At 36.7% G+C, this 144,179-nt stretch overlaps 1 protein-coding gene, 1 non-coding gene and 1 pseudogene across 10 annotated transcripts; 1 reads left to right on the top strand and 2 right to left on the bottom strand.

The window, feature by feature from the left end:
• Window positions 1–30,171: 30,171 nt before the first annotated feature.
• On the bottom strand, window positions 30,172–31,763 carry LOC104655346 (annotated as a pseudogene). The gene has a single exon (XR_746960.2). The product of XR_746960.2 is annotated as a plasminogen activator inhibitor 1 RNA-binding protein pseudogene (transcript).
• A 4,711-nt stretch (window positions 31,764–36,474) lies between these two features.
• LOC115900606 lies at window positions 36,475–36,578 on the bottom strand. The gene has a single exon (XR_004060275.1). It is a non-coding gene; the product is annotated as a small nucleolar RNA U13 (small nucleolar RNA).
• Window positions 36,579–62,910: 26,332 nt separating this feature from the next.
• On the top strand, window positions 62,911–143,696 carry MINDY3 (MINDY lysine 48 deubiquitinase 3). Of its 8 annotated transcripts, XR_004060018.1 has the most exons (16): window positions 62,911–63,234; window positions 74,409–74,488; window positions 79,477–79,537; window positions 81,140–81,313; window positions 84,413–84,464; window positions 85,370–85,484; window positions 88,081–88,154; window positions 88,986–89,065; window positions 100,967–101,037; window positions 105,744–105,824; window positions 126,602–126,674; window positions 133,300–133,372; window positions 135,966–136,053; window positions 140,299–140,370; window positions 141,535–141,672; window positions 143,350–143,474. XR_004060018.1 is itself a non-coding variant. In XM_030940628.1 (15 exons), exons 1-15 carry the CDS (start codon window positions 63,141–63,143, stop codon window positions 143,497–143,499), a joined length of 1,338 nt encoding a protein of 445 aa, XP_030796488.1. In that variant the 5' UTR covers window positions 62,911–63,140; the 3' UTR covers window positions 143,500–143,696. The 8 variants fall into 8 exon arrangements, 6 of the variants coding, with proteins under 6 accessions (XP_030796488.1, XP_030796489.1, XP_030796493.1 ...); XM_030940628.1 differs by lacking the exon at window positions 141,535–141,672 and having other exon boundaries at window positions 143,350–143,696; XR_004060019.1 differs by lacking the exons at window positions 135,966–136,053; window positions 141,535–141,672 and having other exon boundaries at window positions 143,350–143,413.
• Window positions 143,697–144,179: the final 483 nt, after the last annotated feature.

Raw genomic sequence — 144,179 nt, 5'->3', positions numbered from 1 at the left:
TTCTTTGAAAATTAGAAATCAAAGGAAAAAACTAAATGCTTGTATCTCTGTCTTTCCAATAGAAATTGTTTTTCCAAGTAACCAAATAAACCCAGTTTATGAGGGAAAACTATAGAAGTCTGCCAACTAAAATAACCCATAAAAGGAAGGAAAAAGTTAGGAAAAATATAATTATTTTGCAATGGTTAGTGAAATTGTGTATTCAGACAATGGCTACAAATTGATTTTAAGACCATTATGTGAATATTTGGGAACTGGATGCATATATGATGCCAAAGTGTGCCACACAGGCTATTTTCTGGTTGTAAATGGAAGTTCTAATGTGCAGTGAAGGGACAGGTTATCATCGCTCTAATATGATGGTCAATGTTGAGTTTCAGTGATGGCTGTATGACGAATATGTATTTATAGATATAGTATGAAAGATGAATCACTTATGATGTATTCTATCTAAAAAATGTTTAGAACCTAATCAAGACTTTCAAACTAAGTTTCAAGTTACAGAAAATGCAAGGTATCGAATTGTAAGTTAAATGACATCATGAGAAAGCGATGAGACAAGGTCCAATAGGTGGACTATTCAACAAGACAATTGGTCAAGTCCCTGTGTTATGAATTGCTTTTGACCAAAAGAGACGTAAGGGATGTGACAACCAGTTGCAATATAGGACCCTGGATTCAATCATGTTTGCACAAATGAACTGTGAAGGACATTTGGAGAATAATTGGAAGAAATTTAAATATGGATCAGTTATTAGATTACACGGAGGAATTATAGATTTTATTAAATATGATACTGTTATTTTGTCTATATGGTAAGATGTTCTTTGTAGGAATGCATATTAACTTTTTATTGGTGAGATGTCGTAACATCAGTAGTTTCTTTAAGTGCTTTAGAGCCCTTTTTAACCTTTTAACAAGAGTTAAAGAAAAATCAAAATGTCCTCTCTCCAACTTTGCCAAGTGCTCCCATGCTGAAATCCCTATCCCACTCTCTAGCTCACATTGTATTTTCTCCATGACAATTATCATTAACTGGAAAGACTTTGGTTGGTTGGTTGGTTGGTTGGTTGGCTGGCTGGTTGGTTGGTTTTCCATCTTCCTCCTCCAGAATGTAATCCCGACAACAGGTAGGATCTTACCTGTCATATTTACAATTGTATTCTTGAAGAAATACACGACAGATAGTAGATGCTCAGTAAACGTTGTTGGATTTTTTAAAGGTGCACTTGTACTAAATCTCAGTTGACACTGTATTTGTGAAAATTTCATTTAGAAGATTTCCTTTGCTTATTAGACATGTGGTTTCCTGTGGAAATGTGTTGACAGAATTGGGAAGGGATGCTTTTTTATTTAACATATGAATGAAGCTTACACTGTGTACTGCCAGTTAACAAACAAAGAGAGAAAAATGATGGAAAGATGTGGGATCCTAATTCAATGTTATTTGAAATCACATGTGAACAGTCTGCTGTGCTCAGCTGGAAGACATCCCCATGAAGTTCAAGAGCTGAGCCTTTCAGCACCTGTTTCTGAGCTATAACCTGTTTACACTTTTCATAATAAGATGAAACGCAATGTTTTCAGAAAGCCAGTACAAGAGAGTTCTAAACATATCCTGTTGGAATTAAATCTTCAGTCCTAAAAATAAAGCTTGCAGTGCTCGGATGAAAGAAAATTAAAACATTTTATTTAAAAAAATATGACACTGAAAATCATAATCTGAAGTAACTGTACCAGTGTGAATAGGAACATTTTTCTCTCTACAGGAGGCATATGTTATATTCAAGATCAGATTTAAATTTATAGACTACAGAAACTCTGGATCAAACAATACTAGTAACATTTTTGTCATAAATAGAGAGACTGGATCTCAGAGGAGACTAATAGTAAAATCATGTGCTTATTGTTTTACAGCTTGACATTGAAAAATCTGCCTTAATAAAGGCCACCCAAAGAAGTCCACTAGGTGATGTGTCTGATAGCAGCATCTCCAATGAATTTCTCTTTATTTCTTACTTTAGTCCAAAGATAGAGAATTAGGAGTAAGCATCACTGGTACCAACACTGCAACAGGAAAGCAGTGGTTTCATAACCATGTTTTCTACGAGGCTAATTTTTTACAGTTAGAATTCTGCCTCCCTTCTGGGTTTAGTTGTCATTAAAAGGGAAGATAAAAAGGGGTATAGAAACACTCAGTATAAGATCTAGTCAATAATAAGAACTCAAATCTATCTTCTCACCCAAGTCACAGTAACTACATCTATTCAAAAAATATTTAACAAGCTTTGACTACTCATCAAATACTATATGGGAGCTGGAGAAAACAAAGAATGAAAGGAACATGGTATTTGTCTTCAAAGGGAAAATATTGTAGTAGAAAGTGTCCTGTTCCCATTGTAAGTCCCAGAAACTTGATGGAAGAGGTAAAATATATCCTAAAACTATGTTGAATTAGAGTAGAAGGTCAAGGTTTTAATAGTGATGTTTTTCATAAAAGGTACAAGGTAATCTGTTAAGTAACCTAATAATATATTAATGTGTGTATCATCTGGAGGTTGATAAGACAAAGTAAAAAAAATTATCAAAATTTAAGGCACTATGCAAAGTGCTTTAATTAATTTCTTAATAGCGGTGTTTTTCGTAAGAGGTACAGGGTAATCTGTTAAGTAACCTATTAATACATTAATTTGTGTATAATCTGGAGCTTGATAAGGCAAAGTAAAAAACTTTATCAAAATTTAAGACACTACACAAAGATAATAAAAGTATCATTAGAGTCACCACTCCACTTACTCATTGATATTAGTGTAATTTTGATCAAAAGTGTACACCTTAAACTATACAAGTATCTAAAATATGCAAATGAATAAAGGTAAAATTAAGCAACCATCATACCAAGATCAAACAGGGTTTTCTTCAGAAATACAAGGAGAGCTCCATATAACTTACCATGTTAGTATAATGATCTATATGGATGCCACAAAGTTTCTGAAAGAATCATCACCCATTTATAACACAAAGAAATTTTCTTGACTTGATAAAAAGTATCTGAAACAAATAGCAAATTCTAACAGTTTTCCCTCTGTCTCCTGTATAACAAGCAGCACCTGTCTTCTGCCTTCTCTGTGAAGATTAAATAAGTTAATACATATAAAGCATTTATAATAGTGCTTGATACGTGAATAATAGTCTTTGTACACAGCCTGTGGGAGCCAGCGTGCGCAAAAAGGGACCTTGTCCTCCGAGTGTTGGGGATCTGTAGTTTCTAATTGGTGTTTCTAATCATAGAGATACAAAGAGGCAGTGGCCATTGGGTTTGCAGCTTCACATATTGTTGCAGGTTCCTTCTCCTCTGGATGAAGTGACTGCTGGGTGACTTAAAGGGATAGTACCCATCCTCCCTACCTTTATTATTTTTGTTTTTCCCTTTGGAGAGCCAGACATGAAAAACCAGAATATTCAAACACAATGGCATATATGGGGAAAATTAAAAAGTGAACACACATGCCCATGGAAAGGTGTAGGCTCAGAAAGACTTGAGAAGATCCTTACGTTTATGCCTCAGGCTTATTTATCCATGGCACAGAGACAGCCTACAATAATTAAACAAACAAACAAAAAAAATAGCAAACCCTAGGGAAGGTGGAGTATCTGATTCCCAGAGTTACCAGATTATTACATTCAAATGCACAGTTTTCAACAGCAACAATAACAAAAAAAAAACACAAAGTATACCAAGAAACAGGAAAGTATGACCCATTCAAAGGGAAAAAAAGTAAATTAACAGAAACTGTCCTTAAAAGACCTGGTAGCAGATCTACTAGACAAAGACTTTAACTGTCTTAAATATGCTCAAAAACTAAAAGAACATGTGGAGAAAGTCAAGAAAATAATGTATGAACAAAATGAAAATATCAATAAAGAGATTTTAAAACAGAAAAAACAAAGGGAAATTCTTGAGCTGAAAAGTACGATAACTAAAATGAAAAATGCACTGGAAGCATTCAAAAACAGATTTGAATAGCCAGAATAAAGAATCAATGTACTTGAAGATAGAGCAATGGGAATTATCAAATCTAAGGGATGGGGGAAAAAAGACTGAAGAAAAGTGAGCACAGCTTAAAAGACCTGTGCCTATGGGACACTATCAAGGGGACCAACATACAGATTGCGGGGGTCCCACAAGTAGAAGAGAGAAGGAAAAAGGCAGAATATTTAAAGAAATAATGGCTGAAAACGTGCCACATTTGATGAAAGACATAAACATAAACCTGCAAGAAGCTCTACAAACTCCAAGTAAGATGAACTCAAGGAGACCCACCTCAAAACACATTAGAATCAAAATTTTAAAAGCCAAAGGGAAAATCATGAAAACAGCAAGAGAAAATGTGATTTGTCACATACAAGGGATCCTCAATAAAATTATTAGCAAATTTTTCATCAGAAATTATGGAGACCAGGACCAGGGGTGATGGCTCACACCTGTAATCACAGCACTTTTGGGAGGCCAAGGTGGGCAGATCAGGTCAGGTTGAGACCATTCTGGCCAACATGGTGAAACCCCCTCTCTACTAAAAATACAAAATTTAGCTGGACATTGTGGCCCACACCTGGAATCCCAGCTACTTGGGTGGCCGAGGTATGAGAATCGCTTGAACCCAGGAGGTAGAGGTGGTGAGCCAAGACCACACCACTGCACTCCAGCCTGGGTGACAGAACGAGACTTTGTCTCAAAATAATTTTTTAAAAAATTTTTAAAAAGAAATTATGGAGAACCACAAGGCAGTGATCCAATATATTCAAAGTGCTAAGTAAAAAAGCCTGTCAAACAAGAATCAAACATCTAGCGAAAGCATTCTTAGAAAGTGCAAGAAAAATTAAGAGATTTTCAGATAAACAAAACATGAAGAAGTTCACTACCACTAGAACTGACCTACAAGAAATGCTGAAGGATGTCCTGCAGGAAAAGATACATTGGACAGTAACTCAAAGCCAAATGAAGAAAACAATCTCTCCATAAAGGTAAATACATGAGCAATTATAAAATCTAGAAGTGTTATAACAATGCTATGTAATTGCACTTTTGTTTTCTACATGATATGAGACTATTACATTAGAAAGTAATTATTCTAAAAGCTAGAATTATTGTAACTGGTTTTTAGTTCTATATCTTGTTTTCTAAATAATTTAAGAGGCTAATGCACTAAAACAATTTATGTTTTTTAGCACACAATACATATGTAATTTTTACCTCAACTGAAACGGGTGAGAATGGAGCTGTTAAAGGAGCAGAATTTTGTGTATTATTGAAGTTAAACAGATATAAATTCATATTAGCATGCTATAACTTTAGGATATTAAATACAATTTCCATGGTACCAACAAAGGAAAACTATAGAATATATACAAAGAAAATAAGAAAGGAATTTAAACATTTCACTATAAAAAAATCAACAACATAAAAGAGAGTAATGCAGAAAATGAGGGACAAAATTGCTATAAGGCATGTAGACAAATAGCAAAATAATGAAAGTATCTTCTTATCAATAATTACTTTAAATGTAAATGGATTAAACTCCCCAACTAAAAGATATTGGCAGAGTGGATTTTAAAATAAGATCTAACTCTATGTTGTCTATAGGAAACTTACTTCAGATCAAAAAACATAAATAGATTGAAAATGAAAGAATGAAAGAAGCTATGTTATGCAAATACTGACCAAGAGAGAACAGGGGTGGGCATAGGAAAATCAAACAAAATAGACCTCACATCAAAACAGGTTATGAGAGCCACAGAGGACATTATATATCAATAAAAGGGTCAAGACAGCAAGAAGATATAACAATCAAAAACATGTATGAAGCTAATGGCAGACCATCTGAATATATGAATCAAGAACTGACAAAATTGAAGAGAAGAATAGGCAGTTCTAATAGGTGAAGATTCCAATACCCTACTCTCAAAATAATAGAACAACCAGAAAAAAAGATAAGTAAGATAATAGAGGACTTAACAACAACAAAACCTAGATCTAACAGGTAGGTATATAGAGAACTCTCTACCCTAAACAATAAACACATACTTCCCAAGCGCATGAGAGATTTTGCAAAATAGAGCCTGTGTCAGGCTAAGAATTAAGTGTCAGTATGTTTTTGTAAATACGTATAACACAAAATACTCTCTTTGGCCACAATGGAATGAAGTTAGAAATCAACAAGTGAAACTGGAAACTTTACAAACTTCTCAGAATTAAACAGTATGCTCTTAAACAATGGATCAACAAAATAAACTAATTGAAAGGGAAACTAGAAAATCCTTAGGCATTACATAGCACAACTTATGGAACACAGTAGAAGCAGTGTCAAGGGTTAAATTTATAAACACTTATATTAAAAAACAAGAAAGGTCTCAAATCAACAACCTAAGTTTGTAACTTGAGGAACTAGGAAAGGAAGAGCAAACTAAACCCAAGGGTAGAAGGAAAGAAATAATGAAAATTAGAGCAGAGATAAAAAAATAGAAAATAAAAAGCAATGGAGAAAATCAACAAATCCAAAAGTTGTTTCTTTAAAAAGATCAACAAAATTGAAACGCTTTTAGTTAGACTAATTAAAAAAAACACAGAGAAGACTCAAATTATTAAATAAGAAATGAAATTGGAGATATCATCAATTCTAAGAAAGAATAAGGATTATAAGCGAACACTCTAAATAATTGTATGCCAACAAATTGTATATCCTAGATGAAGTGGACAAACTCCTAGAAACACAAAACCTACCAAGACAAAATTAGGAATAAATAAAAAATCTGAAAAGACCTATAACTAATAAGGAGATTGGATCAGTAATAAAAAAAAATCTCCTGACAAAGAGATGCCCTGGACACAGTGGCTTTGCTGGTGAATCCTTCCAAACATTTAAAGAACACAAATTATTCTCAAACTTTTCCAAAAAGTTGAAAAGGGGGGAACATTTTCTAAGTCATTTTGTGAGGCCAACATTACTCTAATACTAAAGCCAGACAAAGACACTAAAATTTAAGAGAACTACAGGCCAATATCCTTTGTAAACATTGATGCAAAAATCCTTAACAAAATACTGGCAAACTGAATTAGGCAGCATGTTAAAATAATTTTACACTATAACCAAATATCTTTTATTCCTGGGATACAAGAAGAGTTAAATATAAGAAAATCAATCAATGCAATGCACCACATTCACAGAATGAAGAAAAAAAGATCATCTCAATTGATGTAGAAAAAGCACTTGACTATATTCAACACTCTTTCATAATGAAAACACTCAACAAACTAGTAATAGAAGAAAACTACCTCAACATAATAAAAGCCATATATGAAAAAAACCACAATGAACATTTTACTTTATGGTGAAAAACCAAAAGATTTTCCTTAAGATCAGAAAGAAGGTAAGAATCCCAGCTTTGACCACCTCTATTCAATATTGTACTGCAAGTTCTAGCCAGAGCAAAGAATCAAGAAAAATAAATAAATGCTTCCAAATTTGAAAAGAAGATATAAAATTATCTCTCAATATAAGTTTGTATGTAGAAAACTGAAGATTCTACAAAAAAAACTGACAGAACTAATAAATGAATTCAGCAAAGGAGCAGAAATTAATACATAAAATATCAGCTGTATTTCTATGTACTAACATTTCAACAATATGAAAAAGAAATTATAAAAACAATTTTATTTACAATAGCATCAAAAAGATCAAAATACTCAGGGACTAACTAAGGAGGTAAAAGACGTATACAATGAAAACTACAAAATCCTGCTGAAAGAAATTTTAAAAGATAAGTAAATGAAAAACATATCCCATGTTCATGGATTGAAAGAATTAATATCGTTAATATGTTAATTCTATCCAAAGTGATTTACAGATTCAACACAATCCAATCAAAATTCCTATTTTTTCAGAAAAAGAAAACCTTATCCTAAAATTCATATGAAATCTCAAGGGATGCAGAATAGCCAAAGCAATCTTTGGGTGCAGCACACCAACATGGCACAAGTATACATATGTAACAAACCTGCATGTTATGCACATGTACCCTAGAACTTAAAGTATAATAATAATAATAATAATAATAATAATAAAAGAAAAAAGAACAAAGCTAGAGGACTCATACCTCCTGATTTCAAAATTTGCTATAAAACTGCAGTAACAAAATAGTGTATTACTGGCATAAAGACAGACGTATAGAGCAATGGAATAGATTAGAGAGCCCAGAAACAATCCCTAATATATAATCAGTATTTTCAACAAATGGCCCTGGAAAAATAATGTATATCCACATGCAAAATAACGAAGTTGAACCCTTACCTAACATTATATTTAAAAATTAACTCAAAATAAATACGTAAATGTAAGACCTAAAACTATATAACTCTTAGAAAAGTAACACAGGGAAAACTTTATGAGACTGACTTTGGCAATGATTTCAATGTGACATCACAGTATAGGCAACAAAAGAAAAAAGTAGAAAAATTGGGCTTCGTGAATTTTTTAACATACATCACAAGACACTATCAACATAGTAAGTAAACAACACACAGATTGGGAGAAAAGATTTCCAAATTACGTATCTGATTCTGATAAGGGATTAAAATCCAGACTATATAGAAAACTTCTAAAACTCAAAAATGACAACAAAAAAACCAATTTAAAATTGGTCAAATAAGTAATATGAAATAATAAAAATTATGTACAAATTATCTCAAGAAATAGAGGAGGCAGAAAAATCTTCTCAACTCATTTCATGAAGCCACATGGTTTTTTAAAAAAAACTAATTAAAACATTTCAAAAATATAATTACAGACAAATAACCTACATGATCATAGACACAAAAATCAAGATACTGCGATTTAAACCCAGGAACGTATCAAAAGAATAATAAATCCATCATTACTAGGTGGAGTTTTCCTCCCCAATCCTCAAAGTGTAAGATTGGCTTAACATTCAAGTATCAATCAATGTAATTCAACATATTAACAAAATGAATGAGAAAAATTATGTAATTACCTCAAAAAATGTAGTAAAGTATTTGACAAAAGTCAGCACTCCTCACTGATTAAAAAAATTTCTGCTGCTACAATTATACCAATAGTTAAATATTAAGCCCTGCCCCTTACAATCAGGAGAAAAGCGAGACTATCAATTTTTACCATGTTATACAACAATGTAGTAAACGTTCTAGCCAAAGCAGTAAGAACAACAAAATAAATGTTTTAAAATTTCGTAAATATTGGAAAGCAAAGAATGAAATTGTCACTATTAGCAGAAAACATGATTATGTGCCTAAGAGAATTCAGCAAGGATTCAGGATGCCAAATCAATATATGAAATCAATTGTATCTCTATATAAGAACAATAAATAATTGGAAAATGAAACATAAAAATAGGATACCATTTACAATAGCATTTTAAAAAGCAAATACCTAGTAATTAACCTAACAAAAGACATGCCAGATCTCTATGACAGATTTCTACGAACAGTGTTGTTAGAAAACTATTGCTGAAGGGTTCAACATCATTCTTTTGCATGTGAATATACATTTTTCTATTTGTGATAGAAATGAAAGATCTGAATAATAGAAAGATAGGCCAAGTTTATTGTATGTGTATGCTGTTTAGACACCTATTCTCCCCTAATTGATCTTTGGATACAGCACAATTCCAATAAAAATTCCCACATGATTTTTTGAAGAAATTAACAAGCTGTTTCTACAATTTATATTGAAGTGCAAAGAACCAAGTGTATTAGTCCGTTTTCACATAGCTGATAAAGACATACCCAAGACTGGGCAATTTGCAAAAGAGAGTTTTAATGGACTCACAGTTCCACATGACTGGGGAGGCCTGACAATCATGGCGGAAAGAGAAAGACACATCTCACAGAGAGGCAAACAGGAGAGGAGAACTTCTGCAGGGGAACTCCCCTTTATAAAACCATCAAATCTCACGAGATTTACTCACTATCATGAGAATAGCACAGGAAGGACCCACTCCCATAATTCAATTACCTCACATCCCTCCCACAACACGTGGGAATTGTGAGAGCTACATTTCAAGATGAGATTTGGGTGGGAACACAGCCAGTCATCTCACCTAGAATAGTCAAGATATTCTTGATGTAGTAAAACAAAGGTGGAGGAATTACCCAACTGTGATGATTGATTTTACCTGTCAACTTGAGTGGGCTAAGGGGTGCCCAGATAGTAAGTAAAACATTATTTCTGAGTGTCTACATGAAGGTGTCTCTGAAAGAAATTAGCATTTGAATCAATACACTGAATGTAGAAGATCACCCTCACCAATTCAGGTGAGCATCATTCAATGTGTTGAGGACCTAAAGAAGCAAAAAGTCAGAGAAAGGGTGAATTAACTTCCGTGTTTGAGCTGGGACATCCATCTCCTCCTGATGTCAAACATTGGTATTCCTGGTTCTTGAGCCCTTGGACTCAGGCTGAATTATACCACGAGCTTTCCTGGCTCTCCAATTTGCAGATAGTAGACTGTGGGTCTTCTCAGCCTCTATAACTTAGTGAGCCAGTTCTCATAATAAATATATATCTGTGTTCTCTTTTTCTGGAGAAACTTGACAAAAACAACTATTTTATTTCAGAAGAGTTACTGGTATTAATTAGTTACTGGTATTAATCTAGACTGCACATTGCCTTAAGAATAGATAAATAGGTTGATGAACCAGAATAGATACATCAGATATCTCCATGCATTTGGGATCATTTGATTTTCTACAAGAGCACATGTCATTTCAATGGAGGAAATAAAGTCTTTTCGAAAAATGGTGCTAAGAATAGAATAATCATCACTCCATATACAAAAATTAATTAGGGTGGAATTATATGCATAAATCTGAAAATATAAAAATCTACTGGAAGAAAACATAAGAAAATGTATTCACAATCAAGGATGGGCAAATATTTAGAAAATAAAAAGTATTAACCATCAAAAAGATAATTTAGACCTCATTAAAATTAAAAATGTGTGTTTGTTGGCCGGGCGCAGTGGCTCACGCCTGTAATCCCAGCACTTTGGGAGGCCGAGGCGGGTGGATCACGAGGTCAGGAGATCGAGACCATCCTGGCGAACACTGTGAAACCCCGTCTCTACTAAAAATACCAAAAAAAAAAAAAAAAAAAAATTTAGCCAGGCATGGTGACGGGTGCCTCTAGTCCCAGCTACTCGAGAGGCTGAGGCAGGAGAATACTATGAACCTGGGAGACGGAGGCTGCAGTGAGCTAAGATAGCACCACTGCACTCCAGCCTGGGTGACGGAGCAAGACTCTGTCTCAAAAAAAAAAAAAGAAGAAGAAACTAAATGGAGAAGTCCTTGACTGGAAGTGCTTGACTTAACTCTCAATGCACATATCCAGAAAAGAACGCATACCCAGAACGTCTAAAGAACTCCTTCAAATCAAAAATAAAGATATGAACAACTCAAATTTTTTAAACGGGCGAAAGATTTGAGCAGACATTTCACACACACACACACACACACACAAAAAAAAAAAAAAAATCTTATACCAAAAGCCAATAAGCAAATGGAAGGCTCTCAAAATCATGATTAATTGGGGAAACACAAATTAATAAAAAAAAAATGAGATACTACTACACACTCAGCAGAATGGCTAAAATTTGAAAGACCGGCAACACTCTATGTGAGGATGAAAACAATTGGAATGATCACGCATTGTCAGTGGTAAAAAGTGGAACAATCACTTCGGTAATTTTGTATAAGGTTAAATATTTGGCCACCCATATTCCAGCAATTTTACTCCTAGAAATTTAACTACAAAAATAATAATGATCAGAGCAGCCTTATTCATAATAACCAAAATCTAGAAGCAATCTATCAAAGGCGAATGGGGAAACAAAGTGTGGTATATTAGTATCATGGAATACTATTCAGCAATGAAAAAAGTGAACAACTGAAATATGCAACAACATGGATGAATCTCAAAAAAATTATAAGCAAAAGAAGAGGACACAAAAGAATAGATACTTTATGATTTCATTTATGGTAAGTTCTAGAACAGTTACAGTTAACCTTTAGTGATGCAAATCAGAACACTGCTTGCTTCACAGGTTCTGGATCCGAAAACCTGGGTTTGCAATTGTCTGTGATGCTATTTTTTAAAAAAAGTTCTACAGACTGGGTAATTTACAAATAATAGGAGTCTGTATCTCACAGTTCAGAGGCTGCAAAGTCCAAGATCAAGGCTCCAACAGATTGAGTCTCTGGGGAGGGTTGGTCTGTCTGCTTCAAAGATGGCACTTCTTATCACATCCTCCCACAGTGGAAGGGACAAACACTGTGTTCTCACATGAGCAAAGGGGCAAAGTCATCTTTTTCAACCCCTTTAATGAAGGCACTAATCCTACTCTTTTTTTTTTTTTTTTTTTTTTTTTGAGAAATGGGCTGTCAATGTTACCCAGGTTAATCTTGAACTCCTGACCTCAAGGGATCCTCCTACCTCTGACTGACAAAGAGGTAGGATTATAGGCCTGAGCCAACACACCCAGACTTAATGAACATGTTTGAAGTAAAACTTCCTGCAGTGAGAAGGCACTGCCAGGTGAGTAGCTTTTGACAGTGTTGGGCTACGTTTTATCACAGATAAAGAGTAAAGCATATAAGTATCAAATATATGCTTTATATCTGTGCTGTGATAAAATCAATATGTATAAAGTCTTCTATTCTCAAACTTATTTAGACGTCAATATTCTTTTTAGCCAGATATGTGAAAATCGGCATCTACTTAAGTCCAATATAGAGCATAAAGAGAATTTTCGGAGAACTAAAGCACCATTTACTAAAATTTAAATTGAAGGTGGTAGACAAAGATAATATAGCACTTAGAAAACAAATTGCATTTTGCAGGCAACACGGAGTGAATCGAGTTGGAGAAATCTCTCTACATTATTTTAAAAAAAGACTGATGCAAAAGGAAAGCATTTTAGTGCATTGAGAAATGCATTCTCTTATGGGATGAACTACCTCATCAGTGCAAATGTGGTCTTGAACTCTATATGAAGGTGAGGCCAAAGGCAGTGCCATTGATGGAACACAACTCACTCACATTTGGGATAATATTATACAATTGAAGGCTTTCTTGGGCTCATCATATCTTGCCACCCAGTGCGGTTCCTGAAGGCCAAGATTGCTTTAAATGCACTCAAAAAAGAAAAAACAACAACAACAACAGGCAGATCCTACTGCGTTGAGCATTTGTTTTCTGGTTTCGTGTCTTTCTTTCAGCAGGATGGCTATTCCACAGAAAAAGTACCTTCAGTATAATAAACTGTGAAAACTGTGCCCCAGATCTGTCATTCCCCTCCAATTCCACTCTCCATCCTCCGCCATCTTGGTTCTTGCTTGGGAGGTCAACCCCTAAGGCCCATAGCAACAGGTGCTCCTTCCCTCAGGCTTACTTTTGGGATAGCAAATAGAGAGTCCCAGCAGACCATCAAAGGGAGAGAGGAAAGCACAGTTGGTTGCCTCAGGCTGGTCATGTCCCTCCACAGAAGGTCATAGTTCTCAAAACACACGATTTTCTCCTTTCAGTTTCCAATACCATTATCTCCACTCTTCCTTTTGGTCCTAAGGTTGGCCATGCCTGGTATATTAGCCCCAAGGCACTGCACCATCTCGGAATTTCTCTTGGCTCCCTGGCTACCCCTTTTACGTAGTCCCCTTACAAAACACCACTGCCCCTTCATGAATTATCCTAACTCGAGTGTGCCACCAGATTTTACTTGGGCTTGATTGATAAAGTTAACAGCATCAGGAAAAAAAAAAATGTTTTAAGCTCTTAAACGTAATAAATAGCGCTTAGAAATTGTGTTAAATTCTTCTGCAAATCAAGAATGTATAACTTTCCTTTTGCTTATAAAATAAATAGTTAAAACATTTTTAAGTAAAATGACTAAAGAACTTACTAAAGCCTTCCTTTATCCTTTACTGGACAATAAACGTGATGCAATATAAACCTCTGACTTAAGAGACCATCCTTCATTTTTCACTTAGCACCTGTTATATACCAGACACTCTGCTAAGCAGTGGAGTTGCAGCGATTGATAAGAGACAATCGCTGCCTTGAAGGAGCTCACATATATGCACTGATTATTATAATGCTGTGTGACAAGGGTGATGAGAAGAGAAAGTGTGTTATAACTCAACTCGAGATACAGGCAAAAGTTTCCAGCAAGAAGAGGGATTTTTTTTTTAACTGAAAGAAACTGCACCCTTTTGTACCTGGAGGGAAGGAACAAATTTCTGGAAGAGATGCCAAAAAATAAAGTTAAGAGTAAACATGAAATTAAGGTGTTAGAAGCTAATTACATGTCACTTTTAAAAAAAAGAAAAAGATAAGAGACACCTTTTGTTTACGTGGATGATGCAGGGTTGAGTATTTTAAATTATGAAAATCAGTTTCAGGCTGCTATCCAGAAGGACTCTATCTCCACCCGAGGATTTATGATTACTCAGCCATCTGTGACCAACAGTCCCCACAGAATTGTTCCAAATTTATTCTCCAAAGTTAAGCCTAGGATGGAAAAAAAGATCTGGCACCCATGCGGTACGTGAACATCTGGATTCATTTTGAACAGATAAGAACCAGATACCTGATATTTAAAATTTTTAATGACCATAAGGAATAATGTGGAAATATATTATTCTATTGTAATAAAGTAGAAAGAATTAATTGAATATATTAGAAGTGTACTGAAAGTGGTTCGAATACCAAAAGGTCTATGAAATTGCAAAATACTATTTTGAAGATTTACTTTTAGAAAACAGGAGGCCACAGGGAAAAGATACTGAATCCTAAAAGTCAGTTGAATGTAGGATTCGTTGTCCCAAATGTTGTTTAAATTGGAAGATCAGTCACTTTAACAGTTTTTCTTGAAAATGTATTTCAAATGTGAGTATCTGTAAGTTAGATAATACATACATGATATGACTGGCAAGGGATAGAGTGGACCTTGTTCCTAGAGAACAAAATAAAATTCTAGAAAAATTAATTCTAACTTGAAAAGCTACGGCTTTAATTACAGCCTTCTTTAGACCAACACACTAACAGAGGAAGGATAATCAGAAGCACCGGCAAGCAGTCCTGATCACTGGGAAAATCTATCCCAATGTCTGCTTTATCCACAGCCCTTTGTGCTTCTCCAGATTCACAGCAGAGATGAACATATTAATAGATGGAGATGGGCTGGGCACGGTGGCTCAAGCATGTAATCCCAGGACTTTGGGAGGCCAAGGCAGGCAGATCACAAGGTCAGGAGTTCAAGACCAGCCTGACCAAGAGACCAGCCTGGCCAATATGGTGAAAACACATCTCTACTAAAAATACAGAAACTAGCAGGTCATGGTGGTGGGTGCCTGTAATCCCAGCTACTTGGGAGGTTGAGGCAGGGGAATTGCTTGAACCCAGGAGGCAGAGGTTGCAGTGAGCTGAAGATTGCTCCATTGCACTCTAGCCTGGGTGACAGAGAGAGACTCATACTCAAAACAAAGAAACAAACAATCTAAATAGATGGAGAGGCAGTTCTTAATCTTTAAAGCTCACATCTATCTTGATTGCTTTCTGTTATAGCAGCCTAGACTGAGTAAGACACCCGTAAAGTAAGAAGCTTGGACAAAGTACCAGTTCTAAGCCAAGCACAGAGGAATCAGGGATGGATATGTCCTGGCCTGAAGACACAATGTAGTGTAGAGGTAATAGGGAGATTCAATAAAGCAAGCAATGAGGCTGCTATGGAACACAGAGAAAAGGAACTTAATCCCAGACTTTTTGTGACTCCATTTCTTCACACCAGATAAGGCCATATGAACAACGGGATCATTTGACCTTGAACCCATTGACTCATTCTAGAGTTAGATACAAAGCCAGAACAAGAAGTAGAATGATAAGAAAAGTTACCCTTATGTATTTACAAAATTTAAAAGCCTGTGGAGGGAATATACAGAAATATCAGTGAACAAATTGAGAGTAGAAAATGTTCCCCAAATGGTGATCTCATTATAAGTTAAAGGTAGCACTTCAACTCAATAAGGAAATATTATTTAATAAATATTAATAGCCAACTATACAGCCACTTGTTTTCATTAAACATTTAAATATTTACACGAAAACGACAAATTCCAGAAATGTACCTGGAAAAGGCGTGGACGTAAAGAGGCCTGTCTTTCCAGGCCACAGGAATAAAAGCCAAGCAAGGCCTCCGACTCTACTCCTTTGCGAAATACTAGGACCTCATCAGGCTTTCTGTGCAGAGGGCTGGGGATTAGGGTGGTGGCAAGGGGAGAGAGATCTCAAGAAGAGGCAATAGCAGGGCCAGAAATAAAAGGTCCTATGTGATAAAGCAAATCTTGGGCCAATAGTGCCTGTCCCCCAAGAAGCAGACCAGCAAAGGGAGCTGCTCTACCTTGCCACCAAGAAGGATGAACATCCCCTCCTTCCTCCAAATGTAATGAGATTATCTGCACATATTCCTTTATATGAGTTTCTCTATGTTTCTTTCCTGAGAATTTATAAAAAGGCTCTTACTAGGTAAAGTATATATATATATCTCTATCCGTGTATGTGTATATATATAAAACCAAGATACTTTCTAGAAAGAATATACCAATTTTTACTCCCACCAACAGTGTGTGAAGTGCTGCCAGTATTGAGTAGTATCTTTTTTTTTATTTTAGCAAATAGGTGAAGAATTGTATCTCGCTGTTATAAATTGTATTTCCTTGTTGCTAATCAGATTCAAATTGCGTTCAACTTTCAGTCACCTGTGATTGTCCTGGCGCGTGTGCATGTGCACACACGTGTGTGTATCCTCTGCTTTAGACTGCTAGTCCTTTAAATTGGCTATGTCAGTATAATTTCATCTTTCTACATACCAGTGTCGTGTCAAGCTGACTATGATGGAACTTGGACACAAGATCACCCAACATAAGACTTCTAACTGTCAGAGGAAGGTTTGACAGACTGTGCAGAATTTACCTGTTGATAGAGGTTAATTATAATGGTTTGTTCTTTTCTAAATCTTTCCCAACGTCTAAGTGGCTTGTGGAGAAATGCCCGAGATTTGGTTTAAGGTAGCTAGACTTATAGATATTTTAGATTAAGTATACAAAATATATTTATTCAATCAGGGTACTACCCCCATTGTAGAGCACCTTTTCTTTCCCTTTCAAGTCCAAGTATGGGAACAAACTCATTATTCTAAACAATGAATATTACTGGTTCCATCTTTTTATAATGTATGTCTTGATTCAACACATAGTGCATCTTTTAAAATCATACATTTTTTCTTGGATTCATTTGGCAAGAGAATTTTCTTAATCACATCATGTTTCTTAACAACTCAAAGAGATATTTTAAGACACTTAAATATCTTTCAAATGTTCCCTCCAATTTTTATTTTTAAATCCTTAAATTTCTACTTAGCACAAAGTTTTTCCTTACAACTATTTCTTTTTTAGAATGAATAATAATTCACTGTCAACACATTAATGTAATACTAGTGGAGATCATTTAAAAGCAGTTATTCAAAGAAATAATGCTCATTCTACAATAACTTGGCCACATGTTACATCTTGACCCTTTCATTTATTGAGCAGCTACTATAAATTGACACTATGCTCTGTGGTCATGAATGTGAACAAGACAAAGACTCAACAACCAAAATGTTTATAATTAAGGTTGCCAGGTTTAGCAAATGAAAGTACTAAATTTTCAGTTAATGTGAATTCTAGATAAGTACTTTTTATTGTCAGCATGTCTCAAATATTTCATGGGATTTAGTTATACTAAAAAACATTTAGTGGCATGAACCCAGGAGGTGGAGCTTGCAAGGAGCCGCAATCACGCCACTGCACTCCAGTCTGGGCAACAGAGCGAGACTCCATGTCAAAAAAAAAAAAAAAAAGAAAAAAGAAAATTTTACTTCATCTGAAATTCAAACTTAACAGGGCATTTTGTATTTTTTCTGGAAATTTACATATGATCTAATAGGAGAATAATAAAAAATCATGATGTATTTAATAAACCTAAAATAAACAGTTGTATTAAGCACTAGAAAATAGCTTAGGCTAGGCGTGGTGGCTCACACCTGTAATCCAGCACTTTAGGAGGCCCAGGTGAGCAGATTACTTGAGGTCAGGAGTTCGAGACCAGCCTGGCCAACATGGTGAAACCCTATCTCTATTAAAAATACAAAAATTAGCTGGGCATGGTGGCACACGCCTATAATCCCAACTACTCTGGAGGCTGAGGCAGGAGAATTGCTTGAACCCGGGAGGTGGAAGTTACAGTGAGCCGAGATCACGCCACTGCACTCCAACCTGGGCGACAGAGTGAGTCTCCCTTTCATTCGATCAATCAGTCATCATCAATAAAATAGGAGTTTAATCACTCTATGCAAATTGAGAAGTGGAAGATAAGAGAAGGATTAATTAAAGAGTTGTTGCTGAACTGGGTTTCAAGCAAGCAAGTTATATTCAAACAAATGGTAACCACTGGTGTTCCAGAAAAGGGGGAAGGCAGAAGTAATGTTGGATGCAAGAAGAGAGCCACTTTTATCCTAATAATTGTGGTCTGTTTGGGCCGGCAAAGAAATTTATACTGGGAGATATAAAACAAGCGGTGCCATAAATAATGTAAGTCTAAAGTGATAAAGTATGAAAAATATGCACCACATTATATTTCTAGTATATTAATTATAAATTCAAGGGTACAATAGTTCAACAACAGTACAGGTCGGTGATGTAATTTCTGTCTAGAAAAAAGTTATTTATATCAAGAGTTATAGCCCCCTCTACTGGTCAGAAGGAGAAAAATCCTCCGTTGATACCAAAATGCAATGGTTGGACAGACTGGATAATTCATTATAAACCATTTAGTAATATTGGCAATTTCGTGGAATGTCTTATTTTAAGCTGCACAAGTCTTTTTATAAATACCGCAATTCAGAAACGAATTAATAATACAAAACACTCCAAAAGTTGGGGGATTCGTTTAAAGCCATTAAATGGAAAATGTTAGATTGTTCAAATGAAGCTCACTCAAGTTCTTGCTTTCCTCACCAAGATTAGGGGTTTTTTTCTGTCTAATCTGACCAAAAGTCCCCAGATGGCAAACACTAAGTCTGTTATAAAATATATTTTCTAACCACCTATAAGAGAACTATGTGTAAATAAGAGTTACTCTGTGAGCCTATAGAAATACTGCTTTCATCCCAAACCCATGGAAATGAGCGCTGCAAGAGTGGCTTAGCAATCTTCAGTTGAAACAATTGGCCCTGAGTGCTTCTTATTGGACCAGTTTGGGAGCAGTTCTCCAAAGGAAATACTCTTCAGTACACTAAACTTCTTCAGCTGCTAACTTGCTGATTGACTCCTGGGTACCCTCAATTAATTAGCATCACCTGTTTAACAAAAGCAACTCACTCCCTATTGTCTGTTAGATCAACTCTAAAATCTCTCTCTGGCAGGAATTTAATCTCTCTGCCAGCTGGTCTTGACTCACCTGTTCACATTCCTGTCCAAAGCCTGGATTCCAGTGAGGATTCCCCCTCATTGGTCCCCGCTCTGCCATGGGTCTCCCTGCAAAAAAAATAATAATCACTCCTGCGGGAAAATGTAACTTCTCCTCTCTTTTCAGGGTCTACCTCAAGTCTCGGTATCTACTGTACTGTGCAGCTACCACCTACTGTGTCTTAACTCTCTAAATCCTTCATGTTCATTATGTTTTAGACTTGCTCCTATGTGTCATGTTGTATTTACTGTTTTCTTGTCAATTTCTGAGCCAATACATATGTAGGACCCCCGGAAGGTTAATAATTTGGTACCTTTCTAGTTCATGTTAGTTACTTGTTAATCCGGAAGAGATTCACGTGGTATGAGGAAGCACATAGGGCAGGGACCACAGAGCTCAGTCACTACCCTACTGTTTCCAAGACCTTCCTACTTCACTCCGTACAACACACGCCCTGCAGCATGGCGTGTCTCTAAGGGTCTCACCGTCCTCTTCCTCAACCTCAAGAAGCTAATTGAAAGCATTCATTCCAAACACATATAGTGCATACCCTCAGAAATGATTTGTTTATAGGATCTTCCCGGTCTTGTTATTTTTCTACTGTTATTTGGCATGCCCTGCAGACTGAGACAGAGCAGTTGCCTGGCTAGCCTACTCTGTGGCCAGCTCTGTATATATTAGAGTAGTCCTTGGCTCCTCAGCTACCATGTTTAGATATTCTATTTTAGTCTTCTCTATGTGCAATGGGATCTGTCATAATTCAGCATACACTAAAACTGTTTTTCTTTTTTTTTTTTCTTCACCTTTTAAGTTGAGGGGTACATGTGCAGGATGTGCAGGTTTGTTACATAGGTAAACATGTGCCATGGTGGTTTGCTGCATAGATCTTCCCATCACCTAGGTATTAAGCCCAGCATCCATCAGCTATTCTTCCTAATGCTCTTCTTCCCTCCACCCCTCAACAGGCCCCAGTGTGTGTTGTTCCCTGCCATATGTCCATGTGTTATCTTGGTTCAACCCCCACTTAAGAGTGAGAGTATGTGGTGTTTGTTTTCCCATCCCTACATTAGTTTGCTGAGGATAATGGCTTCCAGCTCCATCCATGTCCCTGAAAAGGACATGATCTCATTCCTTTTTATGGCTGCATAGTATTTAATGGTGTATATGTACCACATTTTCTTTATCCAGTCTATCATTGATGGGCATTTAGATTGATTCCGTGTCTTTGCTATTGTGAATAGTGCTGCAGTGAACATACATGGGCATATATCTTCATAACAGAATGATTTGTATTCCTTAGGGTATATACCCAGTAATGGGATTCCTGGGTCAAATGGTATTTCTGCCTCTAGGTCTTTGAGGAATTGCCATACTGTCTTCCATAGTGGTTGAACTAATTTACACTCCCACCAACAGTGTAAAAATGTTCCTTTTTCCTTTCCAAAACCTCACTCGCATCTGTTGGTTTTGACTTTTTAATAATAGGGATTCTGACTGGCATGAGTAACTCACTGTGGTTTGATTTGCATTTCTCTAATGATCAGAGACGTTGGGCTTTTGTTTCATATGTAAAACTCTTGATAAATATTTTAAAAGCTGACCATAATCATAGACAGTCATCATTATACTACTGTCTACAATCTCTGGTTTAAGGGTACTAAAGAGGTTATGTGTCAGTATTTTGAATTTGTTTGTTTTTAGGCTGCAAAAGTACAATTATTTAAAGTATACATATTACTTCAATAGATGAATGCACTACATAACATACAGTTACTTTAGCAATTCCAGACAACCTGAGAATTTCATTTCTAGCTACATGACTAGCTACATGAACGTGACAACACCAACACTAAAGCATTCGAAAAGCTAAATACACGTTAGTAAACATTCTTCTGGGGCAGAGTACTTAAAAATACATCAGAGAAAAAGGATATTATCCAAAAATGTCAAGCATATTTGACAAAGAACCAAACATAAAATTAGAATATTTGTTAGAAGATAAATGTACTTGTTGTAGCAGAAACCCCCTAAATATTCAAACTCTAAGACTATCACATTCACTTATTTGACATAAAATTTGTGTCTGCAATTATGTCTCAGCCATTGTGATCCAGAACATCAAGGTATTTTGTATGTATTATATTCAGGATTGAATTTCAGCCAGGACACAGGGTAATACAGGAGACACGGCAGATACCCAATAACAGCTCATTACATCATTTGAAATGAACAAATCACCTTAGACTAAGTACTCTGATTTAATTAGCAAACATCAATTTGATATGAGGGCACCTATTATCTATTAATTAAACAAAAACAGCAGAATATATATACACACACACACACACACACACATATACACACATACACAATTTATCTGATGAAGTAGCATACTAGGTATACCAGTTGTTCATTGCTTCAAAGCAAATTGCTACAAATGTTGTGGCTTTAAGCAATATTAATTTGTTATATCACAGCCAGGTAAGTAAGAACTCTAGGATGACATGACTCATTCATGGCTGGATTATTTTCATCGGGTGTCCCAGTACTGAAACCAGGGTATCAGCAGGTTGGTCTGTTATTTGGAGGATGTGGAAGAATCCACGTCTAAACTCATCCAGATTGTTGGCAGGAGTGGAGGTCCCCATTTCCTTGCTGGCTATCAGCAGGGAGCCACTATCAGCTCCTAGAGACCACCTGCATTCCTTGGCCTCTAGGAGCTGGGAGTGGTCCCATTCATCTTCGAAACCAGCAAAAATGCATCAAATCCCCTCCCAAGCTTTGGATCTCTGATTCCTTTCACCAGTCCATTAAAAGTTGGCTTTTAAAGGCTTTCATGTAATTAGATTATCTCCTTTTTTGCCACATAATATAATATAGTCTGTAGTCATGGGAGTGGTATCTCCTCATATGCAAAGTTTCCACCACACTGAAATGGAATAGAATTACACAAAGGTGAGGGCTATCGGGGACTTCTATAGAATTCTGCCTACTGCATGCCAAGTGTGTTACTTAGTTGGTAGTTATGCTATATATTAAAAGAAGATAGAACATGGCCAGGTGCAGTGGCTCACGCCTGTAATCTCCATACTTCGTGAGGCTGAGGCGGGCAGATCACCTGAGGTCGGGAGTTTGAGACCAGCCTGACCAACATGGAGAAACCACGTCTCTATCAAAAATACAAAAATTAGCCAGGCGTGGTGGCACATGCCTGTAATCCCAGCTACTTGGGAGGCTGAGGCAGGAGGATTGTTTGAACCTGAGAGGCAGAGGTTGCAGTGAGCTGGGATTGTGCCATTGCACTCCAGCCCGGGCAACAAGAGCGAAACTCCATCTCAAAAAAAAAGAAGAAGATAGAACATATGCTTATTAATTTAACAAACATCTATAGCACTCCATGTACCAGATGCTATTACTACAAAGATTAATAAACCATAGTCCCTGCCCCCAAGGAGATTGACTTATAATATGGCTTTACTGTGGTGAGTGCAAGAATGGAGAACTCTTGAATATATAGGAGATGAGTCTGAAACTTGACCTGGGACCTAGATGGGTATAGCATGAGACAATAAAATCTAAGCAGCTTCTCAGATGGCAGAGGGCCTTGCACATCATGCTAAGGGATTTGGTTGTATTCTGTAGTTGATACAGAGCCCTTGGTAGTTATTAAGCAAAGGAATGGCATGAGATTCCTGCAAACAGCAGTCATCCAGACATTGACAATGTCCCTAGCAATAAATAGTATAATACCAGCTTCAACATATGCAAACTGAGTCACTATTATCGTTACTGCTTTGGGGAGAAGCAAATTCTAATGACCTAGTGGCCAAAAATACTAGTGCAATTTTCAAAGGAAACTAATTTGTAATCGACCATCACCTCAGCACTGAGAAAATCTGACTCAGCCTGGCATCTCCTCCATCAATATTCTGTGACAAATTTCTAATTTGCCATAATCTACTATGTCATCCTTCCAAACTTTCATGACTTTCCCACCCACCCTCTGCCAGGCTTTTCAACTACCCACAAAAAAAGATTTTTTTATAGACTAGAATTGAAGTTTTGCACACATTTTTTTTAAGCTGCACATTTTTTACCTGCTGTTGCTTCCTGAGAAAAGGTTACAGGAATCTCAAGTAAATTTTAATGAGTTGGCTTCTTGGGTCTCAGAACTGATTTATGTAGGGAAGCATTTGAGATTTTCTAGTAAGTGCATGGTTGACATGAATTATCACGCAGGTGTACACCATTCCACATACATAGTCCTCTTAGTTTAAAGAGTATCCAAGTTACAGAAACAGAATAATTTTTAAATGTCACTGTTGGATCTCTGCTAACTACAAATAACTAAGTATTTAGAAAATCAAATTTCTGCCTCCTAGAAGTGACTCATCATTAACTTCTTGTCAGAGGAATATATTGTTTAAAGAAATAATAAACGTGGAGGAGGAACGACTATTTCCTGATTAAGAGGAGAAGAAAAAAAAGTAACTCCTTTTGCATGACTGACCCTACTCGTGCGTCCATCCTGTTCTCCCTCCTGTTAGCAGACATGTGTATGACTCATGAGATTCTATTTGAAGTTTCAGCTCCACTACTTTCCTCCCAGAGTAGCATTTTCTGGTAAAAATCTGTGAGGTAATAAAATGGAGAAGCCTGAGCTTTTAAGATTCCTGACTACCAAGAAGACAGGTCAACATTTTTACACAGGAAGGCTCAAAAATCAAAATGGTAATATTTAAAGGAACATAATGTCATCTCCCCTAAATATATTATTTTAAAAATCCATACCACGATAAGGTAATGGGAAGTTATAGGGCTTCTATAAATTAACTTCTGAAATATCTAAATTTCTCAAAAATAATTTTGTTTTATTCAATACAAAAAAATGCTTCTGAACACCTACTATGTTGAGGCAGGATACCCTGCACAGGAAATACAATGTCAAATGAAGCGCCTTGTCAAATTCTATTTTAACCATAGGGTGTTGGGAGTTTATATCCTTGGAAACCTTCAAATATCAACCCCCAACCCACGCATTGCAACCATGGAAGCTTTAGTGATCTTCCCAACTGAGGTAGAAGGTAGTTGGGGCTTGACTCTGGACCAGACTGCAGACTGGCCAAAACCTGGAAGAGGCACCAAAAGCACCTTTCCATAAGACACACCTACCAGCACCATGACAGTTTACCTTCGCCATGGCAACACCCAAAAGTTACTGCCTATTGTCTAGCTATTTCCTGAACAACTCACCATTTCATTAGCATGAAGTGGGTATTAACATGAGTGCCAAACTGCCTCTAGGCTGCTACTCTCTGCACTCTGCCTATGGAGTAGCCCTGCTCCAGAGGGTCAGTCACGGAACTGGAACACTGCTGACACCTCAATAAAGCTGTTTTCTTCTACCACCGGCTCACTCTTGAATTCCTTCCTGAGCAAGGCCAAAAACTTGAGCTAAGCCCCATTTTGGGAGCTCACCTGTCCTGCAACACAACTGGATGTTATAACTTCTTCCCGCAAGGAATCAACCGTATTTAGAGCCTTTAGCCAATTCTTCTTCATATTCAAGTTATTTATTCAATTGTCTTTTTAATCACCATTATCAAAACAACACAGTTCACCATATTCGAACTCCCCCAACACATCACTTTATGAACTACAAATCCTCCGAGACAAAGACTTTCCGTTACTTCTGTAGCCCTCAAAGCAGAAATGTTAAGAAAATATTTGACAAATTGAAATATTTCAGTTAATTGCCTTTCATTTTCTGTAACTCCAACGATTCAATGAAGAGTCCAGTTGTATAATGTGAGGTCATAGTCACAGCACCTATTCCTGTGGTCTTGTAGAGTTATGGAAGAATCTATTATTTTACCATTCTTAGGGTTAGCAAAATTTCCTAAAAACCTAAATTCGGTTAAATAGTACTAAGAATATGTTACTTTCTGATATAATAGTAGACAATAAATTTTGTATAATTTAAGGGATGTCTTGTCCGATTTCAAGAATAATTTCCAGTCGGTTGGCATCTACAAAGCAGGGCAGGCAAAATTCTACAGGAAAAGAGCCTTGTGAAATTTCACAGGTAGAAAAGTCAAGCTCTCCTTATCTTACAAAAATACAGTAATTAGATCATTTTTCTCAATATATGTAAGGATTCTTAAGTCTTCACTTGAATATCAGTCAAGATATTGGCTATTAACAAATAGATGCTTTCTGTATCTTTGGAAAATTAAATAATAGGCTTCAAAAATAATATTCAATTCATTTAGTCTATGAACAGGGTCCAAATGCATGAATGTTTGGGGCAGACTAGAACACCTGTCTTTTGACTGGAGTTCTGCTGATTGGTAGGTAGATGCCACAGTTGGTACCAACAGCTGTGGGAGATAGACAGGTTGTGAGTCATTTTTTGCTGGTAAGTATCTAGTCTTACATTTTGCATGAGGTATAGACATATTGAAAATAACAATATAATTGCCACTCTGAACCACACTCTACTATTCTAACACTCAACCCCTGAAATCAGAATCCTTGCTGCATTGACAAACTTTTTAACAATGTTCTATTTTAACCTTATTCCCCTAATATTATTAATCATTATTCATATTTTGGAAGAAAAATCTACCAGAACACTGTCAGCCTAATCCTCTCTTCAGCAATGTCTGGTAGGAGAAGTTTCCCAAGAGGTGCTCCTTCTTGGAAAGGAGAGTGGAATGTTTCGTAAGGTTCTGGCAAGAGAGCATCACCAAAGTCAGCAAGTGCAAATTATTCTTGCATCTTAGCAGCCATTACTAGGGCAGCTTGGTTTCATCAAGAAAAATGAAGAGAAAAAGTCACTGGATGAATTCAAGTGAAGGCAAGGTGGGAAAGGACAGCTGCCAGGGACAATGACATGCAAATACCACAGTGGGTAACTCTTTTTTTTCAACTTTTAGTTTAGATTCAGGGGGTACATGTGCAAATTTGTTACATAGGCATACTGTGTGTTCCTGAGGTTTGGGGTACGAATTATCCCATCACCCAGGAAGTAAGCATAGTACCTAATAGATAAGTTTTCTTTCTTCTTCTTTTTTTTTTTTTTTTTCTTTTTTGAGACAGAGTCTCGCTCTGTTACCCAGGCTGGGGTGCAGTGACGCAGTCTCAGCTCACTGCAACCTCCGCCTCCTAAATTCAGGCAATTCTCCTGCCTTAGCCTCCAGAGTAGCTGGGACTACAGGCACCCTCCACCACGCCCAGGTAATTTTTGTATTTTTAGTAGAGAAGGGATTTCACCACGTTCGCCAGGTTGGTCTCGAATTCCTGACCTCAGATGATCCGCCCACCTCAGCCTCCCGAAGTACTGGGATTACAGGCCACTGCCCCTCGCCAGGTAGTTTTTCAAACCTTGCTTCCCTCTGTCCCCACTCTTATAGTCCCCAGTGTCTATTATTCCCATTTTTATGTTCATATGTACTCAATGTCTAGCTCCCACTTATAAGTGAAAACATGTGTTACTAGGTTTTCCATTCCTTCGTTAATTCACTTAGGATAATGCTGCATCCGTGGTGCTGCAAAGGACATGATTTTATTCTTTTTCTGGCTGCCTGGTAGTCCATGGTGTATATGTTCCCACAATGGGAAATTCTCAAGTCTCAAGTCCTGCAGGGTTTCTCACAAGATTAAGTTGATTGAAATTAAAGGCTAAAACAAAATAAGAAAATTGGCTTTTAGCAATAAGTAACAACAAAACTCCACAATAAGTAGATAGCTTCTAGCTCAGGACATTACATCACTATAGTACTGTGCATACTGTAGTACATATATACTATATATGTATATGTACTATATGTGTATGTGTACTACATATGTATATGTATTATATATAGTACACATATGTAGTGTACTATACACATATACACATAGTACTATATAGTACTATAGCATACATGTATATACATATGCTATATATAATATAGAGTATACACATATGTATACTATCTATGTGTATGTAGTATACATACACACACATATATGTATAGTATATACTACCTCTAGTATACACATGTGTATATATAGTATACATATACTATAGTATATACAGTACTACAGTATATACTATAAATAGTATACACATATACATATACTAACTATATATACAAATATACTATCTACATATAGTATATCAGTATATACTATTATAGTGTATATACATAGTATACATATATAGTACAAAGTATAGAATAGATCATCATATAATAACTTAATGGATTTTGTTAAATATTTATTCAACTCCTGCTGAGCAAAGGATATTAATTTTGGTCAGCATGTTGCAAAATGATGCAGTTACTTCTTGGTAGGAAGCAATTTGGTATAATGGCTACACTGGGTCTTTTTATGATTTGGAAAAATATTAGCCTTAGTTACATGATTTTATAGATTTTTCTGTTCTGATAGTTGTTAAAACTACCAAATTAATATTACTTTATTTGTATATTTAGTTATTCATTTAAAAATGTATTAGTACTGTATATAAAGTGTTTTGCTAAGGCATTATAGAAAATGAAGTATTTGATTTGGAGGCTTTAATATGCTTGGGACAAAAGTGGTAAGATAAAAATATGTTAGCAATATTAATGAGAATCTTTGGCACAAGATAAGTAACTATATGTTTATTTTCCGTATCATGTATCTTTACTTCTTTACTTACAACTAATAACAAATGAGAAAGTATAACACCTTTAAAAATCATCCATAATTTCACCTGCTGGTAATAAATGGTATTAAGACTTTATATCTTTCAGCCTTTTTTCCATGCATGTAAGTGAATTATATGTGATGAGGAAAAATACAGCATCATTAGTTCTGTGCTGGCTGGGAATCCCATGGCTGACAGCAGAGTGCCTTGGTGTTTACTGTCCAGAATGAGGTTGTAGGGGATGGGGAGATACAAGAGGAAGCAAGGCTGGTTTGAATAAGCTACATAGAAAAGAGCATAGCATAATAAAATAGATCTGGAATGTGGAAGGAAAAGAGAAAAGATCAGCCCAGTAAAGACTGTGGTGTGAAACTTTAGGTGATCTGGAGAGATGGGATAAAGCTTTGAGTAGAGGAGAGAGAGAGAGACAGACAGAGACTGAGAGAACAGAAGAAAGTTTAAGAAATGTATGCCATTTAAATTTACATTGCTTTTCAAATTTTGGGAAGATGTCACACTTCTTTTTTTTTTTTTTTTTTTTTTTTTTTTTTTTTTTTTTTTTTTTTTTTTTTTGAGACAGAGTCTCGCTCTGTCGCCCGGGCTGGAGTGCAGTGGCCGGATCTCAGCTCACTGCAAGCTCCGCCTCCCGGGTTTACGCCATTCTCCTGCCTCAGCCTCCCGAGTAGCTGGGACTACAGGCGCCCGCCACCTCGCCTGGCTAGTTTTTTGTATTTCTTAGTAGAGACGGGGTTTCACCGTGTTAGCCAGGATGGTCTCGATCTCCTGACCTTGTGATCCGCCCGTCTCAGCCTCCCAAAGTGCTGGGATTACAGGCTTGAGCCACCGCGCCCGGCCGATGTCACACTTCTAATTATTGAATGAAGACCCATAGGTGATTCAACTTATATGAATATGTTTCCATATTTTTATGACACCTGTTGGATTTGTACCCAGCTCTGCGCATTCCCTTTATTCCAGTAACAGCATCGACTCCACAAACCTATTCCTGGCAGCCACACTTGAAATGACATAATCTATTTCTCTGGCCATACTTCATACACTAAGGATAGACCTCATATATGTATATGTTATTGGTCCAAGTCTCTCCAGAAATTTGAAACTGGAATTTACAGAATGCCTAGCAGTTTCTAGATATAGCTGGACTGTAATGCATAAAGTTAGGACTCCTGGGATAGACATAACCCACCACATGGATCATGGAATTAGAAGAGAGAGACGAAAGATGAAGAATACTGACAACTTTTTAATACATGTAATACATGGGTGAGACTTTTCTTGGGACATTTCTCATAAGAAGTAGCCTTGGGATACTTGAGATCTCTTTGTTTTGTTAAAATAAATTCTCTTTTTTTTTATTTTGACTATTCAAGTTAGTATCTTTATTTTTTTGCAACCACACATACACACACACACACACACACACACAGATGTTGGGTAACCTGTCTTTTCTCATTCAGTAATATCGTAGGAATCTTTGTCATATTAATAAATATAGACTTACCTCTTCTACATTAATTACTGCATCATTTTGCACTGAAAATGCCCCATAACTTAATCCCTACTTTGTACATATTTTGCTTTAATTAATCTTTACACATACATCTGCATAGTTTCCTTAGGATAAATTTATAGTAGCATACATGCTGGATCAAAGAGTGAGTATTTCTTTTAAGACTTTTGAGACATGTTGACAAATTATTTTACAAATATGTAACAATTCATCAAAAATAGCGATAAGTGTTGACTAGTTAAATAGGAGGTGAGATCCTGTTTTAAGGTACAGCCCTTTGATCGCTAGAGCAGTACAGTATTTATTCACATGTACGTCATTTTCTTTCTTTGTTAATTATACTTTTACATTCTATACATTCTATTTTTTTTCACACTGTTCACACCTATATTTCAAGTTTGGAAATGCATATTTGCAAGCAGCAATACAAAAGTATTCATGAAGAATGCATAATCTCTGAAAATTATGAAAACATCCCTGCTACCAATACATTTCTAAATACAAAACTGACTACCATATTTGTTACTTCTGTGTAGCGAGAGAAGTTCATTTTTAAAACAGATAAAATTCAGTCTTTAGGTGTGAATGGTATGAATGACAGTCTTTTTTTTTTTTTAATTTCTTAGTCGTTTGGAATCCTTAAGCATGCAAAAGCTTTGAACAGAAGGGTTCACAAAGGAACCAGGGTTGTCTTATGGCATCCAGTTAAGCCAGAGCTGGGAATGCCTCTGGGTCATCCACATCAGGAGCAGAAGCACTTGACTTGTCGGTCCTGCTGCCACGGTTTGGGCGCCCACCACGCCCACGTCCACCTCGTCCTCCCCTGCCACCACGTCCTGGGCGGCCAAGGTCTCCAAAATTGATCTCCAGCTGAGATGTTATATCATTTGCTGGCTTCCGGAAATGATGGTCCATAACGGAATCTTCAGCATGAGCCTCTTCACTCTTTGATTTATGAAGAACAAATCCCTTCTTCCACTGCCCATCAGCACCTTCATTTGGTTTTCGGATATTAAATTCTACTTTTGCCCGGTCCTTATTTTGAATAGCCTTCCACTCATCCAAAGTCATCTCTTTTGGACCCTCCTCTTTTACCTCTTCAACTTCATTCTCCTTATTTTCAGTGTCTGCCAGTGGATGATGTTCTTCACCTTCAGGTGTTTCCTCAGTCACATTTGATTGATCCAAGTTAGTTAATTCGTCTTTGACAGTTCCCCAGTTGTGAGATCCGCTACCTCCACGTTTGTCCTCGTGCTTCAGGCCAGATCTATCACTTCCACTATGCCTATCAAATTCACGTTTGCCACGAGAATCAAATCCATCTCCTCGGCCCATTCCACGTCCACGGCCCCCTCGACCTCTTCCAAGACCACCACGACCTCGAATAGGTCGGTCAATAATCGGTCGATCAACTGAAAATTCACCTCCTTCACCCTTTTCTTCAACTGGCTTTTCGAATCTTCGTTCACGAGGTGGTCGCCTTTCTGGTCTTCTATCAATTATTTTCCCTTCACCCTGAAGTTGTTGATCAGGTCTTCTTCCAACTCGTCTTATTCCTTCTTTCTTGAGCGCCACGGGCGGCTGCGTCTCCTCTTTCTTGTCAACCACGCCAACGCTGGGAGGCAGCGGGTTCTTGCGGTCTTGCTGGGACTCCTTGCGCAGCTGTTTGCCTGCCGCGTTAGAGTTGGTCTGGGCCGCGGCCTGAGCTGCGCTCTTGGCCCCGGGGCCCCCAACGCCGCCCCCGCCGGCTTCTTTTTTCTTGTTCTCCGCTGCCTTCAGCACCTCGAAGGGGTCTGATTCGTCGTCAAATAACTGGTCGAATCGGTTGGTGACCACGCAGCCGAAGCCTTCCTGTAAGTGCCCAGGCATGATGGTGGCTCGGCGGCGCGTTCCTCCACGGATTGCAGCGGGCCGCGCCGAACCAAGAGCGCCTGCTTCAGCTCTTCCCACAAGATGGCCGGGCCCTACATTCTATTCTTAACTCTTTTTTTTTTTTTTTTTCTTTTTTGAGACGGAGTCTTGCTCTGTCGTCCAGGCTGGAGTGCAGTGGCCGGATCTCAGCTCACTGCAAGCTCCGCCTCCCGGGTTTACGCCATTCTCCTGCCTTAGCCTCCCGAGTAGCTGGGACTACAGGCGCCCGCCACCTCGCCCGGCTAGTTTTTGTATTTTTTAGTAGAGACGGGGTTTCACCGTGTTAGCCAGGATGGTCTCGATCTCCTGACCTCCTGATCCGCCCGTCTCGGCCTCCCAAAGTGCTGGGATTACAGGCTTGAGCCACCGCGCCCAGCCTGACCATTTTGTTTTAAATTTTTCTTAATTTATCATATAGCAATCTTAACCTTCTACATTTCTGTGTCTGAGAATACACTTAGAAATTCCTCTTGCATTCCAAGATTATGTAAGCAGCCAATTGGTTCTCTTAGTTTTTCCAGGAAGCGAATCATTTGATCATCTCTGTAGTATTATTTAAAACTGTTTTTCCTTTCTTCTTCCTTCCTCCTTTTTCTTTGTCTGATTACATTGACTAGAATTTCCAAAACAATGGTCAAAAAAGAAAAAAACCAACATAGATAGTAGTATCCTATGTCTTGTTCCAAACTTCAGTGGAGAAAGCATGTAGTGTTTTTCTGTTAAGTCGTTCGGCAATTGGATTCTGAAACACCCTGTTTATACTACCAAAGTGACTTGCTGTTCACAGCTTCCTGGGAGGTCCTGTGCAAACTGGAAGTTGACTTTGCTCAAATGCCACTTCAGCATCTCTAGAGCTAATTTTTTCTCCTTTGACCTATTGATGAGATAAATTATATTAATAGATTTTCTGATATTGCACCATCCTTAAAATCCTAGAAAAAATTTAATTTGGTTGTGATGGCATTATATGTTTTAATTCCTCTTTGAAAACCTTAAGATCTATATTCATAAGTACTACTTATCATTTTTATTTTACTACATCTTTTTCTATACTTATAGTATGAATATACTAGCTATAGAAAAAGAATTCAAAATGGAATTTCCTATTACTGTCTAATAACAGTTAACTGTGTAGAGGAGGTCTGTTCTATTATTCACCCTTTCTCTGGTGATTGTAACTACCCCTCTCTCTATTCTTAACCATGTGGTTTTGTGGGGGTTTTTTTTAACTTTTTTATTATGGAAATTTTCAAGCATATGGAAAAGTAAACTGAAATACAGTGAATCCATCATTTGGTCCCAGCTTCAAAACAACCAAATTCTTCACAATTTGTGTGTGTGTGTGCTTTTAAGGAGCAGAGAGTTTAATAGGCAAGAAAGACAAGAGAAGGCAGAAAGAAGAAGCTCCCCCATACAGAGACGGGGTGGCAGTGGTGGGGGGAGGCTCCAAAGCCAAAAGAAGAAGTCCCTCCCCAATTTTTTTCATCTATTCCCCCCTCATGTTTTAAAAATTTAATGCTTGGCATCATGTGATTTCACAGTAAATTCTTCATGATATATCTTTAAAGGATGCAGTGAAATGAACCAAAAAAGTGCCTTAGTTCTCTAAGCTTATAAGTTTTTTGTTTGTTTTTTACTTTAAGCAAAACATTTTATCTAAGGTAGATAGCACAGTTTGTGTGTCTAGAACATTTCACAGGCCTTGCTTATACATTCCTGGGTCTAATATGTTTGGGGGGCCACTCCTCTAATGTAATCTTTGCATTTCTTCTATGATTATTAATCTAATCAGAGTTCCTCTCATATGCCTTATGTGTTGTTTCAAAAATAAACTTCTCTATTCACTGCTTTTGGTTTATTATTTTCTCCTTTTTTTTCTATTTCTCCTATACCTTTCTCCTATAGCTCTTCAGTATATTTTAATATTCCTTTATTAGTTTTCATTGAATGGTACTTTAGTTAACATATCTATGACTTGTTGCTTAATAATAAACAATGAGGCCGTGAATTTCTAATATTTTGTGAAGTAAATAGTTTTACTTTGGCCCAGAAGTCATACAGGAAAATATTTTACATGTTTCTAAGTAGTTAATTTTTATTATTGACCTTTTGTTATTAGTATCAATGTGATGGCTTTGTGATTAAAGAATGTGTTCTGCAGACTTTACACATTTACTGAGAAATATATTTGTGGCCGAATACACCATTGATTATGATAAATGTTCAAAGGCACCGCTTAAGAGAATGTATATCCTCAGTAATAAATGCAAAGTTTATAATATTTATACATGTGTCCTAATCTGCTTTGTGTTGCTATAATGGAATATTTGAGACTGGGTAATTTAAAAAGAAAAAAAGCCTTATTTGGCTCATGGTTCTGATGGTTGGAAAGTCCGGGATTGGATATCTGCATCTGGTGAGGACCTCAGGCTGACTCCACTCATGGCAGAAGGTGATGGGAGCTGGTACGTGCAGAGATCACATGGCAACAGAAGAAGAAAAAGGGAAAGTGAGGAAGTGCCAGGAGCTTTTTTCACAGCCAGCTCTCTTGGGAACTAATAAAGTGAGCATCACTAACTCCAAAGGAAGGGCATTAATCTATTCATAAGGGATCCTCCTTCATGGCCCAAACACCTCCCAACAGGCCCCACCTCCAACATTTGGGGTAAATTTCAACTTCAGGTTTAGAAGGATTAAACATCCAAACCCTAGCAACATGTATGTATGTAACTGTAAAATCAACATTTTTTGTTGTTATATTAGTCACACCTACCTGTATTTCCAGAAGTACGGCAGACCATATATCCTGAAAAATTATCCCAAACTACCTAGAAATGAAATACGCCTGTAATCCCAGCACTTTGGGAGACCAATGTGGGCGGATCACCTGAGGTCGGGAGTTTGAGACCAGCCTGACCAACATGGAGAAACCCCATCTCTACTAAAAATACAAAAAAAAAAAAAAAAAAATGGTCAGGTGTCGTGGCATATGCCTGTAATCCCAGCTGCTCAGGAGGCTGAGGCAGGAGAATCCCTTGAACCCGGGAGGAAGAGGTTGCTGTAAGCTGAGATTGCGCTATTGCAATCCAGCCTGGACAACAAGAGCGAAACTCCATCAAAAAAAAAAAGAGAGAGAGAGAGAGAAAGAAAAAAAGGTAGATAGATAGATAGATAGATAGATAGATAGATAGATAGATAGATAAGTCCTCTTTAACTGAAGAGCTAAGCATCCAAGAATAGGAAAAATTCTTAGAAAAAAAATAGGATGTTTAGAAAGCTGAAACCTGAATGGTAGCTGAAGCTGAAATTTATGGATCATGTATTTTGAGAAACTTCTAGGGAGCAGGAAACAAGGCCTTGTACCTACTTAAGGGAGCTGAGACTGAGGCACCCACCACCCACACTTATTAAAGGTTGCAGGGTTTATCACATATATAGAAGTAAAAGGACTGGCAATAATAGCCCAAAGAACAGCAAAGATGAAATGTAAATACAACATTGTGAGATTCGTATACTCTATATGAAGTGGTGAAGGTAGATTGTAATTTTTTCAAGATATATAGTAAACCGGCCAGGCGTGGTGGTTCATGCCTGTAATCCCAGCACTTTGGGAGTCTGAGGCGGATGGATCACCTGAGGTCAGGAGTTTGAGACCAGCATGGCCAACATGGTGAAACCCTATCTCACTAAAAATACAAATGGTAGCCGGGTGTGGTGGTGGGCACCTGTAATCCCAGTTATTCGGGAGCCCAAGGCAGGAGAATCTCTTGAACCTGGGAGGCAGAGGTTGCAGTGAGCCAAGATTGGGCCACTGCTCTCCAGCCTGGGCAACAGAGTGAGACTCCATGTAAAATAAAATAAAATAGATGTATAGCAAACCTAGAACAGCCGCTAAAAGATAAAGCCAAGAAAGGGGATAAAATGGAATTCTGAAAAACACTCATTTGTTCCAAAAGAAGGCAGGAAAAAGAGGGAGGAAAAAAACAAATACAGGACAAATAGGAAACAAATAGCAAGAGTGAAAGATTTAAAACACAGCAACTCGATAAATACACTGACTGTAATTTAAGTGAACCCAGTGGACTCAGAGTGAAACAGACCTGGGCCAGGACTTCATCGATTTCCTTTCCCCTGTATATACATGTCTGGGGCATGGGATGGGGGCTGTGTGGGGACATGATACCACTTAGGGTCCTTGGATATCAGTTCCAACTTGAATCTGTGTCCAACAGCTTGCAAGACAGCTGGGTCTTGTCCTTTCTCCAGTGTACATTTATCCAAATAAATGGCTCTGGGGGTCTTCGTTGAAGGATTAAGACAATCACTATTTCAGACACGTGCTGTGGAGTTGCGGAGTTCTTTACTGTGAAGACTCTAGCTCTTCTTCAGTCGATGAGTTCAGAGTGAGAAAGCTCAAGCCTAGATACTGGACAAGGGCTAATTTAGTTATTTATTTATCTGATACAGGATCTTTCTCTGTCACCCAGGCTGGAGTACAGTGGTGCCATCATAGCTCACTGCAGCCTTGAACTCCTGGACTCAAGCAATCCTCCTGCCTCAGCCTCCCGAGTAGCTGGGGCTACAGACATGTACCACCATGCCTGGCTAATTTTTGTTTGTTTGTTTTTAATACAGACAGGGTATCACTATGTTTCCTAGGGTGGTCTTGAACTACTGGCCTCAAGCAATCCTCGTGCCTTGGTTTCCCAAAGTGCTGGGTTTACACACATCAGCCACTGTACCTGACCTATTTGCTTTTTCCATGTCAGATGAGTAATGTGCCCATGTTGCAATAAGGTTTGAGAGTGACACATCTCACACATGCATGTGAATACTCACTCATCACACTTACGAACGACCAAAGGATCTCATCATTTTCTGTCGGAGCACCCACCTCAGCCTCTGCTCATCCATGTTTTCTTTTTTTTTTTGGTTTTTTGTTTTGTTTTGTTTTGTTTTGTTTGAGACGGAGTCTCACTCTGTCGCCCCTGCTGGAGTGCAGTGGTGTGATCTTGGCTTACTGCAACCTCCACTTCCTGGGTTCCAGTGATTTCCTGCCTCAGCTTCCCGAGTAGCTGGGATTCCAGGTGCATGCCGCCATGCCCAGCTAATTTTTGTATTTTTAGTAGAGACGGGGGTTTCACCATGTTGGCCAGGATGGTCTCAATCTCTTGACCTCATGATCCACCTGCCTCAGCCTCTCAAAGTGCTGGGATTACAGGCATGAGCCACCATGCCTGGACTGCTCATCCACTCTTTGTATCTTTTGACGGCGTAGAGTAAGCAAGGCCTTTACTGACAACTGCTTTGGACACTGTGATGCACCACTCAGGTGCCTCTTCTATGAAAGACTTGAAGTCCCAGATGCTGGGATGCTCTCTGAAGGCATCTTTGAACTGCCAGCATCCTTAGGTATCACCCAGCTGCAGACACACTGTCTACTAAGGTCATGCTCTTTCCCAGAATGGCCTACATCCAGTGACTGCTTGGTGCAGAAATATAAAGGGCTAGCATCCCCACTCAACTCAGGACAATACTAAAGGGCCATTTCGGCTCCAGGGCTTCCCTGCAGTTGGCCAAGACTGGTGTTGGGTCTGCCACAAAGCTGGATTTCCCTCTGCCCAATCCTGCTTCCATAATCTGCCTTCCACAGGTATTGACTCCAAGTACACCCTAAATTCTGTCCTAGAACCTGCAACAGTTGATCCCAGGAGTATTCTGTGGAAGCAGGAGAGAAGATGGGGTTTTGAAGATAGCACCTGCCACTGGCTGCAGTAAGGACTACATCCATAGGGGTAGGCAGAACACAGGTGCTCCCAGAAACTTTCGCTGGTGGTAAACTGGGATGGCATGTCAATAGTACAGTGTGCACTAGCTGGTGTATCAGAAATTTAAGAAAGATGGAGGGAATCGTAGCTGCAAGGTCAAGAAAATTGGATGACTAGGGTTAAACTGTGTTAAACTCTGGAAATATGTAACAAAAATCTGAGACTTATTAATGGAAAACTATGTCTGAAAGCCAGATGGTGTTCTTTGTCATATACCTTGCATTGGGAGGGCAGTGAGAACTGAGGGCTATGTCTAGGTATGAATTGTGGAGGTGACTGAGCTCCACAATTAGTTTAGTTAAAATAAAATCAAAGACAGATCCACTATACTGAGGTCAGGTTTTGGTTTAGAAAGAACGTGTCCTGGCCGGACATGGTGGCTCATGCCTGTAATCCCAGCACTTTGGGAGGCTGAGGCAGGCAGATCACTTGAGCCCAGGAGTTTGAGACCAGCCCAATATGGGGAAACCATGTCTCTACCAAAACTACAAAAATTAGCCAGATATGATGACCCATGCCTGCAATCCCAGCTACTCAGGCGGCTGAAGCAGGAGAATCGCTTGAACCCAGAAGCAGAGGTTTCAGTGAGCCAAGATCGTGTCACAGCCTCCGTGACAAGAGCAAGACTCCGTCTCAAAAAAGAAAAGAAGGGAGGAAGGAAGGAAGGGAGGATGAGAGGGAGGGAGGGAGGGAAGGGGAGGAAAGGATAAAAGGAGGAAAGGAGGAAAGGAGGAAAGGAAGAACGGGAGAAAGGGAGAAAGAGAGAAAGAAAGGGAGAAAGGAAAGGAAGAAAAGAAAAAGAAAGAGAAAAAGAAAGAAAGAAAGAAGAAGAAAGAAAGAAATGAAAGAAAGAAGAAGAAAAGAAAAAGAAAGAAAGACAAGAAAGAAAGAAGAAGAAAAAAGAGAAAGAAAGAAAGAAGAAAGAAAGAAAGCAAAAGAAGAAGAAGGAAGGAAGAAGGAAGAAGGAAGAAGAAGAGAGGAAGAAGAAGGAAAGGAAGGAAGGAAGGAAGGAAGGAAGGAAGGGAAGGAAGGAAGGAAGGAAGGAAGGCGAGAAAGGAAAAGGAAGGAAGGAAGGAAGGAAGGAAGGAGAAAAGGAAAAGGAAGGAAAGGAAAGAAGAAAGAAAAGGAAAAGAAAGAGAGAGAGAGAGAAAGAGAGAGAGAGGGTCCTGACACATAGGAAGGGGGTGTCTGGTTTGATGCTCTCCCCAAATCTTAAATTCCTAAATGTCTTTGAATCCTTTGAGCCTGCACAAATGCCCATTCTTTCTATTAAAAGCTAGCATGCTCCACCTTGCCTGAAGACAATGCTAGAAATCTCTCCCTTGCAAGTCAAAATGTGCCCCACCTGAGATCTGCCTTTAAGTCCTTTCCTGGCCTCTCTAGGCCTATAAGTCAGGTAAAGTCATAACTTAGGCCAGTCAGGAATGTGCTGGGCCTGATAAGGAAAGAAAGGAAACTATACTTCAAAACGAGCTGCAAGACTTAGCCTGTGCACACCAGAAATACATATGCGACAGTGAGCTCTGTAGTTGGTCCCACTAACCTTCCTCTTCTTGGTATCCCACAGACACACCAGCTGAAAGAGCAGTTCCTAGAAAGTGTGTGACAAAGTAGACACAAGAGGTAGACTGTACTGAACACTCTAATACATCACCCAGGTCCTCAGTCAATAAAGGGCTCATTGCTCCAGTTTTTAGGGATGTTATTGTCAGATAGGCTTCAGTTGACAAACCCTTTTGGGATTTGTCAGTGACAGAGAGCTGCCTTACCCAACATTATACCCCGTGATGGGTCATTTTATGGTTCAACCTGCCTGGGCCAGGGGATGCCCAGATATCTGGTGACACATCCTTTCTAGATATGTCTAGGAGGATGTTTCTAAAAGGGATTAGCATTTGACAAAGTAGACTGGGTAAAAAAGACACCCTCCCCAATGTGGATGGGCATCATCCAATCCATTGAGGACCTGAATAAAACAAAAAAGGTGGAGAAAGTTTGAATTCCCTCCTTATCTGATTGCTGGAGCCAGGACATTGATCTTCCCCTGCACTCAGCCCTCCTGCTTCTCAGGCCTTCAGTCTTGGAGTAGAATCTGCAGAACCAGCTTTCCTGGGTCTCCAGCTTGCAGATGGTGGAATCACATCTGCCTCCAGAATCAGCCTCCATAAGTCTGTATAGTCATATGAACCTATAGCTTACAATAAATCTCTCTTGAGAGAGAGAGAGAGAGAGAGATTTAGATATCTGTCCCATTGATTCTGTTCCTCTGCAGAATCCTGACTAATACCTGCCCCTTCCCAAGGTGGCCAACATCTATTCATTGATCAATGTGGGACAATAAGGCCTGGCCATCCCAACCCAACTTGGAACACTGCTAAAAAACCATGTGAGTTTCACAGCTCACCCTGTGGGTCAGCCAGGCTTGTATGAAGTTCTTTTCCCTCTGCTTAATGCTGCTTTCTTTCCCTCAGTTTCACAAGTTTCAATCCCAAGGACATACCTGAGTGAACAACCTGCTTCCTAAACACCAGCCCATTTCTAGAGAACCCAGCCTGTGACAGCGGCTCAACACTCTTGCCCTTAGGAAAACCATATGCCATCTCCCAAGTCCCCTGCAGATCAGGTTCCCCTGAATGCAATTCCAGTCTTACTACCTGTTATAGGAATTATGTTCATCTTTCTTCTGATTCTTAAAGGCTGCCTCCTGGCCTCCGCTATCCTGGGATCTACTATCCTCATTGCTACTAAAAAGCTCAGTTCTGCAACACCATCAGCTACCTTCAGCCCCAACCTACAGAAGACAGACTTTCCTGAGGTTCTCAAAATGCTGGTGCCCCTTCCCCTCACCAGGGCATTTCTTATCAATTTGGCCAATGTCGTATTTTCTGGACCCTCCTGAGGACGGTCAGCTGGTGGGTTTTCTGGTTAGGTACAGTAGACTCATTCTAGCATTTTCAAGTCCTTAAACACCCCTTCTTCCACAATCTCTCATGGGTTTTCTGGCATCTCTACTTCTGTTAATGAGGGGCATCAGTTTTTCCAAGCTAAAAGCCATGCTTACTAACTGTTATTTAGCAACACATCAAGAAACTTTATAACAGAGAAGTCTTGAGAGTCACCACTTTGGTCACTCAGGTGATCAAAGTAAACACCATTGGACAAATTAAAATCACTTGAGAGGATGCAGTGAGAACACAGTGTCCCCTGTAAGAGACTCCCACCCAAAATCCCTAACCTAGATCTCTTCATGAGGAAACATGAAACTCAGATCGAGTGACGTTCTGCAAAACAACTGTCCTAGTGTTAAGGTCATTGTCGTGCGCTGAACTGTGTCATGCCCCCAAATTCATATGATGAGGCTCTAACTCCCCAATGTGACTATATTTACAGATAGTGCCTTTAAGGGGGTAGTGAAAGTGAAGTGGTCATAAGAGTGGGGCCTCCCATAGAACTGGTGACGATCCAAGAGGAAGGGAGAGTGAGTGTGCTCTCCAAGCTTGCACAGAGGAAAGGCCGTGACCACACAGAGAGAAGGCAGCTGCCTATTAGCCAAGAAGGGAGGCCTCACAAAAACCAACTCTGACTGCACCTTAACCTTCGACTTCCAGCTTCTATAACTGTGAGCAAATGAATGTCTGTTGTTTAAGCCACTCCATCAGTGGTATTTTCCATGGCAGCCCAAGTTATCGCAGCCACAACATTTATGGAGATCTGCATTTTTCTACCATCCCTCTCTCTTTTCTTCCCTACTTATAGACATTTTAGCTAATATTTCCTAGCTTTATGATTCTTTTTCTAAATAAAGAACATTTCTTCTTGTATCATACTAGGGCTGTAAACAATGTCCAGAGATTTACTTCTTGGAATATTTTCCAGGGGAAGTGTGTTGTGTTCTTGCAGCTCCAAATCTGTTTTCTATGACCTTCAACAATGATAAATCAAACCCTCTATTTTTATCAGGTCTAAGTTAAAGAATATGATGTAGGCCGGGCACAGTGGCTCACGCCTGTAATCCCAACACTTTGGGAGGCTGAGGTGGGTAGATCATGAGGTCAGGAGATCAAGACCATGCTGGCTAATATGGTGAAACCCCATCTCTACTAAAAATACAAAAAATTAGCTGGCAGAGTGATGGGTGCCTGCAGTCCCAGCTACTCAGGAGGCTGAGGCAGGAGAATGGCATGAACCCAGGAGGGGGAGCTTGCAGTGAGCCGAGATCGTGCCACTGCACTCCAGCCTGGGCGACTGAGCGAGACTCTGTCTCAAAAGAGAAAAAAAAAAAAAAGAATATGATGTAATATAATATATGACCACTTTACATAAAATTTCTGTAAAAACAAGAGCTACAATTTTTAACTAATAAAAAGCATGCTTACTGCTATCAAGAGGTATAAAGTCTCAAAATTAAAAGTTGATCCTCATTAAAAAAATCATTATTCACTTCCCTGACATAAAGGAAAAAGGGCAAAAGTGTACTCTGCTATGTCTCACAGAATGGATAAAAAACTGCAAACAAACTTTAAAAGAGTGTGATGGCAGATGGGAATTGAATAATAACAAAATAAGGCTTGGATCTGCCCTCATTCTCTTTTGTGCCAGGCAAAAGTATATTTTCCACTCTTCACTTACTACTCCAATTAGGGAAAAAAATGCCAGATCTGAAAGTCAGAAAGGTTCTGCCTGCACAATTCAAACCTTAATGAAGATAGAACCATATGGTAACACAATTCATGGAAAGGATGGGGGAAAATATCTATTATCACAATTTAATAAAAACAGCATTTGGCCAGGGGTGATGGCTCATACCTGTAATCCCAGCACTTTGGGAACCTGAAGCAGGCAGATCACGAGGTCAAGAGATCGAGACCATCCTGGCCAACATGGTGAAACCCCGTCTCTCCTAAAAACACAAAAATTAGCTGGGCATGGTAGCTCACATCTGTAGTCCTAGCTACTCGGATTCTGAGGCAGGAGAATCACTTGAATCCGGGAGGTGGAAGTTGCAGTGAGCTGAGATCGTGCCACTGCACTCCAACCTGGTGACAGAGCAAGACTCTGTCTCAAAAAAAAAATATATATATATATATATATTTGTTGTTATATATATTAAAATATATATACAAATATATATATTTGTAGCCAGATGCAGTGGCATGTGCCTGTAGTCCCAGCTTCTTAGGAGGCTGAAGCATGAGGATCACAAGCACAGCAATTCAAGGCTGTAGTGCGGCATGATCATGCCTGTGGATAGCCACTACACTTCAGGCTGGGCAACCTAGTGAGACTCCCATGTCTAAAAGGAGTAAACAAATAAACTTAACAGTTGTACTATTCTATACACTGTCTTTGTCCTCTAAAGTTGTTCACTTACTCTACAACAGAGCAACTATAGTTATAGTTAAAATTTCATCTGTTCAGTCTCCATTGTGGAATAAAAAAGAGAACATAATTTAGAGAGATCTGGCTTTTAGTCTGGGCTGCAATTCTTATGTTCAGTGTAACTTTTCAAAATGTATCTTAATTGTGAAATGGGGATTGTGACAGAGTTGCATAATAAGAATGAACAAGAATAAACTCGAGAATAAATTTCAGAATGTGTCTGTGAACCACAGATATATGCTGTGTAAACGAAAACTATACATTCAAACTTAAACCAAAGGAAAATGATTTTAAGAATATTTATTAATAAAAGAAAAAAATGTTCAGTGTATTGATAATTGCATCATTTAACATATAGCCCCTAACTTGGATGTCTACTCCCAAATAAATTCTATTTTGTCTACTTTGAAACTGAATTTTTCATCTGCTGACCTATTCGTCTTATTTATCCAAATGGTTCTAACTGTTTGTTTCATTTCTTGATATTTCTGTTGTTTACAGTTTTAGCATTACTAAAGAACTGTATCATTTTCAATTACTGTTTTTTCTGATCCTCCATCACAACAATGTCGGACTAATTAGCTTAGAAAAGCTGGCTGTTCCTGAAATCCCTGAGGAGGATCACCAGAAGCCTCAAACTAATTTCTCTGTCAGTGGCTCATGCCAACTTCCTATTACCACCTCCCGTGATCATGCTGTGACTTTGACAGCTACCCTTGAGGAAATAGCTTTGCCAGTTTACATAGTGAATTGCAGGCAGAACAAAGAGTGGAGTAGAGTCCGATGTCATCCTCTCTTCTTTCACTTTATGACAGGGCATATGAGGTTACCCAACTCAAGCTGTCCCCACATGACTTGCCACAACACGAAAGGGAGCTCCACAGTGTTGTTTCTGGCAACACATAGCTACAAAGAGATCTTTTGGCAGAGCTGTGACCCTTGTCCCGTGTTATATTTAATGGTATATGTAAAGAATATTTAATGGTATATGTAAAGAAAAAAACACAAATATTGTCTTGCTTTTCTTGGTATTACAAAAAAGTGAAGCTTTTTTTGTTTTTCTTCTAATACCTAGTAGTTTTTTAAATTTATAAAATGAAAATAAGATGAGAATTTTCAGGATCAAAAATATTAAAGCAGATATTCTCTATATATTGGAATATATAACTACCTATTATGAATTTTAGTTTTGGTTATTATGACTTTGTAGGCAAAATAGACATACAGCATGCAATTTCTAGACTTAATATACATGAGAAGAATCCAGCCAGTTTTGCTCTGCCATGTTACTTTAACCATGTAACATTTTTTAAAACCCTAAAGTCAAAATTTCTCAGGGTGCAAAATCAGCTCTAAAAAAGCTGAGATGCTTATCAGTGCAACTAATGACAAAATATTCTTCTTGCACAACATTCAAATTATAGTACAATGGCACCACCTGTTGATGGTATGGCAGAATTGAATTCTAAGACTACAACACAATATCAAATGTTTACTGGAATTTTAAATCAAGAGAAAGAACACAGGTCATTGACCACTGATCAGATAATATATCAGTGAGATGGCTAGCTTATATTTGATTTGGTTATATCAATTGCTACTTTGACTTTGTGGCATTCTGTAGAATGGCGCAGCATTTGCTTAAGGGCTAATCATTGCATGAACATAAGAAAATGTATAATTAAGATTAGTTTTCTTACATATATTTAAATGTAAGTTCTAGAGAAACAGTTTTTCTAACATTAAGTTTTTTCTTCCAACACATAGTTACACTGGATTGAATATGACAGTTCTTCAGAACTCATTTTTGGAAAACTGAACTCATTTTTGGGAAATATGCTGGACTGGATTAATAACCAGTAAACACATTTAAAAATTACTCTTATAGCAAACAAACTCTCAAAAAAACAAACAAACAAGAAAAACAGCTGGAGGCTTCCAAGATGGCTGAATAGGAACAGCTCTGGTCTGCAACTCCCAGCGATATCGGCACAGAAGATGGGTGATTTCTGCATTTCCAACTGAGGTACCTGGTTCATCTCATTGGGACTGGTGAGACAGTGGGTGCAGCTCATAGAGGGTAAGCCGAAGCAGGGTAGGGCATTACCTCACCTGGGAAGTGCAAGGGGTAAGGGGATTTCCCTTTCCTAGACAAGGGAAGCCGTGATAGTCTGTACCTGGAGGAATGGTACACTCCTGCCCAAATACTATGCTTTTCCCACAGTATTTGCAACTAACAGACCAGGAAATTCCCTCCCGTGACTGGCTCGGCAGGTCCCAGGGCCACAGAGTCTCACTCACTGCTAGTGCAGCAGTCTGATATTGACCTGCAATGCTACAGCTTGATGGAGGGAGGGGCGTCCACCATTGCTGAGGCTTGAGTAGGCGGTTTTGTGCTCACAGTGTAAACAAAGAGGCCAGGAAGCTCAAACTGGGTGGAGTCCACTGCAGGTCTGCAAGGCCTACTACTTTGCTATAGACTCCACCTCTGTGGGCAGGGTATATCAGAACAAAAGGCAGCAGACAGCTTTGGCAGACCTAAATGTCCCTGTCTGACAGACCTGAAGACAGCAGTGGTTCTCCCAGCACAGCATTTGAGCTCTGAGAACGGATAGACTGGCTCCTCAAGTGGGTCTCTGATGCCCTGTGTAGCCTGACTGGGAGACACCTCCCAGTAAGGACCAACAGGCACCTCATACAGGAGGGTGCCCCTCTGGGATGAAGCTTCCAGAGGAAGGATCAGGCAGCAATATTTGCTGTTCTACAGCCTCTGCTGGTGATACCCAGGTAAACAGGGTCTGGAGTGGACTTCCAGCAAACTCCAACAGACCTGCAACTGAGGGGCCCAACTGTTAGAAGGAAAACTAACAAACAGAAAGGAATAGTGTCATCGTCAATAAAAACCACACCCACACCAAAACCCCATCTGTAGGTCACCAACATCAAAGACCAAAGGTAGATAAAAACCACAAAGATGGGGAGAAACCAGAGCAGAAAACCTGAAAATTCCAAAAACCAGAGTGTCTATTCTTCTTCAAAGGATTGCGGCACCTCACCAGCAAAGGAACAAAACTGGACAGAGAATGAGTTTGACGAGTTGACAGAAGTAGGCTTCAGAAGGTCGGTAATAACAAACTTCTTCAAGCTAAAGAAGCATGTTCTAACCCATTGCAAGGAAGCTAAAAACCTTGAAAAAAGGTTAGACAAATGGCTAACTAGAATAAATAGTGTAGAGAAGGCCTTAAATGACCTGATGGAGCTGAAAACCATGGCCAAGAACTTCATGACACATGCAAAAGCTTCAGTAGCTGATTCGATCAAATGGAAGAAAGGATATCACTGATTGAAGATAAAATTAATGAAATAAAGTGAGAAGACAAGATTATAGAAAAAAGAATGAAAAGAAACAAACAAAGCCTCCAAGAAATACAGGACTATGTGAAAAGACCAAATCTACATTTGACTGGTGTTCCTGCAAGTGACGGGGAGAACGGAACCAAGTTGGAAAACACTCTTCAGGATGTTATCCAGGAAAACTTCCCCAACCTACCAAGGCAGGCCAACATACAAATTCAGGAAATACAGAGAACACCACAAAGATACTCCTTGAGAAGAGCAACCCCAAGACACAATTGTCAGATTCAGCAAGGTTGAAATGAAGGAAAAAATGTTAAGGGCAGCCAGAGAGAAAGGTCAGGTTACCCACAAAGGGAAGCCCATCAGAGTACAGCAGATCTCTTGGCAGAAACTCTACAAGCCAGAAGAGAGTGGGGGCCAATATTCAACATTCTTAAAGAAAGGAATTTTCAACCCAGAATTTCATATCCAGCCAAACTAAGCTTCATAAGTGAAGGAGAAATAAAATGTGAAGAGGTCCTTCACATCCCTTGTAAGTTGGATTCCTAGGTATTTTATTCTCTTTGTAGTAATTATGAATGGGAGTTCACTCATGATTTGGCTCTCTGTTTGTCTGTTATTGGTGTATAGGAATGTTTGTGATTTTTGCACATTGATTTTATATCCTGAGACTTTGCTGAAGTTGCTTATCAGCTTAAGGAGATTGTGGGCTGAGATGATGGGATTTTCTAAATATACAATGATGTCATCTGCAAACAGGGACAATTTGACTTCCTCTATTCCTAATTGAATACACTTTATTTATTTCTCTTGGCTGACTGCCCTGGCCAGAACTTCCAACACTATGTTGAATAGGAGGAGTGAGAGAGGGCATCTTTGTCTTGTGCTGGTTTTCAAAGGGAATGCTTCCAATTTTTGTACATTCAGTATGATATTGGCTGTGGGTTTGTCATAAATAGCTCTTATTATCTTGGGATACATTCCATCAATATGTAGTTTATTGAGAGTTTTTAGCATGAAGGGCTGTTGAATTTTGTCGAAGGCCTCTTATGCATCTATTGAGATAATCATGTGGTTTTTGTGATTGGGTCTGTTTATGTGATGGATTACATATATTGATTTGTATATGTTGAACCAGCCTTGGATCCCAGGGATGAAGCCAACTTGATCGAGGTGGATAAGGTTTTTGATGTGCTCCTGGATTTGGTCTGCCAGTATTTCATTGAGGATTTTTGCCATTGTGTTCATCAGAGATATTGGCCTAAAATTCTCTTTTTTTGTTGTGTCTCTGCCAGGCTTTGGTATTGGGATGATGCTGGCCTCATAAAATGAGTTAGGGAGGATTGCCCCTTTTTCTATTGATTGGAATAGTTTCAGAAAGAATGGTACTAGCTCCTCTTTGTACCTCTGGTAGATTTTGGCTGTGAATCTGTCTGGTCCTGGACTTTTATTGGTTGGTAGGCTATTATTGCCTCAATTTCAGAATTTGTTATTGGTCTATTCAGAGATTCAACTTCTTCCTGGTTTAGTCTTGGGAGGCTGTATGTGTCCAGGAACTTATCCATTTCTTCTAGATTTTTTTGCATAGAGGTGTTTATAGTATTCTGTGATGGTAGTTTGTATTTCTGTGGGATCAGTGGTGATATCCCTTTTATCATTTTTTATTGCATCTATTTGATTCTTCTCTCATTTCTTTTTTATTAGTCTTGCTACCGATCTATTTTGTTGACTTTTTTCAAAAAAACACCTCCTGGATTCATTGATTTTTTGAAGGTTTTTTTGTGTGTGTCTCTATCTCCTTCAGTTCTGCTCTGATCTTGGTTAATTCTTGCCTTCTGCTAGCTTTTAAATTTGTTTGCTCTTGTTAGGGTGTTGATTTTAGATTGTTCCTGCTTTCTCTTATAGGCATTTAGTGCTACAAATTTCCCTCTACACACTGCTTTAAATGTATCCCAGAGATTTTGGTGTCTTTGTTCTCATTGGTTTCAAAGAATATGTTTATTTCTGCCTTCATTTCGTTATTTACCCAGCAGTCATTCAGGAGCAGGTTGTTCAGTTTCCATATAGTTGTGTGGTTTTGAGTGACTTTCTTAATCCTGACTTCTAATTTGATTGCACTGTGGTCTGAGAGACAGTTTGTTGTGATTTCTGTTCTTTTGTATTTGCTGAGGAGTGTTTTACTTCCAATTATGTGGTCAATTTTAGAATAAGTGTGATGTGGTGCTAAGAATTCTGTTGATTTGGGGTGGAGAGTTCCATAGATGTCTACTAGGTCCACTTGGTCCAGAGCTGAGTTCAAGTCCTGGATATCCTTGTTAACCTTCTGTCTTGTTGATCTGTCTAATATTGATAGTGGGGTGTTAAAGTCTCCCATTATTATTGTGTGGGAGTCTCAGTCTCTTTGTAGGTCTCTAAGGCCTTTTATTTATGAGTCTAGGTGCTCCTGTATTGGGTGTTTATATATTTAGGAGAGTTAGCTCTTCATGTTGAATTGATCCCTTTACTATTATGTAATGACCTTCTTTGTCTCTTTTTATTTTTGTTGGTTTAAAGTCTGTTTTATCAGAGACTAGGATTGCAACCCCTGCTTTTTTCACTTTCCATTTGCTTGATAGATCTTCCTTTATTTTTGAGCCTATATGTGTATTTGCATCTGAGATGGATCTCCTGAATACAGCACACTGATGGTTCTTGACTCTTTATCCGATTTGCCAGTCTGTGTCTTTTAATTGGGGCATTTAACCCATTTACATTTAAGGTTAATATTGTTATGTGTGAATTTGATCCTGTCATTATGATCTCAGATGGTTATTTTGCCCGTTAATTGATGCAGTTTCTTCATAGTGTCGATGGTCTTTACAATTTGGCATGTTTTTGCAGTGGCTGATACCAGTCGTTCCTTTTCATGTTTAGTGCTGCCTTCAGGAGCTCTTGTAAGGCAGGCCTGGTAGTGACAAAATCTCTCCACATTTGCTTGTCTATAAACAATTTTATTTCACTGACTTTCTTCACAGAATTGGAAAAAACTACTTTAAAGTTCATATGGAACCAAAAAAGAGCCCATAGAGCCAAGATAATCCTAAGCAAAAAGAACAAAACTGGAGGCATCATGCTACCTGACTTCAAACTATACTACAAGGCTACAGTAACCAAAACAGCATGGTACTGGTACCAAAACAAATGTATAGATCAATGGAACAGAACAGAGGCCTCAGAAATAACATCACACATCTACCACCATCTGCTTTTTGACAAACCTGACAAAAACAAGCAATGGGGAAAGGATTCCCTATTTAATAAATGGTGCTGGAAAAACTGGCTAGCCATATGTAGAAAGCTGAAACTGGATCCCTTCCTTACACCTTATACAAAAATTAACTCAAGATGGATTAAAGACTTAAATGTAAGACCCAAAACCATAAAAATCCTAGAAGAAAACCTAGGCAATGCCATTCGGGACATAGGCGTGGGCAAATACTTCACGACTAAAACACCAAAAGCAATGGCAACAAAAGCCAAAATAGACTAATGGGATCTAATTAAACTAAAGAGCTTCTGCACAGCAAAAAAAACAGTCATCAGAATGAACAGGCAACCTACAGAATGGGAGAAAATTTTTGCAGTCTACCCCACTGACAAAGAGCTAATATCCAGAATCTACAAAGAACTTAAAAAAATTTACAAGAAAAAAAACAACCCCATCAAAAAGTGGGCAAAGGATATGAACAGACACTTCTCAAAAGAAGATATTTATGCAGCCAACAGACATATGAGATAATGCTCATCATCAATGATCATCAGAGAAATGCAAATCAAAATCATAATGAGATACTATCTTACGCCAGTTAGAATGACAATCATGAAAAAGTTAGGAAACAAGAGATGCTGGAGAGGATGTGGAGAAATAGGAATGCTTTTACACTGTTGGTGGGAGTGTAAATTAGTTCAACCATTGTGGAAGACAGTATGGCGATTCCTCAAGGATCTAGAACTAGAAATACCATTTGACCCAGCGATCCCATTACTGGGCATATGCCCAAAGCATTATGTATCATGCTACTATAAAGACACATGCACACATATGTCTATTGTGGCACTATTCACAATAGCAAAGACTTGGAACAAACCCAAATGTCCATCAATGATAGACTGGATTAAGAAAATGTGGCACATATGCACCAAGGAATACTATGCAGCCATATAAAAGGATGATTTCATGTCCTTTGCAGGGATACGGATGAAGCTGGAAACCACCATTCTCAGCAAACTCTCATAAGGACAGAAAACCATACACTGCATGTTCTCACTCATAATTGGGAGCTAAACAATGAGAACACATGGACACAGAGTGGGGAACATCACACACTGGCGCCTGTCGGGGGGTGGGGTGCTGGGGTAGGGATAGCATTAGGAGAAATACCTAATGTAAATGACGAGTTGATGGGTGCTGCAAACCAACATGGCACATGTACGTATACCTATGTAACAAACCTGCACGTTGTGCACATGTACCCTAGAACTTAAGTATAATAAAGAAAATTTTTTTAATTTAAAAAACTCATGCAAAATAAAAAACCCTTATACTTACAAGAAAGTAAGGGAAACCCCATAGGCAAAACCAGAAGAAGAACCCAGAAAATAAGAGCAACAACCCAAAGAACTTAATATTTTTCAGCTGTCCTGGAGGAAAGAATATGAATTTTGAGTGGTGGCAACTGGTTTCAAAGTTGTTTGGTTTGAAGGTCTCAAGCCAAAATACAATAACTTCAACTTGACTAGTGATGTCACTAGTTGAAACTGAACCATTCAAATGGCTGTACCATTAGTGAAACTGTGGAATAGAAAAAAGAAATATCTGCCAGCCCAGGAAAAAGGCATGGATGCTTGTATATCTTGACCTGGGAATCTAGATGGATAAGTAAAATGTCAGATCTGAGAATTTTTGATAATGGAGTTCCTGGCATGGGCTCAAGTTCTTCAGTCCATTATCTGTGTGGTTCAGGAATGTTTCAGCTGAGAAAGCAACATAAAACTGCCTGTGATTGCATCACTGCATAATATCACTGGAAGTACCTGGATGAAGCACATTCAAAACCTTTTTATGGGACACATACTCTCTTTAGATCATATAACCAGAGAGGAATCCTGCAAAAAACAAACAAACAAACAAAAAACTCTCCATTGAACATGAGTTCATAACTCATAAATCAGAAAACTAACAAGAAAATATTTTATTATAAGTGAGCTAGGAAATACTATCATGAAAGTTCAGTCAAATTTGGAAAACAATCAAATGGAACTTGTATAAATAAAAATATGTTATTGAAATTAAAAACCTAATAGGTTGGACAAAACAGATAAGACAGAGCTAAGCAGAGAATTAATAAATGAGAGACTTTATTGCAGATATATAATGCTCCAGAGAGAAAGAAATGAAAAGTGGGAAAGAGAAGTTGAGCCATGGAAGATGGAAGAACGAAGCCCAATGTATGTCTATTCAGATTTCCAGAGATGAACAAGAAATGAAATAATGGAGAGAAAATATTAAAAACGAAATGGTTGAAATGTTCTCCAAACTGATGAAAGACACAAATTCCCCAATTGACAATGTATAACACTCCCAAGCAGTATAAATAGAAGGAAAATACCTAGGTAATCCAGTGGAATAGCAGAAACTTAAAGATGAGGAAGTAATCCCAAATGCAAAAAGAGAAACAAGACAGGTTTCCTAAAAAGGAATGGCAATTAGATAAACCACCAACCTTTCAAAAGTAATAATAAACGACAGACAACTGTAGAATGTTATCTTTTAAGGAATGACAGAAAGCAACTCACACCTTATTCATTTATTTCATGTATTTTATTTGTAATTTAGAGATGAGGATTTTTTTTTTTTTTTTTTTCCTATTCCACACTTTCACTAATGGTACAGCCATTTGGCTCAGTTTCAACTAGTAAAATCACACAAGTTCAAGTCATTATCTTCTGGCTTTAGCCCTTAAAACCAAACAACTTTGAAACTAATTGCCACTCCACAAAGCATATATATTTTCCTCCAGTGCAGCTGAGAAATAATGAGTTCTTTTGTTTATTGCTCTGATTTTCTGGGTTCTGCTTCAGATTTTGCCTATGGGGATACCTGTTACTTTCTTGCAAGTATAAGTTTTTGAGAGTATGTTTGCCATGTTATACAAGTAATTTTAAAATGTGTTTACTGGTTATTTATCTAGACCAGCATATTTCCAAAATCAGTTTATTTTTAATTTAATCATCATAATAGAGACAAAGTCTCATCCCTAAAAAAAAAAAAAAAAAAAACTGTCCCTACCTTATGTCAGTTAAACGAGTTTTTTGTTTTTTTTTTTTTTTTTTTTTTTGAGACGGAGTCTCGCTCTGTCGCCCAGGCTGGAGTGCAGTGGCCGGATCTCAGCTCACTGCAAGCTCCGCCTCCCGGGTTTACGCCATTCTCCTGCCTCAGCCTCCCGAGTAGCTGGGACTACAGGCGCCCGCCACCTCGCCCGGCTAGTTTTTTGTATTTTTTAGTAGAGACGGGGTTTCACCATGTTAGCCAGGATGGTCTCGATCTCCTGACCTCGTGATCCGCCCGTCTCGGCCTCCCAAAGTGCTGGGATTACAGGCTTGAGCCACCGCGCCCGGCCAACATTTGTAACTCTTAAACAGGGCTGGCTCATAGTAAATGCTATGCAAATGTTTGATAAATAAAAATAAAACACATAAAATCCACCCTCCACCTCTGCCTCCTGAGTAGCTAGGACCACAGGCGCAAACCCAGTGGTGGGCATACTCTTAATTTTCATTTTACTGGTGAGAAAACTGAGGAAGAGTTAGGTAAAGCAACATTCTCAAAGGCACATGACTAGTAAGAATTTAGACCTTGGAATTTTATCCCACCTAAATTAACACATAAGAATAATGACAAGATAGGTCAGGTGTGGGGGTACACGCCTGTAATCCCAGCCCTCCAAAAAATTAGCCAGGCATGGTGGCATGTGCCTGTAGTTCCAACTACATTGGAGGTTGAGGTAGGAGGATCACTTGAGCCTGGGAGTTCAAGTCTCCTATTAGCCAAGGTGGCGCCACTGCACTCCAGCCTGGGCTACAGAGTGAGACACTGTCTCAAAAAAAAAAAAAAAAAAAAAAAAAGAATGACAAAAGTAATCACCCTCTTTACAAATCAATGTTTAGTGACAATAAAATTTCTCATTGGAAGAATTCAAAAACTATATGCTTTAGGAAATGGGAAATTAAATCCAAAAAGAAGGAAAGGTAAGCAAAGAAAGTGACAAGTAGGACAGTAAACTTGAACAAACGTTGACTATAAAAACATAATACATATGAAGACTAATTATAGAGATTACACAAAGGGGAACTAAATATTGGACACTGCCATTATTTATTCTAATATGATCTTACAGATTAAATGAATTATTTGTTAGGTATAACAACTCTAAATGTGTGGGTATCAGATATATAATATAGCAATATATAAAGCAATGCTTGATACAACAGCAAGAAAAATATTGACAAATCCACCTCCACAGTGGGAAATTTAACAGTCTCCTTTCTAAATGATTGATTAACTAGATTTAAACATTTTTTAAGGCTACAGATGGATAAAACAATGAATTAATCTCTTAAACTGTTACCAATACATAAAAACCTATACCAAAATATCAGAGAGAGCTGATATTCTTCTCAATTATGCATGAAACTTTTTTAAAAAATGACTAAGAACTAAGCCTAAAAGCAACTTTCACTGAATACCAAAGTATCAGGATTATAAAAACAAATGTCCTCTGAACAAAATATAATTAAAACAATAATAAATAGATAACTGTAAGAGATGTCTGAAGGTTTAAAACCTACTTGTAAATAACAAATGGGTTAAGGAAAAAAAAGGGAATCATAAAACATTTGAACTGAATGATAATTATAAAAATATTATATATCAACATTTGTGTGAGATTTAGATTGTAACTTTATAGCACTAAATATTATATTAGAATGCAGTAGGAAGGTTGAAAAATAATGAATCAATCATCCAACTCAACAAGTGAGAAAAACAACCACCAAAAAACAGAAGGTGATCATTTTGCAACTCTCAATGGAATAATTGATTCAGGCAAGAATTTTTAGTGCTGCTAAACCATTAAATAAAAGGCTAACAGAGAATTGAAATGACACAGAGCTAAGGTAGAGCCCACAGGTTACTTGCATGCGGACACCTTGCATGAATAATCAATATTAGCAACACTAGTAATTAGATGACTGACCAGTTTTGGTATGATGCAATAAGAAAAACATAACATTCTTAAGATATTCTTGCAAAGAAGTGTTTTGCCATCTAATTAATGTACTCAAATTAAATCGAAATCGAATCAAATCTTTCCATCTAAACTTCTGATTTACAGGAAATTCCAAAACCTAAGCAAGGTACAAATGAAGCATTCCTACAAGGAAATAATCAGAGAAGGAAACAATCAGAATCAAATGTTCTAAAGGAAAATTGATGCCATCTCTTCAACAAATTGTCATGAAAAAACAGGGGAAGAAGAATGTTCTACGTTAAAATATTCTTTAGAGAAGTGCCATATGTTGTCATTGATTGTATCATGGCCTGTCAAAACTAGCTCTAAAAGGTGTTATAAAACTTAATGGAGACATGCAGATAAAGACTGATAATAAATTATTTTAGGAAATTATTAATTTTGTTGGATGTGATAATGTGGTTATGTGGGAAAGTTTTAATTCTTAGAGATGCATTCTGTAATAACTAGGGAAACATTGTTATGACATCTATAATCAGTTATTTTAAAATTTACCAAAAATAGATGAAACAAATGATTTAATTATTAAATCTAGGTGTGACAGGTGTTTATTATCCCTTTCTCTCCATTTTTTCATATATTTGACATTTTTAATAACACATTTCAAAAATAAAAACCAAAGAATGTAGAAGCAGCCTTGGGGGCTCTACTGTTGTTTGCTTTTGAAGGTGCAAAAGACCTCTGTCTGTCCATCTAGGCTCCAATCCTGCCTAAGGCTGCTTCCCAAAGCCACAGAATGTGTGACACGATGCCCAGGGGCAGAGGTGGTTCATTCTTCAGCAAGCATGACCTTCTGCCTGGACAGAAGCCATGCTGGTGATCATGACATGAATTCAACCAGGGAGTTTGTTAATGATCATATACCTTTTCCTCCCCAGGTTCTATATGCAACATACCAATATCAAGTTTTAGCCAAGCCAATCTGGACAGCTTCTAAGAGAATCAAGAAAATTGGGAGAGAGTCTGGGATAAAATTAAAAGCAGTTTCAACTCATAGAATCAATTTTGTTTTACTATTGCTGACTTAGTTCAAAACTGCCAGACGTTCCTTTCTGGGCATCCAAATCCATTCAGTTTCTGAGTTTTCCCCAACAGAAATTGTCATTCTTCTTCCAGACTATGGAAGAAGAGTTCAATATTGTATCATAATCCCCTGCCTTAGCCACAGTCTTTCTTTCCATATTTGTTACCCATGGTCAAGAAGCTTGAGTATAATACAATATTTTGGGAGAGAGAAAGAAAGAGACCACATTTACATAACTTTTACTACAGTATATAGTTATAATTGTTCTATTTTATTATTAGTTATTTTTGTTCATCTCTTACTATACCTGATTTATAAATTAAGGTTTATCATCAGTTTGTATATATATGAAAAAACATAGTAATTTTAGCATGAAGTACTATCTGCAGTTTCAGGTATCCACTGGGGGTTTTGGAATGTATCCCTCATGAATTTTTTGCCATATTGGCAAAAGTTAAGCTGCTGGATTTGATATGTTTTTATTGGAGTCTCAATTCATCCAGAGGGGATTTGATCATTGCTGTGAGGGAGTCAGAGACATGCAAAAAAGTAACAGTTCGAGAGAAAGGGCTTAAGGATTAAGGGCAGAGTGTGCTATAGAAGTCCAGAAAAATGCTAATTACAGAATTGAACATGAGACAGGCTATGAATCATGAAGCTTTATTTCTATTAGTCTTTTCATTTCTTCTTCTGGCCTTCCTTTATTATAGTGAATAGAAGTGACAGTTGTAGGATGCCTTATATTGTTGCCAATCTAAAAGAGAAATTTTTCTTCATTAAATATGTTGTTGCTTAATTCTTTTCGATTTTCGGTGTGCATATGGATGCGTGAGTTTCCAACTAAATTCCTTTCATTGAACCAGTCGGTATATCCATCCCCCAGCTACTGTAAATTCTTGGCAGTTAAAAGTTTATAACTGTCTGTTTCTACAATTCGTAATTATCCTTGACCAAACTAGAGCCACAGGGACAATCCGTGGCTAATCACTGACTGATATTGAATTACAAAGACTGTCTGCTTTTTAAGTACCATTGAAACGATAAAGAAAGAAAATGACAGGCTTGTATTTATTAATCAGCAACCTAAGATGAAACATGAGAGTCAAAAATGGTCCCTGGCAGCATTTAAAACAAACACACTAAACCAAACAAAACTTATTTCCTCCAGTGGCAGAAACAAACAAAGCTGAAGGCCAAGATATGATTTATTTTTTGAGAGTAGGAGAATTTCAGAAAAAGCTGAATTTTCTTTGTCTTGGTGAAGGTCCTAATAATAACTAAGGGGGATCTTAGAGACTGGGGATGGGAACATCTAGCTTCAATTTCTCTTTATGTGTGCCTGTCCATAGACAACTTGAGTACCCTCACAACATGGCAGCTGGCTTCCCTCAAAGAAACAGAGACACGAGACCAGGCAGAAACTGCAATGCCTTTGAAAATCACATCCCGTTACTTTCACAATATCCAATTGGTCAGGCAGTTGGGGTCTTTTCAATGTGGAAAGGAACTACCCAAGGATATGACTATCAAGAGGCATGGTCACTGGTTGCCACCTTGGATGCTGGCATTAAGAACATTTGTGATTCACGGAAGGATATCAACGTATCAACAGGAACAGGAGTTTGGAAGAAATTGACTCTAGCTTTTATAGATGACTTTGAAGGAAGCAAGACTTCAGTGGAGGAAGTAACTGCAGATGTGTTGGCAATAGCAAGAAAACGGGAATTAGAAGTGGAGGCTGAAGGTATGACTGAATTGCTATAATGTCACAATCAAATTTTAATGGATAAGGAGTTGCTTCTTATGGATGACCAAAGAAATCGGTTTCTTAAGATGGAATCTACTCCTGGTGAAGATGCTATGAACACTGTTGAAATGACAATAAAGGATTTAGAATATTCCATAAACTTAGCTGATCAGCAGCTGGGTTGGAGAGGATTGACTCCAATTTTGTAAGAAGCCGATCAGCAGCCACCAACATGGGAGGCAAGACCCTCCACTAGCAAAAAGATTGCAACTTACTGAAGGCTCAAATGGTCATCAGCATTTTTTAGCAATTGAGTATTTTTTAAATTAAGGTATATATGTCCATTATTAGACATAATGCTAGTGCACATTTAATAGACTACAGTCTAGTGTAAACATAACTTTTATATGCACTAGGAAACTATAACATTTGTGTGACTGGCTTTATTGCAATATTCACTTTATTGTGATGATCTGAAACTCAATTTGCAATATCTCTGAGGCATGCCTGTATTTAACATTTAATATTTTTAACAGACTGTATTAGTTTGCTTGGGCTGCCAGTAACAAAATAGCACAGACTGGGTGGCTTAAACAGCATAAATTTATTTTCTCACAGTTCCAGAGTCTAGAAGTCCAAAATCAAGGTGTTGAGAGGGTTGGTTTCTAGCGAGGCCTCTCTTCTGGGCTTGTAGATGGCCACCTTCTCACTGTGTCATTACATGGCCTTTTCTATATAGAGGGAGACATCATGCTCTGGTATCTCTTTCTCCTCTTTGAAGGAAATCAGTTCTATTGGATTAGAATCCCACTCTTAGGACCTCATTTCATCTTAACTACCTTCTTAAAGGCTCTATCTCCAAACACAGTTTAATTAGGGGTTAGGGCTTCAATATATGGATTTCGGAGGGACAGAATTTTGTCCATTAGCCTGATATTCCTGACTTAATCTCTCTTCACTAACACAAACACTAAGATTCTGCCATGAGAGTATTTCAAGCATAAAACGCGCATCCTCCCTTTCTTCTCTAGTCAAGATTCTATCCAGCTCAAACTTCTCTGGTTTTCCCCCATTTCAATGCAGAAATAATTCATATGCCATCTTTGCTCCTTTATAATGTTTTGCCTAAATCATTAATAAAGCTAACACAAGAATAGTATTTTTCAATGCTCGTATTTCTTTCATGCCTAATGTTCCCTATTAAATATCACAATCATTGTAAGATGCAATTATTAGTAAGTCCCCTTTATGAATGTGGTAACTGAACCTCAAAGAGGGTGTTTATTCATTCTATCACAATTGAGAACATTAAGGAATGAGCTTTTTGGTAGATCATGGCACCATTCACGGATATATGAAACATGGAGAGTAAACCATAAACAGGGTTTGTGGGAAGAGTCATGTTTAATTTGGCACGTATTGAGTTTGAGGTGCCTATGACACATCCAAGTGTGTAAATATTATATGCTTACTTTATACAGTCTTGTGTTAATGTACAAGTTGGAATTTTATCTTTTCATTTCATAATGTTAACACAAGTGCTAAAATGGCAAATAATCTCTTTTATTCTGTCTTAGTAAAGAATGCCATAATTATTTGTCTACTCCATATATGTTTTCAATATTCTTTTTCTCCCCATTATTCCCGTACATTTCAAGTTAAAGACAGCCACTTTTCAGAATCACAGAAGTGAACAGGACCTGCAGCGAATATGACCTTAAGAAATCATCTAAATTTAGTTCTCTTATTTTACAGATGAAGAAAGCAAGGTGCAGCTAGTTAAATGATCCACCGAACATCACACTTACTGCCCATATAGGGACTAACGTTCAGATTTTCTAATTCCATTTCAAGCGACTGTGTCATTAGACCCGTGATTCCCTAACAGTATTTTGCAGAACATAAACGATCTAAGAAGTTCAGTGAATGAAATGATTCAAATGTCTTTTAACATCAAACATGATCCCCACTCTTGGAGAGTTACAAGGCTTGTTTAAGTTTACTTAACCCAGCCTTTAATGACAGATCCCCTTTGCCACCATGTATTAATGTCGGTAGGAGATGCATTGGGGAGTGATGCACTACGCTACCCTTGAATATGATGTTGGTGAGTTTGAAAGGGACTTGTATGCTCAGCTGGACAAGTATTATCCTGCTGAGGTAAGGTTAGGATGATGCAGAAGGAAGTAGTTTCATTTGCTTTGCTAGAGTTATGCTGCTATTGGAAGGCAGAGGACATACAAATGAAAAAGTTTTATTAATAAATGAGTATGGGGTTGTTTTAATGACCCATCTAAAAGTTATTAATCTTATTACAGGGTGAGTTTTTGAAAGATTTGATTTATTCTAGATAAGGAGTAATGTAAATACACTAAATTAGGAGTCCAGGGTTTCCAACTGGAGAATTGTACTTTTCATGTTAGTTGCTAGGAACTAGGTAATAAAGCTGTTGTGCTTTTATTTGGCAAAAAAACTTTGAGGAAAGACAGGAAAATAATTAAACAGAGACTTAGAGTTTAATGCTGAGTAATTAATTTTGTTGCCTGAAATAGTAAAGATGGATAAAAAGAATTCATTATAATGGAAATCTCAGCCCAGTTTTATGGAAGCACCCTGACTTGAATTTGAAAGAAACAGAAGTATTATTAATAAAACTTACATATAAATAGGAAGTGAAAGATTATTAATACAACCTATATACACCTCAGTGATACAAGTTTAATCAAAACCATAGACAGTCCTGAGAAAAACAATATGCTATAATATGAAGTGTTACAAATACATCAAAGAACATTTACATAATTTTCCAAGTCATTATAACAAGAGAAAGGCATTTTCATCCAGCACCAGGTATAGATGCAAAACGTGATTCATTTATTTATTTTATAGATAATTATTGAATAATAACCATTTTAATGAATATTAATTTCGATTTAAATGTTATACCTAATGAATAATTAAGCAATAAATTAACAGTAAAATATTCCTTGTTAAAGATATGTACTGCTAATTAAAAAATTTAAAAGATTTCAAATAAAAATTATAATGTGGGCCAGGTGCAGTGGTGCACCCCTGTAATCCCAGCACTTTGCAAGGCTGAGGTCAGGAGTTGAAGATCAGCCTGGCCAACATGGTGGAACCCCATCTCACTAAAAATACAAAAATTAGCCAGCATGGTGGTGGGTGCCTGTAATCCGAGCTGCTCGGGAGGCTGAGGCAGGAGAATCACTTGAAATCGGAAGACGGAGGTTGCAGTGAGCCGAGATGGCGCCATTGCACTCCAGCCTGGGCAAAAGAGCAAAACTCTGTCTCCAAAAGAAAAAAAAAAAAAAAAGCATTATAATGTGAAAGTGGAAAGGACATTACTATAAATGTCTATCAAAATTTTACTAGCATCACTGTAGCTGGAAACAGAAAAATCATAGATCAAAAAATTTCTCATTAAAAAATACATTATGAAAATACAATTTTTTGTTTTTTCATAACTAATCAAACTTATAACTACTATCTGTATATTAATGGAAAGGAAACAAATGTGGTGTTATATATACTATACCATTAATATTTCCATATATTAATGGAGAAAGTCAAATGTGGAAACACCTCTGAACTTAGAAGTCTGCCAGTTATGAGCTCTATGTACATAGACTCTTCTGTGTCTTTCAGGAAGTGGAAGAATTATGTAAATTGTAATCAGCATGCAAATATTAGATATTTAACTGGAGCAGTCAGTACTACTTCCCCAATCTCTCACTTGCTGAGAGGCAATGAATTCTTAATTTCCAGTAAAGGCAAGTTTTGTTCCTTTGAATCATAATTATCGAGATCCAGTGATGTTCAAGGCCTCTTGCTAGGATTATGGACAGCTCTTTGCTTCCACGAATTTATATCCCAAGAGAAAAACAAATAATTCTTTGCAAATACAATGATGATAGGAACTGTCATAAGCAAGTTACAGATAAGGTACTATGAAGCTTCAGAAATTATAATTATTACTTTCAATTGTAATGATTGGAGAAAGCTTTATTAAAAAGTGGCATGCACACTATGACATGAAGGATAGGTAAGATTTGATTTGCAAAAATAAGGCAAGGAATATTCTAGAGGGAATAAAGATCAAGAGGAATGCTATGGCTCTAGTACAGGCACTTTGGGCAAGTCCCCCTAATTACAGTAAAGAGTACTGAACAAATAAAATTAATTAAAATAAAATTAGAAATAACGTATAAATAGCAAAAAATAGCTAGAAATAAAGTATAAATTAACCTTATTTGCAATCTAAAAGATTTTAAATTAGCCAAATGCAAGGGTATTCTACAATGAAATTGCATGTTTTTGGAATTAAAGAACATAACGTATTATACTAAAATACAATTGGCTAGAATTTATGAGTAAAAAAGTCAGAACTACTGTTGCATCAAATTCCCACAAAATGGCTTCTTCAGGTAAAAAAAATATCCACTGTTGCATAAATGCCTTCCATGTGCTAGGAAGTACACCAAATCCTCTGCATGTGTTACTTTTTCCATTTATTCCTTACAATATATGAAATGTATGCAATCTCCCTTTTAGAAAGAAAAAAGCCTAGGTAGAGAGTAGGTAACTTGCTAGTAAGTGCAAAAGGTAGGAATGTGGGCCAGTATGACCCACAGCTTGGCCTCTTAACTATGCATTACTGCATCCCAAAGTAATATGGTTTCCAAGGAGTATAAAAACCTTACAGAACCAAAATAAAAGCATATATAAATATATATATATATATATATATATATTTTCTTTTTAAATCAGATTTTGCCCTTTTGTTTTAAATTCAAGGCTTGGGCAATACAAGCCCTCTTTTTTTAAGCAGCACAAACGTAAGTTTTCACATGAACTCAATTTAACTGCTAGTTAATTAGTAAAACCTAAACTTTAGTCCAGGTGTTGCCCACACACTCTGCAGTCTCAAAAACTGGAGATGAGAATGCTGTAACATTTACAAACAGGTTGCTTTGAATCTGTTTCCCTACAAATACCTTGTAATTCTGTGTTGCAGCTGGTAGAAGCATTTCTAATGCACATTATGCCACATTCTTTGCCATGTTTTCAGGTACTAGTTGGTCTGACTTTGATTTATTGAAGTACAGAGGTGAACAGCCTCCAGCTTATGAGAAGTGCCTTAAAAAGGCAAGGATGTTACCGCACTGTGACTCAACCATTTCCTTATAGTTCTAGTTTTAAAAAATTAATATTGTAAAATACAAGCAAGGGGCATATGTTCTAGTTCCTAGGGCCTGGGCTTCAGAGCCTCCAGCTGAGCCCACAGCAGTGCCTAGAGGAAGGAGGTATTCCTGGAGGTTAGAAATACGCCGACGCCCCCTCCCAATAAAACACTACCACCCCACCAAAGGGTCGCAGACGGTTCATAAAGCAGAGAAGCTACTTCCACCGCTTTCCGTGGCTGTTTCCGCCTCCAATTTCACTTCCGGGGAGGGCACTTCCGGGCCCTCAGCTTCTAAGGGGCGGGAGTTAAAGAGGAGTCGGAAGTGGCACTAGCACTTCCGGCACGGAAAACTCGCTGCTCCCCGGACCTGGCTTGACAGGCGCGGTCTCTGCAAGTGGCTCTCAGCCCCTTCTCCTTCTTCCTGCCTCACCTTCCAACTCGTTTGCCGCCGCCGTCCCACAGCCGCTGTCTCTGGAGTTGCCCCTTCCCCATGTTCCGGGGCAGGAGTCCGCAAAGCGAAGACCCGCCCGCTCGTTTCCCATCATGTCCGAACTGACTAAAGAGCTGATGGAGCTGGTGTGGGGCACCAAGAGCAGCCCCGGTCTCTCGGACACCATTTTCTGCCGCTGGACGCAAGGTACCCTGGCGGGGCTCTCTCACTTACAGCCGCTGCTTCCTTTGCCCTGCGAGATTCCGCGTGTGACGCCTCTCGCTCCAGCCCCTCGCGCGCCCCGCACTCTGTTCCAGTCGCCGTGCTCAGCGCTGAAGCTGGACTTTCTAGACACGCCCTGCCTTGCCTTGGTGGGGAGAGGTTGAGTAGGAGAAAGGTTACAGCTGCCACTAAATACCCGCAGCGCCTCTTCCATCCTCCGGGCTGCCCTTCGGCTGGGGAGGAGGAGGGGGTGGCCCCTTGCTGGGTTGCAGGGCGTGACACGGAAGGTGCGCCCCGTGCCCCGGTGCCACTTTCTCAAAGGGTGCTGTGGCCTTCCCCATCTTTACCCCCTAACAGAGCTTCTATTGATGGTGGTTGGTCTATTTTTGGTGAGAAGGAGAGACGTCCACGGGAAAGTCCAAGTGGCTAATTCAAAAAGCAGTTTTTTATTTATATTGTCATTCTGTGGTAAGGTGTGGTACTCTGTAAACACTGTTGCTTGCTAAAAAGTTTACTCTTGACCCAAAGTATCCCAGTTTTGGATATGGTTTATTATCTGTCACTGTTAAAAAAGGAATATGGATCATAGTACTTCCTATATCGGTATACTTGTAACCCAGACAGGATTTTTACTTATATAAAGAGTCTTAGTACAAATAATATTGAAATAAAAGAAGCATTTATTGAATTCCTGCACCATGACAGGCTGGGCGCTTTATACTGGTAACTATCCCTAATTCTTAAGTTTCGATAGGCAAACAACTGACACATTCCTAAAGGTGACTTAGGAAAGATGATGATGAGGTTAAAAGCATAACCTTGAATCAGAAGGGTCAATAATTTATGTATGTAAAACAATATTATTATTAAAACATCTATTTAGAGAACACCTGTTCCCTAAATAGACTGGGGGAATTTTGGCATAGTAAATATAAACCCCTATTTCAAAACGTGTATCTTGTAAAAAAAATTCAAGATTTACATAATCGCTCTTTCCCTCCCAGATATGTTTGTTTTAAGAGCTGGTAAAATTACAATTATGATGTATTATAAGTTGGGATATTTAGTCCCTCACTGTTGCTCTGCAGATGAAAACAATTAGTTGTGAAGGTAAATGACTGGGCCAAACTTGCACAAATTGATAGAACTGGGAATGGATTCCAGGTCTCAATTCCTAATACACCTCTGTTTTTATTATCTTCCTTGGAGTTTCCAAACCCTACATGTAATGACCTGGGCTCTTTTTTTCCCACATTGAATTATGTCAGTTACCTAATCTTGGGCACCTTAGAGGGAGATTTTATTTTAACACTTCCCATTTTGACTTACTTATTCTAATAGTAAACAGCTCTAAAATACTGTGAAAGACTAAGAAAAAATTTACTTCCATTGTAATCAGTTAACATTTATAAAACATTTTACAGAATAGAATAAGATAATATTCAGCCCCGTTTATATTTATACTGTAATGCAAATGCAAGGAAGATTCAGGGCAGCAGTTCCAGTAATGGTTAAGAGCACAGGCTTTGGAATAGATTCAGGTTCATGCAATTTAACTTATTTAAGTCTCAGTTTCCTTCTCTGTAAAGTACGGATAATAGACCTTATAGAGTTGTTGTGAGGATTAAAGGCCATGTAAATAATGTAGGCGCTTAGCACACTATCTGACATATAGTGAACACTCAGTATATGGTAGCTCTTTTTATATTATTTTAAAAAATAATTTTATATTTATTTTAAATTATTTTAATTGTAGACTAAGCCAAATTCACTCTTTGGCTTTTTCCCGACAATTACAATTAGTTGTTTATTTGATGGATAATCATTATTCTCAATAGGACTTTATAATGACTTACTAGAATGCTCTGCCACCTTTAATCATGCAGAAATTCTTTAACAGGATTAGTTCCGTCAGTACCATTTCAAAATAAAGGATTTCTTTCTTTCTTTTTTCGTTTATAGAGTGCAGTTAGTTATATTTTGAATATGTAAGTCTTCAAGGCCTTACACTGATTAAGATTTTAAGGCAACCAAACATATATTTTTGAAGTTATCACCTCTGAATCAGAGGGGTCCTGTTATTGGTTTTGGTATGTTAACTGTTGTATTCATTTGTTTGTTCTTTGAGGCCATTGCTAAATATTGCTGTGGCAGTCCTTTGGGATTATGAGAATAGACACAAGACACTGCTTTGCTGCATTACTAATGTGACATCAACTCTGGCTTTATTTCATAGTCTGTGACTGTCTCCAGTTGACAACTGCAGTCTCATTAGTCTTCTGGAAGCAAGAGACAGGTGTAAGATGTTTGGCGTGAATATTTATACAATTATATCTAGAGATATTTCATCTATGAAATTACATTGATTGATCAACTTAAATTCTTTTGATATGGTTGCTAAAACAATAAGCTGCAGGAGTGGCACATAGTTGTTTTTAATTGGCTTGACATTTTTAGATAATTCTCTTCTACAAATCCTGTTCGTTTTAAAAAAAATGTGGGGTGTTTTTCGTTTTCTTTTTTTGGGCAGTTTTAATTTTAAAGGCAATAAGCCATGTAATTTAAGGGCTTAAAGTTGGCAGGGTTTTATTTTAACTTGAAAATTTATTCTCCTCTCTGCTTCCCTCCTGCTCAATTGCCTATAATACTTTTTAAAGAGTAGCATATAATTTTCACTTCCTTAGCTCATTAGCACTATTTATCCTCTCCCTTCCCACAAACTATATCAGTATTCCAAGCTCTTACAGTTGAGAGTCAGTAGGGTGGGAGGGAAGACAAACAGTAAATATAATGTAGCATAAATTACACATGTACAATAAATAGTTTGAAGATGAGGAGATATGGAGTTCTGGGTGGGGTGTCCTGGGCAGGCCTTATTTTAAGATGAGGTTTGAGCAAACACTTGGAGTCACTCTGCTAGTCATGCAGAAGTCGGAAGAAAGAGTGCTCCAGGCAGAACAAATGGTAGTTACAAAACACTTCACACAAACTACGCTTGATCTGTTCCAGCAACAAGAAGGAAGGTAGTGTGGCAGGAGTGGGAATAAAGGAAAAGGAGAATAATAAAAGATGATGTTAGAAATAAAATGGCCCAAATCATGTAAAGCTTTCTAGGCTATTAGAAGGACTTTCGCTCATCTTGTACATGAAACGGGGGTCCTTCGAAGGTTTGGAGCAAAGGAGAGATACCACCTGACAAGCTTTTAAAGGATTGATCTGCCTGCTGTGTTTGAGAATAGACTGTAGTGGATTGGGACGACAAGATCAGAGAAGAGACAATTGCAGCAATCCAGGGGAGAAAAGATGCCATCCTGGACCAGAGTAGTGGTACTGGAGATGGTAAGAAGTGGGCAGACTGACCACAACCCAACAGAACCAAAATAAGAATCAGCTAGACCTGACAGAAGTAGCATTTCTTGTATAAATAAAAACATTTTGACTTATTTGGAATTTATTTTCTTTTCAATATTGATTGCTTAGCTCAGTGTTTGGCAAACTTCTTTAAAGGGTGAATGGCCTTTTTATTGCCTCTCAGCTCATCAATGCTATTGCAGCAAAAGCAGCCATAGTTAGTATGGGTGTGGCTGCATTCCAAAACATGAAAGCAGATGAGGGTTGTAGTTTGCTGACACCGGATGGAGAGTGTAAACTCTTAGAAGCCATTTTTCCTTCTTCCAATTATTTTCCTTCTTCCAGTTATTTTATTGTTTCTCCTAAAGACTAGTCAGAAAGAGAGATACTTATTTTCACTATTTGTAGCAGTGCAGTGGGTGGATTTTTTTTTTTCTTTTTCCCCAGGGGAAGAGGGGCGTGTAGGTGTAGTTGATTGAAATTAGAGTTTTGGGCTTTCAGTGTAGCACAATTTTTGTTACATAATGAGATTTAGCAAATAACTTAGGAAAAATGAGGGATCCATTAAAATATAAATATAAAATATATTAGGAGTTAATACACTTGGGTTAATTTAAGGTTTAAAGGCATGTTTGGGTATTTATTTTAATGTGGTTTACTATTCTATCAAAGTAATAAAATGATAACACCAGCATCGTTAATTTTTCTTCCGAAATGAAGTTAATACTGTGGATCACATCGTTTCAAATATTTTTTTGTTTTTGGAAGGTTTTAACATTCTGTTATGTAGGTTTTTCCTTTCTTCAACATACCTAAATTATGATTTGCATAACAGCCAATATTTTGTAATTCGTAATTGGTAAGCATATATGACAAAATTAATTCCTTGGTACTTTGAATATATAATTTGTTTTATTCAAATACTTCAAAGTGTCTATCATAATATATTTATACTATATTTTACAGCTTTTGAAAATCTTACCTAATCTTTGCAACAACCCTGAAAGATAGCAAAGAACAAATGTAGTTATCCTCGTTTTTTAAGATGAGAGGTCCAGTTGAGATATTTGACTCAGCCAGGATGTCAAACTAAGTCTTTCTATAGCCTTGTTTACGTGGAAGACTAGAATTGTAGAAGCTATAGTTGTCAAAATGGTGTGCATAATGTGTGTGTGTGTATATATATATATATATATATATATAGTAAGTAATATGAAAACAAGAAATTGAAAAATTGCGATGAGGTTCATGGCTCAGGTTTACCCTGGTTCTGAGCTATAAAATGTGAAAATGAGAAAGACTTTTCTGTGATATCTGGTACTGTGTAATGTGATATGAAATTGTATACATATGATTAGGTGTTTTAAGATGGATGGTTTCAGACCTAATCAGGAAAAACAGCCATTTATGGTAAGTTAAGTCCTTCTAAAACTAGGAAATAATTGAGTATGAGAACTCTTGACAAGAAAAGTAATGCTGTGTCCTGAGGAATTCAAACTTAAGTAAAACCTTATTATAAAAAGAGAAGTCTACTTAGCATAGTCCTGTTTTAGGATAGAATACTTAATTTTCATTTAGCTGACTTTATTTCATTTTGGCTCTAATGACCTTTGTCCGTTATCACTTAACACACTGAAACATGTATATTGGAATTAAACAGAAATTGGCATGAAGCATAACTGCTTAGAATTCTCTCCACGGATTTTTAATATTCAGAGTGCAAAAGCAACTCACTATAATGCAGTTCCAAGTAAAAGCCCCACCCATGGATAATTGGGTTACATTATTTAAATTTTTAAGGAAGGCAAGATCCATTACTAATTCAAACTTTAATTTCATACACGAAAAGTTTAGCAGATCTTAATTTCATCTCTGCACTTGGGTACAACACTTGGGGCCCTTTCCTTATTCTCAGTAGGAGAAGAGCTGGCCAAACAGTGAAGATTTCATCTCTTCTTCCTAGGTTGGACCTTAAATTTGGTTGTTTTAACATAACCAGAAACCTTAGTTGTCACTTTCCTTATTAAATTTGTTCCATGCATCTTCTCTATTCCAGTTCTCCATTTGTCCTATTTTTGATCTTCCAGGCTGCTATGTATTGCTGGAGAAAATTGTGTCCAGCACCAATACTTAAATCTTAGCTGAGCCCTCAGTGCTTCTGTTAGTTCTTTCCTTACGTTTTTCGGAATTAACACTTTCCTCAATTCTGTACCTTTCTCATTCCTCTCACTCTCAATATGTAACACCTCTTCACTTTTTCATTTTTCCTCATATGTTTAACTTAAAAGTTTTCTAAAATTTACTTCTTCTGCTAGGCCAGTGGCTCTCAAGTTTTTGGAACTCAGGTCCCCATTACAGTGTTAAAAATTATTGAGGACTTCAATATGAAAAAGTTAAAACTTAGTGAGACTTTGGCATTGTTTTACGTTTTTGCAAATCTCTTTAATGTTTATCATATTGGAAGACAGCTGGATTCCCACATCTGCTTCTCCAGTCTGTGGCAATATATTGTTTTGGTTGAAGTGGATGCAGAAAATCTGGCCTCACATATGTAATTGGAAAAGGTGTAAGAAGTATGGTAGTAGCCTTTTTGGATAATTACACGTAATCTTCTTTAATACCACACCAAAACTTGACACGTCAGAGTATTGTAGAGATTAGTTGCAATACGAAATCTAAAACTGAATCACATAACTTTTCATCCTCTGTTAAATTGAAATCCTTTGGTCTGTCTTGCAGTTCAAGTGGATCTCTTACCTGTGCATTAATTTGTAACAGTATGCATCAGTGACTTGGAAATTATTGGTCTACTGACAATCTTCCAAATGTTAATGTATGTCATGATAACCACACTAGAAGTCATGTTTGTTTCTGTTACCAGTGAGCTCATCAGAACGATCTGTAAGCGCTGAGAAGCTGTCAGACTCACAGTGGTGGACACAAGTTTTCCGAGTTACTGCTTGAAAGCTGGAAATTTTATCACTGGCTATTTTCCTTGAAATGTCAAACTCACTTATTTCTGAGAAAATGTCAGCCAGATACTCAAGTCTGAATAGTTGTAGCTTATTGGTAGTTATACTAGGTAAAAGTAACACTCCATTAAATAAAAAAAAAAGTAGCTAGTTCAGCTTGCAATTAAAAAAAAATTACACATATACTTTTCCTTGAGACAACTTTTGAGCATCATACCCAGTATGTAGCAGAAGTGTTTTATGGGTAGCTTCCATTTTGTTCCACAGAATATATTTTTAAAAAGACACTGTATTCAAGATCAAGATGTAATAAAATTAGTAGTTTTGACTGCAGCAGTAAGTGTGTTCTTAAATTGGCTCTGTAGTTGTGTGAGGGTATGGGGGTGTTTTTTAGGACAGTGACCACTAGGACAGCTTGATGTTCCTGTGTTGATTTGTGCTAAGGAACCGGCAATGTAATCCACCATAGCTTTTGTACCACCACTGTGAATGTCAACACAGCGAAATGAGCAAATCATGTCTTAGTTTTATCATTTAAATAATTGTAACCTCCAGTGGGCCCGCTGAAAGGTCTCTAGGACTTCCAGAGGTATCTGTGGACCACCTTTAAAAGTCTTTCTCAGCTCTTTTTCAGGACTTGGAGACCTTAAACTTCCTGTTTTCCATATAATCGTTCATTCCTTTTTCTAAGTCATGCCCTTCAGCCTACAAAATTAATAATTCTTGATCCAACTACCCTTCAAACTATCATTCTTTTTCCCTTCCGCCAAACTTGAATATAGTTGTCTGTTGGTGTCCGAGGGGTAGTGGGTTCAAGGACCCCCCTGCAGATACCAGAATCCATAGACGCTCTGCAGTATTTGCATATAACCTACACACAACTTCCCCTATGCTTTAAATCATCTCTAGATTACTTACAATACCTAATACAATGTCAATGCTATGTAAATAGTTATTACATTGTATTGTTTAGGGAATGATATGAAAAAGTCTGTACATGTTTAAGACAGACCCAACCATCCTTTTTTTTTTTTTTTAATCACCCTCAAATATTTTCCATTTGTGTTTAGTTGAATCTGTGGTCACCAAACCTATGGATATGGATGGCCAACTGTAGTTTGCTTTTACTATTTCTCTTTCTAATCCGAATTACACTTCAACCTTTAAAATTTGGCTACTCTCCCCAGTGCTGTAAATTTATATTTTTAGTATTCCCAGTGACATGCTTAATCTAGTATTTTAATTTGTATCTTTATTCAGCAGCGTTTGTCATAGTTGACTACCCTTTGCTTTTGATTTTTCCTTCCTAAGAGCTCAGTTAATGTGCTTCTCTCTTATCCTTCTAATTTTTGTCAGTCTTCTTTGCCGACTCAGTCTCTGCTCACTTTTTAATGTTCCCAACTTCATTATTTTTGTTCTACAGGTTCTCATGCACTTTTAACTGACATGTTTAAGGTGATTGAAATTGCTGCCTCTAATCCTGAGTCCTGCCCTGAGCTACACACTTACATCTCCGATTTCTAAACGTTGCCAAATAGTTACCTCACATTTTTGAGACTGAACTTGGTTTTCCTAGAAACAAACACAGGCCATTATCTTCCCTGCCAAAACGTCAACAGGCATTAATTGAGCAATAGCTATACAACATACTGCGGGAAAACAGTGATCAGTAACACAGATATAACACCGGTCAGGCAAGGCAGATGATTAACAGGTAAACAAACAATAACTACAGATTATGATAAGTACTGGTTGTGCTGGGGGATGACGGGAGAGACTACTTACATAGGTTTGTAAGGAAATATCCCTCTGAGGAATTAACACCTAAACTGAGACCTGACAAATAAGGATTTATCTATATGGAGAGTAGAGGAAAGAGCATTTTCATGTAGAGAAAACAGTAAGCATCGAGGCTACAGGTCAAGTCTCTGGGATGTTCTGAGGACCTAAGGTCACAGCAGATAATGACTGTAAGTGTAAACAGAGTCAGCTGGATTGATAGATCATACAGTGTCTTCCAGACCACAAAAAGGAGTTTGAGTTTTATTTTAATTGCAATGAGAAGCCATTGAAATGTTTTAAGCAGGCTGTGTCAAAATCTGATTTCCATTTCTAAAATATTCTTCTGGCAACTATGGTGAATACTTGGGGACTGGACAGGAGGGAGGAAGGAATAGGGAGACGTGGTTGGAAACTCTTGACAGTATTTAAGGTCAAAGATTATAGTGGTTTGAACTATAAAGTGGACTGGAGATGGGATGGAAAGGAACATGTTCAAGATATGTTTTGAAGCCTTGAAGCAGGAAGACCTTATCTTAGGGTGAAACCTAAAAAGTTTGAGTTTTCCAGAGAAATGGTTAGCAGGTGTTTTAAGCAGAAGAAACATCATGTACAAAGGGTAAGAGACAGAGAGAAAACGAAATATCTCAGGACCTGAAAGAAACTCAGTGTGTCCAGAGTCCTGAAAGGAAGAATGGCAAAGGGTGAAGAGGGAGATGCAGGCAGAAGCCAGATTATACAGGACCACGTTAAGGGACTTAGACTCTGTCTGTGTCTGGAGTTTCTAATCTGGCCTGTATTTGGGAATTACGAATTACTGAGAGTAGATGAGATTACTCAGGAAGAATGCATAGAATGAAATGAGCTTAGATCCTAAAGCCAAGACCTGGGGAACATTAGCACTTAAAAGCAGTGATCATGGAGACAGAAGAACTAGAAAAGCAAAACTTGGAATGAAAAGCCAAGGGACAAAGGTTTCTCAGATTTGTGGTCAGCATTTCAGATTGATTCTTTGGGAGATTAAATAAGATAAGACTTGGTAACTAGCCTGTACTGGTCACTGATGAACTTGGGTGAGAATGAGTTTGGTTCACTCATGGGTTGAAAACCAGATTAGTGAGGGTTAAGTAAATAGTTAGGTAAGAAAATTGAAACAGGGTATATATAGATGACTAGCTGGGCTTTGGGAGGACAAGAATGATGGAGTGCTGGTTGGAGTTTTTGGTGGAATCTTAAGGTTTTGTTTTAATATGTGAGATAAATGTTTATATGCTTTCTGGAAGAGATTGAAGATAGAGGAGGTGGGATGGAATGGCACCCTCTCCTTTGCTCTCATCTGGTGTCTCAAGCTAGAAACTTCATAAACAGCTCTAATTTCTTTTGTACCAAGCCATTGCCCCACTTAAACATACTAAATAAATCTTATTTTTACCTCAGAAATATTATTTGAATATACTTTCTCTTCTCCACACTAATGTTGCTTTCATTAGGTCAGCAGCATCTCTATAGGGATGTTGAAACAACTTCTTCCTGGTTCTGTTCCTTTAAAAAAGGAAAAAGGAAAAAAAAAAAAAGGCCAGTAAGATGATATTACTGTTTTACTGAAAGATCTCTGCTGGTTAAGTCCTGGCTCTTTGGCCCTTTGCAATATTAACCACTTGTCATCTTTCCTGCTGCTCATTTGCTGACACCTCCATCCTACCCCCATGCTACTCTTTAGCTATGTTAAATTTTCTCTGATTTATAAACATTCTCTCCTCTTGGAAAACCTTATTTCTTTAATTAAGGTATTTTCTGTAGCTGAATTTTATTCTTTCACCTTTACCTGTCTGGCAAATTGCTGTTCAAGATGAGCCTCGAAGTTACCTGTTATGATAGACTAGAGCATGCCTTTCTGTGTCCACAATACTCTGCATTCTTCTGTTTATAAACATTCGTTTATTCCTTTATTTTAGTAATTATCTGTTTGTATGTCTCTCTTCACCTGGACTAGTGGCTCCTCCAGACCAGAGACTCTGTCATCCAGGCATATATCCTGGATGTTTGGCATAATATCAGATGTTCATTAACGTGAAGTGATTTGGCTGAATGACTGAATAGTAACAATTAATGGTATTTATAGATGCTTAGCATTTTGGAATTCGGATTGATTATTTTAATGAGAACACTGAGGCCCAAGCAGGTGAAATGATCTTCAAAGGGTTATCCAGATGGTCACTGGGTTCTCCCAACTTCTCACCTAGGGCCCTCTGAAGAACTTCCACTAGTTGCTATCAGTCAATGCTGGTTAGGTAATTAAGCATTACCTAATCAATGCTGGTTAGGTAAATTAAGGTGGAGCCAATATAAGCACATGTACTGTCTATGATGCCATTGTGTTGCTCTGTCGCCCAGGCTGGAGTACAGTGGCACGATCTCGGCTCACTGTAAGCTCCGCCTCCTGGGTTCACGCCATTCTCCTGCCTCAGCCTACCAAGTAGCTGGGACTACAGGTGTCCACCACCACGCCCGGCTAATTTTTTGTATTTTTAGTAGAGATGAGGTTTCATCATGTTAGCCAGGATGGTCTCAATCTCCTGACCTCGTGATCCACCTGCCTTGGCCTCCCAAAGTGCTGGGATTACAGACATGAGCCATCGTGCTTGGCTGATGCCATTTAATTTTTAGCTTATAGAATGTGAGTGAAAGATTGAAATGATACAATGATATGGTATTTAAAGAGTTCTAAAAATTGTTTGAATTTAGTAGATTAACAGTCCTCCTCAGACGAAAAGTCAGATTTAGTGTCATTTTACTAAAGTCCATACTTTATCCTCCTAGAGGAGTTCCTTGGTGCAAAATTGTGTGGGTATATGTACTCTTATGTACATTTTGGGGTGGGGGAGCATAGGTTCTATTGTTTTTTTTTTTCAAAAGGTTCCTTAATCTGCATCTCATGACTTGAAGGTATTTTGCTGTTGTGATAAGTGATTGTTCTCAAAGCAAAGTACATGAAAGATTCTTTTAGCTGCTACTTAAATTATATTTTTAATCTTTGCTACTTGCTTTCATTTTTAGGGTTTGTGTTTAGTGAATCAGAGGGATCTGCATTAGAACAGTTTGAAGGTGGCCCCTGTGCTGTTATTGCACCTGTTCAGGTAACATAGACTCCTTTACCAACTCCTTAGAGGGACATGTTGAAATCTTTCATACTTGTTGTTTTTTAATGTCTGTACTCCATATAGTAATTATGAGACATGATCAGTTAACTCTTAACTTTTACTCTTGTATATTACAATAAATATCCAAAACAAAAATGAATTCAGAATATTGATGAGTTGCACAACACTGGCCTTTTGAGTATATTTTCAAGGGAAAATAATAGGTGTTTCGTGACTTTGAGAAAATTAGGAAGTTTCTTGACATCTTTAATATAGAGATCCTATTAAGTAATAACATGTTATACTTTAGATAGGTACAATCGCTGTAATTGTACTATTTTCATTTGTTCAGTCTATAAAAGTTATTTTCCTAAAGTTGAAGATGATTTCATATTTTATGGCCTATAACTTTTTCAAGTTTGAAATAAGTTGGCAGCTTATACTATTTTATGCCATAACTTTGACTTTTCTGATTGAAATTTATAACAACTGATTTCAAACAATTTCAAAAACCAAAAGTTTTTCTTTGCACAAAACATAGGATTTATCAAAATGTCTTTATTTGATTTGGAATCTTGATGTGTTACATTGTTTGAATTTCAAAGGCTGATTCGCTATGAACTGTTAAATTGTTAAAACTAAGAATTGAATTCTCAGTTTAAGGCAATACTGATGTCTGTGAATGACAGTGTAACTTTAGAACTGTCATAAAAGAACTGTTATGAAAATTACAGCTAATTTATTGTTTTAACCATCATGTTTTGAAAATATATATTTAATGTGGCATTTATTATTCTTTCGGTATAAAGAATGCATTCTGGCCGGGTGCAGTGGTTCACGCCTGTCATCCCAGCACTTTGATAGGCCGAGGTGGGTGGATCACAAGGTCAGGAGATCCAGACCATCCTAGCTGACATGGTGAAACCCCGTCTCTACTAAAAATACAAAACATTAGCCAGACGTGGTGGCAGGCGTACATAGTCCCAGCTACTTGGGAGGCTGAGGCAGGAGAATGGCGTGAACCCGGGAGGCGGAGCTTGCAGTGAGCCGAGATCGCGCCACTGCACTCCCCTGGGTGAAAAAGCACACTCTGTCTCCAAAAAAAAAAAAAAAAAAAAGATGCATTGCTAAACTGTTGGCTTCAAAGTAAATTGTTTCTCAGAGGTTATACTCTATATATTTACATTGCCGAAAATATATTTTTGTAAAGAAAAAAATTATGGTTGATTCGAAAATATATCTTTTATAGATCATTTTTTAAGTTTTTTTTTTTTTTTTTTGCATTAGGAGAATTTTTTTTAAATGAAGAAAAATTTGAATGTCTGAATCTTGCCTTGGAATTATGGAATGTGAAGAATGAAATTTAACTATAAATTAGTAATTATAGCTGTTGTACTGAGTAACTGAAACAAATTTTGGTTGTTAGTAGGAATGTTATCTGAATTTGAAGATTCCTTTGTTATGTCCATATGTAAATTAGATTATATAAATACTGCCCCTCTTGGTCAGTAATAGCAAGGTTTTTATTGCAAGTAGTGCATGAATATAGTTAAATGGAGGGTATACCACAGGAGTTTCCTGTTTTGTAAAATACAGTATATTTCAGTAGTGGTAGTTATTTTTGCAAGTGGGGTGCTATGCCAGCTACTCAGGAGGCTGATGCAGGAGAATCACTGGAAACCAGAAGCTGGAGGTTGCAGTGAGCCGAGATCGTGCCACTGCACTCCAGCCTGGGCGAAAGAGTGAAATTCCATCTCAGAAAAAAAAAAAAAAGAATCACATAGGCCAGGTACAGCGGCTCACACCTATAATCCTAGCACTTTGGGAGGCTGAGGCAGGAGCATTGCTTAAGGCCAGGAGTTCAAAACCAGGCTGGGCAACATAGTGAGAACCCTGTTCTAAAAAAAAAAAAAATTGAAAAAATTGAAAAAATTAGCTGGGCATGGTAGTGCACACTTGTAGTCCTAGCTACTCAAGAGGCTCGAAGGAGAGGGTCTAAGCTCAGGAGTTCAGGGCTGCAGTGAGCTATGATCATGCCACTGCCCTCCAGCTTGAGCAATAGAGTGAGACCCCATTTCTAAAAAGGAAAAAAAAAAGTCACGTAAAGTTTTATTTATTTACTTATTTATTTACTTATTTTATTTTATTATTATTATGTTTTTGAGATTCAGTTTTACTCTTGTTGCCCAGGGTGGAGTGCAATGATGCAATCTCGGCTCACCGCAGCCTCCGCCTCCCAGATTCAAGTGACTCTCCTGCCTCAGCCTCCCAAGTAGCTGGGATTACAGGCACGCACCATCACACCAGGCTAATTTTTTTTTTTTTTTTTTTGAGACGGAGTCTCGCTTTTTCTCCCGGGCTGGAGTGCAGTCTCACGATCTCGGCTCACTGCAAGCTCCTCCTCCAGGGTTCACGCCATTCTCCTGCCTCAGCCTACCTAGTAGCTGGGACTACAGGTGCCTGCCACCACGCCTGGCTAATTTTTGTATTTTGTAGAGACGGGTGTCACCGTGTTAGCCAGGATGGTCTCGATCTCCTGACCTCGTGATCCACCCGCCTTGGCCTCCCAAAGTGCTGGGATTACAGGTGTGAGCCACCATGCCCGGCCACACCCAGCTAATTTTTGTATTTTTAGTAGAGATGGGGTTTTTCCATGTTGCCCAGGCTGGTCTTGAGCTCCTGACCTCAGGTGATCCACCTGCCTTGGCCTCCCAAAGTGCTGGGATTACAGGCATAAGCGACCGCGCCTGGCCGAGTCACGTACACTTTGTAAAGAATTTTGTTTGTGTTAATATTTCAGTTTAAAAGTCAAAACTAAGTTATTAAGGATGACCAGAAGTGAGCAAGTACATATATTAAAACTTTCTTAGAGTATAAAAATTAGAGCATGATACTGTTTAAAAAGAATAGGCAAAATAATGGAACCAAATAGCTAATATAATCATAGACCTCATTACCTGTAACCATTTACCTGGAATTTATCACACCAGGAATAAAGAAGGAACTAAGATCAGTGGTGAAATAAAGTTTGATAAATCCCATCCAGATGACTTGTTAGCACTTTGAGGGGAAGATAAGTTTAGATCATTTTGTACCATATATCAAATATATTTTTGGAATAATATTTAACCATAAGAAAACTTAATGTATCATCAACACTCTTAGAGAAACAGTGACTTCCAAACTAATACATATTTTCATTAAATATTAGCAACAAAGGGATATTGTCTTTCTTATATAAATAACTTGTAGAAGTTAATTAGAAAAACACTAAGATTCAGGGGTGAAATGGGCATAGATGTGCAGTTGTAACAGGTGGAATGATGCTTTACGGCCAAAGAATCAGGATGCTCACCCTCACTAGGAAGCCAGAAAAGTAAAAATAAAACTGTAACTAGATTCTATTTCTTACTTTTTCTCATCTTTAAAAATAAAATTACAAATGCCAGTGCATGTAAGGGTGGGACGATGCTGGCACACTCATATGCTGCCATATAGTACAAATTTGTACTTTGATTGTGGGAAGGAATTTTAAACTATAATTGGAACCATGACAATGCAGATTCTGATGCAATAGTTGTGTTTCTGTGACTCTTTTCTAAAGAAATATTTAATATGGAAAAGTTGTATTTAAGAAGGAGCTTATATATTAAAGTAGCAAAACAATTGCAAGCAATCTAATGCACAATAGTGTAATTTAATAAGTAAATTTTAATAAATAGCTTGATAGACAAGTAGTGATTAAGAATTATACTTACGAATTCTGTAGAAAAACAGAAAATACATTCATATGCCCATTACGATTTCCACTTGTAATAAAATTAAAACTAGGTATTAAAAAACATGGGAAGGAAGTATGTCAGAATGCTAACAGTAGTTGTATTGGCAGTGAAATAATGAATCTCCCCATCTCACTTCTGAAATGTTGTGATGTGGTTATACTGTTCCACTTGATGGTTGTTGCCATTTTGGGGAAAAATCAGAAGCACTTGATTACAGTATTTGAGACTTTATGCCTACATAAATGGAATATTACTTAGTTTTTTATTGTAATACCTTGAATTGTTTATTGGTGCCAGGTACTATGCTAAGTGCATTACATAGATTTTCTCATATAATCCTCACTGTAACCTTTTAAAGTTTGTACAGTTATTTTTAGTTAGTAATAGTGGAGCCAGGATTCAAACCTAAATTTGCCTGATTAAAAAGCAGTCTTCCTAATCTGTACACTAATACTTTCAAACACAGGTGAGGAAAAGTCATCACTGTAACCTGTTTTTCTTGGACCTGCCCTCTAGAGATTCAGATAGAGTAGGTGGAGCCCAAGAATCTGCAGTTTAAACAAGTCAGGTGACTGGGATGTAGCTACCGTTGAACTACAGTTTGAGAAGGAGACACTTCCCTATGCAGCTTTTTATCAACTAACCAATGTAACATCATTGACTCGCTTAAGGGGAAGTTTAGAAATCCATTTTTCTTTTCTTCTGAATCTTGTAGCTTTTTTAGTTACTCTTGAGCTCCCGATAATAAAGTGGTGACTGTAATAGTGTTACTTTTGTGTCATAGATGAAGGCTAAGGGAACAAAACCACTTTTATATTTAGATTTCTTTTACCTGGAGGAATCTAAATGAAATGTAGACTTGTTCCTGTTCTACAGGGCTTTCACTTTGTGAATAGAGGAGTAAGTTTCTGTGCTTTTCAGTTATTCTGTTATGTGAGTTAGTTCTTCTAGTTGTCAGAAAATATGTACTGTGGAAGAAGAAGAATTTTATGAATCTAGAATCAAGTTTATAGTAGTATACTCTGAATAAATAACTCTGCACAGTTTCTGTCAAATGTGAGGGGAACCCATTTGATATCTTTACAGAACTAATCAAAAGATTACAAAGGGGGTACAAATGATTTTTTTCCATTTTAAAATTGAAGAATGATATGATGTATAGTTATAATGCATTTCACTAATTATTGCTTCAATTGTGTAAAGGCATTTCTTTTGAAGAAGCTCCTGTTTTCTTCTGAGAAGTCTTCTTGGCGGGATTGTTCAGGTATGATAGCTGTCTTTTAAAAACTTTTGCTTCGTCCTCTGCTTTAATAGAGATGATCTATGCAGGATTCATTGGCAATAGTTTAATTACAATTATCTGAGAAAATTAAGTATCAATGGGATTTTTTTTTCCCTGAAGTTTCCTCTTAAAATGTTTTAGAAAGTGTTGTGAACAGTGACTTCATATTTCCAAATTTGGTTTTCTAACCAGGGGTTATAAGAGATGATGGTATAACTAAGAAAAACCTTTGGCTTCTTGCTAAAACATAGTGCATTTCTTAGAACTGTTAGGTAGCAGCATACAATAAGAATAGTCATTTTTCTTTTTTGGTCTTATTTAGCTGTGGGCAAGACCTCAGAATTATCATTATATTCCTGCATGTTTTAGTATAATGCCTTACACAATGCAAATACTGCAAATAATTTTGGATGAAGTTGCAAATTAAACTGTCATAGCTTCTGTAACTTGAACTTCTGTACCCAAAGAGATGTGATGCCACCTTATAATAAGAATTCGCATTCCATGTGACAGTTTACAAAGATCTTTCCTTCACGTACACAATTTCCTGTGAACCTCACAATACCTTCTGGAAGAAAGTAGGACATATTACAATCCCAGTTTTGTATCTAAGGATGTAACAGCTTACATTCCAAACCATGACTATAGAATCTAATGATTTTGAATTTAAGAGGTAAGGTATCACTTCCATAAGTTTTAAATTAATAGGTGAAATAAAAAATCTTAGTAGAGAAGAAACTATTTGAGATACTATTGTTGAACTTTTAATAAAATTCATACTGTTTCTTACACAGAACTATATTCACTTTGATAAAATATTTGTAAAGCGTTGTCGTAAGTGTCATAAATGCTGTGGTGATTATAAAGGAACAACATTGTTCCTGCCTTTAAAGAACTGTTAATCCATTAGGAGAGACAGAAACCTCCTTACATCATACAATTTTTGAAAGCTTCAGAAAGTGATACTACTTCTTGAGAGTAATACTGCTTGAAAAGAGAGTGCGGCTAAGGTTCAGAAAGAGATGGTCTGAGCATTTGCACTATTTTCTGTCAAATTTGGATGCTCCAATCTGTATTCTAACCGCTGGCGTCTGCTGATGTAATGCATTGTGGTAACATAGGTGCTGACGGTATCTCATCTCACTATTATCCCTTTGGGACAGGGTGATCCAGGACTTTAGACTAATTCAGGAGTGAGGGGAGAAAATAGAGGTCTCAACAGACCTTTCCATTGTGCTCAGTTCTGCAGTAAAGGAAACCTCATGGCTTAAATGCTGCAGTTGCTAAAGGTTTAAGAAAGTGATGATCAGTGTCAGATTGTGATCTTTCATAATGTTTAATTCTGCATTTTTCAGGATTCTTTTTCTACTTGGTTTTGTTTGGATGGCTTTATTTAAAGTGATATTTCAATCCACAAACACATTGTTTTTCTAAAACATAATTTAAAATCTATTTAGAGATTTTTTCCCTGTTTTTAAAATGCTTGATTTTCATTATTAACACGTTCTTACTGTTGTTATTTATGACAGAATTTTTTTTTTTTTCAGAGGAAACCGTTATAACTTATGCTTTGGTTATTTTTAGAGGAAGAGCAGAAGGAACTCCTTTGTCATACCTTGTGTGATATTTTAGAAAGTGCTTGTTGTGACCACTCTGGATCATACTGCTTGGTTTCATGGTTAAGAGGAAAGACAACTGAGGAAACTGCTAGTATTTCTGGGAGTCCTGCAGAGTCTAGTTGCCAAGTGGAACATTCTTGTAAGATACATTTTTATTTCCTGAAGTTTTTTTCTTATTCCTTTGTTTTAATGAATCTATTGAATATTTTGAATAAAAAATTACATTTTCATAACATGTATTCTTTTCTAGCTTAAGCTTAGTTACTGAGCCTTAATATTTTTTATTTCCATTTCATTTATTTTAATTACTAGAAGACGTTACATTTTTGCAAAAAAATGCATCTCTTAAACTTTTTAAAATGTTCTGGTTAACTTCTGCTTGATAACAATCTCTTTTGAGCTTTAGAACTCTTATTTAGAAATAATGATATACTTCAGTTTCAGATGCCTTAATGTTTTGCTTTGGTATTGCAAAAAAAGTTTTTTTTGACATCAGAAAATTTCATAAATTTATCTTTACTTGCTTCCCAGAGCAAAGATGGGGACATTTCTCTTCGTTGCAAGCTGTTGCTTTTCCTTCTGAATTATTTGGATTATTTTTATACATATAGATTATTTTAAGGCAATTTTAGTTATGCCTTAAGTTTTTCATACCTTGATTGAAGATAAGTTAAATAATAGCTATTCTCATTATTCATAAAACTTATATATTCTGTGGTTTTTAACTTTTGAAAATTCTTATGTAATTGACCCGAAAGCTGCCAATGTGAAATGGAGACAGCTAGTGGTACGGAAGATAGTTAAGAGTTGCTTTTCTGATTGGCTTTTCAGGAGTAATCTTGCTACTTAATGGTTTTTGATAATTGGTAGTCCCAAGTGTTAAATAAGTGACTTATTCTACCCACAGAGCATCACATTAACTGTCATCTCTGTGGAAATTTTTTGTAGAGAGATTACCTACCTAAAAGTACATTTCAATTGTATGTGATACACATTTTTCTTTCCATATAGTATTATCTGTAAGAAGCTGTTGCCTCCCTGGACTAAAATGTCTCTGTGTTGCCAGTGTCTTTTTTCTCCTACCTTTGCAGTTAAAATGCCTTAAGCCTGGCAAATTCTAATAGTAGTAAATTTGCAAGGAATCATTTTGAACATTTAAACAGTTGAATGATGCTTCCTTTTGAAGCCTTTGAAACATGGCCTTTCAAAAAGAGCTTAACATATTTTAGAGTTTGTAATGACATTTAAAGACAACAAGTGGAAAACAGTCACAAGGATGGTAGTCCAAAGTGTCATTAAGATTGGTTTTAACATGTTCTCCAGGTTTTACTGTGTGGATATAAACACTTAATAGTTTCATTTAGGATATTAAAATTTTGAAAGAGGAATTGTTGATCTTTTGAAAAATTATTTTGAAGATTATGTGCTTAAAGCCAGTCTGTATATTGATGTGTGAGAAAATAGTAAGATCTTTTTATATAACATTTTCCATTAGTATCTTAATAGTATACTGTGTGCGCACTATGGAATGTGCTATGCATTTCTGTAGTGATAGGTTACATTGCTGTAGGTTGAAGGGCCTTATAATGCATTCACTTTGGTACTTCAGTAACTAATTTAGATGGGCATATTATATTGAATTACCCTCCAAAAAACATTTTAGTAATTTTCCAGTTTACTTTGTATCTCTTTTAAAAGTTGCCATGAAGTAAACCATATTTTAAATTTTTTAACTATTGTATACATTTGAAATACTTTGTTAACTGAAAATTTGAGAATTTACCTTAGTGACAAATGAACTGTATTTATATTACAATTTTTATTCCATGTAACAATCTATTTTACCTGTTCTTTCCTTTATTCCCAGCTATGTTCTTTTTCTTGTGTTTTATATTTTTCCACCATCCCTGCCTGCTAAGCTTTTTATTTTGCTTGCCTCTTTTCTCTAAAGTATTATCTTTATGTCTACTTTTGTAGTATACCCAGTAAAACTATTTAGATAATCTAACATTGCAGAACAAATAATATAATTTGGAAAAGATTAGGTAGAATTTTCATTTTCTGAAAGTTTTAATGTAAAGTGTTTTCCCCTCTTGTTAATATTACTTTCTCTACAAACATTAATTTCATTGGCTTATGTGGTGTGTATAGTTTTGGCTTGTTGGTAATGCACAGTTGTTCGCAGTAGTGAATACTCAGGTTCAATTTCAGTTTGTTTCCCACATAAACCAAGAGATAACTTAATCCACTTGGACTGCTAAAGATTTTAAAATGAAATGTGAAACACAACTAGGCTTTGGAAAGCTAGCATAATGCGACATTTTAAATTGTAAATAAAAATTTAAAATTTTGACTTCATATTGAATTAACTCACCAGTGAGAATTTATATTTGATCGTAGTAAGTTTTGCTTTATAAAATATATGTGAAGTTATTCATCGTGATAAATGACTCCCCAGAGCCAAAACTATCTGGGCTCAAATCTTATCACCGCTGTTTAATCCTGTGTACTCTTGAGAGGAGTTTTCTGTGTACCTCAGTTTCCTCTTCTGTAAAATGGAGCTTAGAGGGTTTATATGAGGATTAAATGAGGTAAGACATGTAGGGCATTTAGAAAAGGGCCTGCACTTAGTAAACTGCTCAGTAAACATTACGTCTGATTACAATGCTTTGATTTCCTTTGATTAATAAATATAATCTAAATAAGTTACTGAAAACTTTTTAACAGTTATACAAATAAATGAGGAAACAAACTTAAAGCTGTCATTGAACCTGTGTAGTTTGAGAGTGTTATGCCTTTTTATACACGTTTGTTTAATAATTAAGCAGTAAACCTTAAAATTTTATATTATGAAAAGGAAGGTTAGCTCTGATGATATTACTTGGATTTATATAATCGGAAAGATTATTTAAAAGTGCAGGACACATTATGATGTGTGAAGCACTGATTATCAGTAATTTTTCATACTTTATAAAACTACCATAGCATAGCTGAACTGAAATGTCTATCTAATCACCCTTCTACATTCTCAGTATTATATCCATTTTAGTTATATTCATGATGACAAAGATGTTGAAATATAAATTAATGTTATAATAAAGTTGAAAATAAACAGAATTTTAAGGGAGTAAGGAAATAGGGAAAGTGTTGATTGCTTGAAAGTATTTACAGCCTGCTGTGTGTATCTTGTGTCATTTATTTGCCATGTGTAGTGCTGAAAAGTGTCTTTTATGTATAGCTGCCTTGGCTGTCGAAGAGCTTGGCTTTGAGCGATTTCATGCATTAATTCAGTAAGTAACATTGGAACATTTAAAATACTTACTCTGTGGACACATTGCCACTTTAAGTCTGTTCATACTGTGCAAAGGTTCTTAGTTTTACATAGAAATGCACTACTTAAACATAAATTTTAAATCTATTGCTTCAGTATTAATTTGCCTTTAAAACAGTTTGTAAATGTATAAATTATGCTGAGTCCTTAATTAACTATCCAAATACGCTTTTTAAAAACATTAAAAAGCTTTTTCACCATTACAATGAAAAAAATCATTTTAGCTTAATGTTTTTGTGTCTTTAACAAATATAAAAATTTTTAGTAGGATAAATATTAGAATTATTTCTTATTTGCCAGTATCTGTTTTCTATACCTTTTATTAAGAATGCCTATATTTTTGTTAGAGCATTTAAACTTTTTATTACAAAGTTAAAGGTAAAGATGGCTGTTGATAGAATTATGGGTGGCATTTGGTTTAAAATGTAACATTAATTTATTTTAAAAGAAGCCGCAAATGTAAGTTATCTTTGGCATTCAGATATTTGTTAAGTAATTTCTAGGATTTAAAAAGTGAAGTGTTCTTTGTGTTTACCCCCTCTTACAAGAAGGCCACTCTATTGTTTAAATAACTGTATATTATTGAAGAATTTACTGATGCCAGACAGTTCACCTAAGAGATGAAGAGGTTCCCTGCCAAGTAGGTGTTCTTTCTTAATGATACATATCGTATATTGTGATAGTTGTCAGAAATAGCTTTTGGTTTTAGTGGCTAAATTTGTATTTGAAAAATTTAGAAACGTCCCAGAAGTTTCCTGTTTGTATGTGTATGTTTTAATGTATAAGAAAATTAAAAAATTTTCCCTTTTATGAATGTAGTTAATCTCATCATGATACCAATACTTAATTCTTTTTTTCCCCCAGAAAAAGATCATTCAGAAGTTTACCAGAATTAAAAGATGCTGTCTTGGACCAGTATTCAATGTGGGGAAATAAATTTGGAGTATTGCTTTTTCTGTATTCTGTATTACTGACAAAGGTGTGTTCAAGAAAATGCTTTTTCTGCCTTTGATTAATGTTATTTAGTGCTGTTTTTCCTGCCGTGATGAGTAATTTTATTCCTGATGCTGTTTTTAAATTCTTAGAATAAAAATCTTTTACGCTGAAAATTAGTTAATTTCTGTTTCCTCAGCACTCACTCGTTACCTAAGCAGTTTCATGCTTACTTTCACCTCTGCTCTTTTGGACTACAGAGATTATCAATAATGTTCTAATTGTGAAATGCTGTCAGTTCTTCCAAATTGTGTTTCCTTTGATCTTTCCGTGTAGCACTTGACCCCTTAACCCCTTCTGGAAGCTGTTTTTGACCTTCATTCCCTTTCTTGATTTCTTTTTTTTTTTTTTTTTTTTTTTTTTGATAAATCACTGTGTGTTTTCTTTCTATAATGTCTCACGATTCTTACTTTGTTTTGTTTTCTTTGATTGCTTCCTTTCCTTCTTTACCTGTTACCTCCTGCTCTTTTCTCTCCTCCTCTAAATTTTTGTGTTCCAGAAATTTTCTTCCCTGGATCCAGTATACCTTTTATGGATATATCATTTACTCAGGTTACCTTTATAAATAGCTATTTAATAGTTCCAGTATGTCCCTTTCTAGTCCTACTCTTTTTCCCCAAATACCAGTCTCATAGCTCTAGTAACGTGTTAGTCTCAGTTGACTATCCTATTAGATCTGTCATGTCTGAAATCAAACTTCTTTTATTTGACAAATGTTTTTTGAGCATTGACTCTATGCTAAGGACTATGTTTGTATTAATAATATGGGATACATTTTTAGTGATATGTATTTAGTGTTGTAAAAAAAATGACACATTAATAATTCCATTATAGCAGTGTGTTTTGGCGTTTGGTGTTCTGTCTGAACCTATTAGATGGAATCAAGGGCACACTGTTTCTAGTAGGGACCATCTGACAGAGATAGGACTTTGATGCATGAGGGCAAGTTTTCTGTATGGAAAAGCTGGAGGAAATTTTTTCCAGCAGTGGGCACTGCAAGTATAAAAGTGTAAGGGATTGAGGGTATAATGCAGGTTTAGGGAGCTCTAAGTAGTTGAGCCTTAACTGCAGCATAAGACACCAGAGAGGCAATTGTGGAAGATGAGACTGGGCACATATGTAAGAAAAGACAGCGTATGAAGGCCTTTCTACGTACACTGTGCAAAGAGTAAGTTTCATCTGCTCAGAATTGGAACACAGTAAAAAGTTTGAACAAGGGAGTGACAAGATCTTTTTATTGATAAAAGATGTATTAAATTGGGATAGGGAGTTGTGATGGATGGAGTTGGTGTTTGTAGTACAAGACGAGAGTCAGGAAAACTAGAAAAGTGGTATTGAAATAAGAGAAGCCTAAACTAGGACAGGTCATGGAATGGAAAAGAAAGGGAGCATATTTAGAAATGTAAATAAATACTTATTTGGATTATTAAATATAAATAAGAGAACCAAAAGTGCTTAGTTGTGTAGATGTTGGGAGTAGCAGTGATAGTAGTATCTAAGATGACTGGTTTCTCGTTAGTTCTTCTTGACTGTTCAGTATTCTCTAACTTCATATGCTCAAAACGTTTGATATCTCCTGTTTCTTCTTCTTTACAGACAATAAATTATCATGCAAGTTGTCCTTCCTTGACCTGGTCTTTAAAATGATATCTGCTTCCTCATTAGTGATTGTGTCGCTTGTTGATAGTATTCATCTTGACATTATCATAGCCTGATTTGTATCGTTTACGAGGATGGCACATGCGAGAGCTCATGCTTCTTTGCTTCCCCCTGCGGGATTTAGTCATTCATTAAAAATCTTGGTTGTTAACTAATCATCTATTTAATTCTTAGAAATGATAGAACCAACGGCTAGAGCTAAGTGAATAGAACAATGAATGGCAGTTGATCTTTGTCCTTTTTGGAACTGATGAGGTTACAATAAGTAGGTCTTCTGGTCCTTATCCAGTATCTAGAACTTCTGGGAGCTGAGCGCCCTTCTGGAGGTTTAGAAAATATCAGGAAATTGCTTTTTAAGAAAAGAAGGCACTTCCTGCCCTTTTAGTTTGCATTTTGTAAGTATACATTTGAATGACTAATATTTGTGAAGTAATACTTAAAATCAGAAGTAAACCTTCCATTTTATGTACCAGTTAAGTAATTAAAATGCAAATTATTTAATGTTATATCTCTATCAGTATTCATGTGTGTATGTATTTACTGCAATAAGTTTTTACATGATCTAAAAAAAATCAGTTTCCTTAACAGGTTCATATTCATTTAACTTTTAAATAATTCATTTATTAAATAATTTCTCCTTTCTCCGATTAAAAGTTAATTCTCTCTCCTTGCCCCTTTAACCAACAGTGCATATTTCATCCATGAGTGTTCTTTATATAGAGCCCATGAAAGAAAATAAAAGATATTTGAGGAACTACTTTTTACAGTTATCTCAAATGTCCCCCCACTTCAAATCTGAGTTACTCATGGTAGAAAAGTTACTCAAATAATTGTATTTATAGTGTAAACTAGTCAGTTTTTAAACTATCATAATTTTCATTTTAGTTTTTTAAAATAAGTCAATGAGTTCTTTGTTTCTTTAGGGCATTGAAAACATAAAAAATGAAATTGAAGATGCAAGTGAACCCTTGATAGATCCTGTATATGGACATGGCAGGTAATTAACTAAAATCTCTTGTCTCCTCATGTGAACTCTAGTTTTTAGAAACCTGCCTTACGATAAAACATGACTGAGTCAGGTAATTTTGCTTGTCAGTGGCGTTAACAGTATAACATCTATGGATTTGAGCACTTATTTGTTTTATGCATTGTTTGCTTGATGTATGAAATGTTAATTTCATTTTATGTATGCATTGTATTTATTGTGGCAAATATGTTGTTTTAAGATAACAGTGGGGAAGTATTTTAACAAATCTGTTTATGATTTTTAAATGATAAAATTTATTCATTTTGACTTAGAAATAATTATATCTTTGTAAATGCTTCTCTGCTTGGGAGAAAAAAATTCCCAATTTTCCTCTCGGACCACCCTCCTTCTCAAGCTTTTTATGGCTATTTTTACCAAAAATCAATGAAACAGTGATAGTTAACCTACTCTAATACATGAGTCCTTCTTTTTAGACCTTTCTGCCTCAAAGATGAAAATTCATGTATCTTTCATCAAAGACAAAATATTAATGATTATATATTCATTTTTTAAAATTGTAAATTATTAGTCTACCATTTTTTATCCATTTAAATATATCTTAGATAAAGTTGTTAAATGTACGTGAATATGTAGAACAATAAATACCACTGTGCTGATATACTTAGTGATACATTTAGCAGGCCGAATATATAAAATGGAACATGTAAGGTTTTCCCTAACTTTGTAAATTCTTACATAATTTAATGTGAAAAGTCATTACTTTATACCTTGCTGTAGGAATTGTTTGATTTGGCAACTAGTTATATTCATATTTAATTGTGTTTTAATATTTATTAATAGCCAAAGTTTAATTAATCTCCTGCTGACGGGACATGCTGTTTCTAATGTATGGGATGGTGATAGAGAGTGCTCAGGAATGAGTAAGTATATTCTTTGTTATGTTGCTCTTTTTGATGAATAATATTTCAGTGGAATACAGCTGATTTTTATTCATCTATTTAATGGCTCTACATTACCTAGAAATTAAGTGCTTTCTAATAGAAGAATCCTTTATAGTTTTCAAGGCACCAAAATGTTAAGACCATTAATCTTGGAGCCAGGCGATCTTGGATTCAAATACCAAATGTATGACTTTAGTCAAGTTACTTCTCAAGCCTTTCATTTTCTCTGGTATAAAACTGGGATTTATGACTCTTAATATATATAAACACAGTGCATATTTATTCAGAGATAGTGCTGCATTCTTTGCTTAAAATTGAGCATTACAAAGCCTGGTGATGTGAAATATTTACTTTGGGTTTTTGCCTATATTACTTTTAATGTGCATACTTTAAAACACAGAGCAAATTTAATACTGTCTGAGACTTTTAAACTACCAACTCTTCCACTACCACTTCCATTTCTGGTCTCAATTATTTCTTTCCTGTGGCTTCACGTGTTGCCAGGCACATTGAAATGGATCCTATTTTGGCCAATCCATTCCATTAAGGAGAGCTGATACATAACTGAATGAAATTACCTTCAGTTTATTACTGGGTCAGTCTGAATTCATTTATTTATTCATTTATCTTAAATTGAGTAACCACAGTGTGCCTCTATGAAGTATGTAGTATAGGACACGAAGCTCCAGAGTTCTCAGAACTCACAGGCAAACAGAGCAAATATAATTGAGACAATAATAGTTACCACTGTTTGCTCCCATTGAAGTGATTCATGATCTTCCATTTGAATTTTTCTCTAATTCAGAAATGTGTAGTTAAACAGAAACATGAAAGGGTATAATATTAAGGAAAAATCATTAAGATTAAAACTTCAGAATTAAAGTACCACAGTAAAACCCATTGTACTGTTTAAGAAATGTAAGAACTAAGTTCACTTCTCATTTAATTCATATGCAAAATTATTTACTTAGTGGTGAGGTTAGAATGAGAACCAAGTTTTGCTGATTTCTAGTAAAGGTCAGAGTTTAAACAGTGAAATTCATGAACAAAAACTACAAATTATCTTGCTCAGCTCTCTGTAATTGAGCTTATCCTATTTTTCAGCCCTTATTCTGATTCATAACTGAAAGCATTTAATTCTGTCAATGAAAAAAAGTCTCATCTCAGTCTCTCTTGGTAATATACAGGTTTTCTAGGTCTCTCTGTTTCGCTCTCACCTGTGATGGCTTCTGCACACTCCCCTCTTTCTTCTTCTTCCAGTTGTTTCTGGACCCTCAGGTATCTTATCTCATATGATTAGGGAAGCAATAAGTGTTTGCTGAACTTGGGTCGAGGTGCCTTATCCCACTTGACCCTCTGTCCTTGCTGCTTCTTACTGTGTGCTCTGGCCTGACCCTTCCCACACTGTCTTTAGCGCATCACTCTCTCTCACACTTGGTACCCATCAGTGTGGTTCATCTTTCCACGCATTCTCCGGATTCTCGATAGCTTATCCTAGTCCCCAAACCAGAATACTCCTCTGCCTCCCTCGGCTTTTCCTCACCCAGCTTCTCATAGACTGAGGTGAGGTACCTTTCATTGGCAGGATTAACAGTCAGAATGAGGTTTCAAGAATAGGAGGCTCCATGGTCGGGTGCAGTGGCTCACACCTGTAATCCCAGCACTTTGGGAGGCTGAGGCGGATGGATCACCTGAGGTGAGGAGTTCGAGACTAGCCTGGCCAACACAGTGAAACCCCTTCTCTACTAAAAATATAAAAATTAGCCAGACGTGGTGATGCACGCCTGTAGTCCTAGCTACTCAGGAAGCTGAGGCAGGAGAATTGCTTGAACCTGGGAGGTGGAGCTTGCAGTGATCTGAGATCGTGCCACTGCACTCCAGCCTGGGCGACAGAGCGAGACTCCATCTCAAAAAAGAAAAAAGGAATAGGAGGCTCCTTAGGCAGCTCTTGCCGTGAAGTCGTTACTTCCTTTACAGAATATGTTAGTCAATTATCAGTTTCAGTTCTTGAGACGTACACATACATAGTTTTTGTTTCTTGAAATAATGCTTTTCAAGGCTGTCATCTGCTGTGGACCCTTTTTCTGTGTAGTTTAAAAGCCAAAACTAAGCAATAACTTTGAAATAGCTAACTTGCAAAAGAAAATCGGATCTATTTCTTGCATTTTGGAATGTTTACTTGAAGCGAACTGTTTTCAATCATCAAACTTAAAAATGAGAAAAATACCCCATTTATCTTTCACTGAACTTGTTGGGTTTTCCGAGATAACACATGGGACACATTTTCTCTCTCGCTGCCAGGCTGGTGACTACTGCTAGAAAAGAAACCTTATTATCAGTTTTATTGGTTGGGTGTACTCTAAATTAATCCTACTTAAACTCGTTTGAATTCTCACTGCTGACTGCACATTGTAACCCTTTTTTCTACTCCTCATAACTCATTTATCTACAGCTGCTTAAGGCAGTGGATTCAAACCCCTTCTCCTCCTTATCTGTCTCTAACTTTACCTCTGCCCACTCACTCTCAGCCAACTTTAGAATCTCAAGTTGTCTTTTTTCATCATATTCTTTTTTCCTGTTTTAGAAGAACTATATATCTTTCCAGAGTTACTGTTGATTCCATTTATAGTCTCTTCTATCAAATGTGACTCTCTTCCCTGGTCTACACAAAATGTAGGTGGCTTCTGCTGCTTAAAACAAAAACCATGATGTGTAACGACCAGACAGCAAAGCCTCTTTCTCTCCATTCTTTTACCAGCAGAATTTCCTTGCCTGCATTACTAAAATATTTACTCTTTATGATCTAAAATCTGTGTCATTTGCTCTTCTAAAGCAAAGACCTCACTACCTGCTAAAATCATAGCATTTCCTTACCCCTCATTCTCCTTGAAGGTGGCATACTACATGACTCATTTACTAACTCTGTACCACGGACAAGAATCTTTGGATTAAAATCTCAGTCTCAGCTTCTTCTCTATAAATGGGGCAGATATCTACCTCTCAGGTATACTGTGGAATTTAAATAAGATAAACTCCCATGCCATCTCACGTATGTATTATAGCACTCAAGACTAACATGTAGTGTAAGAGGCAGTATATCATAATGATTAAGTATGTTTGCTGTGCGGAATTAGACTACTGTGGTTCAAATCTCAGTTGTGCCATTTATTTAACTGTGGAATTAAACAAGATACTTCACTCAGTGCCTCTTTCTCATCCTCTAATGGGAATGATTATCACAGGATAGTTAGAATGAGGTGAGAAAATGGCAGAAAAGATATTCATCAAGTCCTTAAACACTGTTCAATACATGTTTGCCACTGCTGCATAATGAGCATTCTTAACAACTGGTTCTCAAACTTGTCTGCACATCACAATTACCTAGGAGAAATTTAAAATCATCGATAGTTGTAACTGCCCTTTGTAGAAAATTGAAACAGTCGAGGGCAAAGATTGTTATGCAGCTTGCCATAATGTTTCTGATGTTAATTTATTCAACAGGCTTTATTTGAAAACCTGCTAGTTATTTGTACCTTACTGTCAGGTATCTAATGACTTGCTGAGTCCTCGAGATTCTCCATTCTTGAACTTTCTCTCACAGAGGCCAAGTGGTACTGCAGGACACTGCGCCATGGTGGAACAAGTAGAGACCTTGGGAGTGGTGATGGCGCCAGTTAGTTTATGCCTCTGCTGTTTGACTGTGGGCAAACTACTAAGTTATCTGAGCCTCGGTTTTCTTAGCTGTGCATTGAGGTTAAAAATAGACATATTCACATACGCTGCCTAGCACAAGCACAGAAATGCTAGCTGCTCTCTTTTTTTCTTCCTTTGCCAAGTCTGTTGTGGTCTCATTACTCTCACCTGTCTACACTATCATGCTATAGCTTTCTATCAGTCATTCCACTCCAGTATATTCTACAAACTGACAGGTTAATGATTTTGTTTTACATGTCCTGTTAGGTTATTTCTCTGCTCAGTGCCTTCAGTGACTCTCTTGCTAATGCTTACCAACTAAAGTTTCAGCTTCTTAGCGTTCAAGAGCCTCTGTGTTCCTACTCAACCCTATGTTTATAATCTTTTACTAGTCTCCTTCACAAATCCAGTGCCTTAATCCACTGGTTCTCAAACTTGGCTGCACATCACAATTAACTAGAAGAAATTTAAAATCATATGCCTAGGCCCTACCACCTAGAGATTGTAATGGAATTGTTCTCAGCTGGAATCTGGGCATTTATATATTTTTAAGCAAGTGATACTGTGTAGTCAGGATTAAGAACCACTGGTCTTTTCAGATGGCTAATTGTACTTTCCCCCAAATGTCCTCCTGCTCATTCCATCTGGCTCCATTAAAATGTTAACTCCTACTTAATGTCTCTCCACCTACCCCTACAGCAGGAAAAGTTTTCTCCTCCCTCTGATCATATATGGTGCTTTACCTCAGTCTGCTTCATTCTATTGTACCTCGCATCATAGTTATTTGTGTACGTGTTCTTATTTCTATAAACGAGGTGCATAGGCTTTTGAGGGAAACTAAGTTTTTTCTGTGGACCAGTGTAGGCATTTTAGAAATAGGATCTTAATCTTTACAACAACTCTTCAAGGAAAGTATTACTCTGTATGTTGTAAAGAAGGAAACTGAAGCCTACAGAGGTAAAGCAACTTGCCTAAGAATTTTCAACTAGTAACAATTTAATTATAATTTTTCTTTCTATATTACCTCCTACTATGTTGTCAGAGCAGGAAGAAGTCCAGTAAATGCTGAATGAATGTATGTCTGATGTCAGTACATGTATTTTTTTCCTAGTCTGTCTTTTTGCCTTGAGTTTCCTTATGGTAAACATTTAGATTGTTTCCATTTTTGGGTCTAAGAAACTGCCGTAGTAAACATATTTTGTATATAAGTATTTCCGTATATATTTAAGTATACCTACAGGTTAGATTTCTGAAAATAGAAAGTATATTGAAATTTTAGGCATCTGTTAATTTTTTTTTTTTTTTTACTTACAGCTTTGTTGAGATATTCACATATGCTTGTCACCCATTTAAAATGTACAATTCAGTGTTTTAAATATTTTCTCAGAGTTGTGTAGCCATCACCACAATCAATTTCAAAACATTTCTATCATCCCAAAAAGAAACCCTGTTCCCGTTAGCAGTAACTCCTTTTACTTCCTTCCACGCCAGCCCTGGCAACCGCTCATCTACTTTCTGCTCTATAGATTTGCCTGTTCGGGCTGTTTCATAGACATGGAATCATACACTATCTGGTCTTTGGTGACTGATTGATTTCACTTAGTATCATATTTTCACGTTGACCATGGTTTAGCATGTACCAGTACTTCACTCCTCTTTATTGATGAATAACATACCATTGTACAAATGTACCACATTTATTCATTCACCAACTAACGGACATGTGGAGTGTTTCCACTCAGCCATTATGAGTAATGCTGTGAGGAACATTCATATACAGGTTTTTATGAGATCTATATTTTAGTGTTTTGCCATAGACCAAGGAGTTGCAATGCTGGGTCATACAGTAACTCATAAGATTTAACATCTTGAGGAACGGCTGTTAAATTTTGATAGATAATGCCAGATGTCCTTCTAAAATTTGCTTTATCAACTGATAAAAGTATAAACTTACTCTTTCAAGTGTGTAGGAGAGTTCGTATTTTTCTGCATCCTGCCTGACACTTAGAATTGTCCATCTTTAACATTTTGTCAGTTTGTTGACAAATGATAGACTGTTTTAATTCACATTTCTCTGGTGCTCATTGAGCCTGAGCTTGATCATCTCTTCATGTGTTTGTCAGTTTTTAGTCATCGTCTTCTGTGAATTTCCTCTTCCCATCTTTTTGGCATTTGGGGAGAAGGAGCTATTTTCTTTTGTTCGGTTTCTAGGAGGTATTTATAAATTCTCTTAGTTCTTTCTCTATTTGACCTTTGCTGCAAGTATTGTCACCCAGCCTTCTCTCTCATTAACTTTGTTAATGATATATTTTCTTATACCCAAGGCTTTTATTTATTTATTTATTTATTTATTTATTTATTTATTTATTTATTGAGACAGAATCTCACTCTGTCACCCAGGCTGGAGTGCAGTGGTGCCATCCCAGCTCACTGCAACCTCTGCCTCCCGGGTTCAAACACTTCTTCTGCCTCAGCCCCCCGAGTAACTGGGATTATAGGTATACGTCAACACGCCCAGCTAATTTGGTATTTTAGTAGAAATGGGATTTGACCATGTTAGCCAGGCTGGTCTCGAACTCCCGACCTCAGGTGATCCGCCCGCCTCGACCTTCCCAAGTGCTGAGATTACAGACATGAGCTACTGTGTCTGACTGGCTTTCATATTTATGAGGTTAAATCATTTGGTCTTTTTTTTATATGGCTTCTATTTGAGCTTTTTTTTTTTTTTTCTCCCGTTATATCAGTTTGATGTGTCTCCCACCCTCAGATTTTTTATTTTCATTTTTTAGAGACGGGGTCTCACTCTGTCACCCAGGCCGTAGTGCAGTGGTGCAGTCATAGCTCACTGCAGCCTTGAACTGGGCTCCAGTGATCCTCTTGCCTCAGTCTCCCAAGTAGCTCAGACTACAGATGTGCACCATCATGCGTGGCTCCACCCCAAGATTAAACTAATATTCTCTAGTATTTTCCAAGAATACTTCTGTGGGCTTTTTGTTTTTTAATGTTTGGCTCTTTAGTCTATCTGGATTATGTTTTTATGAATGGTATGAGTTGGGGATCTGCCTTTTGACTTTTTCTCAAAGAATTATCTAATGTCCTAATTCCAGTCAGTTCTCCACAGATAGGAAATACATTTTTTGTTAGACACATTTTTCCATATTTACATGTTTTTATTTCTTCTATTCCACTGATCTATTTACTTGTGACTTCTTATGCAAAACTTCACAATTACATAGTTTTATAATATACTTTGATATTCATTAGCATGTTTCCTGACATTATATTTTTACAAAATTGTCATAGTCATTTCTACATTATCTATTCCAGTTGAACTTTTCTCTCAGCTTTTCAAATTCCAGTTTTAAGACATCTTTGAAGATTTGGATTGATTATATTGTATTTATAGGTTATTTTGAGGAAATGATATCTTCACAATATTATCTTCCCAACTATATTGTTTTGTACATTCTTTAGTAAAAATTACTTAGTGTTTTATATAGATTATATGGTCCTGAATCCATATACTTCATTCTGCCCCAGCTTTTGAAACCATCTTTTGTTTCTCCAATAGAGCAGAAATAAGGTACAATAGAAGTAATCAAACTAAATGCATTCTTGCCCATTCTTTCACAGTGGCTAGTGTGATATTTTTCAAACTCAGTGAGATCATGTTTCTCTCTCCCTTAAAACCATTCAGTGGCTGCCTTCCCTATGCACTTAAAATAAAATCCAAACTCCTTCTAAGGCTCTCAAATCCTTTTGTGGTCTGTTTCCTCTCTACCTGCCATCCATCTTCATTTTGTACCGTTACATGTATGTTGAGCTCAAGTTTTGTTTGATTTTGATCTTCTGGAGATTAATTTTTTCATGGTCTCTTTTTTATCTTAAAGGAATTCTTCAGTATTTGTATATTATTTTTGTCCATAATATTTTTGTATGCTTATTTGATGGTTATTTTTATTTATAATTTTCTTTATGGGATAGGGAAAGAGTCAACTCTTGTAATTCAGAAACCCAGAAGTTTCATAGTTTTTTGTGGGGTTTTTTTTTCTTGTTTTGTTTTTATAAAAAGAAATCAGTATTAACAGCCAGTCCAGTGCATAGCTAATTGAAAGATGATGGACTCATACATAGAATAATACATATGTTAATTGGCTCAGTTTAGCCATTCTACAATGTATACATATTTCAGAACATGTACACCGTAGATATATACAACTTTAATTTGTCAATTAAAAAATAAACAGAAATGGATATTATAGTTAGGCCGAAAAATATCATGTTTCTTTGGTGCTTCTCTGGTTATATTCCACTTAATATGTGGAACTGCTAAAAATGCAGTCAGAAACTGAGTGAGTCTTCATGGTTTCATTCTCTTTTATAAGATAATCAGGCTGGACGTATTGGCTTGTGCCTTTAATTTCAGCAGTTTGGGAGGCCAAAGCAGGAGGATCACTTGAGGCCAGGAGTTTGAAACCAACCTGGGCAAGACAGCAAGACCCCGTCTCTGATAATAAAAGATAGTAAATTAATTCTGGCAAAGAAAACAAGAATATTAATCACAAAGTAATTAGAATTTTTTGCAAATGTGGAGTACATGCTTGGGACCAGAAGCATTTCAGATTTCTGATTTTTTTTCAGATTTGGAAATACTTGCATTTTTCCTTACTAGTTTAGCATCCCTAATCTGAAAATCTGAAATCCAAAATGCTGTAATGAGCATTTCCTTCGAGAGTCATGTTGGCTCTCTGAATGCTTCAGATCTTGGAGCATTTTGGATTTCAGATTTTCAGATTAGGGATACTTGAAAATAGACACTTTCAAGGCTTATTGAGAAAGTCTCATACAAATAAATTCTGTAAATTGTAACGTGAGAATATTATATCCTCACTGTATTACATCTTGGCATAAAAGCAAATTTTCCTAGTGTGATGATGCTCTTGAAACTAACATAAGAAGGTAAAAATGTTAAGTATATATTCTGTTTAAGAAAACAGGCATAATACATTTTTAAAATATTACCATCTACACTCTAAGCATGTGTTTACCGATCAAATCTGAATAGTTCATTACCCAAGAATTATGAACAACTAGTTTGCTGTATTTAGTAACATGATAATATTATTAGACATTTGTTTAAAAACCCAGGGAAACAGATGATGTAGTATCTAATTGTAACGCTAGGTGGTGGTAACTGATTTTAGAAATTAAACTGTGAAACTGTTTCCCAATGTGTGTATTCTTTTTACATGAAAACATTTAAAGTTGCTTACATTTCAGAAGGAAAGGGAGAGAAAAGTTTGCAAAGATATGAAGTATCCATTTATACCTATTTGGGCTGTTCTCTCCCTTGTTTTGCTTTAACCTGAAGATTCTAAGACCTTTTAATCTCATGCCCTTTATGTTCTTATGGAGGATCCCAAAGCAAATAATCAATGTTTTTCATGTTAGACATTGAGAAATTTTTAAATATGTATTAATTCACTTTAAGGATATGAAAAAATGTTCAACATCACTAATCATGAGAGAACTACAAATCAAAACCACAATGAGATGTCATCTTACCCCAGTCAGAATGGCTATTAAAAAACAGCAAAAGAAGTGTGGCGAAGATAGAGAAAAGAGAACTCCTATATGCTGTTGGTAGGAATGTAAACTTGTACAGCCAGTATAGAAAACAGTATGGAGATTTCTCAAAAAAACTAGGATTACCATTTGATCCAGCAATCCCACTACTCAGTGTCTACCCGAAGACAAAGAAATCAGTATATCAAAGGAATGCCTGCACTTGCATGCTAATTGCAGCACCATTTGCAATAGCAAAGATAGGGAATCAACCTAAGTGTCCATCAACATGTCAGTGGATAAACTGGAATTCTATGAACAATGGAACTGTATTTGGCCATAACAAAGAATGAAATCCTATTATTTGCAGTATACATGGATGGAACTGGAGGTCATAATCTTAAGTGAAATAAGCCAGGAACAACAAGACAAAATCACATGCTCTTATATGTGGGATCTAAAAAAATTTGATCACATGGCAGTAGAGAGTGGAATGGTAGATAACAGAGACTGGGAAGGGTAAGTGGCGGGCGGTGGGGGAGGCATGAGGGGAGTGGGTTAGAGTACAAACATACAGTAAGATGGAATAAATTCAGTATTTGATAGCAGAATAGGGTCACTATGCTTAACAAAACCATTGTACTTGAGTGATGGAAATTCTTCATACCCTGGCTTGATCATTATGTAGTGTATGTGTTTAAAAAAATTTCACATTTACCTGCTAAATTTGTAGAAATAAAACATAATTTTAATAAAACAAAATATACCCGTTATTAACATAAATAACATTTTAATAAACCATTAACAAAAATTGAGAGTGACATTGTTTTAAATTTTTGCAAATCCCTTTAATGCTTGGCTTATTAGTAGACAGCCGGATCTTCATATATGCTTATAAATGTAGTCTGATACAACATAACAGATCATTCAACCTCTGTAAAACTCTGTAAAAAGGTAATTAACATCATACTATGAAAATCATGTTGATCTCACATAGTCTCTAAAAGGGTCCTGTGGTCCCTAAGGAATCCTAAACCACAATTAAAGAAGCATTGCTCTCCCCCATCTGTGCCTGTAAGAAGCTAGTGACAAAGTACAAACTGTATGTATATGCACCTTCTATTAATTTTGGATTTACCAATCCAGAAAGTTAAACTGTCAGCTCTTGCCTCACACCATCTGGATGTTGTAGTTAAGGCTACATAGTAAAATGTTGGCCACAAAAATGACAGAGTTAATATTCTTATTACATTAATTGATAAGAAAATATATCCTAATGGAAAAATGGACAAAACATGACCAGATGGTAAAAAGGATGCAAAATTATATATATATTATGTTGACAGTGAACATAATTTTTAACCAGAAAGAAATGCTTTTTAGATATATTATGGACCCGAATATATTATTATATTAATGTATGTTAACTGAAGGGTACCGTTTATGAAAAGACTTCATTATCATCACATTTTTGTTCTCTGTGGTGTGTCTATTCTGACTTACCCACATCCATAACTTTAACTCTCATCTCTATGCTGACGATTCCCAAATCTTTATATCCAACCCTGACCTTTCTCCCCTGTATTCCTGAGCCTTACTTCCAGCTGTTTATCCCTCTCTAGCTAGAGCACGTAAAGGTACCTCAGTCCCAGCTTGTCTAAAACCAAACTCATGTTACCTCTTGACACGAGTCCAGAACCTACTTCTTAATTCTCTGTTAATCACTATTTATCATGTTCCCCAGGCCAGAAACATTTAAGGAAACTTTGCCAAATTCTTCATTCCTTAAATGCATTGATTTTTCATACCTGTTTGTTGTTTCTTCTGCTTTGAATTTTCTTCTCATCTTCTTTTTGGCCTGGAAAACTATAATATGCTTCAAGATTCAACTCCCTGTTAGCACTTTTATAAGCCTTCCCTAACACTGTAAGCAGATACTATCATACCACTCCATGTGTGTGTACAGAGAGACCACATGTTTTTTTCATCTGTCGTCTTTGGTAAAGTCGGAGCCTTTCTATGGTGGAGATCATTTTCTATTCATCTTTATTTCTCCAGTCTTAAGCACGCGGCCTGTGTTTATTTACAGGAAAGAGGGATGGCATTAAATGCCCATGTTTTAAGTATTAGGCAAGTACAGTCACTGCTACCCAATGATAAATTTTACCAGTGATTAGCATATCCATTTTTGTTTTTCAAAATGAGAGTCAATTCAAGTTAGCCCTTTTACATGGGTAGTAAGTCTCTTTTTCTTCTTGTATTTTTGTCAACAATTGCATGGATTTCAGGGAGTAAATTCTTTCATTTAAAAAGTTAACACTGAATATCAAGTTTTATAAATACATTTAATATACATCTGAAGTATCACATTTACCCACCACAAACCTGATCTAATGGTATTTTATAATGAGCAATACTGTAATGATTAGTTGACATTACCTTCTAATAAATACATGCTAAGTTTTAAAGTATAGTTTTGGGTAAAAGTTAAAAGTTTTGGTGTAGTATAAATATATATATATATATATATAAGTACGTTTCAAATTTATACACACTACTACAATGCTAAGTTTTCGTTTTTTTTGTTTTTTTTTTTTGTTTTTTTGTTTTTTTTTTTTGCAGAACTTCTTGGTATACATGAACAAGCAGCTGTAGGATTTTTAACACTAATGGAAGCTTTAAGATACTGTAAGGTAAACTGATTTTTAAGGTACTTTAAATGTTTTTTTGTTCAGATGTCCACTATTGTGGATACTGTTTTGTTCCTCTGACAGCACATTTGAGCACAGCAATATTGTTCAGTACCGCTCTCTTCTTCCTTCCTATCCCCTACCCTAAACCAGCAGGGTTATTAAGTGTGGTTAAGCTGGCTGATTATGCTGAGTTTCCTATGCCAGGTCTATTGTTATTTTTTGTGGGTGGAGGGGCAGAACCCAGTACAAAATAATTCAAAAAAACTACAGACGTCTGTTATTGAGTATGAATTTATTTTTGGCAAAATGAGGATGAAGAAAGCACTGTTTCTTTATTACCTAATGAAGAATATGCTTCACCAAAACAACTGGTAATACTTTATTAGGCAAAGAGAAAGAATTGCCAGACTGCCTGAAATTCTGACTTTTATCTATTCCATCTGAAAAATGATTTCACACTAAAAAAAAATTCAAGCATTTTACAGCGTTAAACTCTTTGACACATGTACTAGGGTTAGGAACTGCCATGAAACTCTCATTTATTGCTGTTTATTTCGTTCTCCTCCTACACAATCTGAAATCACCTGAAATGGGTATTGTAAATAATTTTAAATGGGATGTAAATCATTACTGACTTGAACTTCATAAGATGTCATGATTTGGGAGAAAGAAGTAGGTCTAGTTTTCTTTTTCATTAAAAAAAATTTTTTAAGTAGAGACAGGGTCTTGCTATGTTGCCCAGGCTGGTCTCAAACTCTTGACCTCAAGTTATCCTCCTATGTTGGCCTCCCTCCCTAAGTGCTGGGATTACAGGCATGAGCCTAAGGCAGCTGGCCTTCCTTGTCTATTTTAGAACAGGGTTCCATAGCAGTGGTTCAGATGGTGATGATTATATGTAATAACAATAACTATGGTTTATTCTCTTTCTTTTTTTGTCAGACAGCTTTCCTTTTTCATGGTAACACTTGAACACTGGGTGATATGCTAATCAAATCGGATTTGTCCTGCCCTTACTCTTTTAGTAGTGATCATATTGTTAAACAGTATTTTCAGTGACTTTTATTTTTGGTGACTTTAACTGTATAAGCTAAAGCTATTCTGAAACAGCCTGGCAACTAGAGAATCAAAGTACGTCCCCTTCCTCCTAACGCATATACACATACGTTCATAGATCCTAAAGAAAGTTAAGCATGGAGGCGGGGGTTGGGGCAGGTGAGGTGTGCTTGCATGCCTGCATCTTGTATGATGCTAGGGGGTGGAGATTCTATATTTGGAAATATTTCCTGTAAGACCCTGATGGTCTTTGCAGTTGCATTGCTTTCTCTCTACTGCTGTGCTCCAACCACACTGGTGTCCTCTCACTTTCCCAGACATGCCCAGCCCTCTCCAGTGCTTGCTGTCCTTTCTGCCTGGAGTCATCCAGCTCTTGAGATGGATGGCTCACTGTCCCCTTCAGGCTGGACTTCAGATCGTACCTCAGAGACTTTTTTCTTGACCACTCCCTCAGTTACTCCTTTCCACAATATTTAATAGGAATGATTAATGACCCTTTTTGTTTACTTAACTTTTTAAATCTTGAGTTTGCTTTTCTATTGTCTTCCCTAATGGAATATAGACTCTTTGGAAACAGGGACATTGCTAGGTACATATTAGGTGCTAGGTGCTCAAAAATATTTGTTGAATGAATAAATGGACATATTCACCAGAATTGTAAGGTTTTCTAAATGTGAGCTTTACTTTGCTTTAATTTTTAGGTAGAACAGAAGAACATTTTTCTCCTCAAGATCTTAGTGGGAAGTCAGTCGCTGCTGTATATTCTTCTGTTTATATATTGCTGTAGTGTTTTAGCAGTTAACTATGGTTTTTGAATAAGATTTAAGGACTCTGTTAATGGCGCAGCAAAACACACTAACACTTGCATAGGTGAAAGGCAAAACTCTATTCCTTCCAACTACAAATGAGAGAGGGAAGCCAGGCAGGGCCACATGCAGGATTGCATCTAGGGACTGGGGTACAGCAAGCTGGAGCCATAGGAACAGCTTATGTACCTCAAGTAGGATGGGGTCAGCTAGATTGCCTGGACTCCCCTGTGGATTGGCTAATTTGAATAATTCTGGGGGGCTCTTGGGTTATCCCTAATAGTCTGGTACTTGACTCCAGGGTGATTAGGGTGATCCCTGGAGTGTGGGAGACCTATAATGGTAGTGGCTGGAGTAAGAACTTAATTAGCTGTCTTTTTCAAGAAATGACTGGCTTCTAGTCAGGGCCTCAAAAGTGAGTCAAGACAGCATTTTTTGAAAATCTGTATTACACTACAGTGTTCATCTCTAACTTCTCAAATTCTATCTATATTTTACATTTACTTTTTATCAGATGATTGGAGGAATGGCATTAAGGAAGTCATTGTGCTTTTGTTAATTTTGTAAGTCTGAACATTTCCCTATGCTTTGATAAGTGTAGCAGATTTCCCTTTACAGATAAAATTAACATTTTGCAATATCATTTTGATCATCCAAGCATTAATACAATTAAGGTGATGAAATGATCTCTTTCTCCCTCCTGCACTCTTTCTCCTTCTCAACACACACACACAAACTGAACAAAGAATAAGGTGGCTATGGCTACTTTTGACTCTACTTTAAAAAAAAAAAATAGGTTTATAACTCACGTACCAGAAAATTCACCATTTTAAAGCATACAATTCAGGACTTTTTAATAGATACATGATGCTGTGCAACCATTACCCCAATCTGATACCAAAATGTTTTCCTTACCCACAAAAAGAACCCTGAACCCATTAGCAGTCACATGCTCCTCCCACTCAGCCCCTGGAAGCCCCTCTGCTTTCTGCCTCTGTGGATTTACGTCTTTTGTACATTTCGTACCAGTGGAATCATATAGTATGTAGCCTTTAGTTTCTGGCTCCTTTCACTTAGCTTAGTGTTTTCATTGTTCATCTGTGTTTTTACATGTGTTAGTATTTCATTCCTTTTTATGACCACATAATATTCTTTTGTATGTTAAACCAGTTTTATCTGTTCATCAGTTGGGTTGTTTCTACTTTAGCTATTATGACTAGGGCTGCTGTAAACAATGATGTACGAATTTTTTGTGAACATGTTTTTATTTTTCTTTGGCATATACCCAGGAGTAAAATTACTGGTCAAACAGTAATTCTATTTTTAACTTTCTGAGGAAGTGTCAAACTGTTGTTCCAAGCGATTACACTTATTTATGCATTCAATATATTTTTACTATTATAAAACATTCCATGAGTTTAGCATTCATTTATTCTTTGATCTTTTTTTACTTCTACCTTAATTCAAATACACACTTTTTCTAAAAAGAAAGGTTAATATCTAATCTGTTCACCACACGAGGCACCATGTGATGTGATGGAAATCTATCAGAGTAGAAGTCAGAAAACCTAAGTTCTAATTCTAGCTCTGTACTATTTAGTTGCTTGAGATGAGACCAGGCACAGATCCTGTGTATTTCTCTGGTTCCGTATATATAAATTCAAGGACTTGCACGGCTCACCTCTAAAATCCTTGTCCACTCTGGAACTGTGATCATATCTTTCCCTCTTTCTTTGTTCCTTTTCTTTTATTCTTCTCTGCTGTTCCCAAACCATCCTTCCTACTTTACTGACTCAACATTGCCACGTTAGCACATCTAACTCATCCCTCCCGTCATAGGACAAAGATACTAGTTTCTCTGTCCATGGATACAAAAGAATACCTATTTTCCACTTTCCTCCTAGTGATAAGAATAAATTCCACAGGGCCAGGGTGGTGGTTGAAGCAGGGGCTGCTGGCTGATTAGGAAAGAATTTTTGGCCTGACTGCCGCAAACAGCCACTTGGAATTCCCCAATTATAGGCAGTCTGTAAGAAAAAGGAAAATGCAGCAAATTGTATTGGTAAGATTCATCATTTTTAAGTTAAAGTTTCTGTCTTCATATGAGAGTGGGATTGAATGACATGAGCATGTTGGTTTTCGTAAGTCTATTCTATTTGTTCAGTATTAAGCTTTTTTTCCTCAATCATACACACACAATTGTGTTCTCAAGTTTTTGGTATAGTAATGTTCACAGATTATATAACCTTGAGAGCAGGGTACAAATAGGGCTTTTTATACATTTTAAAGAGACTGTTCATATTGTGAAACTTTGAACTTACCTTCTGTTATGAAGAGTCAAATAACAGGACACTTACATACTTAAATGGTTTAAATTGTAATTTTTCTTGATTCTTTGGGAACAAAGATGTTCTTTCCCTTTGATTATTCATAAATCTACTCATTTTATAAACTATAATTATTTTCTTTGTAAAGTTATTATCAACAAGTTTATAGTTTTAGGGTTTGAGGTTTCTTGCTGAAATTCTAAGAAGTGGTCATTTTATCTAGGAACTTTAGCAAAACCTGAGAATGACTCTTAGCGCTAAATAGTTATCTCCAGCTGTGTTACATCTATATTGTTGTTTTAATGTCAAAGTACAATATAAGCTCAGTACCGACAGTCTTCTGCGCTCATTTTTACATTCAGCATTTGATCTCTGTAGGTGAGATGCTCGGGCACAATACATTATTTCAGTTAAATATAAATTGGACAATTTATGCTTCAGGTATTTATGGGCAAAAACTTAAGAGGCAGTATAAATTTTTAATTTGTTTATTTGTTTTATTTTGCTACATTTGTTCTAGGTTGGTTCTTACTTGAAATCTCCAAAATTCCCTATTTGGATTGTTGGCAGTGAGACTCACCTCACCGTATTTTTTGCCAAGGTATGCTTACAGCAGGATTTTTTTTTTTAAGTTATGACATCAGGCAAACAAGTATTATAAGTTCATATTTGGTTTGGATCTTTGTGCAAACTTCAGTCTTTTCCCACAACAAATGAATTGTTCAAAAATCTCAAAAACTAATACTGAAGAACATACTGTTTTCCTGCTCTAAATCTGGAGTCTTTTAATCAAAATCTGTCATGATTTAGTTATAATTTCTTTTTCTTTCTTTAGAGCTTTAGCTTTTGAATTTTTTTGGAAATCACTGTTATGGAGAAAGCAATTGAAGTTTTAGATTGCTTTTCTTGTAAGTAGGATACAAGATTAACTTAGATGATACATGATGTAAAATGTTTTAATTACAGCATCTCCTTTGAAAAAAACTTTAAAGTCTATTAGTAGTTCAATGGTATTGAAGTCAGATGCTCTTTTAAGATTGATTACTTCCTACAATTTTAATTTATACCTGATTACAATATTGAAATAGCTGAAATATATCTGAGTATTTCTTTTCCTTTCGTCTTTTTTTTTTTTTTTTTTTTTTTGAGATGGAGTCTCACTCCGTTGCCCAGGCTAGGGTGCAATGGCACAGTCTCGACTCACTGCAACCTACGCCTCCTGGGTTCAAGCGATTCTCCTGCTTCAGCCTCCCAAGTAACTGGGACTACAGGTGGGTGCCACCACACCCAGCTAATTGTATTTTTAGTAGAGACAGTTTTCACCATGTTGGCCAGGCTGGTCTCAAACTCCTGACCTCAAATGATCTGCCCACCTCGGCCTCCAAAAGTGTTGGGATTACAGGCATGAGCCACTGTGCCCCGCCATATCTGAATATTTCTATTTCAAATTCTTATAACAAAACTATTTTTAAATCTCAACTATAATCTGTATGTCATGTTTTTCCACAATTGAGTGGTTAAGAGCTTTGGCCTCAGACAACTTTGGTTTTAATCCCAGCCTTGCCACTTCCTAACAATTCTCAGCCCCCTTTCCTGTGTCTTTAAAATAGGGATTCATAACAGTACCTAGCTTTTAGAATTGCTGTCAGGCTTAAATACAAAGTAATTAGCAGTGCCTAGTACAAATTGAATGCTCAGTAAATCTTAGCTGTGATCGTCGTCATCATATTTTTTAGTATTCAAGAAACATGTATTAAACATCTCTGGGATCATAGGTAACTTGATAGGTGGCTGAATGTTCGTAGGAAGATACAGAATTGTATTTTTGAGGTTTCTTCATTGTGCTTTCCTGATTTCTCCTTGCGCTTTTTGAGCATACATTTGTCAATGTAAGTTTATTATTTGTTTCTGTAGAAAGTACAAATGGTATAAATTATACCCTAGTCTGAATTGACAATGCTAATTTTCGTGAATGTAATTATGTATTACTGTATTTAACTTTATTGCATTGGCAAAAGTCCAGATAGGGGTTATAGAGCAAGATACGTAATTACCTTTTCTTAAGCAAGGAGAGCTTTAAAATTAAACTCTAAAAGTACAGACTTACTGATACATTGCATTTAGTCTGAAAGCTTTTGCTATTTATTTCCCTCCTGAAGTAGAGAGAGGAAGTTAAAAAAAACAATGTGAACTACAAAAACTGACCATTACTAATTCCTGAATGAGGATTTCGTTTTATACATTTCCATAAAAGAAAATTAATTCTGACTTACACAAAAATGTATTTTCAAACCAATTTTTAATCATGTTTATCTGCAACCTTATTCTCTAAGGAAAACTAATTATATGAAACCAAAAGGGTTAAATATAAAAGATGACAATATTTTAAATCTTAAGTTTTATAATTGATATTTAAGAAATGATTTTGTTGTCAGAACAGTAGAAGAGATTTCACAGAAGGTGAATACAAGGAACAGTGTCAAATGAGCTGTGAGTCTGAGGACGTTATCTGAAAAAGTTAGTGGTGTTGAGGGAGTTCCTAAGAGTGGAATAGGCCCTTCTTTTTATGACATACACTCTTCCTACCTGTCCTGATACTTTTGTGGTTCCCGTACCATTTGCCCATTGTGCTGTCGCATGTGTCACACAGCACACAGTTTCTAATTCCCATACTGTTTTCTGCGTGTTCCACGGCAGCCAGTTAACTTTGTCTAGGGCCTTTGTCTTTGTCTCTGGCCCACATTTTTATTCATAGTTCCCCATCAGGTGCAGTAACATGTTGAATTAGAGACGTGCAGTTAAGAGAAAAACACAAACTCCTGCCATGTGGCTGTAGGAACTCTTGAATTTTATACTAATTGTTACTGTTTGAGACTTACCTGTGTAGTCTCAGGATCTGGTATATAGTCTAGCACGCTAGGGGTGGGAGAAATTATTAGTTGAATGAATAAAACTTCTGGACAGATTTCCCACATTTGGGTTCCAGTGACATTTATATCCCCTAAGAATATTTTACACGGCTCATTGTGATGCTTCATTGTGTGGTATCTATATACTTTCTCAGAATATCAAATTTGGATTGTTTGAAATGTTACCTTTAAAAGGAGTTACCAGTGAAGAATTGTTTTTTTCCCCTTGATATAAAAGTAAAACAAAGCTGGAAGATCGCCTTAATGGTAAATGAGAACAATAATACTTGATCACATTTATTGAGTCCTGTTTCAGATTTGTTAAATATAAACTGATGTTCTTATAGTCTTCACCACATAAAAAATACTGGAAATTTTGCTCTTCTGAAAATTGTAACAAGAACCATTATTCGGCCCTTTCTTCTTTTGTATTTCTGCATTTGAGCAAGCAGTTTTGGCTGTGGGTTTTTCTTTTTTCTTTTTTTGTTTGTTTGTTTTTGTTTTTTTGAGTTTGGTGAGTTTGCTTTATTATACGTTCAGTGGCCTGAAACAAACATTGTTTTAATATTTCCCCAGCAGGTCCTTGTAAATATTACGTCTTTTTTTATAAAACTGATATGTTTGTTGGTGTATTTCATGTGCTGACTTCTTTGTTCTGGTTACAGTTAAGTAAAAAAGTCTATTTTAAGTTCGTAATTTTCAAGGCAGTCTATAATTTGGCATTGTGAAATGCCTGTGAAGAACAGTGGAATTCTTCGTGTGTCTTACGCGGTGAAGGTGGTAATAGTTGCAAGTGTCTTCATTCATTCGTATACTCAATTATCAGCTTTTTACTGGACTCTGGTATGTGCCTGGCATTACGCCAGGTGTTACGAATACAGTGGTGAGCAAAAATAGATATGGGCCTGTCTTTAATGGAGGCGGACATTCTCCTTGAGTTACCCAAGGATGTTCAAATAATCACATAAATTTGCAAGTGTGATGAGTGCTGACAAAGCACAGGTCCGTAATGCTGTAAGAATTTATTGTAGTTTTGGAAAACTGGGATGTTTCCTTGAAAAATTGATCCTCAAATGAGAACCTGAGGTATCAGATTAAAGCAGAGGAGGAGAAGGGAAAGAGCATTCTCTACATCACAAATTGAGCAAATTCATGCCTAAACAAGGAAGGACGGACAGACAGATGAACTGGGGTGAGAACAAACTGAAAGACAAGAGCTGGAGGGAGCACTGAGAATTAGGGAGACAAGGTGGAAGATGAGGCTGGAAGAACAGCAGGCCATGTTACTCTTTGATACTAAGAGTTACGACAACTGGACTTACGAAAAATTGGTAGTGGGAGTAGTTTTGGGGGAGGTGGGAAGGAAGGGAACAGGATTAAATTCACATTTGGAAAAGATAACTCTGGCTAATTGTAGAGAATGGATATATTGAAGGATAACCCAGGGAATAGGTAAAAAAGACTTCTCTAGTTGTATTTCAGGTAAGCAACGAGTGTATTTGGTCCAGGGTAGTGAGGTAGAGGGAATAAGCATGGATTTCAGAGATTTGCTCCTTGAGGTAGAATGACAGGACTGCATGATGGATTGGATTTGGCAGCAGAGGGGTAGAAATGTCTAATAAGATAGGTGAGGCTAATGATTAGATCTTTCTTTTTTTTTTTTTTTTTGAGACGGAGTCTGGCTCTGTCGCCCAGGCTGCAGTGCAGTGGCCGGATCTCAGCTCACTACAAGCTCCGCCTCCCGGGTTCCCGCCATTCTCCTGCCTCAGCCTCCCGAGTAGCTGGGACTACAGGTGCAGCCACCGTGCCCGGCTAGTTTTTTGTATTTTTAGCAGAGACGGGATTTCACTGAGTTAGCTAGGATGGTCTCCATCTCCTGACCTCGTGATCCGCCCGTCTCGGCCTCCCAAAGTGCTGGGATTACAGGCTTGAGCCACCGCGCCCGGCCTAATGATTAGATCTTAGAGCTTTAGAAAATGTGTATGAAACAGTTTAGCTGTTGTTGAATGTAACTGCTCGTTATTAAAGCAATTTGTTCACTATATGCATATCACATAATAAGTGGGATTGGGGAAATGAGAGGGACCTCTCAGACAGGCATGCTGAGCTTGCTGAGACAGGCTATGCTGTAGCTTTTCTGACATCACTTTCTTGTATTTCCCTCCAAAGAGCAGTGATGGGAGACAATCTATTACGTAGACTGATGCACCGGGTAAAAACTGCTTAGTTTTTAAATTTAAATTTAGCACTAGTGAGAGCTGTCAGAATCCTTTGACCCACATCTATACTTTATGCCAAAGGAACCAGTCCATAGAGGAATTAAAAACTTTTCTAATGTTGCATGGGTAGGAAGGTAGAAATGTGATAGCTAAGACAGAGTAAAATATCAGAAGCTGTATTGAATTTAACCTTCTGTATGGGGTAAAAAGATATGTGTTAAGTGAATTAATAAAGTAAAATATGTTGCCAGTAATATTTAATGCATGAATAATTGAGAAGGGATAATTATACTATTTCCCAGAAATAATAGAACATTGAAATTTACAGAGTAAGATTTTGCTTTCTTAAAATGAAGAATTGGCCGGGCACAGGGGTTCATGCCTGTAATCCTAACACTTTGGGAGGCCGAGGCAGGTTAATCACCTGAGGCCAGGAGTTCAAGACCATCCTGGCCAATATGGCAAAACCCGTCTCTACTAAGAATACAGAAATTAGCCAGGCATGGTGGTGGGCGCCTGTAATCCCAGCTGCTCAGGAGGCTGAGGCAGGAGAATCACTTGAACCCAGGGGATGGAGGTTGCGGTGAGCTGAGATTGTGCCACTTTACTCCAAACTGGGCGAAGGAGCAAGACTCCATCTCAAAAAAAATAAAAATAAATAATAAGTAAAATGAAGAATTAAGCATTATTGCAAATGTACATGGAAAACTGAATTAAGCATCTAATTAGAAAGTTTTATTCTGAAGTTTTAGATTATAAGTTCTAGTTTTATATGTTCTATACACGTAATTAAATTTTTGTAGGAATGAAAGCTTTATGTATTAGACCCTAGTAATAGGAGAATGTGCACATATATTATCTTTTTCCTGAAGCGAATTAATGACTTTGGGCAAAAATTATGAGTAATGTTAACTATACTACAAGTAAGATGAAACACAAATTGACATTTTCTTAAATAGTAGCACTTTTGAGTTCTATTCAATTTTCATGATTTAAAAGTATTTCCTTTAAATCAGTGACATTCAAATATATATACTACTACTTTAAATACATTGCAGTTTTGGAATAATTTGTGTGTGTGTTGTGTTAGAAGTGAATATCACCTCCAAAGTTTTCACAAATATTAAAATATACATAGTCTTATGACTAGCACTGAAAATATTGTGATGTTAAGTGGTTGATGGCTTTGGCTCCTTTTTCTAAATTTTGTAAGTAAATTTTAAAAATGTATTTTGGCATATTTATATACAGGACAGACTAAGGTCTCAGCGATTAAATGTGATGAAAGTAGTGTAGTATATTGACTAAGTTTTAAAATTACAGCATTGTTCTTCCTCAGAAAAAAATGTTTGACATTTCAACTTTGGTTTTATTGTGAATTATGTTTATTTAAATTTGACTTGATTTTCTTAGTTGTTTTTTCTTTTCTTCTCTACCCTTATTCCTAACCTACTTTCCTTTAGAAGTCGAAGCTTGTGGCCCATGTTCATTTGCGTTATCAAAATAACCGGCATAGTTTGAAAATTGAATTTTTCCACATCTTTGCCAATACTGGATTATTAAAATTATTATTATAGTCATCCTAGTGGGGATTAAGTGGTAATTGTAATTTTGATTTGCATTTCCCTAATGACTAATGAGCATCTTATTATGTGCCTGTTGTCTACTTCTACATCTTCTTTGGATAAATGTTCAGGTCCTTCGCTTGTTTTTTAATTGGGTTGTTTGTCTTTTTGTTACTGAGTTATAAGAGTTTTTAGTATATTCTGGGTACTAGATTCATACTCTGTATTTACTTGTTTTCTATATCATCTGTCTCTCAGTAGTAAGCTCTGTGAAGGCAGGATTTTTGTGTTTTGTTACCTACTGTTTGCCAGTTCCTAGAGCAGTGCCAGGCATAGTGTAGGTGCTCAATGGCTTTTTGTTGACCAAATACATTATTGAACATGCTGTAGATCAATCTTTAAAAAATTGTGAGATAACCATGTTATTACTTGATAAGTCGGGGGTCGGGAAGTGCACTTAAGATTGCTGAATAGTCTTGGATCATCAGAATTCAATAGATCTGTATCTTACATGGAGGGCAAATAGAAAAACTAGCTTTTGCTATCCCACCTGACCAATTCAAACCACCCATATTATTGAATAGAAATAGCTGTCATGAGTATTTACAAATAAGCTTTGTCAAACTACCTATATGCTGTATAACATGTTAAAAATTTACTTTCATGATTTGAGGATGGTTAAGAAAATTGTTTCTGTCCAGTGAAATAACCTCTTAACTATCTGTTTTTGTTTTTGAAATGAACTATTTACTTTTAGGACTTAAAGTAATAAAATATAATTTTTTTAAAGGGCACTAATATAGGTTTGTGATTTTAATTTTCAATGCCAAAGTATTTACTTAATGTACTTGTCACTTTATCTTTGATATATGCAGTGACCCAGAATTTACCTTTTTAATTGTGCTGGAGTCCTCTTCCTGACCTATGATCATCCCACACATTTTGTAGGATTAAAAGAGATTTTTCACAAGTCAGTTTTACTTGAAAATCATCATTAAAAATTAATAATGGTATGAACAGGTTGTAAAAATGTTCAGGTTGATCATTTATAACATTTCTTTCATGAAAAAATATAATTTTAAGTTTTTAAATTTAAACTGCCGTGTTTTATAAATCATCTTTTCTGTCTGATATAAAGTCATCTTTTCTTACTCACCCTCTGTCTCTGTCAAACAACAGAAGTGTTATTGTACTCCTTGACATAGTATCCTGAGGAGTCCAGTGGTGAGAAATACATCTAAGCCGCCCTATGTAAATGAGAGCTGTGTAGTTACTACTGAGGGAAATATCACAGAATCTAACTTCAGGAACCTTATAGGAACTGCAGAGTCATCAAGCAGCAGGGTTCCCACAGAACTTCTGACAAGAGGATATGGGTGAGGTGAAATGCAGTACGTAAATGGACCTCTTCAAAGAGGGAAACTTAATTCCTATTAAGTACGATGGAGAACTTTCCAAGCAGGTCATCTGAGCTATAGCAGAACAAAGGTCTGTACGTGGAGACAGAATGTGCCCCGTGGGCATGGGTCTTCAGAAATCGTATCATGGCACTTTCAGTGAGGTTACTTGAAAATGTGCGAACCTGCTGCTCAGGTAAAAAGAAATGTACTTTGAAAAGTAGATAGTTAAGGAATACAGAACTTAAACTTAACTTTTTGAATTGTTTTTCCTTAATTTCAGAAGAAAAAACTAGCTCTTACTAGATGAAGGCTGTGTAACGTTTGTTTTATAATATGTTAAATATTTAAGGAGTCAGGTCTTTCATAATAATACATAATTATTTAAGTGTTCAAATAGTAGGGCATTTGTCCTCTTTTTTCTCCCTAACCATCATTTTCCCCATTGATTCTTCATCTTTTATTTTTATATTTGGGTTTTAAGAATAATTTATTTAGGTCAGTTTCTTAATTTCCCTTAAATTGGGAACTAATTACAAAATTAATTTTCAATGCAAATTCAAAATGGGCACTTTAAATCTGAAAATCTACTTTAAATATTCCTAGAATTTAGAATGCATAAAATGGAAAACATAATAAATGCCTTTTTTGTTTTTATTGTGCATTTGAATCTCAATGTGGAGTGACAGCTGTTGATCCAATATAAAAATAGTTGAACCCTACGTATACCATCTAGTTTCATCTTCAGAAGATCAGTGGCTAATTTGCTTGGTACCCCCATTTAACTCTCCTTTGAAGTTGGGGAGATGAGTTTTACATCCCTTTTTTGTTGCCTTTTATGGTTATAAAGGGACTCTGTGTGTGTGCAGAACCTGACCTTTGACCTTTCCTTTGATAAAGCAGTTTTCTTGTCAGGTATGAACACATGAAAATCCATGACACAACTAAACTGAATGTAATGCTAAGGAGGAAAAAATTATTTAACTATTGCTGTGTGAGCTGACATTGTTCTTCCAGTGGGATCTGTTACTGGGAATGCAGGGAGAATTATTTCTACAGCACAAGCTGCTTTTATTACTCTTTGGTGTAACAGGAAGAATACTGCGGTGAACTGTTAGAGCCTGTTTCTCTTAGGTGTTTAAAAATTGGACAGTTCTACTTTGACATTTCTCTGCGTGTAATAAAACGATGTTAAGGAAAAGTAGTAAAGTGATGCTTTATAGGCTTTACTGTTCCAAGAAAATTCACAGTTGGCATTTTGTGTTTTATTGCAGTTTGGTTACCTCATCCTTTTATCTTAAGTAAATCCTGGAGTTTGTGCGTATATTGAGATTTTGTGCCTTATCTAGTACAGAAAGGAAATAGGGAAAATGCTAATGTATTTGTAGTTTAATCATAATTTACGTGACTTTTAACACCTTAAAATAGCAACTTAAAAGAATACTAAAGTTAATCTCGTATCTGAACTACTTGGAAAGTTTGGGTAGACATCTGGACATCTTAATTCTCAATGATTTGAATTACTACAAATACATAAATTTTTAATCACAAACTCCTTCCTAGCTGCTTAGCACGCTTTGGGGCTGTCCCCCATCAGCAGTCTAGGATTATGCCAATGACTTGTGCCACCATAATACTAAAGCCTTTTACTTCTAATCATTTTCACCAGAAAACTTTCAAAATATAAATGTTCTTGCCTCCCTAGGCCAAGTGAACATCAATTACCCTTATGTACTCTTTGCCCTATGCAGCTGTATTTGTTTATCTGGTGTTTGTGATTTCCCTGAATTTTCTTTTTCTTTTAGTTATTATTTCTCAGTCATCAGTGATGTCAGCCTTCCTGGAAGAAGTCTCTCTCTTCCATTGAATTTTTCTTTTTCTCCTACAATAGTATCCAAATAATTGTCTAAAGATAAAATACTGATGGAAGGGCCTAGAAGTATTCTGTTAGGAATGAAGCCTGTGAGTTTTAATTAAGAGTCGGTATCTTTAAGCCCACACCCTGAGCTATCTGTTTAGAATTGATAGAAAAAAATTATAGCCAGTAGAGTTGATAGCAGAGTACAAAAAAAGGTCTTGTACGGTTAATAGATGACCATCACTACGTCTTACTGAGTTTAATTTGGGAGATTTTTGCGTGTGTATGCACACGCTTTGCTTATGTTATCCTCTGCCCAGAATGTGCTTATCAAAATCTTGCTCAGCATTCCTGGTCCAACCTTCCACCATTCGTATTGTGTCCACTGATTCTCCTACTCTCTTGTTGCTTCTATTCTTCCAGCCTACTACCTTCTTGTGGCACTACCTGATTTCCCACACTACTTACTGTCACACACATTCAGCATTGTGCTAAGTACTGTTGAAATGTAAGGATTAATAATACTTGGTAATAGTTTACTGTGAACATTTACTGAATGTTGTCTGTGTGTTAGGCAGTATACTAATTAATCATCTCAGGAGTATTCCTCATTTAATCCTCAAACCAACCCTGTGAGCTGCGTGCCGTTTTCATCTACATGTTACAGTCTGGGGCCAATGAGAAAAATGACATCTCCAAAGTTAGATACTAGTGAGTACCAAGGCAGGATTCAAACTCCAGTCTTCTGACTTCTGAGCTGTGCATTTAACTACTTCCCTCCCTCAAGAAAACAACTCATTATGCTAGAGTGGAGTAGAGCCTGGAAGAGGGGAGAAGTAGGTGTAGAAGAGATTATACTTGAATGAGAGGATATGGTAACTTTGAGACTGATATGAAATGAAGGCTGTATAGATGTAGTGTTATAATGGGAAAGTTAATACTGTATTTGGGGAATAGTAATTGGTTGATTATAGCTAAACCATACTAGTTGTGCTAGGATATTAAGATGAAAGCAAAGGTTGACGATCAGCTATAGGACCAGCTTAAATAATCAGATTTATTTCCAAATCATCTTTACTATATGAAAGTCTGTCTTGATATGGAAAGCTAAGCAGGAATATCCATGGCATGAATATAAAGCAAATTCATGGAAGTAGAACGGCCTTCTCAGTCAACAATCAAAGCTTCTCTGTACAGCTGTGATAAAATTTTAAATTATAAATGTGAGTACTGTGACTAATTTTTAATCATGCAAACCTTGTTTAAAATTGTAGAAAAGGAGGGTAGGATTGGTTGGGGGCCCTCACTTTTTGTTCATACTAATCCAAGCCTCCCAAGATTAAACGATTGGTATTGAGTAGACTACAGTTTCAGTCATCTTCTTAAGCATTCATTTTCATAGGAAACATGAAGTCTGCATATGTGGAGATTCCTCCATGTGCAGCTTACATTGTTAAGGTCAGAGTCCCTGGGTAGCATGAGGGAAGACACAAGAGGAAAACGTAGACTGCTCTCAATAGGAAGATCAAATAGAATACATGTGGCACAAGCAACATACAGCCCAAGCCGGAATATTAGGTTTTAATCCCTTTTGCCAGCTTGCTGCAGTAACCAACAACCTTGACATTTCAGTCATGTACACAGTGGTATTCAAGAAGGGGGAGATGAGAACAACCCGTCCGGCGGGTAGAAGGAGTATTTGACCGCTGACATTGTTTCGAGTTGCCTGCATGTGCTGATGGCAAAAAGGAATTTGAGAATGTTTTAACATCTCTAAAAACAATGTACCCTCTTTTTGCCTGTACTGGAACACACCACTGCCACCCTCTCCCCAACACACCCAGCCCAAAGCTTACCGCCCTCGTAACTTACATGTCAGCTGCAGGTGTGCTCCACGTGTCTCCTTTATTTTAAAATCTGGGCTGAAGGAGTAGCCTCTGCCTGGAATGTGCAGTTCTCATAAGAGGGACAAGAACAAGACTCTTGGCCAAACCAGATAGTGGCACTTAAAGCTTCTGCTGGGAGCTGGCATAATGTCACTCCCAGTTGTATTTCTCTGGCTAAATCTGATGTCACTGAGGCACAGAAGTAGGCCCCTTTCACAGACAGGTACTTCACGTCACTTAGCAACAGACAGTGACAAATAATCCTCTTAGAAGGAGGAAGCAGCAACTAATTGGGAACAATATTATCTACCACCATCGATTACCTTGTATCTAGGTGATTGAACAGTTTAAATTAATTCCAGTGATATAAAGAGTTCTAACTTTGAAATAAAGAGGAACTTTATTTTTTCAGGTACCTTTATCTGTATTACCGATATAACTATTGACTGTTCACCAGAAACCTTTTAAAATGTAACGTTAACTATCCTTCTAAACACCTACTAAAGTATAAGGCCTGTGTACAGTGGGTTGGTCGGGGATAAAAGTATTTTATTACTGAAAAGGTCTTTGAAGTATATTCATTAAGCCTTTCATCATTATCAACAGCAATCTGCTGTCATGGATAATCAAAGAACCTCCAAGAACGTCACCTAACTTCAAGAAAAGCTCGACGGATTTTTTAAAGTGAGTTGGTCAATTATAATTTGGAGAGTCAGCAGCTCACTCATTAATGATTTTACGAATTATAGCACAAGAGTAGATCACATCTGTTGGAAACTTCTTCTCCCACTGCCTTATTTCCACTTGTGCATTTAGAGTCTGTGTTTCTAGAGGAAGAACCTCAGAAGACTCTGCTGTGTTTCCTACCCTGACTTCTCTGCCCATATTACACAGATTGGTGCCTCACAGCAGTGGGCTACTGTGGAGGTGATCTGGGCTTTATACATTATTTGGAAAATAATGAAAGAGTAATAAAAAGGACCACCATCCTTCCTGCTTTCAGATACTGGGATTAACTGAATTCTGTTAATTCTGCTGGTGCTAATGATAATTTAATTGACTTAAAATCTATTTCCCAAATTATTTGGTCATAAATATAGATAGTAACCAAAGACTAAAGGTGAAACATTATAAAGTAAAATTTTGCTTAAAGGTAAATTATATACCAGTTACCTTTTATTTATTTATTGGAGGGACTTTTAACACTATAAAATGTTGTCTGCAAGCTAAAGTGTCATAAGTATATGTGCAATCATTCTTGAAGTTAGATGACGATGCTCTTGGAGGTTCTTTGATGAATCATGACAGCAGATTGCTCTTCATAATGATGAAAGGCTTAATGAATAAACTTTAAAGACCTTTTCAGTATTGAAGTACTTATCCCCAGCCAACCCACTGTACACAGGCCTTATATTTCAGTAGGTGTTTAGAAGGATGGCTAATGTTACAACATTTTAAAAGGTTTATGGTGAACAGTGAATAGTTATACTAATAATACAGAGCTGCGTGAAAAGGAGATATCTGTTTCATGATTGTAGGCTGTTAGTCCCATTAACAGCTTGGTCCACCTACCTCCATCCCCAACTCCCTGCCAACCCCCTACAATTAAGCTGAGTGAGGCTAGATAATTTTAAAAGCTATATTGTTTAGCAATCCCTGTTGACCAGTAAATTGGTTGAACATAAATTCCTTTGATAAAATCCTGTGATTATATCAGACTAATATAAAGAACTGCTTTTACAATAAAAATAATTTTGATGATAAATTGGAGCTTTAATTGCTAACTAAAACAGTATGTAATAGTTGAGTCTTACGTGTGTAGGGTCTCTTCCTACTGAGGGTACCTAAAAGAGTTCCAAATGCAGTACATGTTGAAATTTTCTCCTAAGTATTACAACTAGGGATGAAGAAAAGAAAATGCAAGTATATTTGCTGACCTTGGAATCTCTTTACTTAATTATCGTTCGTGGGGTTTTTTGTGTGTGTGTGTGTGTTGGGGGGGAGTGTAGGATTAGTGTATATTTGTTAGAACTTCATCCTAGAATATAATTTTCTTAGGATAATTTTAATAATATTCATGCAAGTAAAGATAGAGTAGCATGTTTTTCTCTCTTCTATTAGACTGCGACCTTGAGTGCACAGATTGGGTTTTTCTCTACCATCTATTAAGCCTGCCAAATGATTAAGAAATTATGATTTTGTGTATAGTTAGAGAAAATATACTACATATGGAACCTAAAAGCTGTTGCTATATTAAATTTTGGAAATGGAAAATCTGAGGGGTAGAATCCTCCTCTTCACATTTATAAAGTTATTACATTCTTTCTGTTTTATGTACAATAAGAAAAATACGACAGTAAAATGCTTTCAATTGAATGGAATTCTATACTTGCTCTTCAAACTTGCTATGCAAATATGCAGTATATTGAATGTTAATATTAAGTTTGCTACATGGATTTTTCTACAGATCTTTATACTAGGAACCCTGTTTACAAGTGTTTAAGTTAAATACATTGGTAAAAATTAGTGTTTATAATTTGAATTAAAATTACAGAGTTAAAAGAACTGCAAAATGAAACACTTTAATGGGAATAGAAGGTGGTTTTGTAACTTTTTCTGATTACATCTCTAAACATTTAAACATTACATAAATTTAAACAAGGTTTAACTAAACGATCATTTTCTACGGTAATCCAAAAAGCATTGTAAACACTCAAAATAAGCAAGCCAGTAATCACTTTAGAAGACTATGTACTGGTTTTGATTTGTGAAAGAAAACTTCTGAAATATTTCCATTTGAATTTACAGTAATCTCTTGGGTTTTTTCTCTTTTCATCCTGTAAGTATAAACACATCTTTTTTAAGTAATATGATTGAGTTAATGCCTAAGGAGTTGACCAGATTAGCTGTTAGTAGTATATGACTGAGACCAAAAAAGGAAAACATGATTTTTTTTTCTTGTTCAAGACACAGTTTGTTTTATTAGTAATGACAGTTATAGTTGGTGGTTTTGTTATTTGGAACCTAACCAATATCGCCGGATTGTTTGTTGGGAGGCAAAAAAGAGTTTCTGTTTAGATAGCTAACAAATGGGTTTGTTATCATTTCCCCACAAACAGGGTTTTGAGTTACTTGCTTTACACTTAACTTCAACCAATAAGTTGCCTTAATTCCTGATACGATTTGGCTGTTTGTCCCTACCCAGATCTCATCTCCCATAGCAAGGAGGGACCTGGTGGGAGGCGATTGGGTCATGAGGGCTGTTTCCCGCATGCTGTTCTTCTGATAGTGAGTTCTCAGGAGATCTGGTTGTTTGATATATATCTGGTGCTTCCCCTGCATGCTCTTTTCCCTGCTGCCTTGTGAAGAAGGCGCTTACTTTTCCTTCACTGTCTGGCATGATTGTAAGTTTCCTGAGGCCTCCCCAGCCATGCAGATCTATGAGTCAATTAAACCTTTTATTTATAAATTACCCCGCCTCAGGTAGCATCTTTATAGCAGTGTGAAATTAGACTAATGCAATTCGTTTTTGAAAACATAATTGACCCTTGAGCAACATGGGAGTTAGGGTGCTAACCCCCTGCATAGTCAAAAATCCACATAGAATTTCTGACTCCCTCAAAAATTTACTGTTAGCCAGTTGTTGACTGGAAGCCTTACCTTAACCAACAGTAGGTTAACATATATTTTGTATTTTATATGTATTATATACTGGATTCTCATAAGCTGGAGAAAAGAATATGTTAAAATTATGATGAATGTCAGTTTGTATTCTGGCCCTGCTTCTTATACATCACCTTCCTCATTGTCCAGCACTGGTTCAGAAGCATTCATCTCTATCAAACTATCTTCTGTTATTTCCTCTGATGTGGTGTCTGTTAGCTCTTGAATTTCTCCAAGATCTGTATCTTGAAACCCTTTACCCTGATTGGCTGTGTAAATCCTGTGAAGTCATACACAATATCTGGGCACAGTCTTCTCTAGCAGGAATATGTTTTGGGCTGGATGGATTAGCTTTTTCTGTAACAGTGATGGCCTCTTCAGTGCTGTGTAATCCTACCAGACTTCCATGTTGTTCTTGCTGTTGGGGTTCTGTTCAATAGGAATAACCATCTTTTCTACAGAGTACTGTGTGTAATGAGCCTCAAGGGTCCTTATGACCTCCTAATCTAGAGGCTGTATTAGTGATGTTGCATTAGAGGGCAGTTAACTACTTTGATGCCTTCGGTGGTGAGCTCATGGGGTTCTGGGTGGCCAGGGACCTTGTCCAATATCCGAAGAACTTTAAAAGGTGGTCTCTTATTGGCAGGGTACTATGTAACTTCGGGTACACAGCGTTGATAGAACCGATCCAGAGAAAGTGTTCTCTTTCAGGCCTTCTTTCTTAGACAACCAAAAGATTGGCAGCTGGTGGTGTCTTTTCCCTTCAAGGCTTGGGGTTAGCAGTTTTATAGATGAGGGCGGTCCTGATCATCACCCTGACTGCATGTGCATAAAACAATAGCCTTTTCCTTCCTGTCTTAAATCCTAGTGCTTGCTTCTGTTCCTTACTTATAAGTGTTCTTTATGGCATTTTTCCCCCCAGAGTAGGGCACCTTTGTCCACATTAAAAACCTGTTCAGGCAGATACTCTTTCTTCTCAAAGATTTTCTTAATGGTTTCTGAGAACTTACCTGCTGCCTCTTGGTTAGCAGAAGCTGCTTCTCCTGTTACCTTGATATTTTTAAAGCCAACCCAGTTTCTAAAATTATCAAACCATCCTTTGCTGGCATTAAGTTCTCCACCTTTAGCTCCTTCACTTTTGTTTTGCTTTAACTTGTCGTATAATGATTGCACTTTTTCTTGAATCTTATTAGAATCTAAAGGTGTACCTTTCCTATAGCAATCCTGCATTTACATACAAGTCGCATTTTTTGTACAAGGAGATATTTTGCAAAATGTGGAAAATTTGTATGGCTGCAACAGTGGCTTCACGAATTTCCTTTTCTTTTGTTATGATATTCTTACGCTGGATTCATTTCTCTTGACATAGTGAGCATCCCTCAATCCATGGTGCATATCAAGCAATTCCACTTTTTCTTACATCCAGACTTTTGTTTCTTGGGACCACTTCCAGCATCACTAGTGGCACTTCATATGGGTCACATGGTTTTATTCAAGATTTACAGTATTGCACTAAACATGATGAAAAGTACGTGAGGACTGCTTCGAATCACTTTTTACTGTGGTTGTGGAACTCACTGGAGCGATGGGCTGCACATGCGGAGATGATTAGCGCCACACTTGTGCTTTAAGCAGATTCAACACAAGCTCACCACAATAGCATCAGGAGATGGTGATGAAATTATTCCAGTAGTACAGTATGCACTAAAGTTAATTTCATGCTGTTATGATCTGATACTGCGTTTTTACATTCGTTTACATCTCTTGACGGTGCATGGTGCCAGGTACGGTCTGTATGCCCCTGTTTTGGTACATTTTAACTTTTTGTAATAGATATGTGGCATTTCATGGTAGTTAAAAAAAAAATAGACTAGTATCTACATATATTTTATGCATACATGGCATACTTAGTTTTTTCTTAATTTTTGAATATATCGCTAGGCTGCACAGTTTGTGAGTTTTTCAAACTGTTGCAAATTTCCAAGAAAAATTTCCAATATATTTATTGAGAAAAAATTCACATATAAATGGACCCATGCAGTTCAAATCCGTGTTGTTTGAGGATCAACTGTACTCGCTTCTTAGTTCTTTGAAGGAATCTGCTTTCATCAGTTTTCAATATTTTCCCTGGCAGGTTCCCCAGCCATAACCTCAATCTAACACTAGTATTCTATTTCTAATAGCTCATGAGAAGCCCGCAGTTGGCAAACAGTGAGTGTTTGTAGTGTGCCAAGTATTAAGATAACTCCATGTATTCTACTTGGATGTTTAACCATTACCTCCAAACTCTTAAAAGTTCAAAAATCAAATTCATTCTTCTGTCAAAGCTCATTTCCCTTCCTAAGTCTTCCTTTTCTGTCACAGTTCTGAGTCCTATTCACATTTTTCAGTTTCCCTGTGTGCTATGAAGTCACATCTCCCTGCCTTTCATGATTCCATTCCTTCTAGCTAGAATTCCCTGCCCTCTTTTCTATTTCTGATAATAGCCAAAATATATTCTTTGTAAAAATCTGTAAAGGTGATTAAGATGTCTTTATTGCCCCCATATATCAAAAAGTTGGCATGTTTAATAAATGTTAAGGGCTGGCCGCAGTGGCTCAAGCCTGTAATCCCAGCACTTTAGGAGGCCGAGGCGGGTAGATCATGAGGTCAGCAGTTCAAGACCAGCCTGTCCAAAATAGTGAAACCCTGTCTCTACTAAAAATACAAAAGTTAGCCGGGCATGGTGGCGGGTGCCTGTAATCCCAGCTACTCGGGAGGCTGGGGCAGAGATTTGCTTGAACCTGGGAGGCAGAGGTTGTAGTGAGGTGCGATCACGCCACTGCATTCCAACCTGGGCAACAGAGCAAGACTCCATCCATCTCAAAAAAATAAATGTTAGAGCATTTGGGGGGAAAAGTATGTAATATATTATCTAAATCATGGGTCAGCAGATGGCTCTCAGGCCAAATCAAGTCACCACCTGTTTTGGTAAAGTTAAGTTTTATTGGAACATAGCCATGGTCATGTATTTTGCTGCTAAAACCATGTGCCCTGCAAAACATAAAAATTTACTCAATGGCCCATTACAGAAAAATGCTTACCAAACCCTGCTCTAAATGAACATGTAGTTAACTGGAGTCCACCAGGACATTTGCCTGAGTTCCAACTGCTCTTTCTATAGCAGGCGAGCTTATATAGCCTATTCATAACCAGAGGCAAGAAAGATAAGTGGTATACTTTTCATTAAGGTTTACTTTAATTTCGTTCTACGTTGGCATAGTTTTTTTGTTTTGTTTTGTTTTGTTTTGTTTTTTGTTTTTTGTTGTTTTTTTTTTTTTGAGGCAGAGTCTTGCCCTGTCGCCCAGGCTGGAGTGCAATGTCATGATCTCGGTTCACTGCAACCTCCGCCTCACAGGTTCAAATGATTGTCCTGCCTCAGCCTCCCAAGTAGCTGGGATTATAGGAGCCCGCCACCACGCCCAACTATTTTTTGTATTTTTAGTAGAGACGGGGTTTAACCATGTTGGCCAGTCTGCTGTCCAACTCCTGACCTCGTTATCTGCCCGCCTTGGCCTCCCAAAGTGTTGGGATTACAGGCGTGACCCCCAGTGCCCAACCACTAGCAGAGTATCTTTTTAAAAAACACATGGCACTTAGAGAAAAGGCATCAGGTAGTTTGCTTTAAATTATTTTTACACTCCAGATTTTCACCTCCTTAATGCCAGAGAATCTGATCTAAACCTTCTATGGCTAAAATCTGGAATTTTACTTGCTTCCCTCTACTATGTAAACAGCAATAATTTCCCAAACTTTGTAGCAATATTGAAGTAATGCTTCAGTTACATTTCTACTACCTTTCCCCCACAAAAATTTAGTTTAACCCAGAAAAAATAACCTGATACTCCCTTTTCTTCTATTTAGATCATAGTTTTAAGTAATATTTAGAAATTTCCAGCAATATCTTAAAACTTACTTTAAAACTTTTCCTCACTTATTAGTGACCCAAAAAAAGGTTGAGAATGGAACAGATGGTGAATAGAAAGAATAACTGTATCCTGATTTTGTGCCCCTGTAAGTTCCCCTCTGCATAAAATTTGATCTGTTAACCGTGTACCTTCTCAGCCAGAATTTCAAAGGTTATGGTGTTCATCTACAAATTTCAACAGTCAAATGGAGACAATTGAAAAAGAAAAATGTGTTAGAAATAGTTAAGGGAGCTAAAGCTTATACTAGAATAAATGTAGAAATCTGCAACTAAGGTTTGGGAGTGATAAAGGGAACTGAGGAATACTAATAACCCATGTGTCAGCAATTGCTCCCTAAATCTGAGAGCCAACACTGCAATCCTGGCTTTGGGATAAAAGTTAATTATAGAGCTAAGGCTATATTGGTAATGTATCAGAAAAAGGAAAGATGGTTTTTAAGAAATATTGTTCAGGTTAAGTAAACCTTTCTTTGACCCAGTCATCCCACTCTGGTGACCTGCTGTACAAATATAACTGCACGTTTATGATGTTACATGTTCAGGTTTATTTGATTCAGCATTTTTTGTAACAGCAAAAGATTAGATACAGTTCAAGGACTAGATCATAAAATCAAAAAGGCATTGAAAGTTAAGCCAAAGGAAAAACATGTCACTTGAGCATATACATTATCAGCAAAATAATGTTGGAAATGCAGTGAAGGGTGAGCCTAAGAAGTTTCTAGGAAGGGATTGTAAATGAGAGACAACTGTACATTACAAAATTTTACAAATGTTAAAAAATATCAAGTGGTTTTTAAGTTGCTTTACCTTTTATTATAATACATGAAAAATGTGTAAGGGCTTGCACAGGTTGCCTTGTTTTAGTTCCCATTCCTGTTTTTTATAAATAAGGTTTTCAGGAACCGAGTCCTAATGGTTGAGTTAGAACTCCTCTGATTCTTAGTTTCTTCACCCATGAACAGGGTAAAGGTGAGATATTAGAATAACAGTTAAGAAGTACATTTCTTGCAAAAAGTGTGTCCACAGGGGAACAGCATTTTAGATTTTAACATTTGTACCCCATAAAAAGGATTCAAGGTAGTAGGAAGGGATACTTGGAAACTTACTCTCTGATGACGTTTGTCTGAGTGAACACCAGTATAGGCAAAGATAATTATAGGTAAAAGCTAACCAAAGGTAAACAATAAGAGCCTGCATTTTAGATTCATGTGTGTCAAGCAGAATTTCGTAATGGCTTAGATATGTGGGGTAAATGTAAAGAATCAAAGGTAACACAATTTTTGTGCTTAGAATTCTGATAAATATTTTCTGTGATAAATTAGTCATGGTAGAGAATTTGTTTTATGGGAGAAAGAAATTTCTGTCTCTAGGGTATTTCCTTTGAGTTCTGAAAAATTAAAGTTCTGGACATGTAGAACTTGATTGAGCTTTGACTAGGTTATTAAATTAAAATTTTTAATGCATTGCTATCTAATTGTATCATTATTTGCTATAATAAATCTCTGGATTTTATTTTCGAATATTTGAAAACTAGAGTATATTTTATTTCTTCTTACCTGAACAAAAAAATGTGGGAAAAAATGGTTCGGGTTTTTTTGTGTGTGTTTGTTTTATGTTTGTTTTTTTTTATGCTACATTTTTATAGTAATTTTCCCCAGTGTTTTAAGTATTTATATAAAGCTTCACATGTATTGTTCACAACAATTTTCTGTGGTTGAAGTTTTATTGCCATTTTTCAAATGTAAAATAAATGACCTGGAGAGTTTATGACCTATCTCGTTACACATCTATGATACAAATGTAACTCAAAGTCTTCTGACTCCAATGTCATTATGTCTCCCTACTCTAGTATCTGTTTTCTTTTTAATGTCATGATACTATAGCTAGTTGACAACCTGCTTCTTATCTTTTCAGGATATGGCTTTAGTTGCCCCTGAAGCTCCTTCAGAACAAGCCAGAAGAGTTTTTCAAACCTACGACCCAGAAGGTAAAAGATTTTATTAACATCATCTCTGTGTTTTATGTCTTCATATGTTTGAAATATATTGATACCTACCTGATTTTATTCAAAAGATATATTGGGTTATTTAATGAAACGTAAGTTGTGTTTCTTGAACATTTTAAAAGGAAAATAGTGAAAATGTGAACAAATGAAATAGCACACAAGTACTTGTTGAGTTGGGTTTCTTGGCGTACTGAAGGTATAGTTGACCTCTGATTAATCTTGACCCCAAACAGGGAAAATACCACCTTTTGAACAAACTGTTTGAAAAGTAAGTCATTTGCTTCTTTACTTATCCAAACGAATATTAAATAAACAGATCTTCCAGGATATTTCTGTATAATTGACCTCCCAGGATAAAGAAGCAGAGGAAGGTCATCTGAATCATTCACTTTGGAGCCTATGCTTAGCTATTCTACCTAACAAAGTATAGTTTTATATATCCTTAAAATGTCTGCTGAGTCATTGTCACCGAGGTTGTTTTGATCACTTTTGTGTTTACATATTTAGGTAACAGTTACGACTTTATTATAGCTAACTCACTGACCTTTCAAGTATAACTTCAAAACTAAGTTGTCATACTTGAAAGTTCCCTTACAAAGTACCATGTAGAAATGGAAGTTGCTGGACCAGTGAAGTCCTTGTGGACACCTGAATGGATTCAGTTATCTTTATGAATATAATTTCTTCTATCTTGAAACTTTTTACACTTAGCGATCTGCTCTTTTCCTCTCTGAAAATCCATGTCATGCAGATTCTAAGAATATACTCTTAGCACTTACTAGCAGATAACTTTAGGCTAGTTACTTTTAGGTCTGCTGTTTTCTTAGGTATCATTGTTAGAACGACTGTACCTAGTTCTTAGAGGCATTATGAATATTAAATGAATAATGTAGAAAGCACCTTGCTCGGTGGTACAAGCGATTGTCCAAGGTAATAGTCATATTCTTAACCCAGTATAACTACGAACATTCCAAAACCAAACACATGGCTTTCATGTAATCGTTAAGTGTTGTGTTGTGTTGTGTTTTACTAGTGAAGATTTGGGAACCACAGTTGAAACTGGGAGTGAATGAGTTTCTTGAGAAAAGAAACATACAAGGAGAGGATCAGAAAATCTTAGGAGATAATAACTGTTAAAGAATAAAGACATGAAAAAATGCCTTCAGAGCAGACATAGGAGCCCTAAACTTTAGAAGGCTGATGTTGTAAGACTAAAAAAATTTCATCAATGCTGCAAAGATACTGAAGTTAAGGTTGTTAAAGTAGGAGACAGTTGTCAAAAGTAGTAGCTTTGTTTGCTTTCAGTAATCACTAATGAGGTAGCAAGCTTGTACTATTCTTTTACAATGTACCAAGGAAAATTAGAACTTCTCAGATTACCAATACTAAAACATAACTTATAGTCAGTGCAGTTATTTCAGAATTGAGTTGTGAGATGCATATGAAAATAAATTTGCTGTATTTCTACTAGACAAAGAAAATTATTAAATGGTTTTAATCTACAGAGTTGTGTGTAACAACTTATCAGGACTATAAACTGAATTATTAAGCAAAATTTATTCAGATAGCTTAGAAACTATGCCTCTATATATGACTTAGGAAGAAGATAAAATCTACTTTTCATCTAAATATCACACTGTTCATGGTTTAGCTATGTCATAGCTCTAAGAAGTAGAAGGATTAAAAGTAGATTAATTTTTCAGTTTTTATTCTTTTCAATCTTACAGACTAATCTGCTAATTTAATTTTCTTTCTCCAAATGGTATGCTTTTGTTTCAAGATGTAAGCAAATCACACTTTCTCAGAATACTTAGTATACAAAAAGTTCTTACAAGCATTCAGATACAGTTTCCATTTAGCAGAGACTGGTATAGGGACAGTTATCCTTTGTCACCCTCCTCAGAATGCTTGTAGAATAACTGACCTAGAACGACACTGAAGGTACCCAGGAGTATTTTTGTGTCTTTATTTCACTTTTAGCTCCCACCCCTGGTTGCTAAACCCAGGTATCTGACTGGGTGGATTTGCAGTCACACTGTTAACACTGTGCTGTGGGTATATTCCTAATTAAATAGACATGTACAGGCTAATCACCATTTATAGCATTGCCTCTATGAGACCACATCTTCCATAACCTAAACAAGTGATTTAATACTGATCATTTGGAACATAAACCTGGTATGTAAGTGGGGATCTAAGAATGATGTGTGGCATTTGCATGGAATGTTACAATTTCTAAAGCACTTTACCTCCATCTCCTCATTAAAACCTTGCCACAAACCTAGGAGATAGGCAGGGATCATCATCGTTTGTGTTCTTTAGAGAACAGCCTTGTGATGGTTTGAGTCACTTTTCCAGAGCCACATACCTAAATGTGAGAACCAAGACTAGATTTTAAGTGTTTCAGCAATCTTTCCCCTTCTCTCTACTATACCAGTATCTTTCTGAAAGGCCAAAGTCATAAAGAGGTACTTTTTAACCTTTCCAAATTTAAGTTTACTTTGAACTGTTAATTTAACGGAGTAAGGATTTGATACTCTCATTTCTAGTTGAGCAATTTCTGCCTGTTTCAGAATCTTGAGGATCTTAGGAGCCCAATACTTACTTTGATATCAAGCATACTTATAAAACAAGGTCAAAAATATATTTTTTAACTGTTAGTTTCTCATTTGGAATACTAGCAAAATTGTACTTTCTGCGGGACCTTGACATATCTCCTCTAGATAATTGGCTCAGCTTAATCTCACATTCAGAAAGGGGAGACTAGCATACGTACTCAGCTTAAAGAGAATCAGGTATCAGGCCTATTCAAAGTGTTCCACATGAGCTTCGGAGAAAGGCCACAGTGTTTATTTTTGTGGATCTTTTTTGTGGAAGAAAGTGTTTGGATATGTGCTTTGTATTCAGGTACATGTTTTATAGGAATTTTTGTAAAATGATAAGGATGAAGATACATTAATATGATCAAAGATACTGAACAAGAATTCTCTAGTGCCTCTGGATACCAGGAAAATGACTCCATCTCTGTTACTCCTCACTAGCTGTGTGACGTTGGACAAGTTCCTAACTCAGTTTTTCATCTGTAAAATGGACTTAATAGCAACTACTTTATATGAATTAGTCAGCACTCAATACCTTAACCATTGTGTTGTTTTTTAAAAATGTGTGGCACAGAGCTTATTCCATAACCTCCAAAGACATCAAGGTCTGCATAGGTAGTGTTTGAAGTGCTCATCACAGGTTTTCATAATGGATTTTGTTTTCTTCTTTCTCCTTTATCCCCTCCCCCTTGTACAATCACATGTCAGGAAGCAACACGATTTCTTTTAAAAGATCCCAGTCTTTAAGAATAATTGGACTATTGTAGATTGAGCTTAATATACACCACTCCCTGGACATCCTCTAGAATTGCCTTGTCTTTTCTGTGCCTTTCAAATAAATGCTCCTCCCTGTGCCCTTGCTGTGGCCTCCCTGCACTCCTGTCACTGTCATCACTGTTTCTGTCAGGCAGCCCCAGCTAACAGTTTTCTGTATACTGCCACCATATTTTGTACCTTTTCCATCACATAATAAAAATGAATTTGCAGTACGAGCTATAAACGAGCTACTTATTTCTGAGCTTGTATCATTAAAAGTAACAAATGTTATCAAGCAGCTATGAGTCAAGCACTGTGATAGGCCCTGGGGATCTGGACTCCCTGCCCTCCAAAACTCATTGCCCACTGGGGAGCCAGGTGGGCCAGCCAGAAGTAATGCCAAAGAGGTCCGGAAAAGCTCAACTCTGGTGTCTGTGTGACTTGGCCTTGGGGAAAAGGCCACTTGCTTTTTCAATAAGAGTATTTATTAAATTGTAGATCTATATTAAGGTTTTAATGGTATATTGCTACATAAATATACAATGTTTAAAATAAAATCACTTAATATTTGACTACAATGACATTAAATTCTAATTTTTTTTTGATTCCCAAGAAACCATAGTCTCTCTCTCCCACAGTAGATGGAAAATGTTAGTCTCAAGTATGCTGGGCTTCACAGTTTCCTTATAAGCTGTTTGTTGCAAAACTCTTGAGAAACCTTTTTCCAACTTCTCTGTTAATTTTGAGTATTTGATATTTGCCTTCTTCCTGCAGTGTCCAGTTTAGCTAGTATCACTGTTAAAATTGAGACCTGCTGGTCTCTCCTGTTTCTTTCTTAATCTTTCAGAACAGAAATCCTGATTGTTTTATATTTCCTTTGAAAGCCCAATTCAGGTTTCCTCCCAGTTATGAAACAGTTATCTTATCCAGTAAATGACACGCCTCACTTTCACTCTCCTTCATCAGCTCTCTTTTGCATTGAGTTATTCCTCCCCACAATCTCTAAGGACTTGACACTTTTAGCAATCTGGATATTTAACTGGTAAAAATCTTTAAAAATTTTAAACCAACAGCTTTTTTCCTCCTTTCAGCCACAATCCGACAGTATTACAATATGTATGTGCTAGCCATTGGCTGCTGTGCCCTCTTTTCATAGTTCCCATTCTTTTGTGTTGATATCTCTGTAGTTAATTTACCAACGCATGCAAGTTCTATTTTTTTATTTTAGTTCTTCATAGATCTGCTTGACTAATCAAATGGTATTCTGAGATTTCCTTTGCTGTTGACTTTCAGGTCATCTTTTCATCTTTGTGCCTCGTTTCCTTATTCTCTAGAGAGTCAGTTGACGAAATGTCAGATGACCTAGGTTTCATCTGTTTTTACACTTAACGATTCTGGTCTTTTTCTAAAGAATTTTTTTGTAGGTATGATTAACATATCAAAGTAAGTTTTCTACAAAGGAGAATAATTTTGAAATCTCTTTCTAATCTTGACTATATTAAAAGTCTTTGAATTATTGAGAAAATTCTATTACATCTTTAGTTTTAAAATTAGTATTTTAAGCATGTTGTTAAGAACGTCACATTGTTGTTTTTATTGTTATTTGCCAATTAACTTTTTCTTGGGGTGGGAGCTGAGTTGCAGGTTATAGTTTCTGCGGAAAGGCTGCCAGCTGTGACAAAGTACATGCTGTTAGTGCTCCTGAAGAACGTTGTACAAATTGAGCATCCCTAACCCGAAAGTTTGATCCTCCAAAATTTTGAGTGCCTATATGACCCTGTGGAGCATTTCAGATTTTGGACCAGATTGGGGATGTTCAACCATTATATATTTGCAAATATTCGAAAACCAGAAGAAATCTGAAATCTAAAACACTTCTAGAATCAAGCATTTTGGATGAGGAGACTCCACCTGTACTACCAAATAAACACAGAAACCTAATTGTTCCTGTCTGCTGGTGGCCACATAAAGCCTGTTTCACATTTGGAGATGCTGAGCCTTTTTACCTGTGACCTAACTTAAGCAAAATCGTGATCAGACTCATCAAAGCTAAGCCCACAGAGCTTGAATGTTTTTACAAGTGCCTTCAACCAAGGTCTTCTTTATTCTCAGTACCTCAAATTATTGGTAACTTAACAAACTGGAATTACTCTAACCCTTCACTTAAAAAATTGCTCATTTTTAATTATCCTAGATGACTCATAACCTTTTAGTCAAGGCCAATCTGTCTTCAAATGGATAAACAGCTCCTTATGAGGTTTAAGAATAGAAAAGACCATTCTACAATCATAACTTCATTCCTTTCTGATAGTGATAGTGTACAATTCCACATCCTGAAAGAGGAACTGCACACTTTATTCTGTAGTTTGATTGTAGGAGCAGGGCTTTTGGATGTCTTGTACTCCATGGCAAGATTTTTTTTTAATCATCTAATCCCTGAAGGATATTGGAAGCTGATTTAAAGCTGAGAGTCTTCAGGCATGAGTAAATGGATAGGGGAAATTGGGCACTGTACATTTAAGGAATAAACAAGTTACTCGTTTAAAACCACTCTCATTTCAAACTATCCCACAAGGACTTTGTGTGTGTCATGGTCTGTTGCATCATCAGAGTTTGGGCCATGTTCCATAAAGTAGTCATCATCAGCATTAGTTTGACTCTTCATTTCAGGATTTTTTGGTGTTTTTTTAAAAAAAAAAAAAAAAAAAAACCTACAGCTTTTATTTAAATCACCAAGTCTGTTTTAGAATATGTTTGCTGTTAAACTGTCAGTTGTCTAAATATCAGTGGATTGCTAACATTCCTTCAGGAAACTAAATAACATTGTGACAAAGGGAATTTGTTGGTTAAAGAATTCTTTTAAATGAACTTTTAAACGGGAATGTAAAGGTTTAGTTTGTTTGTTGAAAGATTAAGTAGAAAAATATTTTCCCCGCTTAACGCTGTAACACTGTTTAGAACACTGTTTAAAGATCAAATAATTTGACTTTAAGCTTTCTTGGAGTTCTCAAGTTATAAAATTTTTTTATTTGAAACTAACCTAGACAATAAATATTTGCTGATGTTTCCTAGAAAACTAACAGAAGAGAGTCTCTAATAACAATAGGTACGATGCCTAAAATAAGCAACATACTATTCCTTCACTCTTCATATTTTTTATGCGATTTTTTTTCCTGGAATCTGATCAGCAGTAACAGCATTTCTTGAAGTAAATTCTTATTTCAAGTTGTTTCTGATTTTTCCCCCCTCAGATAATGGATTCATACCCGATTCACTTCTGGAAGATGTGATGAAAGCATTGGACCTTGTTTCAGATCCTGAATAGTAAGCTAAACAGGAAGTGTTATTTAGCCAACTCAAAAAGATTCATTTAAGTTTAAGACATATTGTACATTTTTACCTTTTTAAAAATCTATCTGCATATACGAAGCATAGCAATCCATGTAAAGCAAAGATTTAGAAAGAAATCGAACTAATCCAATGTTATAGCAGACTTGACATACTTAAATTGAGTGTCCTTTCCCACCCAGCAGTTATTGTCCTGCTTTTTAAAAAATGCTAAAAGTGTCTTTCTATAAACTTTACAAAGTTTTTTCTCTGCAAAAACTTCCCCATGTCTTAAAATTTTATGTGACTTTAGTATCTTCAGTAAAGTAATGACGGTTCTATGTAGATAGTGCTAGTTGCCCTGCTTAAATAACCAGCAGGCCTCTGACTTTCCCTCTTAAATAAAGATGATCAAAGATATCTAACATTTCTAAATGATTAACTGACCTGAAACTTGTGGGGGTGGCTGCAATATATTATGGCATATTGGTTTTCAGTATTTCTTAGGATCCTGTCATTGTCTTCATTCTCACTGTTATGTTTTATACATTGTTACATCTACAACTTCCTCTGTAGATTAAGATCTTTAGTTACTATCCATGAAAAAATAACTCTTAAGTAGATATATGTATTGATCAAATATGGGAATAAAAGTTAAGATAGGATCTGTACTCCTTTTTTCAGCATAGCTTTTCCTTCCGTAGGTTTTTCTAAGAATGAAAAGACGTGAGCTTATCGAACATAATGAAAGCGTTCAGCAAAAGCAACAGGACATATTGGTAGACACCGTTTTTACAATTTGATCCTGTTCTGTTTTTAGATGAGTTCAGTCATGCTTTCTTTGAAAGTATGCAATACATATAAACATTTATAAACCAGCCACATCTGAATTAATCTGTCTCAATCTTACTAGAGCTGTGATTTCATCCATTCTCAATAGAAATATTAACAAATGAATATTAATAATTGTTTTCAATTTAAAGAGAAATTCAGAGTGTTGACCTAGTCCAACAAATGGTATGATACTAATTACTACACTTCTTCTAACTTTATTTCCAAGTAGAGACCCTCTTGTTGACACTGCTCTAATTTGCAAAAGAGAATTAACTCAAGTAATTTTTGTTACTGACCAGACTAAGGAAGAGAAAGAAGAAAAAGTTGTGTGTTTTTTTTTTCCAAATTCTTACGTAGCTATATGTCATCTACCTAATTTTCCTTGTTTTATCAGATAGAAAACGTATCTTGAATCATAAAGTTAGTACATTTGATTCAGGTTGTTTTTCTTGAAGTAGCTGAAAGATTGGACTGAAGTATTCCTTCTACTTTGGCCTAGTTACAGTTATAATACAGGATGGCCCATAAAATAACTGGGCCATCCTAAGGATTAAGTGAATTAAATGTAATATGACCCTGCCTTCATTTGCTTCATCATAACCTCCTGGCCTTACTCAGACTCATTAAAATGCCATATCCTTTGTACAGTATGCCATACAAGAATGATAACCACGGGCCCACAAAAGCATCTCACAAGGCCAATACTATACATGTCAGGTAGCAGGACTGCGAGGCAGCCTGACCCAGGTGTTTCCCAGAGAGACAGCTATGTCAGCACAGATGCAACTTTCATAAACCTTAAAAATAGTTTACCCTCACAAGAATAGCTTCAGCTCCTTTTGTGAAAGGCACACCTGGTAACTGACCCAGACCGAAGCAGCAAACTCAAAGGAGAGAAGTTGCCCCTGAGGAAGGTGACTAGAATCACCTGAAATGTCCAAACATAACACTTTACATGTTGTGTAGTAAGGTAGACTTAACTGGTCCTTTATAATTTGAGATAGCATGGAAAATAAAACTTTTCTGAAGACTATTTCCATTTTTAAACCAATTAAACTGCAGTCTGCTTTTTTCTGCCTTCTTTCTAGTCACACATAACACCACCTGTCACCAGCCTTGGTACACCTACATCATAAGGGCTGGTACGCAGTTGAGGCTGCTGCCGGACCAATACAGTATATATCACTCACTGTCATTCATGACACATTAGCTCTTTGAGAATTAATGTAGCTCTTTAACCTTCAAATTACATTGTCTATGAATTTTAAGCTTCTGTCTCATTTAGTTCTTAAAAGTAAGCTTTTTAAGAGATGTTTTCTATTATCTGATGTTCCACTGCCTTTTGACCGTGTTTCTTTTTCTGCTTGGGCTTAAAATAAACATTTTGTTAGTTAAATGCCTTATTTGATTGTTAAATTCAGGCATACCTATGAAGCAAAGAGAATTTGCCTTTGGGAAGTTACAAGCTTGAGTTTATAAGCCTTGGTTTTTAAATTACTTTACCTAATAAGGAACAATATTCCAAAGTCGTCACAATTTAAATTTTAAATAGTAACAGATTACTCTAGTTTAAAAATAACCAAGTTTTGGCAAATTGGATGTCATTCCTGTGTATTTGTCATTAAGGTTCTAAAAAGAACAGCTCTTAGTATTTTTGGCAGTTGAATGTGTTGTAGTACCAGTAATTTAATCATGAAAGAAAAGCAGCTTTTTTTTTTCCTCTGGTATCCACTGTTTTTCTTTTTTCTCCCCATAGTATAAATCTCATGAAGAATAAATTAGATCCAGAAGGATTAGGAATCATATTATTGGGCCCATTTCTTCAAGAATTTTTTCCTGATCAGGTAACATAGTTGAGGAAATATATTTACTGTGACTCTGTTGGGATGATTACCTGTGATTGTTTGCAGCATTTTCTCTTTCTGTACAATGTCCTCATGCGCAGATATGAGACTGAGAAAGCACTGCTACATAGAAACCTTCCCAGACAGAGGGAATGTGTGTTCGAATACAGTAACGCAGTGCCTTGATGGGTAGGGTAGCAAAAGATGATGCAGACACCAGTCTACACACGTAATGATATGGAGAGAACAGTTCGGAAGTTTGTGGAGTAAAAAGAGAAAGATTATCTTTCTCTACTCCCACCCCCACTTTTCTTCTCTTGGGAAACTGTTAAATACTGTGAGAGAAGGTCAAGGTGGCTGTGGGTAGTGGAAGTCCCTACCTAGTGAAGCTAAGCTCCAGGAGAATTTCAGTTGTGTGGAAGAAAACCTAAGTGGGTCTGTGCTGTTTCCCATTGGAACATATCTTCCACTGGGCTTCGATAGGAGTTCAGTTACCTGGAATAGCAGAGGCATTCTGTGCCAACGTTAATGTTTTGGGGTTATATCTGTATCACTGGCAAGCTAGTTCTATATCCAACACCTGTCTTTGTTCTCTAAGAGGAGCATTTTACCACTAAATCAAATTACTTAAGTAGATAATATACGTCATGGTCATTTTATCAGATATCAGTGTGGTTTGCACTGAAGTTCATTGTTGGAATAGACATTCCAATTTCTATTTTACTGCTATTATAGAGAGATTGACAAATAGAAATAATTTAAAAGCTAGAGGGAAAATTACTAAAATTCAAGATGTAATTGTTAAGAAAGATTGTTAAATTCTAGATAAAATTGTTAAAGAGGTAAGATTCAAAAAGTAACTGAGGATATCACATTGTAGACGATTGGACTTTTTAAAACTTTGGCAAAGACTTCATGAAAAATTAGATCGTATTTTCTGACATTAGACCCTTCAGTGTGATATCCTCTTTGTTCACATTCTGACTGCTAGATTTTTTTTTTTATTGGAATCTGATGTTCTAGATATCTGGATAAATAATAAATTATAGCATTTTAAACGTTGATACAGTATTAATTTTAATTATATTTCAAGGCTATGGGAACATTTGATAGAAATATTGATTCTTAGTTATAAATACAGTAAAAATACAATATTCCTGTTTTTTATTTAATTTGGGGAAGATTTTGAAAAGTGAGAAATGTAAAGTGAGACAGTTGTAGTAATTTTTTAGGTAATAAGAGGGTTCCAGTCCCTTCTCTTTCACCTGTAACAGACATTTCCATTTGGTTGTACTGTTTGTTCCCTCTGTGTTTCTCTCTCACTGTTTGCTTGTTGCCTGCTATTCTGAAGACACTCTCCACCTGAGCCTGGTTTGTCTGGTTGCCTCTGTATAGTTCATGCTGTTTCCCTCCCCAGAGCATGTGATCCTGCTCCTGATTACCTTTAGAGCAGTGAGTTCTCAGCGTGATCTCCAAGAGCTTGTTAGAAATGCAAATTCTCAGGTTTCTCCCTGAAGCAGAGACTTTAAGGGTGGTGCAGCAATGTGGTCTAACAAGCCCGAGGCCCAAGTTACAGAACAGCTGCTTTAGAGGAAGACCTGTCACAGTACCACCTATTCCCATCCTGTAGCAGCTCAGACACCCTCTGTGTCATAGATCTTTTCCGATCATGCCCTACATACCACTGATGTCCCCTTTCTCCTGTAGCCAGAAAATGCATAGTGACTCAGCACTCCTTTTGGCAATTAGTCACATACTGTCTTGTCCCAAACAGATGAATATAGTGATCATTCAGTAAACTGTTTATTTATTTAAGACGGAGTCTCGCTCCGTCACACGGGCTGGAGTGCAGTGGCACGATGTCAGCTCACTGCAACCTCCGCCTCCCTGGTCCAAGCAGTTCTCCTGCCTCAGCCTCCTGTGTAGCTGGGACTACACGTGGTGGCCTGCCACTATGCCTGGCTAATTTTTGTATCTTTAGTAGAGATGGGGTTTCACCTTGTTGGTCAGGCTGGTCTCAAACTCCTGACCTCAGGTGTTCCACCCGCCCTGGCCTTCCAAAGTGCTGGGATTACAGGCATGAGCCACTGCACCTGGCCCAGTAAACATTTATTTAATCAACCACAAATAAATGAAGTTGTGAAACTGGAGTGACAAGGACAGCCAGGAAAATATTTAACTTCAGTAATCTTTACAATGCTTCAAGTAGGTCCTATGGAAGAACATTTCTTTGCTATGAGATAGAGGCTGACACAGGAGGAAAAAAGTCGGAATATTTATAAGCTTTTCAAGGTCATTCGTTTAAGTAAGAATAGCAGTAGCAGCTCCCATTTCCCAAGCACATACTCTCCATCAGGCACTGTGTGCCTTCTAAACTCCATACTATTATTTTCCCCATTTTGACAATGAGGAAATTGAGCATTAGAGAACTTAAGACAATTGTTGAAGGTCATACACTAGGTGTTTTAGTAGCTGATTCAGGAATCTAACATAGTCTGTCGAACCACAGAGTCTACGCACTTTGCCACTGGACGACACTACTTTTTGTTGGTATTTCTGTATTTTATGCCAGTTAATTATGGGAAATAGGGAATATAAATTGTATTTGATTACAGGAAAATGGTTATTTTTTAAGTTTAAATAATTTAACTCTGATAGTCAAGAGTCAAATTATGTAACTAATTGCATTGATTCATGTAATTAAGGAAATGATCAAATTGATTTTTCTATTTTTTGTAAGTCATTTTCAGTGGGATACAAAAAAAAGTTAAGAGTTTAGGCTCTGGTTGGGAATGTAAGACATAAAAAGTTAAACAGTCTTTCAAAATAACAATAGATGAGATGATACAAGGTAGTACTATATGATTCATTCTCAAATTATTTAGACAATTGTTATGATAAAGGTAAAGTTCCAGTGTAGTAAAAAACCAACTAGTGTGTTCAGGAAAAACTTCACAGAAAAAGTAAGATTTAAACCAGGTCTGGAAAAAGGAAGGAGAGGAGGGCATTTTAGAGAAGAGTAAAAAATAATTCATGAATGTGCAAAAGGCCAACAAAAGATCTTTTCATAGGGAAATGAGTCATGCTTGTCCAAAACAGAATTCAGAAAGGTGAGTAATTGGAGATAAGACTAAAAAGGTAGATAAAGCCCTGTATGATTTTAAGACTCATGATTGCAGGTCACAGAACCCCAGCCTAAATTGGCATAAGTGAGGGGGAAAATACACGAAGGGAAAGGAGTAGCTCAGGTGAATTGAAGAAGCAAGCACTGGGAAGGTGCTCCTGGAGTCCTTGAACAGCACTGGGAGCGTCTCCACCTCCCAACCCCTCTTCTAAAGTGGCTACATTCTCACAGCCTATCTTTCTGTAGGAGCTGAAGCTCCGGTTGCCAGCTTCCCTTAATTCCAGTTGGAAAAATTCTAAGGAGGGCCACATGCCTGCTTGTATCCATGGGATATGGCCAGGAAGCCAAGGGGGATCTGTCCAGCAGAGGCCCTGAGGGAAGTCCCTGGGAGCCAGGTCCATAATGGCCTTGAACGCCAAGTTAGGAGGGTTGAACATGGTCTTTAGCTAATTGAAAAGCAAGGTTAAGATAGTGGGAATAACATGACCCATTTTTCTACAAGCTTACTCTGTTAGTGATATATAGAATGTCTTTTATTGAATATGACTGAAGTTGCCTTAAGCACTAAAGTATGTTTTCATTTCTCACAGTGCTCTTTTCACTAATTAATGGTTGACAATATTCAAATATTGGATTTTTTTTGGGAAAAGAAACCACTAATTCAATATTGTGGGCCAAATTTGAAGTATTGATACATACTGGAAGTGTATTTAGTCTGCGTAAAAGTGATGCTACTGCTTTTCTCAATTCATTGAGAGGAACAAATTATTTACATAGAAAGAGAGATGAATTTTAGGAAATATTTTTGTTTCAGAAGCTTGTCTTTTGAAAAACAGTTATAGTGATACATGCATAATTAAAAACATAAAATAAGTTAGTGTGGAAGAGTTTATAATGGAAATCAACCTTCCCTCCTTTCCAGCATCTTCTTCAGAGGCAACACTTTCAGCTTCAGGGCTTTCTGGTAGTTATAACTCCATAAACCTAAGTTCCTTCTTTTGTCAAATGAGTCCCCAATCAAAGGACAAGGATTTGAGAAACATGTGTTTTACTTTCAGTTGATTAGAAATTGCCTGATATAAATATAATTTAAAGTTTTAATAGTCCTTTATTTATAATAGGGCTCCAGTGGTCCAGAATCTTTTACTGTCTACCACTACAATGGATTGAAGCAGTCAAATTATAATGAAAAGGTATGATAATTCACGTAGTCGTCGGGCTTCAACTGGGTTGATGAAATAAGTACGTGAGTATGGAACAACATTGGATTCCCATACAATTGCTACCTGAGATTATTCCAGGAGTCTCTTTACTATGCTGACACATTTTAGACTTGGTCATCTTTCGATTTGACCAGTATATGTTAGTCTACATTGGAGATTAACATTGGACTTCAGAGCAGTAGCTTCACCATGACTAAATACACCCCCATACAGATCGTTACCCTTTGGCAATGTAGCATGTTTCTAAATCAACATTATAGTTAGTCCAGTGAAAGTTGTTACTAATCCATTTAAAGGAATAAAGAGGTAACAGTGAGATTTTTTATTGGAAAAAAATATTTTTAAATAAACAACCTTCGTAGCCAGCATTTATTGAGCATTTATCCGAAATTGTGTTAAGTACTTTGCTTCAGTTTCACACCACCACACCACCTTATGAAGTAAGTGTTGTCTGTATATCCCCATTTCACAGGTCAAGCAGCCAGGAAATGATAGAGCTGGGAGTGAAACTTAGTCCAACTCAGAGCCCCTGCTCCTACTGATGATGCTTCGCAGCTTTCCTTTGCTAACCGCTGACAAAGCACATAGGTGATTCACTGCCAGCTGTACTCAACCTGGCTTAACGCTAGAGTTCGGTTGCATCAGTTTCCCCTTTTTGAATGTCTATTATCTTTGCATTTATTCAAGTATCAGTTACAGTAGATACTAATTATAGTATATATATTAGTTACAGCCAATTTTAAAGGAATAAGGTCTAACATTCCTTTTTAATTTGATCTGCCCATGCTGACTTCATGTATCTAAATTGTGGAAGGTTACAGAAAACAGATAGTGTAAATTAAGTACATAATTTTAATTAGACAAAATCTAAAAGACTAAAATTTACTGTTATCTTTATAAAAAAATATAAATTAGATAATTTTATCAGGTCCAAAGATAGACAGATAGATAGATATATGCAAAGAATATACATTGTCAAGAAAATTTGGATGCTGTTTTCTAATGTGCGAATGAGTGCTTCATCTAGAGTTTGACGTTTGCACAGCTTTGTAATAGGAGGTACATTATAATCACTAATTGTTCACCTATACAATCCCTGCCAGATATATCTCAAATATTATCCATATTTTACAGATGAGGCATCTGAGACAGGGAGATTAAGTGACTCACCCAGGGTCACACAGCATGTCATTGGCAGAGCAGGGATTGGAACTGAGTTCCTGATTCCCAATCCTGTCCTTGGTCTGCTTGGCCACTCTACCTGTATATAGTGTAAGTTTTCAAATCATGCTTGGGACAAGCTTCTGACACACTAACAAAAAGATTAGAAAACAAATAAGATGAACTGTTAAAATGACAGTAATATACAACAGCTATAAAGCAAAGTATGGATGTCATTAAGTCACAGAAGTATGTTTTGAAGTTATTCAAGAGCTAAAATTATAAGCTGCATAGCAAGGTCCTATTTAAAAAGGTAACAGACAAAAGGAGAATGCTGGCAAAGTGAGATGGAGTCTGAGTATCAGGCATCCGAGCCTGATTGAGGCCATGGAGGTGGGTCATGGTACCTTGCCCAAGCACTTCTGCTCTGATGACATGAGCACATGAAGTTCTTTGTGAAAAATAGAGCCGGTTGTATTTAACTTAATAACTTGAATTATATTCATGTATAACTTTTCAGAAAAGGCAGTTTTGCTTTGGGGACTGAAAAGCCAGAGTTGTAGTTTCAATGTCAATTTATTTCTTCAACACTAGAAACTAATATATTAAATAAAGATGCCAGAAAAATGTATTTCACATTACAATATATCTTTCGCGCTTTCTTAGGAATGAGTAGATTCATGACACAAGATTATCTGATCTAGTAATATATTCTGTTCCTATATTTAATGTGTTTTAGAGGCAACTACCATTTAAGGATAATAAAGTTGTTTCTTTTGGCTTCTTAAATAGCTTATGGCTTTTATTTTGGAAGAACATAATTACACTCGTGTATCAGCCAGTGAATGTGTAAAAATAATTTTACATACTTGGGAAGAAGACTATCTATGTCTGTTTCTTTTAAATTACCCAGCATCAGAATTTCTCTTGGTGCAAAAAGAAATTAACCACTGAGGAGTGCCTTAATGTCCACAGTGAGCCCTTGGTAATGACTTAGGGTTTTTGTTGATTATGTTATGTCCAAAATACTTTTTAAATGTTTCATTGTAAATTAATCAGAATAAAATTTTTCTTGGTATTCACCTGCCAGTCAGAATGTATTTATGTGATCATTGCCACTGCATATACAGTATCTGGTTAGTTTGATCCTCAACCTCTATTTTACTTTTCCTTCTGTCCTGGCATCTTTTTTAATTTTTTCTCCATGATTTTTCATGCTGTACAGAATGCACTCATGGAATTGCATTTCAGGAATATTTAATACCATAATAGCAAATTTTGTTGACATTCAAATTGTTTTCAGCTCTAGAAATTCAATACTTAAATTAGAAGGAGAAACATGTTCCTCAGAACATAATAGCTATATTCCTTTTATAGCTTTCCATTTCATGAGGCAGTATGAGCATCTGAGAACCTCAGTATGAAAGCAGTAGGACCTGTATAAATTATATGTAAATATGATAATTAAACATTTCTTTCCAATGGTATAGATCCATTGAAGAATGTTTTTTTCTTAGAAACAGTCTATGTGTTTTATGATTCACACGATCTTGAATTTTTAAAAATCACCTGGCCAGCTAGCAATTAAATATCATTTACAAATTTACTTTGACGTAAATCAGTAAGCAGATACTCCTGTTCATTTCTAACAAAATAAACTTACTTGTAAAGTTTCATCTGCAACAATATGTAATACCTTATTTGCTAGTCTCCAAAAATTGTTTTCATTCCACATAAGAATTTGCTAAGACTGTTGATTGACCTTGGTGGCTTTATTTTATTCAACAGGTCATGTATGTAGAAGGGACTGCAGTTGTAATGGGTTTTGAAGATCCCATGCTACAGACAGACGACACTCCTATTAAACGCTGTCTCCAAACTAAATGGCCGTACATTGAGTTACTCTGGACCACAGATCGCTCTCCTTCACTAAATTAATTTGCCTAAGTATTTATAAGGAGGATCTTAATAACAGATGTTGAAAGAGGGGGTCAAGACTGGCAATTGGCTGGATTAAGCTAAACACTGGTATCACTGATTAACTGTAAATAACAATTAAAAACACATTTTCAGTGTTTATGATATGTTTAAATTATTTGTCCTAAAGCTTTATGTAAAAGATTAGCCTATTTTAACCCTTTGTGTGAAATTTACTAGCAAAATTAAGCTTTAATCAAAGTTCATCACTTTTGCATTCAGATATTTGGTCATTTACTTACCAAATTACAAACACAATACTATAGCATTTGTATATTGAGTATTAGAGTTACTATTTATAAACTTCTACTTTTGGGTTTTATTTCATTGAGGCACATTTTATTATTGTTTGAATGATTCCAGCTTGTCATATATCAGCCTCTACACTGAAAGGCAGAAGAGTTCATTTTTCTAAGATCTGTTTTTCATTAGAAATATTGACAGCCGGGCGTGGTGGCTCAAGCCTGTAATCCCAGCACTTTGGGAGGCCGAGACGGGCGGATCACGAGGTCAGGAGATCGAGACCATCCTGGCTAACCCGGTGAAACCCCATCTCTACTAAAAAATACAAAAAACTAGCCGGGCGAGGTGGCGGGCGCCTGTAGTCCCAGCTACTCGGGAGGTTGAGGCAGGAGAATGGC

This window comes from Rhinopithecus roxellana, chromosome 11 (genome assembly GCF_007565055.1).
Source record: "Rhinopithecus roxellana isolate Shanxi Qingling chromosome 11, ASM756505v1, whole genome shotgun sequence".
In the NCBI taxonomy this organism is placed as follows: Eukaryota; Metazoa; Chordata; class Mammalia; order Primates; family Cercopithecidae; genus Rhinopithecus; species Rhinopithecus roxellana.
The sequence above is the reverse complement of the archived record's forward strand: the minus strand, read 5'-3'. Positions and strand labels throughout refer to the sequence as shown.

Bases quoted from the DNA above. Each gene is read 5' to 3' on its own strand.
- MINDY3 (XM_030940628.1), top strand. From the start codon at position 63,141: ATGTCCGAACTGACTAAAGAGCTGATGGAGCTGGTGTGGGGCACCAAG. The intron at 88,155-88,985 runs GTAATTAACTAA...ATTTATTAATAG, and splicing joins CCTGTATATGGACATGGCAG to CCAAAGTTTAATTAATCTCC. The intron at 140,371-143,349 runs GTATGATAATTC...TTTATTCAACAG, and splicing joins AGTCAAATTATAATGAAAAG to GTCATGTATGTAGAAGGGAC.